General features: G+C 38.7%; 2 protein-coding genes across 4 annotated transcripts; one reads left to right on the forward strand and one right to left on the reverse strand.

Annotated features, from left to right (window-relative positions):
* Positions 1–22,683: 22,683 nt before the first annotated feature.
* Positions 22,684–95,550, reverse strand: kctd16b (potassium channel tetramerization domain containing 16b). Its single transcript, XM_079355602.1, has 2 exons — positions 93,788–95,550; positions 22,684–24,644 (listed from the first exon to the last, which is right to left on the reverse strand). The coding sequence occupies exons 1-2, from the start codon at positions 94,623–94,625 to the stop codon at positions 24,181–24,183; spliced, it is 1,302 nt and encodes a 433-aa protein (XP_079211728.1). The 5' UTR covers positions 94,626–95,550; the 3' UTR covers positions 22,684–24,180.
* Positions 95,551–106,422: 10,872 nt separating this feature from the next.
* On the forward strand, positions 106,423–114,698 carry yipf5 (Yip1 domain family, member 5). Of its 3 annotated transcripts, XR_013780194.1 has the most exons (7): positions 106,425–106,573; positions 107,133–107,250; positions 108,120–108,292; positions 112,831–112,976; positions 113,096–113,277; positions 113,471–114,003; positions 114,102–114,698. XR_013780194.1 is itself a non-coding variant. In XM_079356658.1 (6 exons), the coding sequence occupies exons 2-6, from the start codon at positions 107,141–107,143 to the stop codon at positions 114,142–114,144; spliced, it is 654 nt and encodes a 217-aa protein (XP_079212784.1). In that variant the 5' UTR covers positions 106,423–106,573; positions 107,133–107,140; the 3' UTR covers positions 114,145–114,698. The 3 variants fall into 3 exon arrangements, 2 of the variants coding, with proteins under 2 accessions (XP_079212784.1, XP_079212783.1); XM_079356658.1 differs by lacking the exon at positions 113,471–114,003 and having other exon boundaries at positions 106,423–106,573; XM_079356657.1 differs by having other exon boundaries at positions 113,471–114,698.
* The last annotated feature ends 21,382 nt before the right edge of the window (positions 114,699–136,080 follow it).

The following is a 136,080-nucleotide window of genomic DNA, read 5'->3' on the forward strand; positions in this document are numbered from 1 at the left end:
ATCCTCTCACAGCCATAATCAAAACATTCCAGGAAGTCCGCCATATTTTTTCGAATGCAAGAAATTTGGTTAATTAGTTACCTATTTGAAGAAACTTGTCGGAGGGGGTTCAGGCGATCATTGCAAAATCAGTGTCAGGGTGTTCTAGACATCTTGAAGGTCTCAGCTTGTGCTCTGCACGTTATTTCGTTAAAGGGTGTGGCCACAGCGTACCATCAAATTTGTCAAATCTTGTTACGCCACTTTCAAAGCTTTCTAAAATGCCTCCCAATAGAGGTTTCTTTCTGACATGCACAACAATTTTTATGTATGTTAGCCATGTCAGGACTTACAAAAAATCCTCCTGCACTTATCGTCAAAACCCAACAGAAAGTCTGTCATCATTTTTTTGTATGTATAAATGGTGACCAATTTTTGCATTTTCAGGCTTCCTATTTAAACATACTTCCTCAAGATCATTACCAACTAAGTGTTAGTGTGTTCTGGACATGTTTAGGATCTCCCGTTGTGCTTCTCACGATTCTCCACTAAAGGGTGTAGTCTCTGAGTATTGTTAAACCTTCCCTTTTACACAAATCAAACTGTAAGGCCTGCTGCTTGGACACGTCTTGCTGTTGGACTTCCATGGTTGCACTCCTGTGATCCCAACAAACCCTGACATACACGGGGTGCTTTGGGCCCTTCATCACCGTTTGCCGTTTTAATTATTATCTTCTTTTTTTTTACCACTTTTGATATGCAGTGTTTGGGTGGTTAGAATGATATGTTTTATCAATATTTAACATGCAATCATTTTAAGACTAAAATCCAAGATATATCAACAACAAAGCATACCAAGTCTCTGTATGTGTCTGAGTGTGCAGAGCAGTCAAACTTTCGTCACAATCTGCCTCCAGTAAAAGCAATGGGAAATTTACATTGCATTGCCTTAGGCAATAAAAAAGAAAAAAAAATGGTGCTGTCAGAAAGCCCATTAAATCTCAGCGGGATAATCTTCAAATGACAAACATGTCTATTAGAGGGAAACTCACGGGCAACCTGTTTGGTCTTCCAACAGACAGCTATTTATGGATTTTTTCTTTCAATAAAACCTTTTTCTTTTAATTTCTCAAGTGCACCACTGTTGCCTAAACCTTCCTTGTTACATGTTGATCAGCAAAGCAAAAATGGGCTGCAATTTAGAGAGGTATCTGTCCTTGTGTCGTTACGTGGGAAACAATAGAGACTAATAAACAGCTGCTTTCTACTGTTTGCATTCCAGGCTCTTTTTCATAGTGATACAAAATGAGTTTAAATGGACTGTAGGTCAGTAGATATGTGACATATTTTCCCAGTATGTGACATTGCAGTGTAAGAAATAACTGGCTAACCAAGTAAGAAATTTGATGGAAAGTTAACTGCAGTTGACTTTCTCTTTGTGTGTATCGACTAAACCAGAATCCAAGTCAAAGGGCAAAATATTGCTGCTGGCTTTTCAGTTGTTCTTTTTATTTTTGAGTTCAACTGAACAGCTATATTTGTGACTTGGACAGAAATAGAATTACAATTCCAAATGTAAGATTCTTTTAAACATTAGCACAATGGACCTAGCAGCAGGAAAGTAAGAAGAAGACTCATCAGTCTCCAGTGCAGCAGCAGAACAGGTTAAAGAGGAGTTCCTGAGCCAATACTCTGTCTCAGTTATGAGTGTTTCTCAGAGGTGAAAGGCATCCAGATCGCCCTCATCCAGGTGTCTGTGCTGCCAGGTGTGGCTCATAATACCTCTTTATTTCTGTCCTCTGAGGAAATAAAAGCTAATTGATAAGGCTGTAGAGTTCACTTCTTGTATCTTAATGGGCTGTGGTATGAATCTAAATGCATTTTTTCATAGTAGAATCATGTGAAAACTCAGTGCACAGTAAACGGTAAGCAAGCACTAAAGACATTTGGTAACTGTGTCAAAGAAAAATACATTTTTACAGGCAAAACCCTGAAGCAGAACAAGAATCATTGGTGAACAGGAATTGGCTGTTTTAATGTTTTTATCTATATTTTAAAAAATAATGTTTTTTTGTGTAATGGACTTGTTCAATGAAACAGTTCGAATTCAAAGTCCATTTACTAACTTTGACCCCAAGGAAGACCTCTTTCCAAAATGTGTCAGTCTAATACACATAATAAAATTGATCTTCATACTATAAGTGTTGCTGGAGCTTTTTGACCTTTTCAAGCCTTTCACTCTCCAGTGCACTTTTGTAGTTGGTGAAGTTGTGTCGGAAGACCCTACTCTGCTTATCACTTTCTAACCTTTTGCAGAGCTTTATCCCAGCTTCGTCATATTTGCCTATTGTGGTGTTGAACATGTAAGTCAAATTAGTCTTTTTAATGGTTAATGCAAAGTCAGTTGTTGGATTATTGATAAATAACGTAAGATGTTTAATAGCCAATAGGTGCAATCATCATAGATCTTGCTAAAAAAATAAGATTACATTTATTTTTATAATATTTCTATATGAATGTAAATTTGACAACGTTGGGCTTTGAGCTGTATACAAACAGTGGGGTGAAGAGCTAGCAACTCCATAATGCCAAGCTCACATAGGGCGCATTGACATGAAAAGGATCAGTTTAATGTTGAGTCAAAGTTGACACACGGGTACACTCATTTTTCTTAGTTCACTTTGAAACTCCAAACAGTCTTGTGGTCACTCCATAGGATCGGGAGGAGCTGATTGAGTCGGGCCATCTTTGGTGCAAGGTGATAGGCCGAATGCTAAAAAAAAAAAAAGAAATTAAGAAAATACAACATGAGCTGTAAAGGACAACATGGACCAACTTGACTTTAGTCTCAAATGTATGACTGAATAAATGCGTCACTGACACAAATACAATAAAATCTTTAACTGTAAACTAATGTGATTTCATTGTTTCACCGTGCTACAATAACACTGCAAAAATAAAATGAAAAAAATAGTTTTTCATGCTTGGCTGATGGGGTAATTTGCCTTAAAACCTCTCTATGATCCCCTTTCAGTTGTCTGAATGGCAACAGTATTAGGAGTAGGTGGGACAAGCTCTTCATCAGGCTTAAGGTTGTCTGGTCTGGAGGGTTTCTAAAGACACATAAGCCATGATGTTATGGCACATTTTTCCAGCTGATACTCTCTTTTTTTAGGGTTTTAAGACCAATTATATATATATATATATATATATATATATATATATATATATATATATATATGTGTGTGTGTGTGTGTGTGTGTTTTAAACACACACAATTACTAATTGAGTAATCATTTTAAGTAAAGGCAATTATGGACATAATGTGAATATAAAGATTGCCTCATGTGTGATGTGACGTTTGTTATGCTCTCTAAATGTAGTTTCACACATCTCTACTGTGATATACTAAAATTAGAAGTTCTCACACACTCATTACGCACACATCAGTGTGCGTAAGCTTCCTATTCCATTCTCTTCTGACTACTTTATGGTGGGGTTTTTCTCAACTAAATAATCATGCTAATAATAATCATGCTAATAATAATGATAAATAATGTATATTGGATTAATAGATAGATACTCAGCTGTTGTCATTCCAGCTGACCAGAGTCCACAGCCTGCTATTATTGACTGTTATCTCCCTCAAGGTAAAATTTGTTTCGTGAAGGAATGAATTGAAAACTGTGCGGTAGACCTGCTCTCCATTTCCAAAAGTTATCGGTGACATATCTAATTCATGTACCTTGCTGCAGTCTCCCTGAGGACATCTCACTGCCTCTCTTTTATTGATATTTATGGTGTGATGCTGTCTGGGTGCGGGGACTGTGACAGCTCACTCTCTAAAGCAGCACTTGGATTGTTTGCTGCCGTGCTCAAAGCAATAATGTATTTGTCACCCACTGCCAAATGCCATACTCTCCGCCGTTTATCTTTCCATGCTCCATAGTCTGTACAACAAAGGAGAAGTATGTCCTACTTTCTTGTGGCAGGTATGAAAATTGATGTCTGAATTTTTGGGGTAACTGCAGGCCATTATTACACAATCAATGGTCTTCGTGTTTTCTTCTAGGCTGTATATAACAAGTGGTCGCAATGCATGAGCCAGAGGCAAAAATGTGTACTTCTTCCTTATGATTACTTATCTAAACAGCTGTTATGTTTATATGTTACCATGAAAAATAACATTGGATAATTTAGATTTATGAAAAGTGTTTTTTTTGTTTTTTTTTATAAGCAGTATCCATTTTTCTCATTGGAACAACGAAGGAAACAATGTTCTTCAGACGTTAGCGTGTCAGATTTATGAACACACTATAATTTCTGGTTTAACTTACCACGCTTAGACTGAAGTACACACAGTTTAAAGTACAAATTGGTAAAAGTGAACACAATTGTATTGGGTTTACTTTTGCAACCGCTTTATTTCCAGTGCAGCAACTTTCTCCAGGGATTTTTATAAATCAGCCTTTTTCAATTTCAACAGACTTTAGAAGAAGTACATCTTTAGAAGTGTTTAGACAGTGCTATCAACAATGGGCTTGAAAACCCATTGAGTTCCTTGAAAGAAAGGCTCCTGGAATTACAGGTCTGGGTTACTTTTGATGACAATATGGCTGAATAAAGTGCTTAAGAGAATGGCTCATCATATATAAGCCTGTTTTACACTTTCCTTCAACTTTGTTTTCATTTGCCAGTGAAGACGTTACTTTGGGGCTGGTATAGCTCAGGGGCGGCAGTAGCTCAGTCTGTATGGAGCTGGGTTGGGAGTTGGTGCGGGCCAATTTGTATGGTAGCTTTAGGAGTGCCAGTTCATTTCCTAAGCATTGCAGAGGTGTCCTTGAGCAAGGCACCAAACACATAAATGTCCATGGGATCTTGCTTGTGCATGTGTGTGAATCTCAGCCTGTGTGTGTGGCGTGTTTCAATAACAGAGTGTAAAAGTAATTTCCCCTTATGCGATTATTAAAGCATATCTTCTTCTGCTTCTTTGTTAGGTATAGTGTCAACGCAATAGGTTGTTTACCAACTAGCTGAGCTTAATGTATGCTTGAGCTCATTGCGACTGGACAAGAGGACACCTTCCTGCATTTCACTTTGAGTGTGTCTGTGAACAGACTTTCACAGCCTTTGTTGTATTCCAGCCGGTTGAAGGCAGCTCTATCAAAAATAAATCTATGATATCTTGAATAGATTAAGGCAGAGTCTATTTTTAGAGACCTGAGTCTAGTGAGCTATTCTCTGTGCGGCATGGTGCATTAGTCTCCAACAATAGTTGAAAGGAGAAGAATTGCTGGAGCAGAAAGATTATAACTTCCTCTTGTGATGGCCTGAATGGAGGAAAAGCTGTGACAATGATGTCACAGCAGAGACCGAGGCATTCAGATGGAGATCAGTGTGGGATTGGCCTTGTTAGAATATTTTCCTCATAAAAATGAAGCCCTGTCAACATACTGTAAATGCTTACTCCATCCGTTTCTGTCTCTTTAGGGCACAGACCTAATCAGTGAATACATTAAATGTGATTGGCTGGATTTTGTGCAGATGCATCCAACCTCTCGTAGATCTCATTCCTGTAATGACTGAGCCGATTTAATTGGATGGATGAAAGGGAGAGCTATGCCACGGTATTCTAATAGTTGGAGTTATTACATCTGATTTGTCACCCAGTGGCAGCAAGAAAGTATCTCACATCAGAGGCGCCTGCGGTTGCTTCACTAAAATAAAAAGCTTCCTTCCTTTGCTGCCAGATTTCTCCATGTAATCACTTCACGGGAAGAAAAAAACATCATTGGTGTAAAGCTGATGACTGGACTGTGTAGCAATATGGAAGACCAGTCTAATCTGTCAAAATAGACTGCCATGTTAAATACCAATAGAACTGAGGTTCTAAATGAATCTAAAATCTTCACACACAAAAAAAAGATGTTGCATTCACGCTTTGATTGTCTTATTGAATATAAGATGAACAGTGTGAATCAACTCAATACAGTTTAAATTTTCCAACAACAGCAATTTTCTCTCAAGCCAAATCCAAATCCTTTTTCATTTTCAGTTCTACTTTTTCTGACTTTTTGTTTAATGGGCCATATAATAGTCAGGTTGTTGGAAATATAATGTATTTTTTAGGTTCTCTCTCTTTGTTATTGCTGAAAAGATCAACTGCCATCACCAAGTTATCCTGCCCTCTATCTTGTGTCACAATCAGGAACACAGCAGGGCCAAGAACATAGGAAGATGTTTATTTGTTAATAGAACTGCAACATTATGCAAACTGTAGGTAGTTAAATGCAGTTGACATATTTATCTTGACTTGTTTTTATTAACGTGTCAATTCGGTGTGTATTTGTATGTATTACAAGCTAGTAAATTTATTTACTACAGACTTTCTAGCAGTTCTACCAGGAAAAACTTGCACTTTAGAAAACAGCCCTTTTTTGCGTGGCAATAATGCTCATTCTTCATTAAGCCAAACAATTTCTGACAGTGTTTCTGTTTATAGATCTATATTATATATTATATAATTTCTGCCAACAAATGCATTTCTCTTTTAGGGATCAATACTGTCTAATGTTTTATCATTGGGGCCTTGACCAAGATTTCTACAGAGAATGGAATGAACGGATTTATATTCAGTTCATTGGTTTAATATTGACTTTCAATATAATAAAAATCTGCTCTACTTGAAAAGCAATTCCCAAATCTATCGCCTGTAAGGAGATACAAAAGATCCCCTAACAGCTTGCAGACCTATTGATAATATAAAGTGATGCGGGGATGACTCAAGGCTGGCTTGGCTGTTCATAAATGATTATGTGAACATTTATACATTTATGTATTTTTATTTTAAATGCAGTGTTTTATGTGGTTTGGTAGTTGCTATATGAGACAAAAAGAAAGCAATGCAGTTTTCCTGAGACAGGGGTGCCAGCAGTATTAGCACTTGTAAACAATTCCAAAAGCATAGCTCTTAAAGCTTTAAAGTGATTTTTGTTGTGTATGTGTGTGTGTGTGTGTCCCCTGTTACATGTGGCCCTCATTTCTCTCCCACTGATTCTCCTTCCTCTAATTGGCAATCAGGTGTGCGAGAACGGTTAGGAGAGCCCTCTTTGGTACACATTCTCTGGGTAGCAAACTATGAGCAGCTTTTGGTCCCCATTTTTACTTTGATACTTTTCCCCCTTGTCCCATGTATGTCTGGCATGCTGGGCATTGTTGTTTTTAGTTTGGTCTTCAGATACCAAGTATTTCTGGGCTTTTTGTTTTTCTTTAGGTTAGACTCTTAGCTAGTTTTAGGGGGAGGTGTCAAGAGCAACAACCCATAACGTGGTTGGCTCAGCAGCTCTCTTGTTATTTTTGTCCGGGTCTCCATCCCTTTAGTTTTGTCCTTGATTACTTTGGGGTGGACATTTACACTGAATAAAGCTTGGGTTTTAAAACGTTACATCTCTATGGGGTCTTATATGTTCTGGTCTCCATTATGTGGAGCCTTGATTTTCTTGTATTGGTTAGGGAGGCTGTAACGTCCATGAAGTGAGGCAATAAACATTGGTGTCCATAGTCCATAAGAGGAGCATGCAGAATCAATATGTTCTTAATTAAAAACAAAATAAGTTTTTATGTAATTATTCATGCTGTGAATGCAGTCTTCAGGAATAAAATCTGACATTAATTTTTGATTTGATATCACTGTATTACAGATAATGGAATCAACTTTCCTAATGAGCTCTGAGCACATAAAGAAGTAAGTCATTTGTTAGCCTGCTCCTGCAGGCACTGAGCTGCTGACCCTGGGTTGATGCTGTGGGAGTTGGACATCCCTTAATCTCAACAGCATTCACTTTAGCAAATTAACAAAGAGCCACACTCAGCTGCAAGGCTTCATATAATAGTAATTACATGATAATAACTGAACTGCAATATTGGCAAACTACAGTCTTTTCCACCTTTAAAATCCCAAGATGACTCCTTGGCAGTGGTTAATAGGTGTCCACATACAGGACATGTTGTTTTCAGGGCAGTCCAGTCAGCCTCGCACAACTGCTTCTTTGGTTGTCGAAGTTTCACACTTCGTAATCATTGGCCAGGCTTAAATTTAATTTTGCTGTCACTCTGCCCATTAAAGGGAAAGAGTTTATTTTCGTGTTTAAGGGCTTTTTAAGTATTTTCTATTAACAGATGCTAAAGAATGTGACTTTCCTGGTTTTACAGCATTCTGCAGCTTCTTGATGAGGTAATGTTAATCAGGAGCAAGGCAACATATTTATAAAAAGGAGCCAAACAATTGTTTAGGCTTTTAAAATCATCTGAACTTTGACATTATTTTACAGTGGATAGAGTCGGAAACAGGGAGAGAGTGGGGAGAGACATGCGGGAAGGTGGCCACAGGCCGGACACGAACCCGGGCCGCCCGCGCGAGGAGCAAAGCCTCACAACATGGTGCGCGTGCGCTGCCGCTGCGCTATCGGCTCCACCTAACATTATTTTTTTTAACAAAATTAATACTAAGTTGGTTCTTTAGACTTTATAATCAACTGAGCTTCTATTATTTTTTAAGTCAGATCTTTTCTTTTACTTCATAAATTTAAATTGAAACATACAAATTCAATGTGCTCTTTGCTTCAAAACAAACTGACCACCTCCATCATTAAGCTGAGCCCGAGGTTCTAAAAATAACAAATCTCTTTTTTTTTTAATCTCCCACGCATAATTAGGGATGTAATGAGTCTTAAGAACTGCTTCTTTTTCTTGTTTTTCCCATTGGGCATCTTTTCTAATACATCAAAGTCTGTTTCTTTTTACCATTTGTGTGAACTATTTTGTTTTTCCCTCCTGCACTTTCTTTATATTTTGTATTATTAATATTTAGTTTAGTCCAAATGTAGCCTGTGTGTGCTGAGTATTTCAGTACATTGCTATCAGTCACTCTAATTCCTTCCTTTGTTATGTGGTCCATTCAATTTTCATTCGTTATTTTGAGTCCTTCAATGAAGTTAGGTAATGTGTGTAACTCAGGAAACAAGTCAGATACATTAGAAAGCTTGTATTTAAGTAGAAATATTATCTCCAATGGGCTGGAATATTGGAATTGATTTTTTGCCCTTATACAAATTACAAAGTTCTTAAAAGAACAAGTGAGAATGTGAGAGTTTGGACAGCAAGCTCTTAAAGAGGATTTGGGAGAAACTCTGTTGTGGTTTGCACTTAACATGCTTTTGTAACCCCTCTAAAAATAAAGCTAAGCTGTGAAACTCTTTGATATCTATTGTGGAAGCAATACCAGCAGTTTCCTGCAAAGTACAGTTCTCATACAATCTTGTTCTTCAGTTTCTTTGTTAACGTGTAATCATGACGTCATCGGGCTTTTCCTGGCTTAAAATGAGGCTTGGGTAATTCTTTTCTTAAACATAAAAAATAAATTAGTCATATGAACAATCTGTCCATAGGTCATCAGTCACTAATTTCCACATAGTATTTTTTGTAAGAAAACTACATGTGGGGACAAATGAACAGTAATGTGTATATTTTTCCAGCTGTACATTGTATGTAATGTCCACTGAAAACGTTTCACTTTTGTCCTCTTTGGCAGTTTTTGGCAGCACTTTTTCTGGTGCAGTGGACTGATTACATTAAAGCGCTGCCACAACATCAGTGTAATGCTGTGTGTAGTAAAAAATAACAAATGCTCCAAATTTTGACATTATTCTTCATGAAAACACTGACCAGACTTTGACGAGGGCTGGGGGCGGTATTAAGTACGACGAAGACTTCGGCAGTTTTATACATATATGCAGGATAAACCCTGTTCTTGATCTTCTGCAGCGTAACAAAATAGGGCTGGATGGGATGCAGCGTGCAATCAACAGACTGAACTTCATACAGCCTTTACAGTTAACTGCCAAAATAAACTACCGCAATAAACTAAATCACATGCACATTCTATTACTTGCCTTCAAGCGGCTACAAGAGGAGTTGACTTTACAAACTTGTCAAAAATGATTGTGCATTTGCAAGACAAAACCTATGCATCAGTATGCTATTTGTTTTCCAGCTATGCCATGCATAGTACAGTTAATTACAGTGCTTGTATTAATGAGCATCCTATATTAATTTGAGTGTTACATAAATAGTCGCAGCCTTGCAGCGTGACTAACAGGGCCTGTTCAATCCGTGTAAAACAGACACTAAATTTACCACAACAAACATGCACATACCCAGTAATGGTTACACACATAAACACCAGTTTGAACAGACCCTGCTGACTTAAGAGATTTAAAGGTGATTTTGCACCAAATTGATGAAGCATGTTAGATTCTATTACCAAAGGGCACATTAATTAACACATTAAATAATACAACATGGTGCAACATTAATAGTTCTCGCGAAGTGCTACCACCCAACCCTGTAAGATATGCATCAAGGCAGACTGTGTGTATTTAAAAACATGCACATAAAAGAAGATGTTTTGCATGTGTTTTACAAAATCGTTGCTGTTAAGCATTTCTATGTTGAGCTAAATTAACCTGACCACATCTATAGTGGATAAGTTGAACAAAAGGAGAAGAGTACGTCAAAGTAGCAGTATAGGGTCGGCTATGTTTTTAGGTAAATAATCAAATGTAAATTGAGCTCAACCTAAGTTCAGACAGGAAGACTGGCGTTCTTTCTTTCATTCATTCACCTCACCATTCATTCTTAAAGCACCCGTCCTACTACTTCCTCCATCTCACGTTCCGGTGATCAGCTGTCCATGGCCGTGTATCATCTCGGAATTAACCAACCAGACTCTGTCACAATCTTCGTTGTCGCTGCTGCAACCCTCCTCCGCCCCAGTCACCTCCATCAAGCTCAGCAGCTTTAACATTCAGGCTGTAACCCACTCCTCATCACAGCCTCCATTCCTCTTCACCACCACCAATGTCTAGACTCCGAAGGAGTATCCTATCCTGTGTTGGCCTCATTACCCCTCTGAGTACATAAAGTTGTCACGATGGAGTCTCGCCCCCCAAAAGACTTTGCACATTTCATTCTAAAATTGTTGAACATTTCATTGTTCAAAAATAATTGTTCATTCCCAATTAAGTCTCTCCTGATTGAATTGTATTCAGGGGGAGGTTGTTATCACACTTGTAGGATGTATATAAGTTGGAAATGATGGAACATTGTATTTGAGAGCTACAATAATTTTCTGTTTTTAGACAAATCAGAAAAAAAGCAAATCAAGGTTTAACTCCCAGCCTGAAAACAATCTTTGACTATAACAATGATTATATTCATTGAGGAGAAAATAAAAGTTATTGTAATTCCTTGCATTCCAAAAGACTCCTTTCGGTGCTCAATTCGTTACTAACGGGGGCTGAAATTTAAGAAAAAAATAATAATAATTTGGCACTTGTAAAATTTGGCATTCTGTATTGAGTGATTAAAGATGCTTCGAAATCATTTTGTGGAATAACATTAGGGTCTAATATTCAAGGACTTCACACAACACTAATGATTGAGCTGTCATGAGCGGAATGGCTTCGTTGATCTACAGCAAAGACACACAAGCTGTCAACAGCAGAGCAGCCAAATATTATGAGTCAACTCATCTAAAAATAAACCAGGTAAAAAATTCTGTCGATGACGTGTTAGGGATGAATAACATTTTAGAAGCGTATATTTATTTCTTAACCTTTTGTCTGAATTTAAAGAGATTCTCCTCCACAATCCCACTTGTAAGCAACTTCTTTATCTACCTCTTCATTATATCGCCAGAGCATTCAAACAATATAATAAAGCTAAAAGTCAATACTGAATAGATAACAAAGCTTGAGTAAACTGTTCATAGATGCAGGAAATAAACATCACAGAACCTTATGGAGTACTGTTTGAAAAACGTTTTCTCTAAAGTTCTCAAAGCAGCTTTAAGAGTACGCAAAGGATTTACATATATCACAGGTGGCACTTAAAACAGATTTTTGGGAGAGATTTTGAACACACTGGTCCTGTTTTTGTATTGATTTCTGAAAAAGACTGAATGTCAAGTAATGTCAAGGATGTATTGATTTTATCTCAGATAACAACATAGATTGTGAGAGGAAACAAACCTGCAGTAGGCCTACCCTCCAGAAAACATCATGCGTTAAGCAAACTAAAGAGAAACATCTACATTTACACATATCACAACTAACTATGAACAAGTGTAATGAACGATCCTGGAATTGATGTTATTTTGTGAGGAACAATCAATCAACATCATTTAAACCAATGCAAATGATCAACCAAATCAGAAAGTATGAAACTGGACCATCTAGTTTATTATAATCAATACATCTCACAGTCTGGAATGTGTAATGGCTGGTTCACACGACAGGATAATTAGGCCGATTCTGGCCCAGATTCTCCCCTTCCGAATCTTAAAGATGCCCCGATCATCATGAAATAATTTTATAAGACAATCCTGCCATGTGTGGTGTGTTAAGACAGCTCTCGTCTGGTCGGAAGGACGTCAGGACAGCGCCGATCTCAAATCACGCATATTCAACATGTTGGATTGTTTTTGCCCGATTTCTCATCATGTGTGGTGTCCCCAGAGGGGAAAACGAGCACAAGCCTGTTGACTGTGACGCGTAGAAAATCAGAAAGCGAGGTGACGTAATGGTAAGGAAACACCGGGGGCAAAACAACAACAACTCACCTCCATATCATCATGGAGCAAGTACAGTTCATGCTCCCGTTGTCTCCACTCCTTTCTCCAACACCTCTTTTTAAAACATTTTTTGCATCCTCTTCGTCTGTTTGTTGACTCTGGAATCACGTTTGATCTCGAGAGGTTTTGCGAGGTTTCCTGTCTGATAGGGGGATGTTAGCGAGTGAAATCAGTTCGTGTGTGGTGTGTTGATGTTGCCGTGTGGCCGCACACCACACACTGTCCGACTAAAACTGTAAAACCTCAGATTATTTATCGCCATGTTTGTGGTCTCTAAGGTTTGAGAAATCAATGTATTAATTAATTGGTAATGTGTTGAAGACTATATGAAGAAATATCTCTGAAAAACTCAGATCTTGTCTTGAAGTTGAAAAAAGGCCCCAATGTACAAAACGTTAGAGCCCAACTTATTAATTGGCCAGCCGATAATATTGGCTAATATTAGCATATCAAGTAGCTATTGGTATCGGCTAAGTGTATCACAGATATGCTGCAATACTAAGCTAATATTACTATTGACCAGTCAAATAGCATGTTATTGGAGTATTGTTGAATTAAACTTGGAGTTATTTTGTCCTGGCTGTCACCAGCAGGTTGTGCACACATTCATGTGCAGTTACTTTCCAGATGAGTGATCATTTAGTCTACAGTATGTCATACTGTATCGCTTGTCTACAAGTTTTGAGAAATGTATTTGAGGGATCAACATAATCATTTATCTACAACCATATATCTCTACAAATGGAAATAGTTATGGAAAGATATCTGCATGTTGTTTTTTTTCTCCCCTGTATAGATACCTGTATCGGCCCTTAAAATCCCATACCGGTCGGTCCCTACAAAAATGTACATTGAACCTATTCTTTCCCCTTTATTAGTGCATGTAAAATCAACATTACATTTGTGTATAATTTGCAACTCAAATAAATGTGGGTTTTTTTGAAAAATAATGAACAGTTTAACATTTTAAAGACAAAATGCACTGACTCTCCCAGCTGTCCCTTGGCAGTACATCCACAGATTTATTAAGGCATCAGATATTCTGAATAAACATTGCATCATACAAGACCGAAGCACTTCCCTATTACAACATTACATCATAAAAAAGAAAAATAAGAAATTAATTAAAAATAATGTTTTAAAAAGATTTCCCTCTTTTAAATGTTCAATGTCTGTAAGCTAGTAAGTAGTCTCTCAGAAAAGAAAAAAGATCTATCTATCTATCTATCTATCTATATCTATCTATATATCTATATATCTATCTATATATCTATCTATATATCTATATATATATATATATATATATATATATATATATATATATAATATGAATATATTATATATGTGAGGCACACACAGGCGCTCTCAGCATATAGTAATATCATATCTTACGCTGAAATTTGTCTTTGCATGTTTATCTTTGTTTTATCCTGACAGACATACAAGTATGACATTGAAAACTTTAGAAATGTTTCTTGAAATGATCAATAATTATTTATTTTAATCTAAACTCAAAATATCATCAATGAACATTTATAAAACAACATGGCTGAGTCCAACTCTGAACGACCAGAGACGGTACAATCTAACCTAAATCACACATACTGATGGCACTTTAAAGGTTCACTGTGAATGTTCTTCTCAAAAAACATTGCATCATTTACTCTCAGAATTATTATGGATTTACAAAGATTTCCTGCCTCGTAAAAATATTGCAGCGCTGCATTTATTCAAACCATGTTTCTTTTAATTGTCTATTTTTTTGCATCCATTCCTCACAACAATAAAGTGTTACCAATGCAAACATACAATAGAGCAAACAGGAGTCATAAAGTGGTTAGTGAGAACAGCAGCCTTCAAGCCGACCAAAATAGAACGTTTTTCGACTTTTATCTGCTTCAGCTAACTAACAAGCCCTGATAGCTATTGAGCTATCATGAAATATGACAGAAAGACACCTTTCACTGGTGAGGGCTTAGTCCTTAAAGTCAAGGTGAGGAGGGAAGCTGACATAATAGGTTTGATTTTCAAAATTCTGCAACTCTTGTGATTCCAAAATTTTTAATTATATGTTGTGTCAGGCTCCTGTCTGGACTTAATTTAGTGTGACCATTAGCTCATGAATTTATGGGCAAAGAATTATGCTTTTTAAAATACAGCTTAATATTAATTCGATTTTGGGATTCTGCTTAAAGTGAAGTTTTTTGTTTGTTTTTTCAAATTAAGTTTTTAAGGACAAACCTTGACTTCTTATATCATGATCTAATTTTAGTTGGATTTTAGTGTTAAAAGGCTTAAAATATATAATGGCTTACTGAGGAGGCCTGGTGGATGTGATTTTAGGTTTGCTCTGGCGTCAAACATGGAAACAAGATAAATAACTCAGCTGCTATCAATTCTTGCAGAGCCTCCGGATATAAGTCTCTCAGTTATCCCTTAACTGACATGTCTGCTATACTGTATGTTTGTTAACAAGAGTGCTGTATTGTGTGAGTTTCATTGCACAGCAAGACCTCAAGTGATTTTGGGCTTGCTTCAGTTCACAAAGAAAAGGAGATAACACATTAAACGCCCTTTCTACTAATCGTGTAAATGCGATAGTCGCTCCAGGACGCTACTGAAGCAGGATGTGCCTTTTGTGGAGGAAGGCTTGTACCATTGTTTGCGCCACAATGCCTGGCTGTGTTCAGCATTCAGCTGTTTTGCTGAGAAAGTCATCCCCGGCTCGTGGTAACAATGGCGATACACATGGCTGATCTGATTGCAGCGCAGGAGCAGCTCGCTTTCATCTGTAATGCTGGGAAACTGATTATGTAGCTGGAGCTCTTATCTCTGAGATGGATTCTGACGGCTAACATAGGCTCCCTGCGCATTCTTCCCGTTTCTTTTTTTCCATAGCCCTTAATCTTTTATTTCCTTTGCCGCACCTTTTTTCCCTTGCCATTGCTCTGTTGCTCCTTACTTGTCTCCTTCACTCCCCAACCTGTCTCTGCACCTGCTTTTTGTTTGGTTTATGCTCCTTCTCTGCCTACAAAGTGCCTCATTTTATTCACAATTCTGTGACTTATCTTTTTATCCATTCGTATTCCCTTGGTCCCTTCAGTCTTTTTCTTCCAAACCAAGCCTACTTTAAAGCTCTCATCGACCCTAAACCACTCCCTCCTTCTGCTGCAGACAAATGTATTTGCCTGCCCTTTACTCACCCTCCATCCCATTCCTAATCCACATTTCCCTTTTTTCTAACTCTTCATCACCTCTCTTTAACACTTCCATCTATACCCCTCATCTAGCCTTTCCTTATCAGTCCCTTCATCACTTGGCCAGTTAGAAGTGCCACATGTGGCCTCCACCACCTGATCTTCAGAAGATAGCTGATCCAACTGATGCTATTTTAAGCTTGTCATGCATCCTCTCCCTCTTCTTGCCTTCCATAGAGAGCTGGCAGCCACAGAAAAGGGACATGAAAAATGCAATCTTCCCTCACAACTCGACTTTCTCTTACTGATTGTGACTTTGAAATCAGTATAATTAACTGTATTGTCAGGGGAACAGCCAGTCTGACAGAAATAGCATGTTTCCCTCCATATGCCATTGCTTAAAAAGATGATTTATTGCTTGAAGTCTTGTCAGAGGAAGTGAAGATGGTAGAGGACCCATTTTAACAATATGAAACTGAAGCTTTTCTGCCCATATTATTCACTAAGAAGAACTATTACAGTATTAACATTACTGTTTTATTCTATGGTTTCTGGTGAGCAGGGGCGTGTCCAGACATTTTGCCTGAGGTTGTTGACAGAGCTGTCATGTTTCAGCATGATAAGAACTGATGATAATGGCAGATGAGCCTCCACACCACAAGGAGGCACCATGCAGTATTTAGGTGTACATGGTGGCACTTCCTACCTATATATATATATATATATATATATATATACATATATATATATATATATATATATATATATATATATATATATATATATATATATATATATACATATATATATATATATATATATATATATATATATATATATATACACATATATATATATATATATATATATATATATATATATATATATACATATATATATAGTGGCGGCCATGATAAGAGCCGTTCGAATTCTCTAAAAGTTTAGGAAAGGTGGCTCAATGCTTCCTTTATAACCTCCTTTAGCATAGGAAACAGTGGACCATCCTTTACGAAAGGAGATAAGAAAGTGCTGCCCCATAATTCATTGCGGCTGCAACTTTTAAAGCGACTCGTGCATCTGACCCATAGCCGAGCATTCAAGAAAACTAACGATCTGTTAGAGGAGAAATGTGGAGATAATCTGCATATTGATTTGTATATTGATTTGACTTATAATTTGTTACTATATATATATATATAGGTCAGGAGAAGATCTTGGGTGCATTCGGATTGTCCCTCCTATCTACTTTCACTATCCACTTTACCTTAACCCCGTGAAAACGTCACAGGTTAAGGAAAGGTTTTAGGAGAATTCATAAAGGACTTAGGAAAAGGCGATCGCGATGTTTTGACTATCCGACCGCACTTTCACTAAGTGATGTCATAATAATGTAACGGCGGCGGAGGTTAGTGACGCAAGTCTGCCATGGTGGAACTACAGTTTATAGAAAATGGACAACAAAAAGCTCATCTAAAAAGGTTTCCCCTGTGCCTTCTAACAGGTGAAATAATCCTAAAAACCACGGGGTGTGAATAAAAATAAAAGGTAGGCTTTATTAGATACCAGGAAACTTCTCTTTGATGCTTTTATAACATCAACATCACGTTCAGAGATTACCTCTGGGTTTAAGATAGTTTAAAGTTGTTTAAGGTAAATTATTGCAGTGTTAACTTCTATGATCTGCGCCCCTTTTGGTTTTCTTTGTTTATATAAACAAGGTTTTATAGGCCTATTACAATTTCTCATATTAAATCATCATCAAATAACATCAAATCATCTCCACAAACATGGTGCAAGAATGTATAAAAGCAAGGTTCCCCTTCTTCACACACACAATAAAAATAAATGAAATAAATACAAAGGCTGTAACAAATTATAAGTCAAATCAATATACAAATCAATATGCAGAATGTCTCCACATTTCTCCTCTGACAGATCGTTAGTTTTCTTGAATGCTCGGCTATGGGTCAGATGCGCGAGTCGCTTTAAAAGTTGCAGCCGCAATGAATTATGGGGCAGCACTTTCTTATCTCCTTTTGTAAAGGATGGTCCACTGTTTCCTGTGCTAAAGGAGGTTATAAAGGAAGCATTGAGCCACCTTTCCTAAACTTTTAGAGAATTCGAACGGCTCTTATCATGGCCGCCACTTAACTGCTTCCGGGGTTACGGAAAAAACGCTAGTGAAAGTGGATAGGAGGGACAATCCGAACGCACCCCTTCTCCCTTTTGTTACCGAACAATCCTATGATGGACCTCATGTTTGCAGCTGTTTGCCATGTGTATTTGAATGACTGTTAGTGTGAGTTGAAGATTTCTTTTTACTTCAGGATTATGTTTAAAGAATTGACATTAAGGTTAATCTGAAAGAATGTTTTATGATATAAAGCTAATTATTATTTGAAAAAATATTAATTTAACCCATAAATGCATTTGCACGGCTTAATTTGAAGTTTGTGCATATGATTTGTTTGGACACCTTGAATACGATGATCTGTGAGGCAGGCTTTATAACAAACACTGGAGCCAGCCAGTAGGTGGAGCTCCAAATGTTTTTTTGTTTTTTTTTACTTTTGAGGCACTGTTCGATTTGACATCTGTTTATACAGTCTTTGCTATTGACTAATGATGTTTGATAAGGGGACAATTCTAATGAATGTGTACTTTATAGGCCAAGCTGGAAGTCCGACTCATTTTTCAGCTCAGTTCCTTGAAGTGCATTCAACATTAGAGCTTATTTACTGTGGCAGCTTGTGTTGTAAACCTTACCTGGTCTGTGTATTCTTTCTGTAAGCCTTAGCCTGAGTCATTGGTACTTTTTAACCATAACCAAGTGTTGGCTTTCATACCAAATAGAATAATAATAATAAATCATCAGCTCTATACACATAAACCCTTTGCAATTTTAAGTTGTTATCAATGGAGTGCTAAAAACTTGTTTCCTGAAAGTATACTTGTTTTGCCACAGAGGTGAATCTAGTGGGGGGAGCACATCAACGTGTGTGTGCATGTCCGACTGTGAGTGAATGTGGAGCTCCCTTTGTGCGGTGCTCTCTCTGGCTTCCACAACCACCTATATTACACAGTTGTGGAATATATCTGAATGTTTGAAAGCATAATGACAGAAGAGCTTGGTTATGGCGCTGTAGCAGAACTACAGTCTGAAATAGAATTGAACATGAAGTATCACATTTGTAAGCTCGTTATCTTTCTGGAAAATGTGTTGACCACAGATGCTGATGAGAACTGAGATAGGAAGGAAAAGTCTAAGTCACTATACAGAATGTCTTGTTTATTGGTTGTTGTCATACAATTCCAAAATTACCATATGCTTTGTATCTAAATTTTTAGATGAATTGTATTGTCTCTAAAGGCAGACAAAATAACACCTGTAATACAGGGCAACTCTCACCGTGAAGGTTTAACTCTTGATAAATAACATTCATTCCATATCTAGAAGTAAATATGTGTTCAATTTCGAGATCAGAAAACTTTAAGACATCTTTTAATACTTTAATAATTATCAAAACAGCAGTTATTGAACATTAACTAGATGTCCCTGGTGAGAGTCGTTCTGTTTTGCAGGAGCTCGGTGACTCTGCAGAGTTGACTTTTTATTTGATAACGTTATACACCTGTGAGGGAACAGCAGACACTATCAACACATTTGTGCTTATCTTTTTTCTTTTTTTTTTTCATCTTTTTTTTTTTTTGCAGGTTTTCATTTTTCTGTTAAATATCATTTTTGACATAATCTTTTCAACAAGAACAGACTAAGTTAAAAATCTGTTATAGGTTTCTTATACCAACATGCTCACAATGTTTCTGAACCATTTTTTCTTTTTTACTTTGTAGTGTCAGAACAACAACAATCAAAACAGACGCTCTTTGTTTTTGAACAGCATGTGCCTGATCTACCACTGTGGTGTCAGAATAACGTGATTTCCTTTGTTGATCGCAGGCTTTTCAAGGCAGGAGGGGAGGGGGAGAAAACACAGACCTGCAAACAGTCATTTGAACAGGCTTCACTTGCAGGGCGTGACTATATCTGCAGAAAAGAAAATCACAGTCCAGCACTCCAAAATGATATAAACTTATGAACTCAACATTACTACACAATCTCTCTTTTTTTCATACACCACGATTGACATAAAAAGCAGTCATTATCAATAAAATGTACTTCATCAGCTGTTCTTTTCAGACATAAAGAACTGAATATTGTCTCATGTGCTCTGAAGGTGAAAACTGGTCAACTTGACATACAATCATTCACTCTCAAGAGTTGTGCATGTAAGGTGGTTATTAACATATATCTTTTTTTCAAATACTTTCTTGTTTTGTGTTTCTTCATTAACTTTGTACATTGTGCAAAAACAGCTGTAGTCTACTCTAGAAGGCCACCGGGTGTCTTGGTATTAATTTTCCCTCTGTGTCTGTTCAACGGCACGTTTTTTTTCTGACTTATCTTTGTTTAAAATTCTACCAGATACTTTTCTGACTGACAAATCTCTCAGTTCAATCATGTCTAAGAAAACAAACCGAACACATTTTTTTTAAAATTGCAGGCAGAGTCAAGCAAACATGGTCCCTTATTTATACTTCTTTTTCCCTTAAATTGGGCTGAATATAAACAGCACACAACTAACTACTGCAGATGTAACAATAATGCAAAAAGCTACACAAATCTTTTCCATAAATCATGAATCAACTGTTTACTTTATTTGGATCATTAACCGAACATTATTCTGTCAGCAACTTAAAACATCCTTTTTATGGGTAATATGAGATCACTTTTAGGCATTCTGTTTTCAGACTGCTCAACAGCAAAAATCTACAGGATTCAAATTATTTTATGCTCATGCTGAAAAGGAGCTATTTCCTCTTGTTATCCAAAGAAAGAGACATTTTCTTCGGGTTTAGGCTAGAAAAATCCAGTGGGGTGGATATACATTTGGATATATTGCAGTCATTGATAGTGTTGAATTTAACTCCAGCATGATGTGATTTGGTCTGAAACAGACTTTGATGTTTTCGTCCATAACAGCAGCTTTATCTTATCTTCTCTCGTATGCCTGCAAGTTAACTTGGGAAACAAAAAAAGCAAAATGAAGTTGTATATAATATGTGTTTGCTAATAGATTACTTGGAATTCCTTTTTTTAATAAACATCCTCATAGTGTTGCCTATAAGTTCATACTGTCTCTCTTTCTTCATTTTTCTACAATTGAGGGACAATGTCTGTGACTCCCACACTTTTCCCCCCAGTGTTGATGTAAACACTCTTAAAGAGTGTAAGAAGCTGTAAGTCAGCACATAGGCCACACAGCCAAGAGATTCATTACAAATCCAATGTTCTGGAGAGCACAGCTTAAAGAACAAAAAAAAAAATCACCATCCAAACACTCTCTGTTTGCACTTTAAAGGAACAAAAGTGTGTTTAATAGATGAACAGTTTGTACTATGGGGGCAACAAACCTTTCCTTTTGTCGTTTGGTTGTTTCTAAGGCTGAACGTAATCCTTCAGATGTATTGATGGCAGTGCAGCATGTAGCATCATCAACATCCGCAGTGATGACAGATAAATGTGCTGACTGGCTGTTTATGACATTGTTGTCTTGAAAAAAGCAACACACATCATTTGTAAAAGCGTACATAATGCCATATGTTATAGATGTGTATCATCGTATCCCTCATGCCTGATGTCCAATCACTACATGAACAAAAAAAGATGGCTGTATTACATTAGCGTCAGTCTACTGCATCACTAAGAACAGAGAGCAGCCACACCTCATGGATTTGCACGTTATATACAGAGTATAATACGTTATTCTGGTTAGCTATGATTTATGGTATTTATTTACATACAATGTGTAGTCTGGATTAACATATCTCAGCTACAACTGATCAGATAAATGGCTTTAAAATGAAAATGTAATATTCCAGCAGTGTAGAAAAATAAGTGAAATTCATTGTATTGACATGAGCAAAACGGTCGGTTTGTACCTAGCACCTATTGCAACCATTTTACTGCGTCCTTGAATAAGCCACAGCAGACACAACTGAGTATAATTAGAATTATCTTATTTCTCACGATGAACCACTTCTCTCAGGAAATACATTTCATGAGCGACATAAAGGAAATTATTCATTAAAGGGCCTCTAAGTAGAAAAATAACTATTATAGAACTTACTTAAATTTTCTTTCTATATTAACATATGAGGGATATTTCCAGATAAAAGATTATTTGAATATACTTCTGCATATTTTATTTTTATTTTTTGTGCTATTAAATCATCGTTGTGCTTTGTAAAAGCTATGATTGTTTAATGCCCAACTCCCCTGCAATTTAAAAGGCTGCAAGCACAGATGATAAACTTTAATCTAAGTTTTTTGTGAACTTTCCATTGTCTTCTCCCATTTTAATGTCATAAGTTTAAATCATTATAAACTTTAAGCAATCAACCAATAACTACACCTACCCAGTACCTATATTTGAGCTCACTGGCACCAAGAATCTCTTATGACCGCAGTTAATCATTCTGATGCTGTGATTAACGGAAGTGTTTTTCTTTGATATAAGCTTTAGGTCTGAGTAAACTGTCTCCATTTAAAACAAAAACAGGGTGTAAAAGCATTTTTCTACTTTGATTGGAAAGCATTCTTTGTATTGCACCTTCATACATTTATCTTGCATTTGTTTCCTTTGTTGTCACAGCTGTTCAATCCTCTTTACAATACGCTCAATCATTTCATTATTTTTTTCTTCAATTTTACACATCTCCCTTAAACAGAGATTGTGATGACAATATCACTGCCTTTTAAAATTAATCATGAATCTTATCTGATAGTATTTAAGAGCTTACCTCATCTTCCACGTTTACCATCACAACTTAAAAAAAAGAAAAGTTTATGTTTACTACACCAACGATTGACTGTGTGCTTGTGAAATTTACACTTGTTTATAACTAAATCTGCATCCTTACAAAGTGTCATACTCACTCTGTCATTAATATGACAAACAGAAAATGACACCTACTTTCAAGTTCAATTGTCTTCTTTTTAAGTAGATGTCTGCACATTTTTTTAAGCACGTCACAACAATCTGACAGAGTGAGGAGTACCTAATGAATGCATGAATAATTGCTCATTTTCACTCAATACATGAACAGCTTGACCCTGTCATTAACCCATGGGCTTCATTAATATCTGTAAACAAGAGCCACATCTATCAGCCATGTCAGTGGACCCAATCACCAATAACCATTGATTACCATGTCAACAGTCAGAGTCGAATGCATCCATCTGTATTGCCTGGGTTAGCCTGTATGAGATTGGTTAAAATGGCCACATGACTAACTGCTTTGTGAATTATTTGTTAATGAATGGGCGTCCTGCTGGTTTGGGGAAAGTAAAGTGTTTGATGTTTTATAGTGTGTTAAATCAGCACTTTTCTTAATTGAAACTCTGCACGTCCCGATGGATTGACAAATCAAATAAAAAAAAATTCAGTCTTTCACTTATCCTTCACACATTGACCTGGGTGTTGCTCTGCATCTTGCCAACTCAGCTTGAATCAGTGCAATGCAGGGGCAGTTGTATCCATATGGGGTACTTTTGCGATGCAGCTGATACTACCATTAAAGGTAACTGTAGCACTGATGAAATTGTACCTCCTTCTGCGTAAGACGTTCCCCAAAAGTAATTGACCTAGCAGTTTTACGCCATCCTGGCAGCAAAGAGCTAGGGGTGTATTTATAGTGAGAGCGCTGTCGGGACATCATGAAATATTAATGGATCCTGATGCAGAGTTATCGATGACCTCTAGGCCACCTGAGTGCAAACACACATACGTTAATACACACATTCATGTACTTAATCAGTGTTTGTCTTTGTGGTTTTGCAGTAAAATGATGAAGTATGACAGTGTGCACAATCCAGGAACCCATCAGTGTAGCCCATAGCGAGCCTTCGGTTGGGTGATGGGTTCATAGAGGATGTCTTTTGCCAACTTTGATTGGTCCTCAGGGATAAATTATTCAAAGCTCTGAGCATCCAGCAAAGTACAACACATACTTACAATACATACAGTAGGTCTAAACTACACACACATACATACTACATAAGTCAATAAAGGAACAGTCCGTTTTATTAGCTCATGTGTTTACTTCCAACGTGCTTGCACAAGAGGAAGTTTCCCAAAGAAACTGGATGCAAATAAGTTTTGTTAGCTCCCTTTTGTTGCAAAAGTCGTGATCAAAAACATGTAAACTGATCCTTGGCCTCTTGTGTCCATTCCCCTTGTCCTGTTTCCTGGTTCAGAGGCGGTACTTTCGCAGCAGGTCAGCCTGCCAGTTGTATTTCCTCTCAGGAAACCTCTCTGGGATCTTGATCTTGCGGAAGTCTTGAATGCACTTTTCCAGCTCCTCCTCCACTGTTAGCTTCTCTTTCGCTGGCCTTTTCTTGCAGGTGCTGGTGTCCCGGGAGCTTGCAGTGAGAGTGCGCAGCAAGTCACTCTTCCTCCTCTGTTCTGACTGTTGGATCATAGTAACAGGGCCTTTTTTCGGTGGCCTGTCCAAGGTTTGGACGTTGGCATGGGGATGCGACTGGCGGCTGACTGGGCCGCGGATGACTGTTCCCTGGGGAGAGCTGGCCTCCGATTGGCTCTCCGAGCTCGAAGTAGAGAGGTCATTGAAAGAGGTGCCACTCTCGCCCTCACCATCGCCCTTATGGTTCTTGCAGCAGCAGTCACAAGGAGGGGATGACCAACGTGATGGACCACCTGGAGTAGAAACAGAGAGGGAACTAATGTTAATGTCTTTTCAGAGTCAGTTATTCCACCTTTTCCTTCTTTCAGGGCTTTTCTTTATAAAGAGAAAAGAACAGTAACACAAAAAGAGCAACAAATGAGTTAGACAGCAAAAAAAACAAACAAAGAAATGGAGGCAGTTGACGATGAACAGTCAGTTTCTGCCAAATGGCAAATCAACTTAAGGCGATATGGCATCAGTGACAACTGGCTTGTTTCCAGGCTAATCATGAAAGTGAGCTGGCTGATGGGGTGACAAGTTGGTATTGTTTAGAAACCAGCCTTGCAGGTCCATGCTGTCATATAAAACAAGTGGAAGATATTAAAACAATTTTTGACGTGTCACAATGTTCTGTATTATACCTGCGGTAAATTAGTAAAATATGATGGCAATGGTCTTTGTATACAATAAAAGAACAAATAAAAGGGTACTTAATTTTTGTATTTTAAGTTGTTTTTAAGTAGAATAGTAGCAAACTAGAATTAGTCAATTTTAAGAGCATCATTTAGACAAAAAATAGGAGTGTGTGTTTAAGGACTTTATCTTCAGTTTTTGAACTGAGCACAGCGCTCTGTGATGGAGCTGTTTAATCTGTCCAATTTTACAACTGCAGATCTGTACAGGAAGAAATGTTACCAGCTTTAGGTTTCTGGTTGCTTGTTATACACAGCCATGACTTTATGGTCAAACATTTACCCGATCTGTGGCAGATGGCAACCTGAAATGTACTCATCAAACGGAAAATTTACTCGCATTTGGTGCTTGGCTGGTGTTGATTTTGGAAGCTGTTACTGTGATTCATTTTTTAAAGTATCGATGTGAACCGTGACACCTTTGAATCGAATTTTTAACTGCCTCACTATTAATCTTTCCATCCCTACGAAGGACTATTTCCTATGACCCTCCAAAACAATTGGAAATCCTGTGTAATTACTACATTTAAAGCATTACAGGCAAGAGACACCCCTCTTGGAGCTCACACTCGTCGGCTATTTTTCAGTATGTTAGTGTGAATGGTGCTGAGTTAGCTACCCAGATGTTGTGGACTGAACCAAATCAAAGGAATCAATGGGCCAGACAAACCCCTGTGTGAGCACATGCACTACAGCGGACAGACTCAGAGGAACCAGCGCAGCACCACACCTCTCACCACAGGAAGCAGCCATTTATTTTTCATGCTAACCTCCTGAATTATTAAAAGGATATCTGTTGCTGATGGACTCCTCTCTGTTCCGAGATCAAACCCCTCGAGTCAAATACACAAATGCAAAAACACCCACCTCTCTTGGTTGTTCTGTTTCGAGCCCCACCCTTAACATTAAACACACAAACACTGCACACAGGCTTTTACATTAAATAAGATAAGATAAAACTTTATTTAATCCAATGGCACTGTCATTTTTTCTTATGTGTTGCATGTGTAACATATTACTTCAAACAATCCTGTAAATACCACCGCTTAAAAGAAATACCCTCCTGTGCTTCTGCTTTTCTTTCTCCTCAGCAGCATGTTTATGGCGAGCGAGGAGAACAGAAATCAATTCATGCAACCAATCTTCTTTTTCCAAGTGCCACTCATAAACCGCAATCACATCTCATAACTGCATTTATCTGTGCATAAAAAGAGGTAATATTTCTTGCACAGCTTTAACCCTGACTCTCACTATTGAACTATACAAACATACGCAAACACACACACCCACACCCACACCCACACACACAGTATATATATGCAGCAGCCCCACTGTATGTAAAATCAACATGATCCATCAAAAGCAGTGACAAAAACGTAACACAACAACATTTATTTCAGCTCTAAGGCAAATTATACACTACCATCATGATAGTGTAATCTAATGGCACACATAAACATGATTAGAAATGTATTACGTAAAGATAAAAAAATGGCATATTTAACACACATTTTAAGGATAACGAAAATAACCAAATCTAAGTTTAAGTACAGAGGAGTTAATTTATGTCGCTGGGTGAATAGTAGCTGTCTGATTGATGAGATGCACAGTCCTAATTGGTGTGTTGAAAAATGGCCCCAGACTCTGGTGAATTGTTAAATCTGCCAGTGGCCAATCTGCCTGTCCAAATAAAATTAACACGATGAGACAGCTAGAGCTGATGTAGCGAATGTCTTAAACAGTCTTGTCAGGTGTTTGTGTGCTGTATTTAATGTATGCTTTTAATGTATGACACTTTGATTAAACTTTGGCTTTTGGTTATGTAATGCACCTCCATATCATAGCTCTTTTGTACAATCAGTCCTGACTGTGACTTGCTGCTTTAATTTACAGGTATTGTTAATAGCCTCCGTGACACTAAAGAACCAGGAAGGGATCTGATATATAATTTGACCTAATGGATTCCCTGTCAAATCTATAGCTATATGACAGATTGGTGGGCTAATATTTCAATCGAGGGCACTTCCTACATGGACAGTGAAATCCAATCACTGATCACTGAGGTTTGTGGAATAAGACATTGGTTTCTCTCTACACAGTCTGCACAGATATACTGTAACTATGTTCTCAAAAGTGTACAGTGTTGATGTGTTGTAGCACATCGAGGCTAATCCTAATTTCCTCTGCTAATTGAAGAGAAGAGGGTGTAAATGTGTTGAGTCACATTTTCTCATTGGTATTTACACTCCATGGTTTAAATGTCCCTTCATTCATTTATCATTGGGTGTAAGGACCCATTGTCTAACATGTGTTGCAAACAGTCCTTTATTTTAATCAATCTAAAAAAAAAAGAAATGTGTTGCTCAAGTCGTCACATTTCCAATTAAGGGTCAAAACTTTTTCCTCATACTTGAAGTCCGTGACAGAACCTAAATCCAATTTTGCTATATGAATGATGTATTTTGGCAGCGCTCTCCAGAGCTTAAAAATTTACACTGATGGATGTGCCAAAATGAAAGGTCAGAGTTAGAGTCCAAAGGCTGTAGCTGCCACACAAACTGTTTGATTCTAATTATACAGGGGACGAATGATGCATCTCATTATGGATGTGGTCCAAAGGACACCTGCATCCCATTTATATTGAAGTTTGCTTTTTCTTCGTTCAAAATCCACTGGAACATGCATGAGAAATCCAGTTTCTGGTAAAGTTTATTTTACATCTTATCTAGCTTTCAAATCACATATCACATAATCACAAATCACATTTTTTATTTCATTTTCCATATTTCCTTAAATAACACAATTATTGTGTCCGGTCGTAGATAAGTATTTTAGACAATATACAAGCACTGGAACTGTTTCTATCTATGATACTGAAGGTAAAGGTGACTTTCCTGAATAATGGAAAAGCTCAACAAAAAAAAAAAAAAAAAAAAGTGGGGTTTGTTGTTCACTCAGTAGGTGACATGGGGAGAGGGCGTCTCCTCTTCCTGTCAATCACACCTACATGCATGTCAGCTATGTTTGGAAAGGTGTTGAATAAATCAAAAGGTGGTGAAGAGGAGATATGCTCCAGTATTAATTTGTCTGTATTTTAACTGCATGCTAAAAATATTAACCCTTTTAACGCACAAACAAACTTAAAGCACTTATTTCCAACTCTATTCACTGTCTTATCCCTCAAATAAAGACACAAAAATGCCACAAATAAATCTTTAAAAAAAATGGAAGTCTCACATAATGTCAATAAGTATGTTTTTCTTATAAACAAACTTTATATATTAATTCCCTGACTTTCTTAGCAAATAGACTGCATTGATATTAGGACTGGGTGTCATGTGTTACAATACCATACATATTAAGAAGCTTTGCGGATTATGTCAATGATTGTGCAGTGGTGGTGCTCATAGCAAACGCTGGTCACCAGATCAAGCTTAATACACCTCACAAGCATCCGTATTTGCCGACCTTTCAATTGAACAGTCGGTCTGTGTTATGTAATTGTGTAGCTGCAAGTCTGACAGAGGGTGGAATACAGACATGGCATGCAAATATATATACACTCAACAAAAATATAAACGCAACACTTTTGTTTTTGCTCCCATTTGTCATGAGATGGACTCAAAGATCTAAAATTCATTCCAGATACACAATATTACCATTTCTCTCAAACATTGTTCATAAATCTGTCTAAATGTGTGATAGTGAGCACTTTTGCTTTGCTGAGACAATCCATCCCACCTCACAGGTGTGCCACATCAAGATGCTCATCAGACACCATGATTAGTGCATAGGTGTACCTTAGACTGTCCACAATAAAAGGCCACCCTGAAATGTGCAGTTTTTGCTTTATTGAGGGTCTGGGGACTCAGAACCAGTCAGTATCTGGTGTGACCACCATTTGCCTCATGCAGTGCAACACATCTTCTTCGCATAGAGTTTATCAGATTGTCAATTGTGGCCTGTGGAATGTTGGTCCACTCCTCTTCAATGGCTGTGCGAAGTTGCTGGATATTAGTGGGAACTGGTACGCGCTGTCGTATACGCCGGTCAAGCACATCCCAAACATGCTCAATGGGTGACATGTCCGGTGAGTATGCTGGCCATGCAAGAACTGGGACATTTTCAGCTTCCAAGAATTGTGTACAGATCCTTGCAACATGGGGCCGTGCATTATCTTGCTGAAACATGAGGTGATGTTCATGGATGTATGGCACAACAATGGGCCTCAGGATCTCATCACGGTATCTCTGTGCATTCAAAATGCCATCAATAAAATGCACCTGTGTTCTTCGTCCATAACAGATGCCTGCCCATACCATAACCCCACCACCACCATGGGCCACTCGATCCACAACATTGACATCAGCAAAGCGCTCACCCACACGACGCCACACACGCTGTCTGCCATCTGCCCTGAACAATGTAAACCGAGATTCATCCGTGAAGAGAACACCTCTCCAACGTGCCAGACGCCATCGAATGTGAGCATTTGCCCACTCAAGTCTGTTACGGCGACGATCTGGAGTCAGGTTAAGACCCCGATGAGGACGACGAGCATGCAGTTGAGCTTCCCTGAGACGGTTTCTGACAGTTTGTGCAGAAATTCTTTGGTTATGCAAACCAATTGTTTCAGCAGCTGTCTGAGTAGCTGGTCTCAGACGATCTTGGAGGTGAACCTGCTGGATGTGGAGGTCCTGGGCTGGTGTGGTTACACGTGGTCTGCGGTTGTGAGGCCGGTTGGATGTACTGCCATATTCTCTGAAACGCCTTTGGAGACGGCTTATGGTGGAGAAATGAACATTCAATGCCCGAGCAACAGATCTGGTTGACATTCCTGCTGTCAGCATGCCAATTGCACGCTCCCTCAATGCTTGCGCCATCTGTGGCATTTTGCTGTGAGACAAAACTGCACATTTCAGAGTGGCCTTTTATTGTGGGCAGTATAAGGTACACCTGTGCACTAATCATGGTGTCTGATGAGCATCTTGATGTGGCACACCTGTGAGGTGGGATGGATTATCTCAGCAAAGCAAAAGTGCTCACTATCACACATTTAGACAGATTTGTGAACAATGTTTGAGAGAAATGGTAATATTGTGTATCTGGAATGAATTTTAGATCTTTGAGTCCATCTCATGACAAATGGGAGCAAAAACAAAAGTGTTGCGTTTATATTTTTGTTGAGTGTATATACAAACAAAGCGTACGAGATGAGCAGTGGCATCGACAGGGATGGAGGTCATTATGATCACAGGAATTTAGGGAAATAACAGGACACTTTTATCCTTTCAATGTATCATTGTGAGAGGTGGGAAAATCAATGCAGTATCTGTAAACAATTATTGCAATACTTTCCTATTTTTTCATGTGAGACTGCTGTTCTGATGACATATGCTCCTTATTGATACCAATTTGTTGAGATGGTATTTGCTGGTTCTAAAGTGTCCCTCCAGCCTCGTTTCCACCGAGCGGTTCGTCTCGGTACGGAGCACATTTTGCGGTGTTTCCACACACTAATCCCGAGAAAGTTTCCCAAATAACCGACCCATACCGTCCTACTTTTTGGGACCCTTCTATTAGGGTTCCGAAAATATCAAGCCGACCCGAAAAGGTGGAGCTAAACACTGCGGTCCACTGATTGGTCGAAAGAATCGTCACGTCGCGTGTGACATCGCAAACAAAACTCTGCCGTGTTTAAACCATTAAATATTTGGTTAAACCATCTTCCAGTGTTAGTTTTGTTTGTGTCACGTTTTTATCCTTTGTTGAATTTATTCGTTAGCGGTTAGCTGCTATCATGTGATGCTATTACGTAGAGGCTATCGGCATACGGTTTACATGCCGCCTACCAAATAGGGCACGGGTGGCTGTGGAAACCCAAACAGGATCAGACTTAATCGTACCAAACCGTACCAAACTGTACTGATCTGTACCGGACTGCTGTGTGTGAGCAGCAAACAGAGGAATTCATTGTACCTTATGTGTTTGAGTGCCTGTAGTTTCTGTGTGGTTGTTTCTGGGTATGTGTGTAATGTAAGTGTTTTACACGTGCAGGTCTGGTATATGGTATGTGGCATCTTGTGCTCTCTTGTGAGAGTTATGTCATACTTACCTTTAGGCCTGGGTGCATGTTCTGTGTGTGTGTGTGCGTGTGTGTGTGTGTATTCCAAATGTGTACGTGTATTCAACGACGCTGCACCTTAAATAAGAGCCTGATGTAGGTCAGATTGTGTGCTTCGCTGCAACCTACTTTCTTCCACATACATCATGCATGTTGAAGTGTGGCATGTGTGTGTCTGAAGTATGCATCAGTGTGAGAGAGTGTGTGTGTGTGTGTGTGGCCTTTGGTCATCCCTCAGTGTGTCGGTGACATTGGCCTTGGATCTATTATCTGTATGCCGCTGGGCTGCGAAGGGGAGGCTGATGTCAGGTGGGGTTCCCATTCATGTCATCAGAGGTGTCAGACTGTCGGCCGTGCCTCTGGCCAGCATCACTCAGCACACACGCTATTTATTTGTGTGCGAGCGTTTGTCGTGCGTGTCTGTTGTGCGTGTTTGTGCCTGTTCTGTGTTATACTGTATGTGCAGCAGTTGATTCATGTGATCTTATGTTGTTTCTCTTTGGGGAGAAGGCAGGCGGTCCGGCTGAAGTCTAATAACTGTCACATAGTATTAAAGGACATACACACTTACTCTTACACACACACACACACACACACACACACACACACACACACACACACACACACACGCACACACACACACAAGGCTTCCTGACAGGTGCTTGAGGCTCTGATGTATTGATCTCAGCAGGGACCTCCACAACTTGTGTTAGCTCTGGCCAGTAAAAAGAGGTGATCGGCTCTCACTGAACTCACAATGAAAAGAGGAATAAGGAAACACAAGATCTATACAAATCAAATTTTCTATCTTTATCTGTCATCCATCAACAGTTTCATCAATCATTTCAGCGTCTTTACAGAGCTCCATTCATTTTCTAGAAATGTTCCAAAGATATTACACAGTAAGTCAATGGAGACTCTGAAGCTTTCCTCTTCAAGTTGGATAAATCTACAGAACGTAAATAAGTTTATTGTGTTAAAAATGAAGGAAACAGCTGCTGGATTTGGGTGTTGTGGAAAACAACAGCTGATCCTAGAATGAGCACATGCCCAGTCGTTTGGGGAAAAGACTTTCCAATTTTTCTCTTCTTTATCCTGCTTGTCTTTATTTATTCTCTGTATTGTACCTTTTTAAGACATCATCTGCACTTTCCACCTTTATTTCCTCCTCTCCCTCTCCTCTCTTACCATTTCTCCCCTAATGCGTGTATCGATGGGTTGTTGCATCAGTGAAAGAGTATGGACGATTGCCCTCTGATTGATTTCTGTCATTCAGCCTCTCAGCAGTGGGAGGCTGTTCACCAGAGATAAATGATGTTGGCACAACAAAAGCAAATAAACATCTTCTATCCATCACACTCTCTGTTAGGGTTTTTTTCCCCCACCTGAACTCTGCTGTTTGTGCCTGTCTTCCAACATGTCTCGCTCTTCACCGTCTTTCTCCCTTTCTGTCTCTTTACCAGTCTCTACAGTCTTCTTCTGTGTTTTCTTCTTGAATGAAATGTTCTTGCTTCTCTCTTTTGGTCTTTAAAGCTGTTCTTCTTTGATTAGGGGCATCGATATCCTTGACTTTGGGTCAGGTTGCTTTACGTTTCAATCTTCTGCTTTTACAAAATTTAACTCCAGTGTTTAAGCTAAATTTGCTTGAAACACACAACAGTGTCAGTTAGTAATGTCTGGTAATAGTACGTCTTTTTTTGGAGATCTAACAATGTGGCATATAAGCCTCAAGAGAAACTTTAAATTAATAAGAGCACACAAGAATAACCTTAATGTTAAGTATGGAATCAAATATTAACTTACATCATCTGATTTAAGGAATCGGATAATAATGAAACATTTCACTTTCAGACATGGTGAATGAATCATTAAGCATATGCTATGATTCAATGTTTCAATGAACCTTTTAATACATATCCCCTAATACACAGCCTTGCCTCTTCTTAGCAACTTATATTAAATGATCTAATACCAGCATTTTGCATACACCCTCAAGAAAGGACTGGAGACTTTGTCTAGACTCATTATATCACATTTTACTTCCAAAAAGTTCAGTCAAACTCAAGAGACCCCATGGCTGAATTCATTACTCGTTGGTGATGGATGTCTTCCTGTATGACAGCTGAACACAAAATAGAAGAGCATGAGATGACAAAAAAATCCCTGGACTCGAACGTGATTGTGCATGAATTTATTAACTTTTCGGCCATTTTCCACACAAGACTAATACCAGTTGAACCTCAATTTCGTTTCATCAAAGTTAAATCATGCTTAAGTCTGAAGACAATTTATGTATTGACTGGGCCTTGGTTGTATAAAGAATAACTCTTTTAAGTGAATGTACCTTGATGACAACCAGTTTTTAGTTCCTGTAAAAAAGCTTCCATACAGTATCACCACATGGATCAAACACGAGCAGCTTTGACGGATTATCACGACATTACAAAGTGGAGATACCAAAAGAACTCCACGCTTACGTACTGCTACTACAATCCCAAGGAAAGTTGAGATCATACGAGTGAGTGTTCATTCAACACCAATAAAAAACTTAGAGACAGAAAGAGAGCGTTTGTTCCCTCTTTGAGCATCAGACGGATGAGCAGCACCGTAGAGAATCAATCAGAAGAGAGAGAAAATGAGACGCTGGCTGTACCCTGTGTGATTTTCTGGGCACATGAGTCTATTTTCTGGTTCAGAACTGATATCATTGCACTGAAATGGGTTTTATTTTAGTTCCAAAGCTCACACAAACATTTTGAGGACCTCACAAAACTGCCTCCTTTTCATTGTTAGCAGAGCAGCTGCCGGTGCTTTAAGGCAAAACCTCTTCTAATCACGATTTGAATGTATTAAAATGGAATCATTTGACTAACCCTAACCCTGTAAGGAGATTTTACAATTGCTCTTTTTCAACTGAGAGGTGAGAAAAGCACTAGCTGATGCTGGCATTGATTCATTGCCAGGACTCTTCAGCATGAGAGACAGAGGTCAAGTCAGTAGTGGGAACTTGGAGGAGTCTGCTTTGCATATCATCCGTCTAAGAAGAAGCTTGGTTGGTCAGATATTGATTTAACTGTCCCTAGGCCCAGGAATGAGTTCTGGACAAAGATGTCAGCTGTCTTCTATAAAGAAAAAAATATATTTTGAGTGAAAATAGATGCTTGCAGATTTTTTTGTTGGACCAACATTGGAATAATTAAAAAAAAACAGAATGTAGCATTTCTTATCCCTCGTTCATTTCCACTCCCTGTCTTGTCGCTATGGCGCATACATAGTCCCTCGCATGACAGACTTAAATGATGTGTTTCTTCAATGTCTTGCCTAGCCCCTCCTTCATGCCTGAATTTTCTTTCTCCCTGTATTTAAGGGTCCATATGCCTCGGTGAGTGTATTTCATTATGTTGTGTTTTCTCTGAGGGAATGTGCCTCTCTTCTCTGCAACCAGGTGTTACATCTAGCCTCAGAGAGTGACACCACATGGTGACAGGACTTTCCATTTCCTGAAGCACATTTACTTTCCTTGTACCATCTTGATTTCCCCTACTCTTCTCTTCTCTTCTTCCCCTGCAGTCCATTCAGCAAATTAATACGTGTTGGGTTTTTTTTTAAACATGAAAACAGTTAGTCTAAAAATATACACACACACATGCCAATGCATGAGTAATGAATTATGTTACAGAAGCACATAGGCTTCGTTCACTGAGATTGAAGACTTGGCAAAACATCTGAGGAGAGTTACAGTAAAGTGCTTGCTTTTTTAAATTTCAAGCTGTATGTGTTCATGAAGCCCTTAGTAATAGGTTGTACGCACAAGGTTATGTGGTCAGTGTGTGAGCGCTGCTATCTCGCGATGGCCGCCATTACTGTGGTGGCCTTTTAGGGTCTTTTGCATGACAGTCAGTCATAGTTGCTATAAAGACGTCAGAAAGCTGCAAAAGAACAGGCGGCTTTAACGTTTTTCATATTTTACAGTTAAGATATTTTTTTTTAACAACAATCCAACAACATAATAGAGAAATATAGAAAAACTCAACCATCCGCCACATAATGATTTATGATATGCTATAACGTCATTCAACAAGGAAGTTAGCTTCATCAATTACCTGTCTACAACAAGTATTTCTATTTTTTTAACCTGAAACAGGCCTATTTGTGTTGTTTGTTGTAAACACAACAGAAAACTACAGTACAGTAATCTTGACACTGTGTTGACTCTGTGATTGGCTCAATTGAATCTGCTTGCAACTCTGAAAATCTGAAGTTAAATGGTGCTTTGTCTCTTGCAATAATGCTATTATCAACATCAGTGAGAAAGATGATCAATTGTTCATAATTTAGAGGAAGACTTTTCTTTTTCATTATAGGCAAAATCATGAGAAGATAAAACAGAACTTTATTAACCCCGAAGGAAATTCAAGCATTACTTTCATTTTCGCTTTCTGTTCCCCGCTGTTCACCATCAGTCTCATTTTTGCTCATTTCATTCCCCTTGTTACATCCATTCTCAATCTTCGCCTTCCCCATCTGTCACCCGACCCCTCTTACCCCTTCTGCCAACATAATGAAGTGGCATTAAAGACTTTTTTTTTCTCTGTCATTTATTCTGTCTTGAGCAGCATTCACATTTTAGCTCTTCTTGTAGACAACCTTCCCTCTTTCCAAGATAGTGCCAGTCTTTCTTTCACCAATCTACCCAGCCTCTCCACTCAATGGAAACTAATCAAGGCATTTTTCTGTGATAAGGATACAGTTTTTACTGTAAGAAAAAAGGCAACTGTTGGATGTCTAAAATAGTGTCTGTCAGCTTTGGACTGCACCCTATAGACCCATGACAAAAGTATCACACATGTTCTTAATTATAATGCAAGACTTCCGCCACACACCTAACCCACCTCAACTTATGAATCATTTAACCTTCCATTTGGCTCAAGTATCAGTTACACCTGTTTAGTTATAGATAAGATAGTTTTTGGCCTGCTTGCATTCCAAAGTTGTTTAATAGTAGGAAATAGAAAATTCAAAACATGTATCGTGAATGATATTCCATTTCAGAAATTTCTCATTTGTTGTGACATTTTCATCAACAAGACTGCTTCTGACTGCTGATGTGTTTGCTCATGATTATCCTCTCAGGAGGTTAAAAACATGGTGGTGCAAGACAAATCTCCAGAGGAAGGCTGTTTCTTTGCATTTTCACTTAATTAAGAGACACAGCCTGTCAAGTACTTTTCATTCGGATGTAGAGCCTCGTACATGATGTGATTAGTTATATAGCTGAAAAGTGCGTAGGTGCCAATGACTCTGTAAATGACAGATCAAACGAATGGGGGATGTCACCAATTGCTTTGTCACCCATTGGTTTGTTGAACAACTTTTTGAAGCCTTGACTGTGACATTTAGCAGTTTGTTTGTTTTTGTTTTTGGAGCAAGAAGTGATCATGTGAAGCGTGAGCTTGAAAGGTGCAAGGTGTTAGCAAAGGCCAATTTATCACAACTATGCAATCTTTGCCTGTTGCTAATTAATTAGCTGGTGAAATAGCTGGTTAGATTAAGACTCAATGTGATAGCTTCCTGGAGGTATTTATTCATCAAACTAAAGAAGCCAGGATTGCTTGTGGAAGAAAGCAAATTTGTTGTGCACTCGTCCACTAAAGGAGGGCTAATTCGAGTTACTTAAAATAACTGACCCTCTCATCACTATGGAGCATCAGCTTAGTGGGGAAGAGCTTACAAAAATCATGATTTTTATGCACTGCCCCTAAAATAAATCAATGTACAATATGACAAACACTGAACATGCTTGCAAGCCAGATATGGTATGCCTTTGGATCGGAATTAGCTGAGGTGACACCTTGCAAATACAAATGGGTATCCATGTGTTACTTAGAGCAACAATGCCCCTTATTTAGCATTGCTGTAATGCAAAATTTAAGTCAAACTGTGAGATTTTCAAAAATACTGTATATCCCATGTACAATTGTATAAAATAAAAACTTAACTTAAAAAGACGCTATAGGAAGTGACTTTGTTCAATTCTACTATAAAGTTGCACTACTTAATATAGGGCATAATAGGGATTGACTGACTGTTAAAGACAGCTCAAACAGGCTCACCAGTGGAATTTTGTTTCATTTTATTTTTTGGGGCACTTTTCGATTGACTTATTTTCTTATCTACAAAGGTTGCTGCTTGGTATGATATAATTGTTCAAAAGAAATTCGGCATAAACCGGACCGAGAGCCTTTCGGCAGATACAAAAGTGTGTACTAACAAGTCATTCACAGCCCCATGTGACATCTAATTTATTGGGACTGCCACTGAATTACCATGAAGATTCTACAAGCAGACATCTTAAGTGCCTTCATTTGCTGTCTGGATGTCTGCGTAGGCATGACTGAGGAGTGGTGGACTGTCAAGGCTGACACATTGAAGAAATCCTTGAAATATTGCAGACACCAAATATAATCAGTTGGGGGAAAAACAAAGCTACTTCAAGCACACTTCTAAATCGCAAGAGTCAAAGAGTTTTAGGTAAACATGAGTAATTTCAGTCTGAATCAATGCGGATGTCGATGGTGGATGTCTAGAGCTATGGCAGGATTGACTGAAAAGTAGAGGATTCAAAAGATTAAGAAAGGCTGTTGTTGGCTCTGAAAGGTATACAGACTGAAGGCATCGGATCAATACAACCTTATCATGGTGTTAAATCCTCTCACGTCCTGGCAGGACTCTCTGTACTTGGACTATTTTTCCCTGTGATTCCATCACGCTTTCTTTTTTACTTGACCTGTTAAGTATTTTTTAGCAGGCAGCCACGTGTACAAAAACAGTTTTATTATTGAAAGTAAGAGCTGAGTATAGAGAAACAGATGCAATACGCTCTAGGGCAGATTTAGTCCAAGGTTAACAAATGTAGGTAAGGTTTAACATCTACAGTACATGACCTTTTTTATTACATGAAACTCCTTTTTTTGTGCTTTTTCTGTATGCAGGTAGCTGTGAGGGTGCTTGCTTATCAGAGTTTAACATCTCATTCCATGATGCCTGCAAAAAACCAAAATGGTATGTGAACTTAAGAACTACTCTTCTCCTTTTACTTTCCACCTTAAGCATCTACTCTGGTTTAAGTGCCTCACTCTGGAGCATCGTGTGTAAATGGCTCATTGCAGCTGTCCCATTTTTACCTGGAGTATTCCCAACAGGGAAGACTTTAAAGAAAATAGCATGGAGGACAGGATGTGTATAAGCATGGTCAGTGACCCAAGAGGAATATGAAAATTCCCTGAAGGCAAGTACCATTCTTTAACTTGACCTACTGTAAATCTCTCCATGTTGATGCTCACTCTCGCTCCCCTTATCTATTGCTGTACTTTGTTTTCTCATGTATTCTAGCTTCTACTTTCTGCCTCGCTGTTTGTCATCTATTGTGTTGCCCATTTGCAAGCATTTTGTTGGAAATAAGGGACATTATTTTCTCGCTGTGCGGTCGATCAACACTTATCCTCCTCTTGTGCTGCTCATAATGACGGTCACACCGGCGAGAAATGCAGGGAAAATGAAAAAAGAAACAGCGTGAGCAAACACAAACTAAATCATTTAAGTATCTGTATGTTCACATGTTTCAGTGTGAGCTTGCCTTTATGGGCAGTTGCTCAGTTAGTATAATACAAATAGAATCAGGCTATATGGGCCAAATGTGATGGTTCTAATGTTGATAGGGACATGACAAAGCTGGACTGTCTGTTAGCAAGTGTGGCAGTTCAAACGTTGCACAGCCTTGAAGCCAACAGCTTTGAAATAGAGTTGGACCAGGAGCCAGTTTGGAGATCTGGACAGCTTCCCAGGGGCCTCATTAGGGACTCTGCATGATGGGTAGATGGAGGAAGTGGGGCACAGATTCCAAACACAGAGACACAACATGTTCCTCGCACTTAACTCCAAACTGTTTCTCTCTCTTTTGCCCACACAAACATACATACATGCAGACATACTGCAGAGGGCGAGAGAGATAGAGGGCTCAGAACATGACAGAGTGCAAAAGTAATTGGCAGTTAAGTGATGTGTCAGGACTGTGTGCACCAATACAACCACAAAGACAGCAGAAACAAGTTGAGACAGATGAAAAGTGGGGAAAAATTATGGTGCCACTTGCAATCTCTGTATGGCAGAAGCCAAAGGAACTAATTGGAATAACTGTGTTTGTTTGATGCAATCTTGTTATGTAGTCAGTTTAGTTAATTAATTTCATGTGATTTTGGGAATCTGTATACATGTGTATCTGTGGGGGGTTTTTTTGTGTGCATGTGTGTTTTGGATCATTAGCTTCAACAGCTTTGGCTCATTGTGACTTTTTGAGCGTCTCCAGAGTTGATCTCACACAAAGTGTCATTAAGTCTCTAGTCTTTTCACGCAGCTGGTGAAAACGATGTGTGAGCCTGCTTGCGTGTGTCTGCGTGTGTGCGTTCATTTGAAGCAGGCTGTCTTCCGACACCCTACATTTAGCTCCTCTACAGCTCACTGACAGAGCTCCATATGGTGTCTCTCAGTTTCTACCTCATGCACCCACCTCACTCTGTGATTTATATTTTTTTAATAGGCAGGCACCCATACATTCAGTACAGACACACACACACACACACACACACACACACACACACACACAGTGACAGAATGCACAACGCATGAATGATGCACTAAAAAAAACATAAAGCAGCAATTGTCCCAAGTAATCACATACTTTCTTCCACATAAGCTGTGACTAAAAATATGTATGTATCTATGTCTGAGGTTAAGTTCTTCTGCCATGAATATACTGTGCTCAATTTGCTGAAGATAAGCTTAAACAAATATGTATTCATCTGCTCTCCCTGGGATACAGTGGAATCCATGTACAGATAATAGTTATTTTATCTTTATTTTGTGTATTGTTTTAACTGAACAATGATTTTTCTTTTCTTCAATCACCACTGAGAGGCTCATAGAAAATTAACTCTGTGGCCCAAACTCTTTTCTTTTTTATGGATCAACCTCCCGAACATTATTGAAGATAAAATCAAAAAGTCCATTGTTGATTGTCATATACATCTTCAGTGCTTTTGAAGTTATACTATGAAGACATATTTTCCTAAATCGAAACTCTCAAAAAAACGATTTTAAAAAATACATAAAAAACATACAAAATACATGTGCTTGAGGAGTTCCCTCAGAGCTGCAGCGGAGACAGACATTTTATATTACATTAATATTATTTTTCTGGCTGCCATAAATTCACTTTGAGGCTTGTTTGTCAGTTTCCAACAGGTAAACTCCAACTGTTCCTACAGAAATGGTCCTGTAATGAGCCCAGATGGCTCAGCAGGGGAGGTTTTATTCCACCAGGAGAAAAGGCACTCACAGTATATAATTCTACCTCTGGCAACAGCACAAACTCATAGTGAAGCAATTTAGCTGCATTTATCCTCACATGTGACATTGGCTGAATTACACTCTTTTTTTGAAAACAGAGACCATTTTGACACCTTTCAATGGGAAAAAATACAGATCTACATTATATTATCAATGGCTGAAATCAATTACAATAATTCCGTTTTAGAGTCCTGCATTGTGCATGCTGGCTCACTGTCGCAGATGGGGAAAATTCAATCAAAATTGCTACTCATGCGTGTTAAACTCGCAACTTGCAAAAAAAAAAAAAAAAGAAGAAGAAGCCCAAATAGTTTTCATGCTCTGCTGTGGTGTAAAATGAAAGGTTTGACTTGTAAAAGTTGCAACATGAACATGTATTTGTATTGTTGTCTCTTGTTTCATACAGCTGTTTTATAATGGTAAACACATTCATTAAGAGAAGCACATGAGAAATTGAAGTAAAAGTCATCACATATGTACTATACTTAACACACTTAAAACAATAACAACAAAACTAAAACAAAAATAATAATTTAAGAAGTACAGTAGGAAAGAAGGTGCTGATAATGCACACATTGAAAAACATTGACAATTATAAAATCTTCACAGGGGCCTTTGGGGTGTTTTTATCTTTATTGGTTTTACCTATGCGTCTACAAAAATCTACAAGTGGATTTCTTCACGAATAAGCGGCCACACTATAATGGAAAGCCTCTTTAAGCTTTCTGTACAGTGAGGGAGACGGTCCAAGCTTATGCACATCACAAACTTGCAGCATGAATGTGGTTTGGGTTTGCAGGAAGCAGGAATTGTTTCTGTGTTTGCTCTTGCGCTTGAAGGATTTCATGTGCCAGATGTCAGCACCCCTTTAGTAATACTTGTGACTCAGCAGGACATCACAGGGAAAGAAAATCTCTCTCAATCGCTTTCATTTTTCTTTTCCACTGTTACGCTCTGTTAACCATATGTTGCGTTTCATGTTGGACTGGATTGGATTCTGAGGTCTCTTACCAGGGCCTTCTATACCCCCACCCATGCACACACAACTACAACTACAAACACACACACACACACACACACACACACACTGGCTGCCCAGCTGTCCTTGTGAGATATCCCACACCCCTAATCTTCTAATTGGTACGTATTTTCGGCCATTACCTGAGCGATGACAGGTTGAATCGCTAAGAAGTACAATGCAAAACGATGCGCCCTGTTGTTTTCTCTTTTTATTTATTTATTTCTGCCATTTCTCTCTCTCGCCTATTTTTACTCTAACACCCTCCCTGTTTGAATTCTTGTTTCCAAGGCAACAGCCATTTAATTTCAACAGAGCAGTGAAATGAACAGCCCTTTAATTTGTCTTTATTACTGGCCCCATTGTTCTATTCTTCATCTTTTTTTTTTTGTCCACATACTTCATACACTATCCTCACAACACTGTAGAACAGCAATCTATGGTTTCCAAAACCTCTCTGTGTGCTCCACCAGCTTAAAGGTAATCAATGGAGACTTGGTTCTCAATCCATGCCACTCATTTTCAGCCACACGAGCCCCCACCGGTTTGAAACGATGCATTATTCAAGGTGTCACTGCATGACATGGAGCGGCCTCTATGATGAACGCTGCTTTGGTGGACTTTGATTACAGATGTAATTGGAAGGGACATCATGCAGGAGAAATATAAGTAAAAAGAGGCTCATAGAGCTAAAAAAAAAATATATTTTCCCTAACTTTTTTTTTAGCACTTGGAATTGAAAGAGGGAAAAACTGGTGAAGCAAAAGCAAAGATAAGGGTAAAATCTAATTGATATATTTGATCAAAGACGCTCATATTTTCCAGTGTATTAAAAGCAAATTAGTATCATCATCAGCATTGTCGTTGTGGTGAGACCTTACCTCTCTGTGGGTAAACATTTTTCTCTCTTTCTTAACCATGCTCGCTTCACAAACACCATATGACTAAAAGCACCTTGAATTTCAAGATGTGAGAATATACTGCCCTTCTTGGAACATCGTCACGTCTAAGCTTTTTTTTTTTTTTTTCAAATATATGCACATATGGAGCAGAAAATGAATAAATTGCCCAGACAGAATTATGAAGGCTTGAGAGCCTTATTTGAAGCCTGCAGCGAACGGTCCCACCAGATTATTCTCCTTCTAAGCGGAGGCAGAAAATGGTGACAATCAGTGATTTCTCGAATGGGACAGAACTTCATAAAGCTCTGTCATGGTTGAACAAACGCCAGTAAGCAAGAAAAAAGAAATGATGATGGATGAGAGTGAGAATGAGGGCGAAAATCATGAAATTTTCAATAATACTCTCAGTTTATGGACAATATCTGCCAATGTAAACAGATTGAAGAAGTTGGAAAAAATGTTGACGCCCATAACAGATAAAAGAATACTGTACATGTATATTGTGTTATATACTTTGGATTAACAGTAACACATAAATAGAAAGACAGATCTTGATCGACCTTAACCGAGACTGTTAAATAAGCAGAATTATCCTCTGTCTTATATCTTGTCCTTTTCCGAACCACACATTTACATTTGAACTCTGTGTAACTTCCTGGGGAGCTAAAATTAGAAGCTTCCTTATTTGGAAGAGGCTGCTAAAACTGCAGTCTGCGTGTTGTCTTTTAATTAGGACGTTTTCTGAATTTCAGTTTTGTAATCTGAGAATATTCCTGAAAAGCTCTTACTGTTCTGCAATTAAAACACAGCATACACAGATGGCCTTGAAGAGCCCCTAAGGTAGACTGGCCTTGTGCTCGTCACGCTCTCTGTCAAAACTTGTCTGGCAGAGAGGACGATATTTACATACCGAGCAGTTATCATTGTCCTGATACTGAGGCAGGACTCCTGTATTAAGGGATTTCAGGGGGTTAATCACAGCAGCAAGATCAGCTCAGACTCACTCTGTAAAATGTGTAACCTACAGAAGCCCTTACTCTGTTTTCAAAGCAATGTCACTTTTCGACAGCGGTACATAAGGGATTTCTACAGCCAAAGTCCTCCAGGTTTGTTTTTTTTTATATCAGAGTTGGAAACATGCTGACAGAATGTGATGTTGAGTCTTTAAAGCTCGGGCTAATTGAGCTCTAATCGCCTTGTCAAAACTTAGCAGCGGATAAATGTTAAGCCAGTTGATGTTAAATACTGTATACAATCAGCATTCTGATTTAAACATTGAATTTGACCAAAATGGTGATAGACATTGCATTTTGCATACATAAGAAGAATCAAGCTTTACAGCTTATAAATAGCCTTACATTTTTTATACTCTAACAGTAGAACATTTTTCTAAGAGAAAATTGGTGTTAAAGATTTTTTTTTGCCAACATCTTCACACCCCCAAAAAACAAACATGGCAGCTTGGTATAAGGTTTAAAGTTTTACATTATGAAAATGTGGGGTGCCAGATCACCTTGTGGTTATGTCCTGCACTCACTATACAGAGGATACTCCATATAAGGATAGTCAATATCCTTATTGACTGTAGGTTCAAATTGGGGCTGGGAAATATATTGAGTTTTTATTTATTCTTATTTATTTTCAAATAAGATACAGGGTAAAACAATATTGATATATAGTTTATGTTGCGTTAATAAACACGTGTTCTGTAGAGCTGCCAGTTCACACATTTCTCATCTCACTGTCTCTCCCTCTTCACCCTGCTCCTTCTCTCTCTCTCTCGCTCTCTGAGCCAAACACAAAAAATAAATGGATAAAAAATCCCTGTTTATTTTTGTGAGGCAGAAAATTAATTAATTTCACAAACAGGCATTTTCAAGTACATGTTGAACTTGTGCAACTGACTGTTGATATAGGACACATCGATATATATCGAGAATGAATCACCATTCAGCAAAAATAATGGACATATGAGTTTTGGTTGAAATTTTCCAGCCCTAGTTAAAATCCAACCTCAGCCCTATGCTGCATGGCATCCCCCAATCTGTCCTCCAACATGTTTCCTGTCTCTCTTCAGCTTCCTGTCCTTGAGCTTAAGCAGATCTTCTGATCAAGTTAGCATGGATAGATACGTTAGCTTCGGTTAGATAGAGGAGTCTAGTAAGACACGATAAAGTCACACTTGGCTTGCCTACAATTGCTAAACATTGTTTGAATTTTGGACATGCAACACAAATTACTGAGGGGTTAACATTGAAGAACAGTTTTAGAAAATTAATAAGACAGCACTAAACTTCCTGGTTTCGGTTATGGATGATAATAATAATAATAATGATAATAATAATAACGGTTTGGGTTTCAACAGTTACCCGTGTCTGCCTATGCAAGATACTGTATGTAATGGAAGTATCTTGTGTCTCTATGACATGCAGCCTTAGAGACATAACATACTGTACTTCCATACAACCTACAAAAACTATTTGTTTCAAGGGGATTTGAGCCTTTTTCTCCTGCCTGAACTGAAGGTACGTCGTTTGTCTGACCCATTCATTATCTGTGACTAGCCATTTGATTTGATTTTTCCCTCTTCGTACTACGTTCCCTGACTCCCAAAGGACATCAAAACAATAAGCTAGAGGACATATTTCTGATATTACACCACACAAGCGACTGAGTGCCTGGACAAGTTGCCTTGAATTGACCAAATGGCAGCAAAAGTAGGCTCAAAATTTGGATTCGAGGCATGTTTTGCCACAGTTACCACAAACTATAAAAAGAATCAGATAGCTCAGCTCTGTCCCCCAAATATAGACAAATGCATTTATAAAACCCAAACGTAAATGCTTTATATTTTTAAATATTTGGAAACAAATACATGTCATTCTTTTTATAGGTTAAGGGGTAATAACATGTTGGTTTGTTCTGATTTTTCTTGGCAACAGCCAAGTCCTGTTGTAAAGGGATAAGTGGCGAAGTCTGATGCCAGCTCAGAGAAACAAACCAACCCCACTATCCCTATCTTAACCTGTGTCATAACTTGATAAGCTGCACAGATATACTGGGTGTATAAATAAAGTGATAGGAAACAGCCTCAAGCTGTTGTCTTCCTACAACAAGCGACATGATTGTTTTCTATGTAACAAAATATGTTCAGTTTGAGGAGTGTTTTAAATCGTGCGTTGGTTACAGCAACTCGGAAACTTGATTCCATAATTCTCTATTGCCGGGTATTAGAGGAAAGGATTTGAGCATTAAGATGTAAAATAGGTAAACAAGCTTGGACTATCATCTACCCACAGCCAGACCTTCCAGGCCGATGGATGAAATGGCTTACAAAGGACATGAACACTGTGACATTGATGGACAGACTGATATTGCCTCCCTAATCTTGCCTCCACTCAGTCTCTCTCTCTCTCTCTTACACACACACACACACACACACTCACACACAAACCTTCGCACACTCTTTTTCTCTGTGCTCCTCTCACTTCTCCATCTTTCTCTCTTCTGATTTCTGACGCATACTTTTTGTCTGCACCCTCTCTCACTTCTCTTTTCTTCCTTTATCATCTCTCACTCGCTCATCTCTCAACAATTCCTGCTGGAGTCTCAGAGCATCTCGTCTCTTTGTTTTCTGACTGTTCTGCGCCTCCATCATATTCTCTTGCTCCCCCCCCCCCCCCCCCCCCCCCCAAACTCTGCTACTGCTGCCGCTGCCTTGTCTATAAGCACACTATCATGTCCACAAAAAAAACACATCTGTCTGCTAAGTTTACAGGGAAACTTCCAAAAGCAAACAACAAAAGTCCAAAGCAGTTTCCTGTTTCTGTACACAAAAGTGCAAATGAGAGAACTTGATTGTATTTATCTTCATATTGTATAGTAATATACCACAGGAATTTGAGGATTATGCTTAAGACATGTCTTTGGCATTTTTTGAAGTTGGAAATCAAATACTAAAAAAAATAAGCTTTTTTTTTTTTTAAAAAACTGGCTTTATTACCGAACAATTTCCATACGTAAAATTGCCAATTTGTCCTTAGAAGCTAATAATTTCAATAATGGCTTAACGTGCATTTCAGCCAAGTCAAAGTCAACATAAAATTAGTAACTATAACAATATTAAAGGACATGTATGTGTGCTTCTGCTTTCACAACAGTGCATTACCAGATGTTACCATAAGATTACATAACTTTCTGTACATCCTGGAATATTTGTTTTATGTGTTTGTCAGTAGTGATCCCACTCTGTTCACTTTTTTAAAACTGCTGTCAGTTTGTCTTTGTCTGTTTGGTTGGCAGCTGTAGCTTTTTTTCTCTTTACCCTACTTTCATACAGACACCAACTTCAAGCTACATTACAGAGCAAAAAAACTTGTCTTTCTTTTTCCATAAAGGCTAAATGGACTTGGGCTTGTACAGCGCTGATAGATATGAAAATTATTCAAGGCACACATATTCGAGAAGTGGGCAATAACTAGTGCAGGGGAATGGCGTTTATATGCTTTCACAAAAAGGATCGTCATTTATTTATTCTTGTGCTCCAACTTATCAAATCTACTTCTAACACTGAATCTAACAATAGTGCACCCAAAATATGTTGTGGTATATTTTTTAACTTTAAAAAGTCAATTTCCGGTAATGTTAATCTGTGCAGCCCTCCCGGCAAACTAATTTAAGAGATTAACCTAGCGGGAAACACTGGATGTTTTAGGTTTTTTTTTTAATTTGGACCTTTTGTCTGGTTATTTGCTTCTTTACAAATTTGGATGGCAACAAAGACAAGACTATAACTGTCCTCTACCAGCAAGAGCCACATCTGTGAGTCTAACAGAAACTTCTATGGGCTGATTTTTGCTTTTGCCTGTCCCTGTTGTGAAACATATTGTCTGTTCTACTACCTGTTGTAATAGATAAAACAGTTGAGCACCCAGTCTCAACTGTTTTATCTCTTTCAAAGAAGAAACACTTTGAAATTGAATGGAATAAAACGGTATAGACTCTGCAGCAAGGTCTAATTGTTAATACAGTTTACTTGGTCTTTCCTCTTTGTGTTATTTTTTCTTCCACTTATATCGTTTCTGTCACAACGTAACCTCTATGACTCTTCTACATCAGGGTGTACTTTTTTGGTGTTGACGTTTTAAGTTAGCCTTTTGTTTCCTCTTTTTACCTGTGACCTCATTCACTCTTCGACCTGGTTGTGCAGAAACTGAGAGTTTTCCGCCCAGCATGAAGCTGAAGAAGTGGAAAATAGCATGGCACTCTTGTGTGACCTGGCTACAGCCTGCTGCTTGATTACAGCAATCAATCGAGAGGAAGATAGAGAGCGAAAGAAGAGAGCGAGTGTGTGTATGCATGTGTGTGTGTGTGTGTGTGTCTGTGTGTGTGTGTGTGTGTGTGTGTGTGTGTGTGTGTCCGTCCATGGGTACTTGTGGGTTGTGGGTCAGACAAAGCAGAACAGACAATCACAGAGGGCTCTCGAACACTCTCTACACCGCTCTTGTGCTCAGATGAAGAACATGTGGGACGAATATCAAAGAGAACATTGAATTCTCCTGCAGGAGAGATAAAAGAAGAACAGGAACTCGTTCTATCCCTCCCGGACCACAGTTTGTTTCCCTCACTTTCCTGTCAGTGTGGGTGGTTTGACGTTGACACGCTCCAGTGCTCTTTGTTGACATATCATTGGTTCCCAGTGATGCATTACTGCCCAGCTCCAATATCAGCTTGAATGTTGAACTCAGGTCAGATAAAGCATAAAGGATTTGAAATCACATCCAGTATTGGTGGGACGTTCTAGTGTACTTTATGTTTGTTTTGGGTTTTTTTCTGGAGAAATCATGAATAAATGAATGACTGATGTACACTCGAGGATGCTTTTCGAATAATAAATATACAAGTCATAATCAGCCGCTCATATCGCTGCAAAAAGCCTTTCCAAAGTCCAGCTAACAGGCCTGCATATTAAAAAGGAGATTACACAGCACCTTCAACAAAGACCATTCTTATATAGCTACACGATTAGACTTATTTGAAATGCACCGATCCAACCAAACGACTTTGCGGAGCGTAATGATGCAACAGAAAAAGTTTCAGAGGTGAGATGAGTTACACACGTCTGTTAGCAACAGTCAGTCTGGAAGCAGCAGCAGAATTCAAATGACTGGATAATGATCTCAGGGACAGGAGGATTGATCCACTGTTCCATCACTGTAATGAGAAGCTATAAGACACCCAAAACACTCTGATTGGGCTCCCTAAAGAACTGGCAGCAAATGTTGGACCATTTCTCCTCCTGACAATAAAAAAGAGATTATTAAAGTCCCTCTAGAGACAAAAGAAGGAACGGAGGGCCTGTCACATTAAATGACAAGGCCTTCCATAATTTCTACACCGTCTATCAAGAAGGTGCAATTAGCAGCAAGTGACAGGGTTATTCCATCAAACAGCTGGATCCACAGGGATAAAGACTTGGCCTTGTGTTGAAACAAGGTGACCATAAATAGACAGACGCCTTTAGCACAAATAAACAAAGAATCTCCCATTTCAGAACCTTTTTTAAATAACTTAGCAAACGGCTAATAACTAAATAGCTCCAAGTTAGCAAATATTGTTATCTCCCTGCAAATATGTTAGCATTTATTTGAACTCCTCTCTAAAATTGTAAAAAATTACTGTATCTAAAGAACAGCTTAATCACTGGACCCACAATAGTTCTGTTTTCCCATTATATGCCAGGCAATCCTGTTCGGATTGTGTAAAAGTTTCAGCCTTTGTGGGACAAACCCTGGGTTAAAGTGAACAACAAGGTTGACATTTTGGGGGATATGCTTACACTGCAGAGGGATGAGAACAATGATATTGCTCCTAATGTTTGTGTAAATGTAAAATCTACCACCAACAGCTTCTTAACTTATCTTCTCACCAAAACTGAAAACAGGAGGGAATGGTTCGCCTGGTTCTGTGGTTCAAGATTTGCCGCCCAGTGCCTCAAATGCTCACTATGACCACCATGCTATATCTTCTTTGTTCAGCCAAAAAGTCAAGACTAACTGTTCCCGACCAAGCAAATGATTTCTACGTTAAAAATAGTCATTATAACCTCTATTCCTTGCTCTGCCTGAGGTATTACTGGAAGATTGTGCACTTTACAGACTAAGTAGTGATCTTGCAATTATCTTCCAAGGCCCTGCTAAGTGAAGTAAAGTAAAGATCTGCCTTTAATACATGCAATGAATAATCAATCAATCACGCATATAACTTAAATATCTCCTTCACGAGTATTGATTTAGAACTTTGGGTTGTACATTTCATCTCTTCAAAATAAATGGAATCACATCTTGTGTCAAAAAAAACCTCTGAAAAAAGTACAACTTTAGTTTAAAGACACACATCCAGAGGATTGGCACCAAAATAGTCTCGCTCTGTCAGAACACATCTCCACACTGCTATTGACCAGAGATATGCTTGAGGCATTCATACTTACGAAACTGCAAAGCAAGCTCTACTTTTCTGTGCCTTGTTTGGTCATGATTATATGTTTCCTACATCCTATGTAGTACAATCATATCTGCAATGCAAATTGCTGGCAAGTTCAATGGCTCAATTTGACATGAAAGACTTATCCAAAGTGCTCACTTCACAGAGAAAGATGAAGGTTCATCTGGCAGCTCTCCATTTTATCCCTTATAATCACTACCCATTCATTAGGTTCTTTTGCATCAACAAAAAATGGCCTTCATCTCCATCACTCAAAACATCCTGTATTCATTGCTCTGGCTTCTGCCACCCCACCATCACCTCCACTACCTTTGAACTAGCCAGATGCTCTCCATCTCATTTGCATAAAAGCTTTGCAAACACCATTGGAAATGTATTATTGATGCACAAACAACCGCAGCCTTCTAACGAAAGTGCAAACATTAGACGTATCTTTAAGTGAAACAGCAGCCATATGCTTTTCTGTTTAGCATTCTTTTTCTTACCGAAAGCACTCACGACATCATTTAAAGTCTTTTAAAGTTATTTCTGATGTTTAACTGCATGTCTAGCATTATTCTGCTTAATACCAGCGACAAATTCTGTATTTCTTTTCTACAGATCTGCAACTCACTCAGCAAACACTTCCATCCAAAGTAACGTACATCCGAGTGTAAGTAAAACAAAGACAAGAATTTAGAAAGGAGGAAATAACATCAGTAGTGGAAATGAACAGCTTTCAGTCATCATTGTTATTAATGCCATGAAGTGTGTTCAAGAAAGATCTGGCTCTTGACCTTTTCCTTAAAGGTGCAAAGCGACTGTGCAGATTGAATGGAGTTTGGAAGTTTGTCCCACCACTGAGGAGTGATAGAGAAAAAGAGTCTAGCTAGAGACTTCAGGACCTGTTGTGAAGGTTTGTTTAGAAAAGTTTCATTGGAAGAGCCCAGTGGACAGGAGGATGTGTAGACCTGGAGGATAGAGCTAAGGAGGATCAGTTTTTGTCGGTGTTTTGTAGGCCAGCATGTTTTTAAATGTGATTCAAGCAGTTACTGGAAGCAAGTGTGAGGAGATCAGCAGCCAAATGACTTGTCTCACTGCAATGATCCATGTCCTACTTATCTTTAAACGGAAGTGACTGGAACTCTTGCTGTTTATTAGCTTTATGTCTTACAGTCAGATTTTGGACCCTCACAACATCCCAGCATTATTTCTAACAATTGCAGGAGCTTTGCGATGGATGGATGGATGGATGGATGGATGGATGGATAGATGGATAGATGGATAGATGGATAGATGGATAGATAGATAGATAGATAGATAGATAGATAGATAGATAGATAGATAGATAGATAGATAGATAGATAGATAGATAGAGAGATAGATACTTAAGTGATCCTGAGGGAAAATCAAGCTTTTCAATGAACTGTAAAACCTTGCTTAAAAAGCTTCTTAAGGTACTCAAAATCATTTCTTCATTTACACTTAATGTGACATGGATTGTAAAATAATTCTGATGTCACAGATTTACCCTAAGCTTTTCTTTACACAACAAATTTAGAAAGACGACCTCTTCTTTCTGTCATCTTAACCTTCATCTCTCCTTAACTACACTCCATCCCTTCATCATCTTCTACTCTCCCTTCTCCACTCTCTTCCTTTACTTTGATAAGCATATGCATCAAATATTACTGATATCCCAGAGCTGGAAATGATTATTTATTCAGAGACAGCTCTATAAATCATGTCAACCTGACCAGCATGTGCTGCTTACCACATGACAGAGAAATATGAAGGTGTTTGTGTGTGTTTGGCTGTTCAGGAGGGAAACTGTGCTTGCTTTGGAACTTTGTGACACTCATGCTATCATCTACGAGATAACATTGTGCTGAATCACAAAGGCCAGACATTTACAGTTTCATAGATTTCACTGCAGATGCAGAGCCAATGCAGATTTATAACACAGTAATGACTGCAGCGGTGCATAGGAACGTATATGACCGTTTGAATTATTCAGATCATGTATTATTAATTACTAAAATGAAGGAGAAGCATGAAAGGATAGGTGAAGAAGAAGGAAAAATATAGTTGAGATCCATGAAGGAAGCGTTGGCTTACGGCTTTTCTGCGTTACCTCCCCATTGAAAGTTGAAATAACCTCTAGTTATTTTTCCACACATAAACTGTGCAGCTTTAGGCCAACTCCTGTAAAAGATATATAACTTTTCTCAGGATTTCGGTGACACTTTAATATCGTTTTGACGTCTCCAGAGAGTACTTTGAAAAAAAAAAAAATGTTTGGAACAAACTCACTTAAGATGTCAAAGACTGAGACTGCATGATGGTGACGGTTGATGACAGTGCAGCTGTGTCTGATTGGTGTGATGCACTCTGGGATTTGTGTCTTCACTGTGGCTATAGATAGGTTAGCAAAACTGAGGTATGACTCTGAACCCTCGCCTCACCTGTCTGCGCACACACAGACACACACAAACACACACACACAGACACGGCAAAACAGACAGAGGGAGAAAGCGAGAGGGAGAGAAAAATGCACAGAGAGGGAGATCTGGTGGCAGTTTTTTTCAAAGCGACTCCAAGATAAAGAGAGATAGGCAGAGAGGGAGATGGGACAGGCAGTGACATTGGGAGCCAAATGAGAACACGGCCATATATATAATTGCCACCATTACCATCATTAGTCTTGTACTCAGATTCTCTTGGCTCACAGTGTGCCTGCACCCTTGCCAGCCTGCACAATGCCCCTAAAATAGCCGTGTGTTTTAAATTATGCATGGTGATAGAAATAGACAATTTGCAGCACGACAATTCCCCTCCCTCTCGCTGACACGTTGCTGAAATTGGAAACATTAAAAAGAGGAGCCTTTTTCCAGCCGGCTATCATTTGATCAAAACATGAAGAAAAATGTTACTTCATATAACGTGCCATAGCATCCTCATTAGAATACATGACATTTTTGACTGGATACACTCCACAGTACCTACTCTTGATTTATTACAGGCAGAGGAGGTCAAGGCTTCCTTTGTGGTTGAATGGGCTCTGGGAAATGATGTGAAAAATTAATTTGTGCAGGAGAGTGCTTATATTCGTCAAATAAAATCATAAAACGTAGGCCTCTTTCATAAAAACTATCTTACCTATTCATGTTCGGGGATTGGGCTTTTCTTACTGAAAACATTTCTCAAGTATTGTTATCATGCAAGAGTATTCTTTCATAATGTATCTGCTTTTTTCTTCTATTTTGTCTCCATTCATTATTTGGCAAGAACATAAAAAAGTCATATTATAGGCAACATATGTCTATAATACGTCTTTAATAATATAATATGTCTTTAAAACTTTGAATATCTCAGGTATTACGGCATGACAAACATTTCATTTCGAGGAATTGTATTTGATTTTCACTGGATGCAAATTCAAGCCATCCTCCCACTGTCGATGAGAATAGAGTTGCATCTCTTAATTTTGTGGCATTGACTCCAATCTGTATTAAAATGTTGTCGGCCACTGGGGGGCAGAACAATATTGACAATATTGACAATATTACTGTTAGTTCCCAAGTTGTTGCTCATCTTGTTTGTATATTTTGGTGTTGGGTTCTCAATGCATGATGGGTCTTTAATCTTTTTTAATTGCGTCAGCATCGTACTGCTTCTGAACACAGTTGGTGAAAGCTTGAAGAGTGAAAACAGTAAAACTGAAGGCTGGAAAACAAAAAACATAAAAGATGAAGTATTCTGTATTCAGCTGAATTGAAGTGCCTTGTAATTCTTTCATCAAAATGTTAATCATTTTGAATAATAAGACAGATTCTAAATATCTACATAAAATATTGATTGACCTTGTCTTAATTCTATGTGAGTAAATCCTTTGAATTTGTTGTGGGAGAAATTATAAAGCATGATGTTTTGTTTGCCTTTATCTTACTTTAAATCTGAAGTCATATATCAAGACGTTAACATATGCGAACGTTTTCAAATAAAGGGCCCCGCTGATAAATAATAAACCACACTGTTGCTTAATTTATTTATCAGAATATAGGACTATAGGCTTACACTTGGTGTCAAACTGGGTCACGCTAGGTGTCAAATTTTGACATTTAAAGCAAATGTAAAAAGTGACTCCTGTTATAAAAACACTTTACCCTTCCTTTCACTGCTACATTAATGGAAATCATTAAAAAAAGAATGGAGGACAGTGTTCCATATATGTATTTACCTGAAAATATACATCAATTTCATAGAAAAGAGTGGGATTAACATTCAGCATGTCTGGAATAATCCTTTAAAAATAGCTCCACAGGGAGCTGGCATTGCTAAACTGTAATCTTAGAATGTTGTTTACCACACAGTGTGGTGAATGTTGTTTTCTGCTGCAGCTGACTCATACTGTTTCCTTTGCTCGACTGAAATCGGAGTTTCCCCCGGGATGATGTGAACATTTTGCATCTTGCATCTTGTAGTTGTATAATTCTTTTCAGCCTTAGCAAATGTGCTTTTGGAGGTTGTTGTTTTTTTTTTCTTCATGCAGAGAAGGGAAGCTGTACAAGGCAGGGACATGATTAAGCAAGATGGACCGAGTTTATACTTCATAGATTATCACAATGATAAAATGGAAAAGATTATCATCAGCACTTCTCCTCATTTGACTCAACACAGAAGACTATTTATGTGTTTTTTTCTATTGTAATTATGTATTGATTCAGGTTGGGCTGTTAAAGATGATGGATTTTAAGCAGTACTCCTGATAAATGCATCTATTGTTAAGTTCACTCTAGCACCACTGTGGTCTGAGAGCAGGAGGGAAGGACATGTTTTGTAAAGTCTGGAAAAAAAAGATGAACAAAAAGGTATTGGACATGAGATAATCAGGGAAACAGAAGTAGAGAAATGGTTAAGCAAATGAAAGGAAGGAAAATAAGAGGCAAACGGGAGTGCAAATGATTGGAACTGGTCATTTAGTGAAGAAGCAGCTTGGAGGCAAACACAGATATTTCTGCTTGTGGAGACTCAGCTGTGCAACTAAAAATTGCTCAAAGTTTATTTCTCTGTTTATATCTGCTGTATGTTCATGTGCTTCCTCCTGACTGTCAGTTCTGTGATTTGAGCCACAGTTCACTCTGCTCTGTGGAGAAGTACTTTCAACAGTGCCCAGACAGTGAGCACTGAAGACTGTTTAATAGACACACACTCATACTCTTTGTGTCGTTTTTTTGTATTAATCTTCAAACCAAGATCAATCATTTTCTTTTAGACGTTCACGTACAATCGGCATCTGTTTCATACTTTAATTTTTATAGTTACTCAACATGCATATTAAAGTGAAAAAAGAAAATAATATTCAGACATACGGGTGCTTGGACATATTTTTCATGCCAACACTGTGTAAATCAGTATCCAGTTGGCCACATCATTCCGAAAAGTCTAGACACACCCATCATGTTAGGTCTGAAACGTCTACAAACTGGACAGTCAGTCCTAACTGTGAGAACGGAGGTCCTAATGGAAGCAGAAGCAGGAAGGGGATTGTCATTTTCTCATCTCAATGCTTTCTGCCTCTCATACTTTCAAGTGTTATCACTGGGTAAAGTGCAGATATTATATGTATAGATGACTAGTTAACCTAGTTATTTGCTTTCACTTCTTTTCAAGATTTTGACCAAGGAGCAATTTCTATTATATATCAGAACTTTTAGAGCAGTCGATTTTTCAATCCGCTACCTTCTTGAGACAGTAGGAGGGCCCAGGAATATATGTGAAGTCTAATGTGAAGTCTAACCACTCCAAGATGTTTTTTTCAAAGCAAGTGGAACACACAAAAATCTTTTTTGTCTAAAGCTAAAGGGTGTTTTTAACAATCTAACTTTATGTTGCATCATCTCTTACATTTTAATGTATTTCACTAAAATAATGAAAAAAATCTTCCTTATTATTATAATCAATTGAGGGTCAATTGGACCTCAACCTGTGTGTAAGTGAATTTAATTGTCTGTACACTGTACAGGTTTAGGTCATTTATCACTCAGAAGACGAGACCAGGATCAATGCTGAGATCATTTAGAAAATGGAATGACCTATTACTTCACCATCCTTCGAGGGTAAAATTGATTCTGGTAAGGAAACAGCTGCTTGTAACAATGATGTTTTCTTAAAAGTTAGGAATAACAGAGTAAGTGTGTGCTTGTGTGCGCGCCCTGGATAAATCGGTGCAAAAAGAGTCATCGACTGACAGCACAGGACTGCGCAAACCTGCTACCGTGATCCTGTTACCCTTGGGGCACATCTTGCTCACCTCGCCACAACCCCTCCTGAAAGCTAAGCCCTGAGCGCATCTCTCATCGAGCACACCTGGGGTACACCACACTCTCCCCTCCAATACTGGTACTTCATCCTCCTTGACCCCAATATGCTACCTTCAAGAGGCTATCATCGGACCTGGGGAGAGGAGGATGCAGGGATAATGGTATAGGTGTTCAGATGTCACACCTGCAGGTTTGCCATGGGCAACTTAATGAGCCATGCTGCTCTTTTGTATGATTTGTAGCTCCGTCTATCTTCTATCTTGAGTATTTGTAAGTCAGGTAAAAGCTGTTATCCTTCCCAACATTCCCTAACGTGTCTCATTCACTTATCACTCCTTACGAATGAGAGAGGCAACATCTAAGAGGGTACTTTTGGAAGAACTTGACCCTATTAATTCAGTGTTTTCTTGGGATGCTAGTGAAGAGAGGACTGAAAAAACTGCAAAGCATAACACGATTACAATTCAACCAGCTGCCACTGTAGCGCTTGATAGCAGTGTTTATGTAATTGGAACATGGCTTCTTTGTAATTGGTTTGCCTCTCTCAGAATGTTGTGGGGAAAATGGGAAAACTGACTTAAATACAAAGAGAGAATAATAGGGCTGTTCAGTGTAATTATGTTTATGCGTGTAAAGAGGCAAACAAAGACTTGCAATCAGATGCTTCTAAGGTTTCTGTGGAAGGAAAATGAACACAGCACTCCTTGATTTAGGTGCTCATTAAAGATGCTCTGATACAGAGAGCAGAATTGCTGTTTGCCCCTATTATTGTTTGAAATGCAGTAATGAGCATTGCCAATCAATGCACTGCATGATGCCATAACCATTAAGCCCCATCCAAAAGTCAAATGCTTTAAGCTAAATTGTTGTGAGACAATAGCGAGCAATTTACTACATGCTCTGCATGTGTGAACGCAAAATGAGAAAAAACAACTTTTCTCCTGGACTTTATCTGAACTTTTTCCTGTCAGCCCCCGAGGCAAGGCGAGTTTATTTCTGCAGCACATTTCAACAAAGCAAGGCGATTCAAAGGGCTTCACCCAAGACATCGAAAGCATCATGACAAAGGGTGAAAGAGGCATTCAAAGAAGACTTTTGAAAATTGCTAAAATGAGCCATCAACAATCACAGAGAAGATTAAATATACCGTGTTAACGTAAGAAGACATAAAGAAATATGTCAAAATTATTTTCGCTTCACATACTCAGGATAACAGATAATTATGCTCTTATTTATTCCAGTTGATAAGTATCTGTAATCGTGGGTTGGGTATTTCAATAAGACAAGATGAACTTTATTTTCCCAGTGGGAACATTTGCCTTTTTAGTTCACAGTGCTCTGATGCAGCAACAAAATATCAAAGAACATTTTATTCATCAGTGAAACAAGTCAAGTTCAATATCGTTAAAACTTATACATAGTAAATTATGAAAAACTCCCTCAGATTTATGAAAGAACCCAATAAAAAATTAAAGTTTTATGATGTGATTATATAAGTTAGTCATATAAGGTCATCCGTAAATGAAATTATAATCTCATTATAGCAAAATGTCAACAAACTGTGTATTTTCAACAAGATTATGTAAATGTTCTATAACTCCACTGGTATCAAAGGACCACTCTGTATCAACAAATACGTTTTATCAGAACATCTGTGGTGCTCATAGTGATAGAAATACAGAGTTCTAACATAAATGACTCAAAGTGGAAAATGTGAATAAATAAACAAGAGCATCAGAGCTTCTTGCCCTGTACTGTACCAGACACAACAGCTTGACTCCTGTGCTTCAGCCTGTTCCTTGCGGATGAAAGGAGCTGCTGACTCTGTTGGCTTGTATTAGCATTCCAACACCCACCTTCCACCTTATCTGCTGTCAAAACAGCCACCTCTAACTTCCACAGAGAAACTCTTTGACCACACATCAATGACAAACTGCCTTATCAATGGCCCAAACGAGCTTTGTGCATGTCAAAATCGTGGGCAGCGAAAGAGCGGGAGCTGGTGAAGAAAAAAAAAAAAGTGGGGGATGTGTCTCTGCAGAAGAGCCAGACAAACACACAGAGAAAGAGAGAGAGAGCAGTGAGTGTGTCTGACATTTCTAGCGCTGGTATTTTGCTATATGAGGAGACCTCGAGGGAATGAAATTGAAGAAGCCTCCTCCGTGCACCCACACATCCCTCTTTAACATTTGTTTGAGGCATCTTTGCAAAGGCTTGCCTGGACCAATAAAGTGTACAGAGGGTTGAACACTTGTCATACAGTGGCCCCAAAACAAAGAGCAAGTAAGTGAGACAGAGAAACAGAGCGTGACACAAAGAAGAGAGCACCGGATGAGACAAAAGGGAAAGCTCAAGTGATGGCAGAACAATTGCGAGGGCCTAAGCGCTTGGCATGATGGTGTTTACATCTCGTGTCGCTGCAGGGGGCAGTACAAAGGCTGTCATATCCGCATGCTTGCTATTGATAGACACTACATACGGAAAAGAAAAATGGTACGACAAAAGTTAAGGGATGTTTGTCACTCAGTCGCGGATTTAAAAACTCTGCCATGGTGTAGCACAACAAGGATGTCAAGCCTCATGTGATATAAATGTGCACCCAATACTTAATTCAGTCGGTCCTGCTGTTGGTTTAGCTGTTTCTAAACCAACCAAAATAGGAGCATTGATACCCTTGCTTTTTCTAGATACCGTATTTTCTGCACTATAGGGCACACTTAAAAGTATTTAATTTTCTCAAAAAACGACAGTGCGCTTTGTATGGATTACGGTAATTCTGGTTGTTATGGCTACCGTAGTAAGGAGCAATGGAGCAAGGAGTAATACACGCGTGCTTCACCATAACATTACAGTTTGTGTGGAAAGACCCTAAAATAGCACCTTTCAAGAGACACGCTTATGACGTGGACTTCAAACTCAAAGCTATCAGTCACGACATCAGACTGTGTTTTTTACGTGTTGCAACAGAACAAGACTGGGAGTTAATGTGAATACGCTAACGTTTGATTCAGCGACATCAGACTGCATTTTTTACGTGTTACAGCAGAACAAGACTAGGAGTTAATGTGAATACGGTACGCTCATTAACATTTGAACAATGTTTATTATGAATGTGTTTACCGTAAATTCCGGACTATAAGCCGCTACTTTTTTCTCACACTTCGAGCACTGCGGCTTCTACTCCGGTGCGGCTAATGCATGGATTTTTTATGGGGGACAATGAGCTTCTGCCGCAAAAACATTTGACTTCGTCACGTCGGATCTTAATATCAGTCATTTTGCGCTTCATGCACGCACCCTCATGATGGAAAACACACGGAGAAATACATATGATGCAGTTTTCAAGTTAAAGGCGATCGACCTGGCTGTCAAAGAAGCTAACAGAGCTGCTGCACGTTAAGATGACACTGACAGCGACAACAGAGACTGAGGAAGTGAGTAATGAAGTCATTCTGAGGCAGTGAATGGATGGACTTTTTCTTGTGAAATATATTACGGTCATCTTTTTCATCAGCCGTGTTACAGACACCGTCGGCTAGGCTTCGTATTGTAACGGTTCATGTTGTAAAGTCAGTAGTTGATAATGTGTTCATAATTCCGATTATGTGGAGAGTCAGTGAATGCACCAGCGAGAACGTGTTGAGTGGCTGTATGAGAGAACGCTGGGGGAGAGAGTTGGATTGTTACGGCAAGTGATGTGTTGCTCTCTGCTGTAAACGGCGTGGTCACGGCCGACAGTGATCGGGTTATTAAAAGTTATTATTTGAACGCTCTCGTCGTCCTTTAACGTCCGTACGGACGCTACAGTATTTGCGGATGTTACCGGTAGCCTAGGTCTGTGTAAATAGCTCTTGTTATAGCGTGGACACCTGCGGCTTATAATCAAGTGCGGCTTATATATGTACAAATACATTTATTTACTTATTTTTAGCCGGTGCGGCTTATATCCAGGTGCGCTCAATAGTACGGAATTTACGGTAATAAAGTTTGACTGACTGATTTATCTGACTGTTTTGTTTTGCTTAATGCGCCTTATAGTCCGGTGCACTTTATATATGAAAAAAGTTAGAAAATAGACCATTCATTTACAGTGCGCCTTATAATCCAGTGCGCCCTATAGTGCGGAAAATACGGTAATTCAAATGTTCATCTTAGTTGCTTCTGACGTTTCAAATTGTAACCACTGAAGAAACATCTGTATGCTATGCATGGGATGATAGTGACACATTTTAAGCTGACCTTTACCTCTGCAAGTTTGTGGATGCAAAAGCAACTTTCACTTGCAAAATTGATAACAGCAACATCTTGGACTTTAAGCCCTGGTTGTTTATCCAACTATATTTTGATAAACCCCCCTTCATAGCCACAAAATACATCCTTTAACAGTGTTCAAATGCTCACTTAGCATGATTGGAAAGCATTTTCTGAGGTGTAATATTTGTTGGCTTCCTGATTCATAAACCAGGCAGCAAGTTAGTGAGAGAAACTGTCCATGATGCCACTTATCGCACCTGGAGTGGCGATGAGTTGAAGGATCACAGTTCTAAAATATTTCAGCTTTTGTTTTAAAATTACTCTCCTGCAGGAGTTTTTTTGAATGGTTATGAACTAGAAATCATGAACTTGAACAAAATGTATACAGACGCCTCAATGATATAAAAAGCTAACAAAACCATTATAAAAAAAGAGGTAATTGTTGTCACGGCCGAGGTGTCAGTCAAAGTGAGTTGCAGCATGCTGAAACAGCCTTTATTTACATTTTTCATTATATTGAGTGATGTGTTTGACTGTTAAAAGACAGCAGCTGATTTTTTTCTTTAAAAAAAAAGGGCTGACTTAAACATGTGCAGAACAAAGTCAGCAAAGTTGAAAGAGGTACTGCTTCGTCCACAGGGGTCACCAAAATCAACACAAACTGAAACCTCCTCCCAGGAGCTTTAAACAAATGTTACATTGCTTTTTAAGTCAGTCATATGAAGCTGATATTTGGTCAACAAAGGACAGCTCCTTAATGCCGTTTTGCTCCTTCTATTTCCTCCCTTGTTTTTAATTTAGTCGATTTCCAGCTGTCCAATTCTTTCATCTCAGCAAGCTTGTGGCAGTGATCAATGGGTATGGCATGAACTTGCCCTAGCTTATCAACCTTTGACTTTTAAGCTACCACCCGCTCTTCTCTTCATCTCTATTCACCCTCCTTCTCTGCCTTTATTTGTGTTGTATCAGCAGAGTAATATGCCGGCAGTGATTGGAAGTTGAAAGGTCATCTTCAGTCCTTGAAGAGATGTGGTGGGGGCTGCTACGGCTGAGGGCTAAATGTCATTCAAAGTCAGTGCAGCTAGTGCATGGCCAGAGGGGAGGTCACAAGGTCTGATGAAAACAAATCCATCACTTTGCTGCCAGGGTAACAGGCCACATGGCTGGAGGGATACAGGGGTGCAAAGAGCTCGAGGTGATGGAGACAAGAAGGAGGGAGGGAGGGAGGGATGGCGGTGAAAGGAAGTTGTGTGTGTCTGTTTGTGTTTGTTGGTGATGGATCCTGCTAAGGAGGACTCAGTTGGCCACAGACAGATGCAAGATGGGGATGTTTCAAGTCAGACCTGAACAATACTAGCAACTTGAGCAGTGTGTATCTGTCTATGGACAGATGTCTTGCTTTTACTCTGGCATGTTAAGAAGTATTTTAATCTCTAAAAATAAGAAAAATGAGAGGAGACTTAAAAACAGACACCAAAGGGCCTTTCTTGGTTTTATTACAGTTTAGTTTAGTGGTTACACCAACCAGGCACAAGTGTGTTCGATTGATGTGCACCATAGCTTTCCTGGGTTTTCACTTGACTTTATTTACAGTCACCAAACTTACACCAACACCTGATAAGTTGTTTATCATTTTTATGCTTACATGTTTCCTTCTTCTTGTTTGGGGGATTATTGTATAGAGAGGGGAGGGGGACAGCGGGTGTGTATTGTAACCGATGTCTTGAATTGTAACCAATGTCTTGTGTCCTGTCTGTCTGTATACTGCTACTGGATGCCCTGAATTTCCCTCGGGATCAATAAAGTATCTATCTATTTATCTATCTTCCTTCTGACTTGTGAAAAATAGATCTATATACACAGTCCCAATAGGAAACTAAGGCAATTGTCTCTGAAACTCAAACTATCAAGAATTTTAAGATTATCTATGACATGTACCAGTCAGCATTCCAACGTAGCTGCGAGTTGAGCAGTATGGCTAACACAAATCTAAAAAAAAAAAAAAAGGGCATTAATTAGAGCAGAGATTCTCAACTATTTAAGCTTTCAGATCAACACCTTCACGTAAGATCACGACACAAATTACTGATAGATTTCAATCAATGAAATGCTTTAAATCAGTGGTGTCCAAACTTTTTTTCTTGCGGGCCAAAATTGTTGTGTTAGAATCGCTCTCGGGCCACAGGTTGTTTTTTTTTTGTTTTCTTAAATATTGGAAGGAACTTTTTGTATTTTGACCTCTTCAAAAAATAATGTAAATACACAATAACTAATTGCAGTGGGAAACTGTTATGTTCTAATTTTTTGGAAAGAATAGTCAGGCTTTTATAGGTCTCCCTCGCTAACATGAAAAAGAAAAAAAGTACGAAATATGCCATCTGATGAGGCCTCGGGCCAAAATCTTCTAATTCTTCGAACGAAGTCAAGGGCCATAAACAATCCACTCAAGGGCCACAAATGGCCCCCGGGCCGCACTTTGGACACCCCTGCTTTAAATGAATGATGCAGTTTGCACCTCAGACTCAACAACATTTAACATATTTAAGACACTGAACTAAACAAACATGTTTAAAAAATGCTAAAGACTTTTTAAAACACTCTTTTTCAAATACACATCTGGACCCACTGAAAACAGCTCCCGGTCCTAATCCACCAGTTGAGAACCAATGATCTAGAGAATAGCTGTCCTGCATTTGTGTACAGTTTTTAGCAAAGCAGACTGTGAAAGCGATACTGTATGCGGACATTCAAATTGCATAATTGGAATATTGCACCTTTCACTCCAGCTTCACCACCTGCTGTATCTGCAGAATATGATGTTATTCCAACACTTATATACTTCTCTACTTCTATAAGTCGATCATTTTCATTTTTTTCTAAAAGTATTAATTAATAAAATTGTGATCAAATGGAATTAAATGTCACTGAAAGATTGCTCTTATAGACACAACAGGCTTACAAGAGATGTAGGCAGTGTGTCCCATAGTAAGTGATAAAAAGAAATGGAGATTATCACAGCTGTACCACCATCTCTGCCTGCGATCGACACTCTTTCAACCCACAATCTGAGATTAAAGGGGAAAATACCACAAATCCTTCATACCATTATATAAACGCATAGATCACACAGTGTTGTGCTTTGAATTACTTCTGTCACAGAATTATGGCACACATTCACACGTACACTACATTAACACATCACATGCTTAAAGCCTCGCCTGAACAGTTGGCTACGTAGATTCACACTGAAGACATGGGAGACAATGAATCGAGCCCATGCAACTGAATTCTTGAGTGATTGTGTACATCAGGACTGTTTAATGTTTGTATGAGTTTATATGAAATGATGAAACCAAATCTTACACACCTGGCAGGTTTCCTTCAAATAAAAGGAGAAAATAAACAAGTGGACCAGCATTATGTTAGCTTGTTAACTTATTATTGTCAAATAAATATAACTGATTCAGAAAATATTACTGACCCATCTAGAACCAATTCAGAAACCTAATACATTAGTTCATCAATATTAATCAAGAAAATGAATGTGAACAATTTATTTTTCACTCTTTTTCGTGATTTACTTTTTTAATGTTGCAACACCCACCATTCAATGCTAAAGCACTCTGGGTAAAGGGGGACAGTCTTATTCTGATATCTGATTGGAGAGGAGTGCTGACTCCATCAAATTCCAAGAAGTTGAGCCAGACAGTGTAATTGCTAATCGTTCAAGCTTGAGACACACCTAACAAGGCGTGCCCGGCCTCTTGCCTCAAGAACATGCCATTCTCTATTGCTCTTTGGCTTTAGTGAAACTGATAGGCAGGCCCCGGAGACCAGTATAATGCACATCTAGCGGCAATTTCTAATGGGCTGATGGGGTGAGAGTGAAAAAGGAAGGAGAATATCCTCATCTCGGGCTGGTTAGGACGGGGAAGAAGAAAAAAAAAAACAGAAAAGTGTAACAAAGTTCAGGGCAATATGTTGTAAAGAAAAAATGTGGTGGGAGAGACAGACAATTAGAGCGAGATGAAGTGACAAGTCCAAGGAAGTGAACGATAAGGATGGAAAAATGATGTAAGATGCGCTGCAGTATTCCGGGCAGAATAGTTGAAGTAAGGGGTTTAGGGGGTAAGGGAAAGAAAGGGAAAGAAAGAGAAAAGCAGACAGCAATTATAAAGATAGACAGCAAAAAGAGAAAAAAGGGACAGTAAAAGGAACTGAGATAAGGTGTTGGGGGACCGAGAAACTGTAAAAGCGCTAAGAGGTTGAGCGGAAAAAGCTATTTAGTGATCTAATCAGATTGCTATTGAATGTGCAGGAATTATACTCTGGCTCCTGAAGCCTTCTTGGCTACTGTATGACCAGACACACTCGGCATCTTACAAGCAAGTACAGATGGATCTCTGATGGACTGACAAAATGATGGCTCAGAAAGAACACCACAGAAACTCTACTTTGTGTGTGTGTGTGTGCGTGCGTGCGTGCGTGCGTGTGTGCGTGCGTGCGTGCGTGCGTGCGTGCGTGCGTGCGTGTGTGTGTGTGTGTGTGTCTGTGTGTGTGTTGCAAGATGAAACCACTCCTGGCAAGATTAAGGAGATTCTAAAAATGTGTTGATCATATTTGTGATGCCTGTGTTGAAGATAAGATGAGGCACACATTGTGAAGTGTACTGTTCTCAAATATCGGGGGGGGGAGCTATTATTAATGTATGAAATGTTTTACTACTCATTGTCAAAACTTACTAAAAAAACAGGAATTATGTTAGAAAGTCTGTGTTTGTAAAAGACTGAATGAAAGGGCCGTCATTAAATGCATCACAATATTGTGCATTTGGTAGATATGTTTAAGAAGCAGAAATGTAGCTTTAAAACTTGTTATCCAAAGTGAATAAATAAAGGCGATGATGTTGTTTTCTGTTTTCATTAGGCCCACTGTTTTGATTATATCGAGGCGATGCACTGGCAGTGTTATTACTTTGCTTTGTCTTCTACCAGCGCCGTGTTTTCCCTGGCCACACAACAGTTGAACTGACAGCCCTTCTATCTGTCTGCATCCTGGCCCAGGACAAGCCGCTCAGCAATAGGGAATTATTTCCCACAAAATCCCCTTTCAGGGCCATTTGCTGCAGTGGGCTGAACTTGATCCTCATGGGTGACGGAGAAGGAGGGAGAAAAGGGATAATGAAGCGACAAGACACGTTGGGAGAGACGTGACAGAAAGAGCAAGGATAGACAGAGGGGATGAGGGGTTAATAGGGAGTGGCACCGCTGGGGGTAGATGAGGAAAGAAAACAAACAGACGTGATGAGAAAAACGGACAAAGGAGTGAGTGGAAGTGGAGCATCAGAAGGAGGGATGGATAGGAAGTAGAGAAACGAGCAAACAAAAGTGGGGAAACAAATGTAGAATGACAAAAAAAAAGTGAGTCTGAAGCTTTACGTAATCATGTTAGCAGAATCAATTTGTAAGTCCTAAATCATGGAAGACAATTGGAGATGTTTCCTCTCAGCTTTACTCAACTTACTCCCCACACTACTGCTAGTGAAGTAGGAATCTTTTATCCTATAATGCACAAAAATGAGTTTATTCCCTGAATGTGTGTGTGTGTGTGTGTGTGTGGTTCGGGGAGGTGTGGATGGTGTGGAATTGAAGAGGAGGTGTGCGGCTCCTCAGCATGTGAGAGGATCTGGAAACAAAAATAAATCCAACTGATGCGATCTGCAGCTTTCTCGTCTCCCTCTCGTTTCTTTCTTTTATTCGCCTCCTTCTATCTGTGTGTAACCTGGCTACTTTGATGTTCGTGAGACTCAGAGGAAAGAAAAAATCAGCTCCTTTCTAAGGCCCCAAACAGAGGAGGAAACCTTTGAAGAGAGAAGGCAAACTTGCCTAATGGTGTGTGGGTGAGTGCGGAGAACAGATCCTGCCTATAACCGAAATGTTTTCTGCTCAATAATATAAACAAAGTGAAATCCATTATCTGATTGTATTGCTCATATTCTGTATCCATATACCCCACTTAGATGTAGTTTTGTCATGTTTAAATGTAACAATAAACACCTATTCATATGCTTGTATAAATTAAATCAAAGATGAGAATGAATGGGTTTACTAGGTTAGTTAAGAGAATATTTCTGCAAAACGGAGAGAGACAGAATAGAAAAAAAAAAGTTGTGCCCTAATTTCAAAGTACAAACTCAATGGAAAATGGTTATGTTTAGGATATGACGTGATGTGCATTGATAATGCACAAGAATGAAGTGAAATTTCAGTGATTTCACAAATTCCAAGGCAACTCCAACAGGACTCATTCTAATATCTGAAAGTTTTTTGGGGTTTTTTAGAAAAGCATAAAACCATAATTGACATTGTTTTATATTGTCACTGCACAATAAGTTGCTACCAGAAAATGTAAAAAAAAAAAATCCAGAATCCGTTTACATATATCTATTACTATGATACTGAAGTGAAAGGAGTGGATGTAGATGAAGGGTTTATAGAGTAAATGTACCTTACAGCTGAATTCTTTTTAATAGCCAACAGAGGAGATGCTGTTCGTTGCAAGAGCAAAGTCCAGTTGAATAAACTTCTCAGTTGTTTCTCACCACATTAAGCCTTTCCCTGATTAGTTTTTTTTCTGAATTGCTCATACTGTATTTGGTAAATTGTGATCCTGCTTTAAACTACACATAGACCAGGGTATTCTTTGAGGCATCACTTTCATAGGGACTTGATAACAATGTGAAAAGACATTCTTATTTTAAAAATATGGTATGTTCTGGCAGTATGGCATTAACTAAAATACTGTGCTCAAGGGAACTTTACACCAGATGATGTCACACAGGCTATGTGGATTTATTTTATACAGTTTGTGATCTAAAGGAAACTTAAAGATAGAAATTGAGCAAAATATAGGAGAGTTGGGCTCAAATGATCCAAGGTTCTTTAATAATTAAAACAACAACAAACAAAAAAAACCACCTAGAATCCAAGTCTGACTGTTCCCACATCCTGCACTGTCTGTTAGTGGTTGGACTGTGACCCATGTAAAAGGGCCGTCACCATAAAGTAACTTTGTTTTAAGAATTTCATTTACAAGAGTGTCCTGGCCAAGAGGGGCAGCAGTATAATAAAGAAGTTACAGACATAAAACACAAAGCAATTACAGACACAGATCAGCATAACTTAAGTCACAGAGCCCAAAAGTCATTATTCAAAGAATCTACAACCTGAAGCATCTTCCTCTAACACCTCCAATCTTCTTTTAAAAAGATTTACACCAGCTCCCTCACACACAAATCATCCTGCAGGAGTTTCCAGGCCACAAGAGGAAGGTACCTGAAACTTATTTTCCCTATTTCAAGATGCACTTTGAGAACAGATAACAACAATAATTGTTGTGAGCGACTCACAGAGCGAAGACTGTGGCTATGAATACAATTACACAGGGACACAGATTAAGTATAGCCTCATAAATTAGGACATGCTAATGATTTTGTTTAAGCATAAACAATGCAGGCCTGCTAACTCGCTCATATACAATGTGCAAGGATGAATCAGGGCCCTCAGATTTGGTATGAGTTTAAACGCAACATGATATACAGTATCCAAAGGCACTGAGATGAGATCAATCAGGGGCATGTAAGTAGCTACCACAAGTCAAGGCAAGTTGATGTATATTACACTGTTCAGACACAAGGCAATTCACTGTGTTTTACAGACATGAAAACAGAAATACATAAAAACAAGCCGTCTTCACTTAATTGTCTTTTTCTTATTTAAATTTAAATGGTCTGGAATAAAAACTACAACATCCTGACATGTTGCTGTTCATTCATCTGATGCAATGAAACATTGTGATCTTTGTGGAAGCGTGTGGCTCATTGTTCTCTCCTATGATTCAGAAACAAATAAACCACTTTGATCTATACTAAATCTCTCTTTGCATGCTGCTTCTCCACTGGGCTGATAGTTAATTTTTGTCTTTCTTATCTAAATATTGATTTCTTCAGAGCTCTGACATCCTCAGTAGCAAGTCTTAATTTGAACTTCTTGTGTGACACAATTAAGCTTTTTTTTTTTTTTTTTAAATCATAATGCTTATATGCAGAGAACAGGTTGAGGAATGTGATGTTCTGGGTACTAAGTGCATACTCCTATTCTGTGGACCAGCTTACTGTTTTCTAGAGCATCTAACCGTCCCCTTTGCCTTACTGGATTTTTGTAGAGAGGCAGTATTCAGATAGCACTGAACCGTCCCTGAGAAATGCTCTACGTGATTTACATCTCTGTCAATCATAAATATGAATCTGGGCCCTTAAAGCCATTCAGAACCTACTCACCTTGAAACATCACCATGACAACCCAAGCAAAAAAAAAAACAAGTCTGGCATTCAAAAAAGGTCAGAATCTAATGGTAAAATAGTCACCTCAGTTGATATACATAATAGTGATTTTTACGTTTATTTTGTACACCCTAAACTCATGAAAAAAGACATTCTATGGTAAGTGTAATAAATTAAAAGCAGGAACGGAAAGCAAGAGGACAAGCTTCTTTGCCGAGTAACTTTTTATATTCATTTTTGATATGGGATGTGTCTAAAATTACCCATTACTCACTTTGTAGTACACTAAAAAGGCCATTTGCCTTTTTTTTGTTCCGCTGTCAGATTTACTGGTGAACATTAAGATACCCTTCATCCCACAATGAGCAATCGATGGTCACTAACCAAGTAATATCTACCATCATACACTGCAATGTAAAGGAAATTCATGCCGTCATTCAATTCATTATCAGCTTCCACCGAGGTGGTGAAGATGTGTTTTATCAGTTTTGTGCTAATAAGCTCACCGAAGATCTCGAGAACTCTAGTTGGAGTGTCCGTATGGGAATTCTAACACACTTATTTATTCTAGGAGTACAGAGAAACTACTTAGAGCTTACTTTACCGTTATGTGTTTGTGAGTGTGAGTCATTTATAGATTAAAGACAATGAGTGCAATTTTGAAGTAGTATCTGTTTACATTGTATGAGGCATTTAATGCCTATTTTATGACATATCGGTTACCCAACCTACATTTTATGCAGCTCCATTAATCTACCAACCTTCAGGTCTCAATTTTACGAGCAATATAAAACCTGCAATAAAAGCTCAATATTTTCTTCTGACAACAATTTTGGTACGTGATTTATTTCCTTGAACTTCTTTTGATGTCCTTCATTGTAACTGTATGGCAATATGTCTGCAAACTGAAGCAAATAGTTGCAAAGCCCAGCAAGCAAAATATTTATTAGCTCCTTCATCTACAGTGAAGAATGGCAAACAAAAGTTCCCTCTGTGAATAATGAGCAAAGCAAACCAATTTTCAAGTCATGCATTACATCAAATTAAACCTCAAAGCCTCCGTCTTTCAAGTCAAAGTCTTTGAAGTCTTGTAATTTCATAAATAGGAGTTAAAACAAAAACAGCTTTTCTGTTCTCTCACTGAAAGTGGAGGTGATTTTTCCACAAAGTCACACTGATTTGCTGCTATTTTTATTGTTCCATTTCACCTTTTCCATCACGATCAAACCTACCTACTTGGATAAACAGCTTGTTTTAACCTGAGGTGCACCCTCTGCGTGAAATGGGTGGTTTAACTCAAGGTGCCCTTGAGCAAGGCACAGGGCGTCAAATAGCGGCGGTGAATCCGCTCTAAAACGAGTTGTTGTTCTGTTAAACTACCTGAGGTGAGGCTATGAATATAAAGTGTATAACTGTAAAGAGCATGCTCGAGGAGGAAAATTAAGATTAATTTCCTGGATAAATGAAGGTTGACGATAATAAAGGGACGATGGCTCTGCTCGCTCTTCACTGTTCTAAAGAGAAGATTCACCCTCCAGACACAAAGGCTATCACTTAATATACAGTTAAACTCTCTTTTTCTCTCTCCTCCTCTGTCTTTTTGTGTCTCTCCTCCTTGTCGAGAGCAGTCTAATTAATTAATACCAAGCGGCTGTAAAATTGCTTCTATCCAGAGCTCTCTATTGTGTGCAACGCCAAGTCTCTGTGGCAATTATATTTTCTACAGTATTGTCAGAGAAATGATTGAACATTAGCTACCTGGTTATTACATTTATTTATTTCCATTGTGTGTTCTAATTCATGTTAAAATTAAATTTCAATGGTGTTGGATTTGTATAAATGCTTATGACTGTGTGTGTGTGTGTGTGTCTGAGAGTGTGCGTGCTAATATGAACAAAAAAACACTCAAACAATATTTTTGGGTATACTATATGAGCTAAGATCATGAAACATGACTGACTACTTTGTCTTGACATTAGGAACATGTTGCCTGTATCAGACAGTTCTGAATGCGAACCGAATTGTGTTGATTACTGTTGCAGATCAAGTTGTGTATACGCAGTTTTTAATGGCAGCTTCCACGCTGGAAACAGCTTCCTCCTGCTGATAGGAGACAGTGATCAGAGTCATGGGAGTAAAAGAGATGGATGACACAAGATGCTTTATTTAACAAAGAAGATCTGCAGTGTGAGATGATTACCCTTTCTTGAGTGGCCTCTCTTTTGACACGTCAAAGTGGCATAATCAGTATGAAAATGAAGTTCTAAGCACTGTGTCAAATCATTGTGACCTCTTAGTCTTCATTTAATCTGCCTTCATTTAGTCACAACTTTTACCAATCCTAATGAAACTCAAAATGTTACTGTCCTGCTCCTATTGTTTGAAATGACTGGCATCAGAATCAGATTATTTGCTTGATGATATCCTGTTCTATTGAATGAATGAATGCCAACTACATTGTTGTGTCTTGTACTTGTACTCTGCACAATAACAAAAAAGTTTAACTTCATCTAATTTAAAAACAGTTGTTGTGAAATATAATGCTGTAGCTACTTTACATCTTATTGGCAATGTTTTGTGTCATGGGTTGATAATGTTCTTTAAGTAAGTGCAACTCCAACACTGAAGGGAAAGCAAAGAAAATAGATCTAAAGGTTTCACATATAAATGTATATTTGGAAAATATAGTATACCTATGCTAGTAATGACTATTGCCAAAGATATGCTGTATTTGGATCTTTAAGCACAATGTTCATTTTTATTAACTAAACATTTAGCCCCCTGCCTTTCAGCAGCACACTTAATCTCTTTCACAAAGAAAGATGACATTTTTAAGATCATGTGCATTGGCCTTGGCCAAGGATAAATGTATCCCTAGATACCTCGAACAAGATGATAGAAGTCATATTCCCTTCAAGAGCTATAGTAAAAGTACATGACTTCAGATCAATATTTATAAGATCATTGATTTATGTCACTGGCCTGACAGCCACAATGGACCACAATTCTGCAGACTTTTTCAACTGACAAAGCATGACAATCTGGTCGTGTTTTGCAAGATTATAAAAGCAGAGCTTGAGCTGCATTATCAAATTTTTCTCTCTAAATATCCAGCATTTGTCGCTCAAAGAAAGCCATTCTCAGAAAAAGCACTGTGGACAAGATGACCAGGTAATTGCACAAAATTGTGGCTCATGTCTTTTCTTTGCACATGTACACTGTAGGCTAACTTCCACCAGATGTTGTCACGAATCAAGTAAATCATTGATTTGAAGCAGATTTGCAGCCATTTTGCAATCATGTACTTACATGCAAATAAGTTTGTCCACTGGGGGCAGTTGCTTATGTAATTGTTTGCTTTTATGCAAATGAAGTTTCACATGAAATTCATAGGTTCAACCAACTCTTTTCAGTTTAGCAGACATCACGCAATCCACAAACAAAGAGGTGACGACACAGTAATAACAGCCTGCATTTTTCCTCATGACATTGATTGACAGAGAATATATGCAGCATATTAAAGTATATCATGTTTACTGATGGATCAACTCTTTTTTCTAATCAATCAAGCAGTAAAGTTACCAATAATAATAATCCCATTGGATCCCATATATATATATATATATATATATATATATTTCTAAAATCCTGATGTATGTAGAATATTGTAGAACTGTGTGTTTTAGCATGAAGTACGGTGCTACTGTTCATGCCTATCCAAGCCAATCTCCATTCTGATGTCCTGCATGTTTGTCTTCCTGAGTCTCTCTTGACCCTCTCTTATCATCGATTATACAAAACCAGCAGGTCAAACCAATTCACGGAATTAATGAGCTCTGAACAAGCTTTTGTATTGAGATAAATAAAGGATGCTACCATTGGGATTACCTTTATATCAACTATGTTGATATGTGATTCAATGGCATGACACCACTTTTGCGTTGAGCCGCATCTTGTGAAATAAGGTCTAATTTAGTACACTACCTAGTTTTGCCATACTTTGAAAATGTCTTTCCTTCTTTCCTGTCTTTCCTTAGTTGACAACTAAAGCATTGGAAAAATAATTAGTTCTTAAATATGACTGCTAGGAGTTGACCACATGTAACTGCTGCTTACACTTGATTTCATTTTTATATTTTTCCAGGAATGTAAAGTCATCACAATTAACATACAGGATTATTTACAAAAACACAAGTTTGGAAGAAAACTTGGATATTTTAATAACTCTTTTAATGGTATGCTTTACTCACCAAGTAAAATCCTTTATTCCCATGGGGATTTGGGCTGAAAGCTTGGCGCTACAAAATCAGGATGAAATACCCATAGTTTATTCCTCTTTCGCTGTTTGATATGCAGCGAGAGGTCCCCCTGAGCACAACTCATAAATCCATTTCAACAGGGAATTCTGTTTGGTACCAGACATTTCCTGCAGCCATCAGCATTGAAATCACAATGTACCAAAGGCCCCCAGTTTGCTTCGGCTTTGAACAATCACAACTTCAAAGGCCCACGCCCTGAAAGATTCTGTGTAAAATCATTTTCAGGCAAAGGCCTCAAGGTCACATCTCTCTGAGAGGTTCTACACTGAAGAGTATCTTTATGATGCTTTCAGGCTGCCATAAAATGAACACTGGTAGAAACAAGAGTCATCATTTGCTCTTTTCATCTTCCCTTTTCACAATGTTCTACTAGATCCCTGGTAATGTGGTGAAGCCTCTGACAAAAGAATAAAAGTAGAGAGAGATTTGAAATCTCCCAGGGGTGCTTGAGGGCACTGCATCGATGAAGTTGTACTTTTTAAACTCGATGGCTTTCTCAGCTGTGAATCCACGAGTTTCAGATGAGAAGTCACATCTCTAAAGGTCAGGTAGCTCTGGTTACTTGACAGTTGCTATTTGCAAACAGCTCTCTGGGCTTATACAATACCATGCTGGTTGTCAGAAGTTTATATATGAAACGTATTGTTTGCGGTAGCCAATAAATAGAATAAAATCATTATAAAACGTTCGACAAAACAGTTTGCACCTTAACTGAGAAAAGGCTTCAAAAGATGCATCATATTCACAAATTCACACACACACGCACACACACATTCACACTGACGACTGCCAACAACCACGCATGGTGTTGATTTAACCATAGAGCAAGCGACGTGGGATTCTGTTCCTGCTGAATAACAGTTTGATATGTAAAAGGGAGGACCTGAGCATAGATCCGGAAACTACGCTACAAACGTAGCTTTGCCCAATATGTGAAATACAGCAGCTTAGTCTGCAGCTCTTTAAGCTTCAAAATGTGTGCTATAGCTGTGACACCCACGTAGATTTTAAAATATAAGCTTGCTAACCATCACTTCAAATGTCATGACTTTTTTTTTTTCACCTCGAGAAATGATTCATGAAAAAAAGTGGGGGAAAAAAAACATTTGCAATTTGGTTAATTTTAGGCAAGTCAATTTCTTGGTCAGATTTAGGAAAAATCATGAAGGATCTTAGTTCTACTCGAAGTACTCTACATGCTGAGATAAGTTACATTAGTAACATATGATGCTTACCTGATGTAACTTACATATAGGCTGCATAACTCCAAAGGAAGTAATCTTCTTAAAAGCCAACATATATTTTAACAAGATTGATCAAAATGCTGTGATGCTTATTTCAACAGAAAGTGTGTTTAGGGCATTAGATACAACTTCTTATGTATCCGTGTCTGTATTTGTGTCACTTTGCCTGCACACTGTGGGCCTTTTTCTGCCTGTGTGAGGAGTGTAGGAGTCTCTGGAGACTCTGCCAGCCAATAGCCTCCCTGTCAAAAGGGCTGCCTTGTCTGATGAGCCATGAGCGTGTGAAACAGCAGTGAAAGCCTGTCCATGGAGAGTGGAAATATACACTTGATAATACCAGATCAGTTCCCATCTCTCATCGCACATGACCTTGTAATTTATGATTCATACATTGCTGTGTATTCATGGAGGAGAGACAGAGATTATAAAGGTCAGTTTGGACAGATGTGTAAGTGAACTGGAAAATAAAACGAAGGGGTTGGAAGTAATCTTTCTAAATCATTACTGTCACAGTGGAGAGTCTTCAAATTGCTGAAGACTATTTGCAACCAGCAGCTCTCAAGGCAATTAAGAGAAATTACTCAGGGTAAAGCTGTTTGCTAAGTGCACTAAAACAACACACATGAAAGCATGTTCTTAAAAGAGTTAATCATTTGGCACTTACATATTGTCAGTTTGAGGTGGGATATTTGCCACTGCTTCCTCTGCAATGTGTAATGCATGGAGGTGAAGCTGTGGGGGGAAGTCCCCTGATCTGCCATCAGAGGCAGTGACAGAGGTGTAATGGGGGACTAACAGTAGCATTATGCAAAGTCTCTGCCAGCAGGGTGGAACAACAATGTATATGCATGCATGCCTGACTAAATTTGTATTTGAAGCAACCCCTGTGTGTTTACATACCGTGCCTCTCGCACAGTATCTTATAACAAAACGTGTAACACCCGACTTCTGCAGCCTTACAGTTTGTAAAGCTATCTGCTGTACTGTTAGAATATAGAAATAAAAATGTGCTTTCCAAAGGTGAAAACATCTTTAAATAAAATTTCAGGTCATTGTAAATTTCCAAAAGATTTTAGACAATAATTTGGGATGTATATGTTTATAATACATTATTTTAGCATAATTCTGTGAGCTTCTGTTTCCCTGGTAGCACTTGAGGGACGGACTAATACAAAATAATTGCATTTACTGATTGACCAGAAAGCAAATGCTATGGTAGCAAGATTGCAAGTCAACAAAATGGCTGACATAAAGTAATTATACTGTAAAGAGATGGTACGATAAACAACAAGAGTACTTGGCCAGTTAGCATTGGCGCAGACTCTGAATACAGATGGCAATTTACAGAAAACAAATGACAGTATGCTTAACAACAAAAATAGCAAGATAGCATTAGTCTTTACTTTTCCAGACATTATATGATTATGTATCAACAAAAGTGAAACCAATAGTAGAATCTGCAGCCAGCCTTTCTGTTAGTCTTTCTGAACTAAATTCAAAGTCATCACAACATGCCACAGAGCCCCCCCCCCCCCCCCCTGCACCGTCTGCACCGCCCCAAAATAAAGTCATACTGACTGCATCCATCACACCGTAACCAAGTTGATCACAGGAAGTCCTTTGCTCAGCGTGGATGCTCAAAGTCATCACTTCAGCTGGCTGGTAGCTGCATGCTGTATATGAGAGGCATCCATCCACATTAGCACCCCACCCACTCATACCACATCACTCTCCCATGACTTCGTACTGATAATGGATTCCTGTATTACTGTAAGCATTAGTGTGTGCGCGTATGTGTGCGCAGTAAAGAAATGCCTTTTGAAATGTCCTTCTTCCCTTCCAGGATGTTTGGACAGCAGTATTCTTCTTTTTTTTGTTTTTTTTTTGCAATATCTGGATGTTAATCTTCCTGAGGTCATTCAGAGTCTGACTCACTTGAAGACACACATTAATGAATACTAGTACAGAGGGAAACAGAAACACAAACTACAGATGTAGTCAATTTAAACAGACAGACCTGGAAGAGGACTGACACAGTCTCCAATGCTGTTACTGACAGACACATGCAAATACAGAGGCTGACAATCTCATCCTGAAGTTGAAGGTTACAGTCGGAGGCATGTTCTAATGTGTCAGTGGAAAGACAGGAATAAAGTCCTGCCTAAGGCCTCGTGCCCACCTAGCACCTTATTTCAGTTGTTTTCAATGAGTAGACTTTCAACTTTTCAGGAAGGCTCTTTTCAAAATGTTTGATATTTCCTGTATTGTAGCCTCCAACAGATTGTGTCTTGCACCCGAATCCTCTTTGCTCCGTGTCTTCTGGGGTAAAAGGCGATCTCGAATATAAAACGTGCAGTAAAAAAATAACAGAGCCGTCTCGGTTTTTCAGCGGCCATTGACAACCGTTGCCAACACACTTCGCTTCATGCACACGCTCCAGAGCGCTCAGCCAGCGCTTTTCTGCCCAGACAAAAATGCTAGATTGACACAGGACCTAAGGGATCTCTCAACAAACGGCTACAAATTCGAAACCCTTCGCTAGCAAAAGCGGAATAAAAATGGCAGCAAAAATCTAGAAAAGAGAAATACGTGACAGAATATCAAAATAAAACCTTGCACCAGGGCCATTGTTTTAACACATACTGATCCAAGTTTAGATTTGTTAGCATTCTGGCTGAAAGTGTAATCCCAGCAGCTCATGGAGTCCGTCAATTTATTGCAGTATGAAACAGCAAAAATGGAAGATCCTGATTAATCTTTAAAACATGTTGCTTTTTATTCCATCTTGTAGCCTGGTCAAAAACATCAACCATATTTGAACTCGACCTCCAGCGGTCTGGTTGGACAGATTGCGGCTTGTGTAGCCTTGAGCCACTCGCCTCAGGCAAAGATGAGCAACTCCAGAGAGTCAGATTTATTTCATTTTCAAGCTGGTCTTCAGCATGATCTCAGCACGTTTTCCAAAGACACTTTGGAAGTCGTATTAGTTTCCAAGCAAGAAAACTTGCCCATAAAGGAGTCACACTGTAGGCCTCAGATCTACATGCGTTTAGGATTTACAGATGGCAAAGCTAAACTGTTGCTTCTACAAATGGAACTACATAATATATGTTTTGTCTGATGAGGTTAAAATGAGGAGTAATCTAATAAATCAGGAGGAAGCTAGAGGGATCTTACCAGATGTTTGTAGTAAGAGGATGTCAAGCATTGTCTTTCTGTTGGGTACATTGTATGTCATTTGTACAAAAAATGACTCTCAATACTTTGTCTGATACCATGGAAATCGAATAAAGTCATAGGCACACAGAAAAAAAAAACGATTAGTGCTTGTGTTAACAGGCATGCCATGTTGAGATTGCAAGCACTGTGATTAGCAGCCTCGGGTTTCTGGGCGTTCTCTTTCATCATTCAGATGATATCATCTCGTGAAAGCATCGAGCAGCTGAAGAAGTGCTCAGTAATCCACACAATGATGATGTCTGGCGACAAACTTGCTCTCTACTGTAAAAATGGAATCTGTTATTTTGGGTTGTATGAAAATAAGATGCAACTTGACAGAAAAAAAAAACACATTCCATCAGTGTTTCAGAGCATCCGTTTCTACAACAATATATCATTTAGTTTACTCCCAGTAGTCCGAGGTTAACCTGTCAGAAAATGGTAATGATCTCAAAGACACCTGTAGTAGAGCCACTACTTGTATACATCTAGTCAAGCCGCAGTTACCATTGTTGGGAATCTCATTGGGAAGACTTCGCATCTGCCAGTGGAGATATTCTGAGCACGTCAAATATAAAAGAGACCTTGGGGCAGACACAGAACACACTGCAGGGATTACATATCTGACCCGGAAGCACCTCAGAATTCTTCATGAAGAGCTGGACAAAGTGGGTGAGGAAAAAGGCATCTGGGTTTCATGCAAGATTTGCTTCAGTTACACTTGATGGTTAGATGCATGAATAGGTCAGTTTAGAAGTTTGCTGGTTCTTCTTTTTTACCTTATCAATTCTGCTAGACGTGTGGGAATGAAAACACATAACACACTCAGAATATCTATGATGTAATCTATTCTTTCATGTGGAAGGCATCTTTTTTTTTAAGAAACTCCGCTCCACGGGCAATCAGCAAGCCTTAGGTCAGCATAACCTCTTTTATGTCAAAGGTTGAATGTTAATGGTAGCCAGGAGCTGTGGTGTCAAGGGCTCTGGGGATCATTTCTTTATCCAGGAGCTCCACTGGGGACAAATAGTGACAAAGGCTCAGGGGCTTGGAGATTACATTCGGGTCATTAAATCATGAGGTCAGACTTTTACGTACTGAAAAAAAGAGATTCTTGTTGTACAAACCAACGCTGATGAACACCTTTTTGCTGTTGTGTTTAACTAAGGATACAAATAAGCTCAAACACAATAAGATGCACTTGAAAAAATGATGAGAGAGACCCGAGAAGCCCTCGAGTCGCAGTGCCTTCTGGGTGAGAGTACATCTAACAAGCACCCAGCCTCACCTACAAATGATCCTCAGTCCCACTCATCCTTCTTGTGCTGACCTTTAGAGGTTTATTTTACGGTCTTGTGGACAGCCGAATTGTTCGCTCTGTTAGGCCAAATATTGATGTTACATAGGTCTTTTACATACACATCTCCCAGCATACATCTCCCTTTGCTGTATGCCGTTCTATTTCCATTCCTCTTACATGCTGCTTGTCCCTTTTTCTCCATTCTTTCGATTTATGAAAACGATTTAAGGGTATAGCCAAGAAAAAGATGCAATTTTGAGCCAACACTGTGGTGTGAGAGAAATTGAGTAAGTAAAATCCAACTGAAATAAAAAAGACAAGACTGAGTTATTTTCTATGCCTCAGATTTCTGTAGGGACAAAGATATAAAAATACCAACCAGATAAAGAGATGCAGGAAGATAAAGACAGAGCAATGAAAGTGCTGTAATGGTGATAATAGATTCAGAAGATGGGAATCAACTACAAGTGAACCCAAGCTGTTGCCAGATTGTTTTTTAAGCTAGAGAAGAAGTGAGGCAGCAACAATAAAGGACATATAGGCAGAAAGAGACAAAGGCCCAGAAAAGACACAGCAGTGACTTAACACTCTGAGCCAGCTGTCAGAGGTTTGCATTCCAGGAACCAGAGTGGTATAGATGAGGGTAAACAGGAGTAAAGGTTATAGAATGAGGCAAGCCTGAGAGCAGTAAGAGTAGAAAAAGAACAGCATTCAAAAGAATCTGCCGGCAGCCTTACATTTGGCATCTGTACCTCTATGTGAACTCCATGAGCGATGTTTGAAATCAGCAAAACATTGGACAAAGATTGTTTGCAGAAGACAGAAGGCTGAGCTCGCAGCACAACACCCTGATGCTTTAAATGCTCCGGAGAAATGGGAAGAAAAAATATCAGAGCTGCACAAGTTGGCACAGAGTCAAATTCTCAAAGCGGCAACAGATACACAACAAGAAGGTGAAACCTAAGAGGAAAACAAAACAACAACAAACAAAAAAAACATGCTCCTGGCATACATACTGGACGCCCACATCTAGGTTTCAATCCAGAATGAATTTATATGTTGCCAGTGAGCCAAATCTACGCATGTATTTGTATTTTTACAAACCTGTTTGTTGCTCAAGATGGATTTTGTTTACATAGCCTTTAAAACCGGAAAAAAAAAAAAAAAAAAACATCAACAAGCACAAAGATGAACTGACAGTTTCACTGGAGGTTAAGCTCCGCCCCATATCCTCTGCGCGTGTGTGCGTGTGTGTTTTTACATGCGTGGATGTGTGTTCCCCCTTCTTGCGCTACACTCTTTCATCATCATTTCATGCTGTCCTCTGTGCTCTTTTGAATCCGTATACTCTAGTTGCACATAATGTTATACTCAGTGACATTTATACTACATGCAATATCCTGAATACTTAATTAACACCAAGAACGTCCATGTGTTTTACAGCCAAGATGCTTTACACTAAAGAGAGAACCCAAACCACCTGACCAGCAAAACAAGCTAAGGCTCATTAAAAAAAAAACCATGCCATTGCTCTCTAAGGCCCTTGAAGAGTAAGGTATAAACACAAGAGCCAAAACAACTTTGAAAAGGCTCTCTCTTCCTGAGCAAACTCTCTTCAACAAACAAACCCTGAATATTTACTCTGAATCATCCGCTCTGGTTCATTGATTGACATCATCAAAATGCATATTTCTCTTTGACTTTGTCTGTTGTTGAGCCTATTTTTGGTGCGTTTGCCTGCACTCTCTGGTGCATACCTCGGAATGTTTAGTGTGCTCTGGATGGAAAAAGAAAAAAAAACACACACACAGCAAACACTTTATTTACAAGGGGAAGTGGGAACGGAGATGAGATGGGTCATGCATGAAAGAGAGAGGGGAAAAGTGAAGAAGGCGAGAGGCGAAGAGAACAGCATCTCCGAAGGGTGAGTGGTGTCTTTAGGAAAGTGACATTGGTTATTGAGTGTTGCATGAAAACAAGAGAGTAAGGTCTTAAAGAGACAGTGTCCTCAAATCTACCTCACCCACGTTTCCCAAGTCATACAGACGTGCAAAACAGAAGACGATTCCAAATCATGATGAATGAGGTTTGCTCTTCAACAAGAATGAAGCGTTGCTATGAGCTACGTTACTGCTTTGGTCTGAGGGGTTAAAACAGCTTTATGTGAAGATTGTATTTGTGTGTACGCTTAAAAAGAACATTTTAATGATTAAAGGGGATTGTGCTCCTAAATGTCAAACTGTAATTGGCTAAATGAGTTTCTGAGTTGATGGATGTTTAAATTGTATTTGCTCCATTTATTTTTGATTTTCCCTTTACGCACCAGTGTGTTCATGTACAAATGACACATGCGTGCACCAGACATCTGATAAAGACTTTCAGTGTTTGGTTTAGCTCAAAAATGCACACAGATGCAAGTGTGTGCCTGTTAAAGATTGGAACACTGTTGGTTTGTACTGGTATATTGAGGTACTAATCCCTCAAAAGTTTCATCCAGGTTAATCTTGCTGTAAACATTGTGTCTCCAGGCCAGACTTTGCTGTCTGATCGTGTCTTTAAAATGTGCGTTCGTGCGTACGTGTGTGTATACTGCTAAGTGCTTGAACCCTGGTACTTTTCCTGTTGTCCTGAAAAACCAATTTGCCAAGAGTCCGACTGTCTGCAGACCACTCACATAGGTTCACAGCCAGTAAATCACTATCGACACACAACTAATACAGGCTTGTGTGGTTTGAAGACCATTATACAGGTGTATGTGTACATAAGACCCCAGGTAGCAACCTATTACTTTTGCAAACAAACAGCTAAGGCTTCTGTGCTGCTGCGACAGACTGTGGAGTCCTCTGTGAACAGTTCTAAATTATTCATTGTACAGTGAATAGCAAAACAGGAGAGCGAGCTAGAAAGGATGATAGCACGCATGCTCATTTTCTATGAATGATCGTCACAGTGATGTTTGATGATTATCACAAGGAGATGCTAGAGTTTCCTGATGTTTGCTAAAAAAAAAATCCAAATTCATATCTTCAACTGGCACTCTCTTTCCAGAATTGCACACTTTTATTCACACAGAATGTTTTAAATAATTCCATACAGTTGGCACTAGAATTGGTAATTATTCTATTTATTTATTACATATGGTCATAGTAAATGGTAAAGAAACTTGAGCTTGTATAGTGTTGTTCTATTAGTCTGCTGACTACTCCAAGCACTTTCACACTGGATGTCACTCCAACCTGTTCACACAATGATGGCAGAGCCTGCTATGTACATTACCCATCAGTATTAACTAATCCATTCATACACATTTACACGCTGCCAACAAAGCAACAGGAGCGACTTGGCCAAGGACACATCCTTATGTGGGTGTAGCAGCTGGGGATTGAACTACTGTTCCGATGTGAGCTGTAAAGTAGAACATCCAATCCGTAATATGTGCTGTAGTTTAAAATGTATACATGCAACAAGCCGGGCCAGTTTCATAAGTAGGCATGTCCTGGTGCCCATCTCTATAAAGCTAGTGTAATCTCCTTTACATGCACTGAACAATGAGATCTGGTGATTTGTGCTAAATTAAAAAAGAAAGCACACTACAGTATTCTATAAATGTGTGAAGGCGAAGTGCGGCAGCTAAGGTGCCATGAATGAATGAATGAAACTATATCACAACTTTAGCACTGCCATTAACACTTTGCAAGGAGGTTTGTGTTCATTTTGGTTTCAAAGGAATTATTTGTTTGTTACTTGTCATACTGACTGAATGCATTCCTCTTCTTGGTGTGGTAAGATTGGGGACATTTCTACTTTGTTGGTCTTTTTTTGGCTCACTGATACATCCTGCATATTTTTGGATGCTTGTTGTCACCTGTGTTGGCGTGTAAAGAATTTTTGGCTTCCCAAGGGTACTGCAGGACGTATTAAATTAGGATATGTCACTTGCAGCAATCTCAGTTTGTGCTCAAGAACGCATATTTGAAATGGAAAGATGTTTGAGGGCATGGAATTGATCACTGTCAGTTGGACCCATGACCAAAGAATCTGTACACGAGGTGTAACAGTGTCTGCACTACCTGGTGAAAGTAGAGGATTGATCTAATGGGGTCAGGTGAAGACTCTGATCTCACTCTGATATACAGGTATTTGCTGAGTAAATCCCTGCCAGTCTTAAGGGCAGCTACAGATGAAAGCAAAGGAAACAAATAAAAGAAGAAACTTGGGCCAAACCTTGAGATACAGCACATTAATTAAGATTTGTTCCCTTGGTGTGTATTGCTTTAGCATTACTCAAGTAGAATCTTAATCCATCAACATAGAAATATGTCAATAGAGTTAAAGCCTTCACTTACAGCTGAAGGGAATTAAACCCAAGTTATAGATATTGCCGAAATCCACACTATAGAAACATTATGATTGTTCAGGCCAATGTTTAAATTCAGTATATTTCATCTAATTAGAATAGTTGTCATTGGTTAGCTATTGATACAAATTCAAGATCATCTGTGTGTGCCTGCTTTGCATGATTATTCCTATTATTATTATTATTATTATTCTTAGTAGTAGTAGTAGTAGTATCATTATTATTATTATTATTATTATTATGTCATTGTTTAAATGATCTTCACAGCCACTCAGGATGAAAATGGGAATGCCAGTATACTTTAACAAGTAGCACAGTATAAATATTCTGATATGCCACGACACTAAAGGATTGACACACTAGTGTTGTTTTTTTTATCCTCTGCAGGGACATACACTCAGGTGCTGTCATGGAAAACACTATCTAACAATTTTAACACAGTGCAGTCTTTTGAATTTCAAATTCTGGTTGTCTTAAAAGAACTCTGATGGTTAAAGATAACTCAGGTCACTGGTTGTATCTTGTTGTTGTATCTGAACTTAGCATCCTATGTTTCTATTTTTTTTTTCTTTTGATTATACAAAACCTTTTTTCTAAAATGACACCATGCAAAAAAATCAAATACTTTTGAAACACACTGCCCCTACTAAACTTTAAATTAGAAAACAGAACCATGATATAAAATATTTAATATAAAGTATTTCTAAGAAACATCAGAAAACTTTATTGGCTTAGGACACAAATTGCCATTGGTGGTTGCAGTAATTTCCTCTGGGGTTAATTTCCTTTGCAGTTGCCACATAAGTGCCTGTAGCTTTCTTAATGGACATAAAGACTTCATTGCCACTTACAAATGAAATGCCTATGACATTGTGCCCTAGGAAGCTATAAAGCTACATGGAGTGAAATTACAGCGATATGACCATATGCTTAATCTCGCTGTGGACCACTGCTGTGTGACTGACGTGTGATACTGATGCAGCACAGAGGAATAAGCAATGATCAGAAACTCCATCACACTGAGAAGTTTCATCATGAAGTTTAAGCGCTAATAGTCTGAATATTGACCGACTGTTTCATCAGTCAGTCAGTAGACTGAAGAAGATGAATGAAGTGGCAGGCAGAGGTAAATGAGCAGCAGGGTAAGCTGAGAAGAGAACAAGATAAAAATCCGAAAACAGTTAAAACAAGCCAAAAGGATCAACAGACACTTGTTGGACACAATCCCATAGTTTGTTTAGCACTATTAACCTCTTGGCAGATTGAGCTGCCTGTTATCCTGTTATCTCCCCCTTCTCAGCTGAAGATTGTGAACAGTATCTCAAATGTTTGTGTATATATATATATAGTAGATAGAGTAATAATCCAGCAAAAAGAGAGAGAGGGAAATGACATGCGGCGAAGGACAAACTGATTGTACTCTGGCTGCCTGCTTTGAGGGAAACAGCGTCTGTACATGGGGTGTGCAAACTAGGCTATCCAACACATGGACAAGATGATTTACAGCACGCTGCAAAAAAAACAGTTTCCTTTTTTCATTTTTCGCACCGAATGTTCCCACTGAGTGGCACAGTCAATTGTTAAAAGCATGTCTCGTGAGAAAATCTCACCTACGCGTGTCAAAATCAGCACAGATATGAAAGGTAGACGACATGCTTCATCTAAACGGGTGCCAAGAGTAACACAACAGAAAAGTTACCTTACAGGAGCTTTAAGAGCAGAAATAGAGTCAGGCAATGAGTATTTAGTTGGTGGAAATGTGTTGTCCTCTGATTATTTCAAACAAGATAATACTTGCGCTTTGTGTCAGATGATCTGTTTTGGGAAGTTAAACAAATGGCAGCAGCCATTAATCTAAACTGTGACATGCACTCCCGCAGTGGAAACAGCCCATGGTATGATAAGGAGATGCAATTACTGATGTGATGGGAATTCTGTGCATGCTTTGCATTGTGTTTCCAGCCAATATGGACTGGCACATAGCGGGGCTATTAAGGCAGTGATGCATTGCAGCAGCCAGCCGGTGGGTTGAGGGAGTGAAGAGGCTCTCCAGCTGCAGTTTCTTGTCATTATAGCAACGCTACACACCTCACACCGCAGAGCACTTATTCTAACACAACAGGGGAAGAGCATCAGCATTATATCAACTGTGCATCCCACCGCCGTGAGAATAGTGTCTAGAGTCACGCAGGAGAAAATGGGCTGATAGATGGCGAGAAGAGTAGGGGATTGTAGAGTGCTTATGGGGAACTTGCTGTGGATGCCCAGGAGTGCATTCTCGTTTCTTTCTACCGCTCTGTCTTTTCTTCTGTTTTTCTGCCACAGCTCTTTTGTCCCCCCCCCCATCCCCCAGAGGATGGGGATTATGGGAATCTAGGCTACGTTGCTACACTAAGCTTCCAGGGGAGAAGGTCAAGGGGAGGCTACACAAACAAGAAAGTCTATCTTCCCTCCATATAACCCATTTGCCCTTAATCCATTACTTTTCTTCTACACTGTCCTCGCCTTATTTTCATACAACTCTACCTGCAACTCCCCCCGATGAGCACCAAGAAAAAAAATCAATCAAACACCAGCAAACAGATATATTGTTTCAGCGTAAGGTTACTGTGTTAATTTGCTTAAAAAACTTTTCCTCGCTTGCTTTAACATATGCTACAGCTTGTTTCCTCCGGTCTTGACAGGGTGAGTAAATACTATTTCAAGTAAAAATCGAGTTCATTTTCTGTTAAACCTCAACTACATCCAGAGTTCCACTTTCAAATCACTCACTCCATCGATCGCACTCACCCACAGATCATATTTCTTGTCGCTCATTCCCTTGATGCTATTTATTGCGACTTTAAATTGGCGGTTGATTTTGGTTTGTATAATGGTTGACTTCTTAAATTGTCTTTGGCATTGTGAAGACAATTCCTATTGGGCTAAGCAGTTTTTGAAGGACGAGAAACGTTATCTGTGCTATAACTTCTGGAGAGCTCTCTTTTTTGTTGACGCAGTCCAAAACTCTATCCATCACCGACAGCTAACAGAAACATGCTCTAGATCCAAAGTCTTCCCGGAAGGCTCATACCAGTTTTATCAACCTGTACAACACACAGTGACAGTATTAAAGGCTGCAATGAATTGTAAAAAAGGTTAATAGAGTAAACACGTTTTGGTTTGCAAATCCTTTTTAAAATACAGATTAAAGCTACTCACTCAATAGCCTTGCTTTTATACCTCAGCAAGAAAAAGAAGACGATATGTACATTCTTGACTACCACAAAAGAAGTGGAAAGTGCACGAACCATTGGCACATACAATCAACAAAAATTGCAAAACAAAAATTTTTGTTTAAGTTTAAAAGCGAGAAATAGCTGTTTACACATCACATACTGTGGGTGCAGGCTGATTAAAAAAACAGCAGCAAGAAAAAGAAACTTGCTCCAATGCCATGAAAAAATGTTTTGGCACAGAATCAGAACATTTTGATCTTCTTTCTGTGATCATTTTTTAAATGGAAGTCGTTTGGTCCATTTTAACTATGAATTCTTGATGTTCCTGGATTTATCTTTGACATTTTGGAAGTTGTATTTTGTATTCATATGGTTAAATAATTGTATGGCCATACTTTTCCTTATGTACCGTATGTTTAGTTGAAAATACTTACTGGTTTCAAATCTTTTCGATGATTCTGACACATGTTTTGCACCTTGGGGCATTTTGTATGTTTGACCACACCTGCCATCATAGTACCATAGTATCATGCTATTGGTGAATAAATCTATCTCTATGGGTGTGGCCTAATTTCCAGAAATGCTAATGAGAAATAAAATCCAATTATAATCAATAAAGTCATAGCATTAGCATCAGTAGCTTTCACTTATACATCATCATCATCATACAGTTTTCTGCACCTTGTTCCTCTCTACTTCCTTTGAATGATATATGCAGAGTCGAGGTGTGTGGCTACAGACTCCCTATGGAGCTGCGGCCAAGGTAGCAGCTGTCCCCATCAGGACCCTCCTCAGAGCTGTCATGGCCTGTCTGCTCCTCGCCTAATCACTTCCTACAGGCCTGCAGCATGGGACTCCTGCAGCTAATGTCATCACAGATTGGGCTGAGAGAGACCAACAGGATGAGCGTGATGTCATTTCATATCATACATTTTTTGTGTTTCAGCAAGTTGATGTGTGTGTGTGTGTGAGGAGTTGGTGGAGTGCAGGTGTGTTTAGCCAGTGGCTCAACGGCTATGCACATGCCTCCAACATTGCAACATGAGATGCATATTAACACACACATAACCATCAGCACAACCCCTTTCTTCTTACCTGCCAGAACACATTTATTACACGAGGACATGCTCAACTGCGTGTAACAAGCTTATGCCTCTTATGCCTTTGTCACGTACTTGCAGACATTGTTGAAAATGGCCATTTGGAATGACACACTGACTGTCACTTCTTTAAATGGAGATGGAAAAAAAATTAGGATGCCTTAGGAAATGCATCCTGAGCCAAAACATACGATTTTCATATCTTCTCAAAAGACTAGAGAATTGTTTTCTTTTTTTCTTTTTTTTTTTATGTCTTGCGGAGGATGTTGTATTGTTCGATGGTACTGTTGTTCTACACTCTGTCAGGCCCTGCAGTGAATATCACACAATCAACTGTCAACAAAGAGATGATTAATTATCAGTCAATCCAGCCTAGCATCAAACTGGTAAATACATGTGCCTTCTGGGATTGAAGAGGCCTTACAGAATTTCAATATCCAAAATACAAAAAAAAGAGATTGATAGGTACAAATAGGGTTGTGTAGAATCCAGATAACAAGCAAAAAGAGGATTGTCAGAGATAAAGGAGGTTCGGGCTTTTGGCAGGCGAGACAAAGCTTGTGAATGGAAGTCGGCAAAGATGTGTCAGACAAATTGGGAAGAGAAAGTGAACGACTATTGCAGTGCCCTTTGGCAAAGAATTTGACGACAAATACATATGTACGGCTAACCTTTACAAACAAGATACTAAAGAAATAAGAGCTGACTTCAGATTTAGTGATGCTACATTTTTTTTGGAGAAGCCACAAAGACATGCCTGTTTGTTGAGCTTGTAAAGGTGTTACATTTCCTTTAGATTCTTGAAAGTAGTTTACCTAACCAAACAACAAAGGATTTGGTCCTATAAGGTAGCTAACAGTCCAGCAGGATACTACAAATCAAAGGGTAATTGTCGTCCTTACTATCCATCCATTTTATTCCACTCATCCAGGGTAGTAATCATGGCAATCAGCAGGATAATCAAGTACAGAAAGTCCAGATGTCCTTCACTCATTTTCTTTCCAGCTCCTCTGGGGCCACCCAAGGCATTCACTGGCTACATGAGTCACAAAACCCCTCCAGCATCTTCTCGATCTACCATCAGTCTCTTTCCTGTGGGACATGGCAGGAATACCTCCAAATGGAATACGCCCAGGAAGCATTCTATTAAGACGTGATGATCACAATCTCCTGGTCGCTATCCAAGTATCGTGATCATTGGTCAGGGAAATTAAAGGTAGGGTAGGTAATTTCCTCCAGATACACTTTTTAAGATTTTGGTGGAAATTGTCTTTAGGTTCTGTAAAATCCGTCATCTGTAGCAGTTGTAAACACGTAAAAACTTTGACCAATGTCTGCACTCGGCTGGATTTTATGTATCAATCATTCCGCCCTGTCTCCCTGCTCGTTCTCTACCCCATGCATGCATGAGCCTACACTCAAAGGATCAGCTGAAATCCGCTTCTGGACCAATGGTGCGAGTGCATGTAAGTGAGGGGCGTGGCTTTTGAAGGAGCACAGAGAAGAGGGGGCAGAGTAAAGACGGAGCATGGAGAGAAGGCTACTTTCAAAATCTTTCTAGTTTTCGAAAATTACCGATCATGCCTTAAAAAGCTGTACCTTCCAACTTTGTTTTTTTCTTTACCATCCCGGTGCAAAAAAAAAAATCCTTTCTTAAATTGCTTTTTAACTTCTTTCATAAAGGAAAACCGTATATACGAAAGTCTTTCATCTTATGCAGTGATTCCAACACTATCTTGAGAACGCATTGTTCCTATTTTAACAGGGAACCATGGCTTGTTGTTTTTTTATTTCTCAAGACCTCTTTATAGAAATCGGTATTCTTATAGCAGGAATCTTTCCCTTATTTTGCCTCAAGATGATGGGAAAACTGAGGGGAGGGGGAGGTCGCTGTTACATATTTTCAGACATACGTATTATACTGTTACATATTTGGAGATTCATACTTAACCTTTAAAGGTTATAGGTAAATGGGAATGGCACTAACTCAGTCGGTAGAAACCTGGAGCTGGGTACTGAAGAGTAAGCGATCAAATCCTGGTTTTGACCAAATATGGAAATTTGGGCTGAACACAAAAAAAACATTGTATTCTTTAAGGAAGTGTTACAAGTCCATAATTGTCTATAAACTCCGGTAATATGAACAGCCCCATACTGAGAGTAAGAAAGACATACTCACTGGCATCTGATAATAAGCAACAGCACAAACAAAAAGAGGGAGTGCCTAGGATGTAGAATAAGACAGCAGAAAATATCAAAGTGAATGAACAATAACGGAGATGGACACGTAGAGACTGAGATATGATTAAGAATTGAGACAGGAGGCGTGAGGGTGCGATGAGGCATGGAAAAGCAAGTGGTGCCACGGCGTTGCTCCTTGCCCCTGTGGCGCCAGTGCAAAATGAAGCTAGGATGACGGAGGGCGGCAACAGAGATGAAAGAAAAGCCGAGTGTGATTGACTTGAACAAAATGAGAGGACATGAAAGGAGAGGAGGGAGAAAAAAGACACAGGAGGCGACAAAGAGAGAGGATGTTGAAAAGGAAAATGATGAGGGTGCCAAAAATATGTCAGGCAGATATACAAGAGGCTCTCGGTGACTATGTTTAAGCCCCTCGGTTTCTGCATCATTTCACAAAATCCCAGCTTGAATAATATCCCGCCTCTGCCTGGTTACCTGTGTTTGTGTGCAAACACTCTTGCCCTTTAGTTAGTGAGTGCCGCATTGAGCCTTTTGTGTGACTGTGTGTCTTGAGGTGTAGCTCGAACTCATCTGCCAGCGTTTGTGCCCTCACCTCTGACGGCGTGCCCTCTAACAAGCTCAACAAATTTGTCAAGCCAGGAAGCAGTTGTTAGTAAGCAAGCGGAGGTCTGCAGAGGCAAACTACAAGTTTAGCAAGGTGTGTGTGTCCGCAGAGTGTGTGTCATCAGCCCCCACCACTACTTCATTTGGCTTGTTAGCGCTACTTCTGGGGGTTGTGAGAGCCAAGAGCCATCATGCAGCTTCATGCAGCTTCATGCAGGGTATTAATGCAGAGCTCATTTAGCCTGGATCCAATCCAGCAAACTGATCTCATGAGTTCTTTTTTCTTTTTTCTTTTTTTTTTTAATACCCCGTTAGCTCTGTGACTATCGGATCTTTAGACTTCTGTGATTTATTGGGCTGACACTGGTTTTCCCAAAGGTGCGAGAGAATGCACAGCTCAGCGGAGTCTAACCAGCAGCTCTGGCCCCCATCCCAGTCATGTCAAAGAGATCTAGGAAAAAGATGAATAAACATACTTTTCTGTGATGCAGACAAATTTAAAGGTGATGCTGGAATGGCATATGTTTGAGAAATGTCACCCATAGCTATCTTTGAGTCACATTAAGAACTAAGAATGTGCCTTTTAAGGAGGTTTGAACGTTGGCCTGAGGCGGTCTGTGCTTGCCAAACATCTGGGAGATTGGGCATTCTTATTAGACAGCTAAGCCAGCAATGAAAAACACTAGGTTAGAAGTCCCTTCCATTGAACCAAGTAATATTTCCTTTGAGTATACAAAAGTAACAACCACAATAAAAAAAATGTACCACCCGTACTGACAATGATGGATTTGTATTGACCAATTCCTTAAAAAGTGTATGGAGTGGGACTTTTGAATAACTGACTGTTGCTTAAACTTTTAATTGATAAAGTCTTATGGGTTTTTTTTTGTGATTGAATGTTGGCTTGAAGGGGGGGTAGTGTCTTTATACTGTATTCACTGGAATACTTCAAATGTAAATGTTGTAATGTTCAAGTACTACAAGGTAGAACATTTAGCTTTAGATCCCCATGAAATGTAAAAAAAAAAGTCCAAATGAAACACATTTTTAAAAACATCATGTTTGTTAAAGTAAGATCTTTACGTCGCTGATATTCGTGATGGCTGCCTTCAAGCTCAGTGCTGTCGCCAGCTTTTTCCAGTTTTGTTTGCATCAACATTCAGTCCATTCTGAACTCTTGTGCTGTGTTTCAGTTATGTAACAAGGCTTCATTCAATAGAGAGAACCTTCAACAGGTTTCTGTATATATGTTAAAAGGGTTGAGCCATGGAGTGCATACTGAAAAGAGAACATTTGCAGCTTGTGTGGGCATAAGGACATAAATACAGAAAGAAAGCCAATGGCCTGCAACTTTATAAGCAGAGTTTATTCTGCTTTGTGTTATTATTTTTTTTAAATCCACAATATCGCTGACGCTGATTCATAATCCTCGTCAGATGTAATTCTTAAAAGGTTCATTTTGTTGCTCTTTTGTTTCAGAGGCCTTTGGGTTTTCTTCTCCTTCAGAGCTGATTCTGGATTATCAAGGCAATACTTTAGTTTATAGCATTCAAGGGATTATAAATTCCCAAAGCACACTCACAGTGACACTTAAACCCTGACTCTTATATGGAAGCTACACTGTAGAAGCTTGTGATAAATTATAAATGACTGCAGAATATGGACAATTTTGATGGTTCATAAAAGCTAGTGTAAAATCAGTGATGATCTCTTCTTCATAACTACTCCTGCCAGAGTCCTGCCAGCCAGTGAGTGGCAAAAGATGGAGAAACGGAAGGAAAGGGGATAGGGAAAGCCAGGAGCAATCGTAACAAGTTGAAAGGATGGGGATGGATGAAAGCAGAGAGGAGGTGGAGTAGAAAATTGCACCGAGATGAGAAATGGCAAGCATTGACAAATCAACGCTCTGACGATAGCAGTGGCCCAGATGGAAGGGAATTTATTAAAATCAGGTTGAATCTTGCGAAATATAAACTAGCCTGCAAGAGTGTACTGAATGCTGCAACATGGTGAAAGAGGTCTGAACACACTGAAGTAGTTTAAAACATGAAGTCGCCTGTCAGTTTTGTGTTTTCTGTAAAGGATTAATTGCTTTAAGGGAGAGGAAGAAAGACACCTTCGATTAACCCTAATTAACAGATGTGATCTGAAATCGGTTGTCCTCCAGGCTCAGACAAAACCTTAGACACTCAAAGAATGTGCAAGTTGGAATCTATGTAAAAAAAAAATAAAAAATTTAGTTTACAGGCCTACCGCTTGCTGATTGTAAGATATCCATCGGTTTATTTGAATTAACTGGCCACAGTGTGACATCTCTGGGAGGAAAACCTTGACTGACGGCTGTAATCGTTGGCAGATTATGAAAGATATGCCAGTGTAGGGTGTCAAACACCCTACACTGGCATATCTTTCGTAACAAGCAGTACGACCTGCTTGTTATGAAAGATATGCCAGTGTAGGGTGTCAAACACCCTTATGTTCCAATACGATTTATGGTAATGATGATGAGCTAAGTCAGGATTTTGTTACTGTGAAGGTCTTAATAACATTATGCACATCTGAGCTACCTCACTAGCCTCTGTGCCTATTTAGTTTGCTGTTATTTAGTTGTGTGCTGTATGAGCCTATGATGTCTGACCAGTACATGTCTGTCCTTCTTCAGGTCTATATATTTTTAGACTTTTATTTGTGGAGTCCTACTTTACAATTCATGAGAGGGATGCTCTTGTGTGCTTCCTTCTTCGCTGCCTGTAACCGAAAGAGTGACCAGGACATATGATAAGAGAATATATGGGGAAGTAAAAATGAACAGAGTAGAGGGGTGTGTGTGTGTGTGTGTGTGTGTGTTTGTTAATTTTAATGAAGTCTGTGCAGGCCCCTTCAGGTAGAAATCCTCCTTTTGACCCTTGCATAGTAAATAAAACACTCACAGGAATATCAGGACTATAAGGTTATAGTTAAAGGTTGAAGCAAAAATTGTCCATTCAGTTATACCACTTCATCGGAAAAGAGTTTTGAGTTTTTGCTTGTAAAAGGCCCAACTATCTCAATAACCACATTGACTCTGACATTCAGCACGTTTAAACCAAGTGCGCCTTCTACTGGTGACTTCAGCTGTGTGTGTGTGTGTGTGTGTGTGTGTGTGTGTGTGTGTGTGTGTGTGTGTGTGTGTGTGTGTGTGTGTGTGTGTGTGTGTGTGTGCGTGTGTTCGTGTGCGTGTGTTTGTGGGCTCGTGCGCGTGTGTTAAGTGCAGTTGTCTTGCCAAAAACACTTTTAAAACGTGACACTCACGGTAGAAGACGTATTCTGTGTAGCTGGACCACACTTTATCCTCTGTGAGCTGGCTGACCATCGAGGCTGTGACTGACGAGTTGCAGGCCACCATTTGGAAACAACACTCCGACAGCATGTCAAAAGCTCTCTCTAGGTGCTTGAACTTGAGGTAATACCGGGACGTGTACCGATCCGGGGTCCTGTCGGGGTCCCGGCTCTCGTTAAGGGTCTCCCCGAAAACTTCTTTGGCGAGGGCCACGCGCCCGCATATCAGTATCCGAGGTACTCTCCTGAACTTCGCGTCGCTCTGACTCTCCCGGGCCAGGGTGCACGAGCCTCGGTACCCCACCGTAATGAAGCCGCTCTTCCGGTCCGCGGGGACGAGAGAGGGGGGCGGGCACTGTCGGTGGTCGCTGCCCTGGGACCCGTCCTCATAATCGCTATGAAAGTAGTCGTCAGGGCTAATTTTGATATCCTCCGGGGTCAGGAGCTTAACTAAGTCGGGCAGCTGGAAGTACTCCGCCTCCTTCCTGAGCCTTCCTCTCTCCGGAAAGTGATCTGGCAGTACGACCTGCTTGTCTCGGAGGTAGTCCAAGACATATCGGAATAGAAACCCGTCCCTGTCGATGAAATACCGCCCTTTGGGGTCTCTAGCCAAGTCGTTAGAGGCGTCTTTTTTAGAGGAGAATAACTTACCGAGCAAAGAGCTCGGGCTGTTCACCAAAGTTGAGTGGCGCGTGTAATAAACCTGTCCCCCAACGTTTAGTTCAACAACATCTGGGAAACTGTTCTGAACCGTAGCTTGCTCTTTGGTGTTAGTCCTACAGTTCCCACTCAGCGCCATTGTTTCCGTCATGAACAGCGACACACTCTTTCCCTGCAACCAGTCACAAAAAACAAGAAAAAGAAAACCAAGTGTCTGTCAAAAGTTGCTATACTGGTTTGCGGTTAATCAGTGAAGATGGAGGGCATCCAACTTAATCTCAGAGTTTTCATTTCTTATTGATCCATGACCTTTTTTATCTGCCGGTTTCCAGTAGTTGACCAAATTGGGTCTTTCCTCTTTTATTTCCAAATATTTAAAAATACAGAAATGGGGGGGCTTGAACGAATCAGTCCTGCAAACGAGGAGAGGTGTATCCAGGCGCATCAAAGCCGCACCATTGGCATCGGTGAAGGAAAAATCATCACGGTGGTTGGTGGGGGCTGAAAGGAGCCTTTACAACACCCCAAAACACGATATTTACTTGTCTCTATTGCTCTCGGGAGTATCCAATAAATGTTAATTGTTCTGCGTGAATTGATTAAAAAAATACGCAGTGGAATAGGAATATCGGAAGAAAAAAAGACCAGCAACTTCTATGAGGCTGTATAGTCCAGGATGAAGAAGATGCTGATGCGGTGTTGTCACTTTTATTTTCTCCTCAACTTCTCCCCGAACATCAGCGGCTTTTTCGGGCTTTTTAGACCAGCGGGAGGAAGCAGAGTCCCTTTCAGTGGCGAGAAACTTCGCAGAGATTGCACTCGGGACTCCTGTGTTGGTTTGTCCGTAGCCTGTCACTCCAATTGTGTCGCTTGCTCCAGGCTCAATCAAAAAAAGCACATCCCGCAAAGAACATTTATAATCGTCTGCTTTGCAGATGTGTACAAAAGGGGTGGAAAAATCTCAGCTTAAATTGTTTCGCCTTTTTATCCCCAGCAGCGGAGAGGACCGACCCGCTGCTGCGAGGAGCTGTCCGCGGTGCTGAAACGAGCATCTCACCCACCCCTCCTCTCCTCACCCTCCCTTTCTCTCTCACTCTCTCAACGCCTCCCCTCCCCTACAGAGCTGGGTGGTGTCTTCATGGCTGCTCCCCCTGCTTCCACACATAAACACACAAACACACACACACCTACACACAGACACACACACACACGTTACTAAAGGCTTATGGGGCAATTCCAGTCAAGCTGTGCTTTGTTGGGGGAGAACCATGCCACTAATTGCTCAGTTTTTAGTTGCAGTTATCTTATCTTATCTTTCCAACAGAAATCAGTGCCATGTGGCCAATCAATTTAGCCTATAATGTACAGCCGTGGCGTTTGGTGTATTTATGTAAGCTCTATCGTTTGGAAACTTTGTGCAGTCAAAGGCTAAATAACTGCAAATCCTATTTTATATTTCTCAGCCATTAGAGGGCACAGAATGGAACAGCAGTATTCATGATTTTGCCATTATTATAATGAGCTAAACACAATTTGACCCCAGCTTGAATGCATTTGCATGGCATTTAGTTTGGACATACACATACAGGTACCCATTAAATTCTGTGGAAGTTACTAGGGTTGCATTTTTTCTCTTACTTACATTACTTTAAAAAATTCAACTGTAATGAAAATACCCACTTTAAGTGGCATCAATTGCCAGTGAGTTGTAACACAAAGTCATTTTTTATCCTGCTTTGTGAGATGAGCAACAGTGCCTCCCTCTGTTCAGATTACATATCCAAAATTATTTCAGCACAATGAAGAGATCCTCACTCAGCTGTTCACTTTACCTGAGTTGCTTTAGATGTCAGTTGTCATGAATTCATACTTGCCTGTGTGTGTTTAGTGTGGCCATTGCTGTCTTTGTCTGAATTTAAGAAGAAACTGTTGCAAAGAAAAACAAAAATAAAACAGACAAAGTATGCAGCTACTTCGAATGAATGCAAAGTACCGAACAGAATTTTTATTACAGCCTTCTGTCTCAGTGCTGATTTCATTTTTTTCTCTTGCTTTAATCCGTCCCCTTTTAGCCTGCCTTGCCTTGAGCAAAACTGCATTTTTCAGCATTTTTCATTGATTCACTGTGTGTGTTTACCTCTAAAGGATATTACTCTGCTGCTTATTCCTCTGTAGAATTTAAAATTAGAATTATAGAAGTTGGGGCATGGAGACAAATACTTGCGTCATATAGTCAACTTATCTAGGAGGATTTTTTTTTTCTCAGAAGAATTTCAGATATAACTGGCTCTTGTGCAGCTACATCTACAAGCATAACCTCAACTCATGGGTAGCCTTACATTTTTGTAGACTGAGTTCTGGGGGACAAAGATCTATCCCGTTTTGTTGATGTCTTTACTGTTTTGCTCACCATGTTTTAGAACAGTTATTGTCACACTGAATAAATACAAAGAGAAATAAAGGACATTTCTAAATCTTACGTAGCCTCTTAGTATGACCTGAAATTTTTATTTCACATTGATGGAACATAAGAATCCCAAATGCAAAGTAGTAGTTATTTAAATGTGCTAAGCTATTAATGCCTATACTGTGTTAAAGACATATACAAAGGTCGACACAATAATTTTGGACTAATTTCCGATTATTGCAGCTGCAAGTTGAAGCTCAGAATTACACCTAAAGCACACACATTGCATCATATATTGCATTAGAATAGAAAAACACGTCATATTGTAACAGATGAAGAGACAAGGACATCATTAAAATAATTCACAATCTATAGTTTATTGGATTATCAATACAAAGCCTTGGTATCTTTTGAAATACAATCAAACCATCCTTAAGGTTTAATTACTGTAGCTATTCATTCAGGCAGAAATAATGCTACAAGAGAGATGCGGAAATGAAACAAAGTGAGTTAAAGACAAAGAGAGCGAGGAGGGTTGATCCTGGCTGGGACCCGAGCAGTCAGCCAGAAGTAGGCCACGATTGTAGCTTCATCATAAATACATGTAGCCACGACAGGACTCCCTGCAGAGCTGCTATTTTAAGAGCACATGATCGACCACCTGTAATGAGTTAAACCTGTTTAGGCTGAGATAATACATTTTAACTCTGCTCCCCCCCTTCCCCCCCTCCCCCCCTCCCCCCCCCTCCCCCCCCACACACACACACACACACACTCTGCAGGAAAGACACTTGAAAGGAAAATTTCAGGTTTTTGTTTATTTATTTAATGAAGCAAAGATGTATAGTATAGTCATCAAACAGGATGTAATATTTGGCATTGTCTTGGTTAAAACTCAGTTTAAAACGAGTGTTTTATCTTTGAAAACTCATTTCTATTTCACATTAGTCAATACAAACTATATGATGGAATATTTACTCCTAAAGCAGCATCTCAGCAGTGAGATTCATAATTCATCAGGGTTTTTTCAAGAGATACGCTGTAGCAGAGAGATTTTAAATTTCTCACTCCCTTCACTCCAAGTAAAATCATGAGCATGCAGCTTCTCTGACACAGATCAAATTGCAGTGCACTCATTTGCTTCCTGTTATGTGTAGGAAAAACAACTATTAAAGGGGATTTTTCCAGTCAGTCACAGATGGTTGAAATAAACAGAACACTACTTCCTCTTCCTTCTCTCATTACAATTACACCAAAGGATGCCAGGACTAAGATTGGAAATCTGCAAGTACAGCAGGCAGATATTTAATGAATACATTCAGTTGACTCAGGGTGTGTACCAAAATGAGTTTCAGAGGGCTCATCGCCTATTCCTCAAACTTGGACGTTTATTATTAATTTGATATTCGCTTAGTTAGCAATATTTAATTTTTAGAAGCCTTACCAGACAAAAGCTTTATGAAACCAAACAACATAGGCAGACCTAATCATGTAAAAAAAAAGATTTTAAATAAGACGTTTGTCAGGTGCAATTTGACATTTGGGGTTGACAAGAAAAACACACTGCTGATGGCATTTTAAATATTTGTTTTGAGCTCATCATTGCTGCCAATAAGGAGCCATCAAGTGCAGTGAGTCATAGTGTGTAGATGGTTTGAAGGCAAGCTGGAAGGGCTTCAGTGCGTGGTTTGCTTTGAGAGGAGAGCAGGGAGGGAGTTTCAGCTTATAATGAGGTCAAAGACGTCAGGCATTACAGTCATCAGTCAAATCTGTATGCTATCTATTTTATATTTTTAACACATTCAGCTCTGGTTGATGTCTGCTTATGACTTAAAGCTTTTTACGTTATAGTGTAGGACATGGTCTGTATTTAGTACAGTACAATATAGGCTTAGACTTATAATATGTGTTACAGGGATCTCTTTGTTGTGAATGTCACATTAAACCCATCATGTATCATTTGAACACCCAAGACTAAACTGAATTACTTATTTGCTCAACTAAGAAACCAACATACAATTAAATTACATATTTTCTCATGTTTACATTATAGTCCACAAAGTGACCATGATTTGCTCAATTATATTTTCGTTCTCTTTATTAAACACTCTTTTGTGGATTTTAACAAAGCTACATTTAAAGAAAATGCTAATATGGAAAAAGTTGGAGCCCATAAGTTTGAAAAGTTTTTGTCTGTGACCATGATGTTGCTCGATCACAACCAGTTTTTTTAATTATTCATTCTCCCTCAAACAAAAATAGTCTGCTGATGCTTGGGTCCCCATGAGCTCACCTCAGCAGGCTGGTGGCTAGACTGTACTGAGCAGGTACACTCCAACACCTTCAGGCATGAAATGAGTCATCATTGTCGACTACATTCTCAAAGCCCTCCTTGGCAAGTTATTCCCGCTTATTATAAAAGCCTGCTGATTAACTTTTAATAATTAAAAAAAAAAAAACCTTCTTCTCTCTGTAATATTGATCTTCAAACGTAAACTCTGGGAAACCCTTTTGGGAATCAGCATTAAGTCCCAATGCCCCAGATTCAGTTTCAAAACAAGATATTTTTAGCTTATTCCAGGAAACAGAACTCACCACTTTAACTCAGATCTCTTAAGGGTTCTGTAATCATCACTTCTTAAATATTGGCATCAATATCCTGATGTACATACAGTTTGCACAAATAAGTTGTTTCTTGTTTAAAATGACAGACTTAATGCCAGCGGATTGACAAATTGAGGGGCATTTCTTCTGCATTTTAATAGGTGACATTCTCTCGGCCACTCAGTAATGAAATTACAAATGCTCTGAAATTCTGCCTTTTCCAACAGGTCAAAAAACGAGTTCTTTCTTGCTTTGTGTTGTTCTGCTGCTCTACCTCTCAATCCCCTCCACATCCACCCTCCTGCAGGCCGAGGCAGCTTTGCCTGCTAACCCAGGTCCAATGTTCTCCCTGGAGACAAGGCTATTTAACAGGAGGCCCACTGAACATTAAGGACTTTGGCAGGCGGAACAGAGAAGGCTGGTGAGCGACTCCTGGAGCGAGGATAAGCACAGGCCTGCAAGATGCCACAGAGGAGCTGGAGAGTTGAACATCTCAGCTTGTCTTCTGGCCAGTAACACGGCAGCAGAGCTGTCATCCCACTCACTAACACTGACTCTGCAGGTGTTTGCACGTGTGTTTGTGTGAGTGTTATTCTGTGCACTGGAAGAGGAAACAAGGTAGAGTGTGTATCCTTGGAGCAGTATCCAAACACAGCAGAGAGTATGTGTCTCAAGCTATTTTGGAAGCATCCAGTTGAGCCAGTGAACTACTCCTCTTGCGTTTGAACATTACTTCAATCTTTGGATGCTATATGATGCTAACTTAAAGCTAAGATCATTATTAACATATATATTCTTTATTTGTTTGAACCCTTTATCCTGTCTAGGGTTACAGGAGGCTGAAGTAAATCCTAGCATGCATAGGGTCAGAGTCCCTTCAGATCTGCACTCTGTCATTTAAAAAAGCTGATAAATGACTGTTTGAACTACATGTGCTACCATGCTTAGTGATAAACAAGCAAAATCATTATCTTGCAAATCATATATAATATTGAACATGCATGTTTTTTGTATATGGTTACAATTTGTAGCTTCAGGTTGCACAGTTGTGTTGTTCCTGCTGGGGCAATAGCAGAGATTTAAATGTTTAGATACTACGAAGACCAGGGCAGATGCAATATAATGGAATTACTTTTGCAGTCAGGGCACGAACCTTCTTCCATCAAGGGCTAAACATATTCGCAATGACACAAAGTCTACTGTATGATAGTGTATTGTAGATCTATGGATTTAAGTGTCCCTGTTCTGCGTAAATGTACTTTTCCTATTTGCAACTGTCTAAGCAAACAAAAGCATTGTAATTTGAAGAAATAAAGCAAAACTGATAACCAATAAAAAAAAATAGTCTTTATTTCCACGCAGTGACAAACTGTTATATTACTGGAAGGACATCATAACAGCCAGACCTCTCACCCAGTGTTCTCCTCCACTTTGTTACAAAGGAAATCAGCGCATTTGTACACACAGACATAATCAAACTTGTACTTAGTGTTAAAACCAGGAGGTTTTGTGTGTGTCTTACAGTAGCTGGCGTGTGATTCGATTTGCACCATGTGGGACTCTGAAAGCAGTTGGCCTGGATGAAGTTGTGGGTGTAGTGAAAGGATGGGAGGGGGCGGAGGATCTGACAGCTCCACAGCATAGAAGAAGAAAAAAAACACTCTATTCATTTGCGAAAAAAAATCAAAAAAAAAATAATCCATTGAATCAGAGTGTGTGAAAGCGTGCTCTTACTCATCTTTTATCTAGATTGCATCAGACAAAGATGAGCTGTGATGAGCATGTACAGAGTAACCAGACAGTTAGGTCCATGTCACATCATATATACCTACTCACTGTACATTAGATGCTTGACAATAGATGAAATGATTTCTGAAGCTTGGCGTGTTATCCAATACAGTAACGTGATCAATAAGCCAACTAAAACAACACACAGCCCTCTTTTCTTTTTTCTCACAAATTCCTTTAACACCAGGAAAACACATGTTTAGCGTGAGCGTGTTACAGTAGTTGAATGAGAGCTTACCTTTTATATTAGATAGTATGTTTAAGTTGCATTTGTCTAGTTGTTAGATTTTTTAAACTCTGGAAACAAAAAGACATGTTTGTCTGTGTTGTGCAAATTGGATAATGATGAATGTCTTTGCTTTTTTCAAATTTGGAGTTGCACTGACTTTAAAATGTTGCAGTGATCTTTGCATGAAAGCCATTTATGCATGAAGTGTGTGTGCACATGCACACGTCCAAGTAACATTTCTTTGTCATTCGTGTGACAACATCAACGCTGACAACTAATATTAAATGTAACAAACCCATGTTACATTTCTGTTTGTAGGTTTTTAAATTAAAAAAATGTCATATTAGAGGGCCAGGAAATCCACCTGAAGATTATTTCAAATCTTTGCTGTTGAATTCTGTAGTCAATTTATATTTGAAATATAACATCTGTAAGTCAATTTACTGATACTGGTAGCTAGCTGCCGTATTTATATTTTAACCACAAATAAAATCTAAAACAGGTGAACCTATACTTGAAACTGATGTAAAGATAATTTCACATTGGCAGTCTTTTTCTTGTATTAAGAGGAATACATTCTGGAGGCTTAACTTTTAGTCTTTCCTCTTGTGAAGGGATCTCTGCCAAGAAAGAATAAGCCAATATCAGACCGATTCTCTTCATCTGTGAGGCCACTCCTCGATGTTGCACGGCACAGCGTAGTCCTCTGAGCCTAAAGGGAACTTGACCCTGATGATTTGGCAAACCATGCAGATGAGATGTTGCTAAGCAGCCGCTCTCCTCGTGCCAACATAAAGGCCATGTGGGAACACTGTGAAGGGGTTGATATCTGTGCAAGTTTATTCTGCCACAGTCAGCTCCTCGGTGGTGTGAGCATGTGAGAGAGTTTGAGTGTGTGTCAAAGCGCAAAATGTTTTGCTCTCTCTCTCTCTCTACCTCCCTCTAGAACTTTCCCTGATGTAAACCGTCTCTCAAGGGATTAGAGGGTGCCTTCCACAAGTCCTCAGTGTGTGACAAATCTCCTGATAGGGCCAAAGCTCCAGAAATCCTTAGAAGTGTGAAACCCATTTAAAGGTGTAGTCTCCAATTTTATTCTTCACCTAATACCATCAGTGTTTCGTGCATTGACTTCTTTCAGAAATGTTTACTATACTGTATAACTACGTAATGTGTTGCTATATTACAAGAAAATTATACAGTAATCAACTCGAATTTCGAGCGAGTTTTCTGTTTTTTCACAGTGTAGAACTACGGGGGGAAAAGATGTGAAGTGAATGATGTACATCAGGGCTGCAGTAGATTTTCATTCATTTTTCATGTTCTTTATCCTGACATACGTCTCTGCCCGAATCTTGGGATAATCAGGAATTTCAGGGCTTATTTCCTTCTTGTAACTTGCTTGCATTAACAGTTTAAAATCCAAATCTTCCATTCGTCGAAACAAAGAGTAAGGACTCCTGTCCAGGGTCGTGTTTTAGAAGTTCAATTCAACAGTGTTATAGGGAGAAGAAGAATAGGTAGTCTTCTCTTTACTGACAGGTACTTAATAATGCAACATCACAATGGTGCCTACAGACATACTGTAGAGCAATCGTCGGAAAAGATACATGTCTGTTTTTTTCTTTCAACTGTTGTCAAGTCAAGAAAGGACACACCAGTGAAAACAACAACAAAATACACTTTCTACAGTATAAGGTTTGTCAACATACATTCTTGATAATATGCTATCGAGTTTGCAGAGATGGCAGTTTGAGGGAAAGCGAGAAGCCCTGACAGAAACATGAAGAAATTGCAACACTTCATCATAACTTTATAAACTTCTGAACTGCATTAAAAACCCTAAACTAGTGATATGAAACCCTGAGAGAGCATCTGAGGGAGGATTTTCTGGCATTGAGTGTCCAGACCGATGATCAGATAATGTGAGTTGGCAATTTCACAGAAGTCCCAAAAGGAATCTCTACTTCTCAGCCCCAGGCCCAGTTTTACTTCTGTCACGTCATTAGATTCAGTTCAAAGGAGAAGTACACAAAGATGAGAGGAAGAGTTACATTGGCCTATCTTTAAAACCTGTTCAGATTTGCTGAATATTTTCTTAGAATACAATATTCACATCATCATATCTTCACTAAAAGTGTCACAAAAACGTTTCTAAAAAGATTACTGCTTTATAATTTATCTTAGAAAATGTTACTTATAGCTGTTCTCTATACACACAAATTGATCTTGGCAGCAACCTTGATGCTTAAATCAATCCCAATTGATCCTTGTGTCAACAACTTAAGAATGTGAATGATATGGGGTTTTAATTTCAAGATGTTGATACTGAAATCTGGAAATGCAATAAACAGTCACTCCCAGGATGCTGTCATGTAGACACAATATTGACTTTGTTTTATCATTTGATCTGCAATAACAAAATTCTGCTGTTTTAGCCCACAGGGTCAGAACTAATTTATGTCCAGCTTGATTTTGTTTGTCTTGCATAGAATAGAATTAGAATGGCCAAATCCTGTTAAAAGGAAGAAGACAAAGGGACGGGCAGTGAAACTTGACAGAAAGGCTGCCAGAGTAATCGTGGGTCTAAATAGGAAGAGTCAAGGATATACACTTTTGTTTTTTCAATGGAAAACTTATTTTTAAAGTTTCTAAATCTGTTTTGAGGGTTCCCTCGTGGGTTTGTGCTGTCTCTTATGACAACAAGAGGCACATAAGCAAGGAAAGCAAAACTCCACGGTACACTCTTTCATGCAGCAGTAAGTGACTGCAAAGAAAGGCAAGGCAAGTTTATTTATATAGCACATTTCAACAACAAGGCAATTTAAAGTGCTTTACACAAGACATCATGACATCATGATCATGACAGGAAAAAAAACAAGATACATTATTAAAAATAAAAATAAAAAATCACAAAAAATATTTTTTTTAATGTTTTTTTTATGTTTAAGTAAAAATCATTCTAATGAAATTCCAAAAAAATTAAAAGAATTTAAAGTTACAGTAAAAAAAGAAGAAGAAAAAAGAAATCACTGCCCTAATGCTGATGTGTATAAGTGATGACAGGACATAAATGAAAATAACAGAAGAATTTTAATCATGGGGAAAAAAGGAACACCCATTTCACTGCATTAACAGAAACATATATCCTGGAAAATTCTGCGCCATTCCATATAAAGAGGAATCTTCTCAAGATTTAAAAAAACGTTTCTTTGGTTAATAAATCGATCCTTATTCAGCACCAATTACACTTGCCAATAACATTACAAGTGCTGCTTTATACAGTGTTTTTGGTAAATGCTCTGGTATTTATAATCATCCTGAACTTTGATTTCCAAAATTGGGTGCATTCTCATGATGACCATCATTTTGTCAGAAGCTGTTCAATACTGAGAGGGTGGAAATCTCGTTTTGGAAGAAACAAACGTCACAAACCCTTCAGCTGCTGATTTTTAATTTAGTGCTCTTGTAGCTCGCTCACAGAATGAAGAAGGCTGCTTCAGAGAAATGGACCCTGCAAGTACCAGATGCCGACTAATTTATGAGCTGTGCGACAGTCATATCACAGAATGGCAGGAAATTGAATTAGATAAATTCATGGAATTTAATCATGTAAATGCTATGAGGAAATGTGCACATCCAGTTCTGCTAAATATAACTGCATGGGTGTCGTGTGGTCATCCACATGTTGTGTGGTCATCCACAGGAAATCTAATCTCCCATATGCAAACGAGTAAGACCTAAGAAACCTTGATTCCTACCTTTTCCTCTTTATCAAACCTCTAGACTGTTGAAGACAGAAGCTTAATTAAGGGGGTGAACAGTAGGCAATTGCGGAAAATACTGCCATTGAGAGCTGGATTACAGCAGAGACTTTATTAATGAAGGCAATTATGACAGCATATGGCAAATACAATGCCCTAAATTGTAGCCTCCCTGGCACTTTTCAATTTCCTTTCATTAAGTGGATTAAGGAGAAAGACATGTTTTTCAAGTTAAGAAATGATTAAAAGTCTTAAGGAGAATGAGAGGCAATGGAGTGGAGGCAACTCATTTTCGTCTTATGATTAGTCATGGGTGTTTGCTGCAGGAATCCACGTACGGTACATCAAATTCACTGTGTTCATCTTGAAGCAGAGACACAATCTATCTCACGCCTGTTTGGTTTAAAGGTTTCTTGATGGTCTTTTGATAAATTGTGTTTTCATGTCTCACTTAACGCCACTTTAAAAGTGCTATTTGCCTTTTTGAATCCTTCAGAAGCAAATGACACCTTAGAGTTATGATTAAACATGTTATTTAACATGACTACAAGCTGGAATCAAGTTGCTAGAATTTGCTTTAACAGGAGAAAAAAAAAGTGGCACATGGTCCTCAAAGTTTCCAGGTAGAAAAATGCCCTCTTCATACCATACCATGCTGAGGGCAACTGCTTTGTGCACTGTCTGAATTGTTTGTCTTTGTTTGTTTATGCCCTCAGACATATAAGTTAATCACAGTTTCTCTTTCAAAGATGAAGGAGGCTTTATAATGCTAAGGTTTCCCTGTCTGCCTTTTTCCACTACATGTAATTGTTTTTATTTTTGCACTTTAAAGAATCATGTGACTTATAGCTACAAGAGAAAGTCAAACACCAAGGGGCCAAGTTTATATAACTAAGAGTTATATATTAATCAGAAGGGTTTTATTCCCACATGTGGTGGATAAAATGTTGCAATGTTCAACCGAAGTCTTAATGTATCCAATGTTTTTTTTTTTTTTTTCCTAATTGGTTGCTTTGCTGTGTTTTAAAGTAAATTCTTAGCACATTATTGTTACTTTTACTATGATACTATATTATACTATACTTTCACATACAGTATGTAGGCCCAGTTTATAAAATCATGCGGTTGGTGACTTTCCTTTAATACCACAACTGGCCTGTAGAGGGCGCGGTATTATTTTCAGAGTGCATTTCGTCTCTCCATCGTTTCCTCCGGCTGCGTATCATCCCGGAAGATTTACCTCTCCTCCTGACACGTAGCAGCCGCAATCAAGTTGGCAGGGCTCTGGGTAGACTCGACAGACATCACAGGTAGGTTTGAACCTTCGTGATGCTGTTAAGATGTGTGAATAATTGTGAGTCAGGAACATTAAATGTAAAAACATAAGCTAACGCTCGTTAGCCGAGTCAGGTCTCTACAACAGATACAGCTAGCATTAGCTAAACAGCTAACTGCAGAGGAGCAAACCCCAAAGCGTTATCTTTTTAAAACTACTTTATTTGGCATTTCTGGGGGCTGTCGATTCTTTCCACAGTTGTATATGAGGATACGCTGTTAGTATTCGTCATTTTGTGTGAAGCTGAAGTCAATAGCTATGCTAGCTACTTTAGCTTACTGTGCTCAAATAATAAGGATGTAGTTGGTTGATGATAATAACATTAGATTAACTTTAGCCATTATATCATCGGCTCACCCAAGAGTTGCAGTATTATTGTGAGTTCAATGTATTGCGATTTTCATTCAGATGTTTTGTGACGCAGAGACTTTTGCCACGTAGGAAACTTTCACTCGTTCAATAATAACTTCATTTATGCTTTTTACTGCCTGAGGCTGACACGTCTTCTTCTCTCTGCCCCTGTGCTTTATCAGAGTGAGAGATGTCAAGTTTTGACAATTTCAACACAGACTTTTACCAGTCCAGCTACAGTGTAGATGACCAAAGCCAAAGCGGCTACGCCTACGGCAACACCGAGGACCCATACAACAAGTAAGTGACCTTAAATCTCGCCTCACATTTCATTTTGTTTAGTTGTTCCCGAACATGTTTACACATATAATGTTAAGAGGGGAAACAATTATTCAAAATCCCATCATGATCAGAGAGGAGCAGTGAGGAGAATACATCTTTTTTTTTTTTTTTTTTTTACCTGCCCCTTATTAAGAAAACAAAGAAAATATGTCTGGATGATCGTCAGGTTATGACTTAGCAACAAATTCTGCTGCAACATAAAACAATTCTGACAAATTTTTGTCTTTGACTTCACTTCCAAGTTAATGCGGAGAAAGAAGAAAAAAAAAAAGCTCTTCTCCTTGTACATTTTTTTAAACTGAAATACTTAAACACAGCTCTTCAAATTGTTATTTAAAGAACTCCACAGTTATCTGCTTTTAAATCCGTGCAAACGGATGTTTGAAATTAAAATTTCATCGATGCTCTCCGTCTTCTGAACTAAAAACAAATGTCTTTTGTAAACGTTTTGGTAATATTTTATTCTTTGCTCTAAACATAAGTACGACATGATGCTCCCGTGGGTGTTGACTAACACATGACTAACTGATTCTCATTTTTGTTTTCCGCTTGTTTATTTAACCCAAATACAACTATGTTTCCTGTCTGAGCTCTTTTGAAGTGTATTAGTGGGTGTATTTAATGTGACAATCAATGTATTACTCCAGATGAGGGAGAGATTTCTCTACATTTCAAAGAGAAGATTATCAAATGAAATACTGTGAAACGGTCTTATTCGAGCGACACATGCCTGTCAATCTTTGTGATTTAAATTGAAAGTATGAGAAGGTATTAAATCACCTCCAGTCAAAGATCTCATTTGAGCTTTGTTGTTGTGTTTTAACCAGGCCGTATGGTCAGTATGACTACTCCCAGCCCATGGGATACGCTGCCCCCGGGATGATGCAGCCCCAGCAGCCGTACACAGGACAAATCTTCCAGCCCACACAGACCTACAGCCCGTCCCCATCACAATCCATGTACAGCAGCAGCTTTGATGACGAACCTCCACTGCTAGAAGGTCAGTCTATATCTATTATATATACCTCTATATATACATTATATTTTCTCTAAGAAGTAAATGTTTATTTAGCCAAATGATAGTACAGTAAAGTCATAGATACATTTAAAGTGTTATTATTCATATGGTTAAATGTTACAAAAAAAATAATTAGTTAAATATCTGATCGTTTTCATAGAGGTTTTTATTCACAATCAAGTCGGTCATCTTTATTTTAATTTTCTGCCATTCAATTATTTTGACATGGCGAAAAATCAGAAAAAACCCCCCCTCTCTCTCCCAACCACGCTGCAAGCTGTAAAAGTATGAAAAGATTTTAAACATAAAGGATATAAAATACAGATGCGCTGAAGTACAACAATAATGTTCAAAAGTGTGCATTCAAAAAACAACAACAGAGACAAGAAACGTGCATGGATTTAAAATAAAAAATATGAATAGATATATAAGGCACTACTGCTTCAGGATGGGTGAGGGAGGTTGAACATCCAGAGCTCAGGGGGCCGTGGGGTGGAGGAGGAGAGGGGAGAGAGTTCAGCCTCCTGACAGCTTGGTGGATGATCTGAGTCGGAGGTGTTCCCAGCTTTAGAAGTGCAGATTTGCCTCTCTGTTATGTATGAACTGAAAGTAACAGCTTGTCGAAATTGTCTCTCCGATAATGAAAAATAATCATTTGTGACTTTGTCAGCGGACTTTTGGCGGCAGTTAAATTCTTTGAAGTTGCAGAACACGGTCTTCCTGTTTAAAGTTCCTCCCGTCGTGTGCTGTTGGACATTTCTCATGACGTTTGTCTGTCACCTGCAGCGTGAGAGGAATTTTAACAGCAAGAAAGCTCAGGAGCAAAGAAAGACGTGACTGATGAAAGACCAGCCTCCTGACTGTGACGCTTTCTGTCCGCTCGCACACAAACACACACACACACACACACACACACTCACACTCACACTCGAAACATAAAGACAAACACAAACCAGTCCCGAGGACGGATACACAAATAAGAGGAAGTCATTCAATCACAAGAACCTGATCTACATTTGAACTGTGTTTGTCTGTTGCACACACTTACGCGCTAACGCACACGAGCGCGGCGCGGCCCTTTTAACTTTTAGTCAGCACGCAGTTGATCCGTGATCCATTCGACCCAGTCGGGAACACGTGATCCGGTCAAACGGTCGGCTTTTCTCCGTTCACTCTCTCCCACAGACTCTCTACGTTTTTGCGGCAAACATAACGATAGCAACGTCCTCTTACAGTCTCTGCCATAGGCATTATGTCTATGGTCTCTGTAGTCTCAGTCTGTGAGCGCGCTGAATGCACGCGCTGCAGGAGCAGACAGATACGCACATTTAAAATAATCATCAGGCTGATTATATTAAATGTCTGAAGCGTCGTCAAAGCTAAATCAAGACAGAACTTGTTTGTGGAATAATAATTTAGCAAATATATATTTAAAGTTTCTCAATCTCCTGATCTGACATAATGATTGACTCTGTGATTGATTCAACAGAACATAATGCTTTCTCAATTAAATGTACAGTAACAGATGTGTAGGCTACACAAAACACTATTTGTTATTTCAGCCATTAAAACATGTTTGGCCTGTATTTTTAGTTTATCTGCCGCCTTGACCAGTGAATCCAAAAGTTAATTTGGGACCCTGTCAGTTATATGGTGAGTGTCAGCAGCTGTAGAGCAGAGGTGGTTGGTTGTAACTATGGTTGTAACAAGCAGGCGTTTCCATGGTAGCTGCAAAGAAGCAGGTTTGTAGGGACGACCCAAGACGAGTTAAACGTTAATTAAGCAAAAGTATGATTTATTCGATCAGGATATTAGTGATATTCGCTAAAATATTCGATAGCTGCAGCTCTACTGTGGTGTGATTTTTTAAAAAAGCAATTGAAATGGATTATTTGGAGTGATACTCGACCTGCAAAGTGTCATCTGTGGGCGATGTTGGCGGACAATGTCGTTGATCTTTTTTTTTTTTTTTTTTTTTTTCTGCTCCGCTCTATTACACATGAGGACGAAATTATTAGCCCCCCCATGAAAATTTCTCTTTTATTTAAGTATTTCCCAAATGCTATTAAATAGAGCAAAGAATTTTTAACACAGCCTTTTTAAACATCCTAGTTTTATTTTGGATACTTACATTATTTTACTTTGCACAAAGAAATGAAATTATATCACAAAAACCAAAAACTACCTGGGTCAAAATTATTAGCCCCCTTAAGAACTGACCTTTTAAATGAGCCATAGAACAAAACACTGTTGTGCAATGATGTGCATTACCTTTGTAGTGCTCAAAGCTTGTAAAATCAAGTTAAAATTGAGTATTATCTACCAATTTACAAACGGTATAAAAAGGTCAGTTGGGATTGAGCTGTCACTTGAGAAAGCATCATGGCAAAAACAAAAGACATCAGTTTGGACCTGAGAAAAAGAATTGTTGATGCATACAAAGCAGGAGAAGGATATTCAAAGTTATCACAGCGATTCCAAGTGTCAAGAACTGGAGTGAGAGGTATCCTCAAGAAATTCAAAGAGAGCAACACAGTACAGAACAAGCCTGGCAGAGGTAGGAAGCAAAAGATGTCAAAGACTCTGGAGAGGAAACTAGTGAGAGATGTGTCTAAAGACCCCAGAACAACTGCCAAGACACTAGTGAACGACTTAGCCAGGTCAGGAATTGTAGTCTCAAAGAAGACAGTCACTAGAGCTCTGCACAGGAATGGACTGCGAGGTTGCAGACCAAGAAAAACTCCACTTCTGCAGAAGAGACACCTTCAAGCCAGACTGAAGTATGCTAAGGACAACCTGGAGAGAGATTATGCATACTGGAAGCATGTCATTTGGTCAGATAAAACTAGAGCTCTTTGGACATAGAGACATTGCCTATGTTTGGAGAAAGAAGGGAGAGGCGTATAACCCAAAGAACACCATCCCCACAGTGAAACACGGTGGTGGGAGTATCATACTGTGGGGATGTTTCAGTGCGTCTGGAACTGGGAATCTCGTCAAAGTGGAAGGAATCATGAAGAAAGAAGGATATGTGAAAATTTTGAAAGAAAACCTCAAGCAGTCAGCAGCAAAACTGGGTCTGGGTCGTCGTCTGTTGTCTTCCAACACTTGGAATCGCTGTGATAACTTTGAATATCCTTCTCCTGCTTTGTATGCATCAACAATTCTTTTTCTCAGGTCCAAACTGATGTCTTTTGTTTTTGCCATGATGCTTTCTCAAGTGACAGCTCAATCCCAACTGACCTTTTTATACCGTTTGTAAATTGGTAGATAATACTCAATTTTAACTTGATTTTACAAGCTTTGAGCACTACAAAGGTAATGCACATCATTGCACAACAGTGTTTTGTTCTATGGCTCATTTAAAAGGTCAGTTCTTAAGGGGGCTAATAATTTTGACCCAGGTAGTTTTTGGTTTTTGTGATATAATTTCATTTCTTTGTGCAAAGTAAAATAATGTAAGCATCCAAAATAAAACTAGGATGTTTAAAAAGGCTGTGTTAAAAATTCTTTGCTCTATTTAATAGCATTTGGGAAATACTTAAATAAAAGTGAAATTTTCATGGGGGGGCTAATAATTTCGTCCTCATGTGTACATGTAAAGCGTTTGCCACATGCTCACTCTGAAGTAAGAGATAACAAGTGGGATTTTGTCAAACCACCGTCATTTGAAGAGTGAACACTGGTAACTGCGACTCTAAAATAAAACGTGTAAACAGCCACGAGAGGAGGGGGGGGGAACGGCGTGTCATCAACAGCTTTAGATGGAACTCCGTGAAATGTATTCTGATTATTATTAGTTGTTTCATTATTGAATGAGTGACAAAGAGTTATTAAAAATCATAGAATGATTGAACCTTTGATGTACACAGTGTTACTGAAGCTGTTTCTGGCTCATTACTTTTACCTTCATAATTCTGATGAAGGCCAAGACGAAGACTGTGCAGACTACAAAACACACTGAAATCATCACACCTTCATCTGCAATGACGAGCTGCTTTTTTAAAGTATCACACCATCCAGATGTTTGCTTCCAACTTCAAATATAGAACGCAAACCTGTCTTGTCCATGTGCATTTAGTCATCAACGTCCATCTGAAAGATCCAGTACAACTCCTCTTTACTTTATTTTGCTTGTCCTGTCTCCTAACAAAAAATAAGATTAGATGTTACTTCATTGATCCCCAAAGGGGAAATTCAACCGAGATAAAACAGTAACATAAATACAATTTGAAAAATAGCAGAATAAGATGTATACAGAAGACGACTGTACAACTCAGCTGGACAATGAAGAAATGATGTGCAGTGAAAGTGACCAGTGATGATTTAAAGTGACGTGTGTTCAGAGGCAGCAACTTATGTCAACAGCAGTTTGACAGCTAGAAATGATGATATCGTGCAATACATCCAATATTCAGTTATATACTTCTGTGCAATGTATAGAATATTAATAAACATATATGTGTATACATGTGTTTGACTTCAGTTCAAGTGTCCAACATGTGGGATGTCTGTGTTAGAGTTAGGGATCAACTTTGACCACATCTGGCAGAAGACTCTGACGGTGCTTCATCCAATGAAAGTAGCAGACGGCAGCATCATGAATGAGACAGACCTGGCTGGCCCCATGGTCTTCTGTTTGGCCTTCGGAGCAACACTCCTCCTGGTAAATTGTTGTTGTTTTGTGTCTTAAAACATCCCATATCCCAGCATACCCTGCGTCTCCACAGGAGTTTGGACCCGAGCTTTTAGGACTCTTAATTTTTCTCCGTCTTCTTGTCACAGTCGGGAAAGATCCAGTTTGGCTATGTGTACGGCATCAGCGCAATCGGCTGCTTGGGCATGTACTGCCTACTCAACCTCATGAGTATGACGGGGGTCTCCTTCGGCTGTGTGGCCAGCGTGCTGGGATACTGCCTCCTTCCCATGATCCTCCTCTCCAGCTTTGGAGTCCTCTTCTCTTTACAGTGAGTACGCAGAAAAACAGAAACGTTCATGAGTGTCAGTAAATTAGAAATCCGTAGTTTCAGCGTGTCTTTGCCGTACAAATTTTCACATTTCACACATAGCTAGATTCTCACTGTTTTAATTATATGTTGGGGTTTTTTTTTTCTTTATCAATCATGGCTAACTTCCTGCCTCCTCCTTTGTCCTCTTTAGGGGCATGATGGGAATTATAATAACAGCAGCAATCATAGGCTGGTGCAGTTTCTCAGCTTCAAAGATCTTCATCTCTGCGTTGGCCATGGATGGGCAGCAGCTATTGGTCGCCTACCCCTGTGCTCTTCTATACGGGGTCTTTGCTCTCATCTCTGTCTTCTAATAAAAATCACTCAGTAACACTTATCTGCACCCAGCTCTCTGTAATTTCAGTCTAATTAGCGTCACTGTAATTTTGCCCAATTACACTGCTATTACAGAAAAATGGGAGCCCCTGTCTAAAAGTGGCAACAAGGTTTTCTTTCTTCTTTCATGAGCCTCCACATCCCCTCTACACGCTGACTCGACCACCTCGTGACTGAAGCGTCTTATGGCACTCGTGTCTTTTTCTCCACTTTGCTCCCGCTGCCGCACACATTCTAAAGGAGCAAACTGTCCAATAAAACTGCTGAAAACCATCTCCCCGTGGACCACTTCAAGTCTCATACGACCACGTGCAGTTTGAAGAATTTAAGGACATGAAGGCGGAAGACGTGAGCAAATACGTTCAGACTGGTGGAAACCAGAGGAGACATTAGATTTGACTGGAAAAGGTTCTCAGATTTTTTTAATTATTTTTTTTCCCATACAGGACCAATACACAACTCTCGGCGAACCCTGCAGACCAATTTTGATCAAGTGGAGACGCTTTGAGAAAACGTTTCTAAAGCTGCGTGACTAAGGGAAACTTCCACTTTACTTCTGCACATCGATATGGATGCTAAGTCTACTTCTACGACAAAGAAAGGACAGAGGAAACTGGGGGACTCTTCCTCTATATCCGATTTATCCTGCAGGACTAAGGAGCTTCTAATCTCCACTTTTTCCCTTTGCTCTTCAATGTAAACAAAGCAGCTGTGCATCATCTTTTCATGTATAGTTTTTTTTTTTTTTTTAATATTCCCTTGAATTTCATTTTGAGTTGTGATGCCTTTTCCAGAAGACAAAAACCCAGTTTGCACAGAAGCATCGTTCTTACACCCGAAACCAAACACAACTGATTAGATATTGAGCATGAAAAAACCTGAGAGATGCTGTATATTTTCTAGGTACAGACATGTCTGTCTTAAGGTGTTGCCATAGTTTGCATTTTCGAAATCTTTATTTTAGAGTTGACTCACTTTGTAAGCTTCGATGTGTCATTTGTTGTTCGTGTCTTCTTACACATTAAAGTTGTCTTTAAAGGTTACGCTGCTTTGTGGAGTTATATTCTAAGATCCAAGAATTAAAGGTTAACAGGATAAGAGCCATTAAAGACAACTATCATCTACTTCGTTTTTGGATCAAAAATGTGCATTCTTTAACTCATTTTTATTGCTTCTTAGGCCGGGACCACCTCGTATGCTGAAAACAAGGTGTGTGATTATATAGAAAAGTGAGTGTGTACATCTGTGTGTTTAACATGTTAGTACCTCAATCACTAGAATATGACCGATTGTGTCACCACCTGCTTTACAACGTCTCTCCTTTCTTTTGGAATCAGCTGAGAGTATGAATGAATGGGGGACTACTAATCGTTTGCTCAAGATAGTTGGGTTTTTTTCATTTCTTTTTTTAGTTTCGGTCATTACTAATCGTTCCGCTGAGCAAGTCTTAGTTACTAAATGTTGACCTTGATCAACCAAGGACTGATCAATGCTTGCTGCATGATTTCCAGCAGTTGCACATTTACACAAAACGCTCCTGTTCACCTCAAGTGGATGATTGCATGGTTTTAATTGAACACCTCTTCAGAATTGTATTGCTGTATTGGTTGTGCCCAATGCTAAACAAAACATGCGGATACAATTAATAATGGAGCAGATTTGATGTGTTGGTTTAAAAAAAAAAAAAAAAAAAAACATTGACGCACACCGGCAGAATCACAGTCCCTTTGTGTATGGAAGAGATTGGTCAGTCAAATGTGGAACCATATTGACTGACTTTCTTATAAGAAAAAAAATGCTTAATGTTGTCAGAAGACTAAAAAGAGGATATATATATATATATATATATATATATATATGAATTTTATTGTTGGATCACAATCCTCTTTTTACCTTCTCTGTGGGTCCTTTGAGCTAACATACACATAATGCATACACAAGGGAGGTCTTTAAATGCACTTTAACTCACTTTGAAACATGAATAATTCACAAGTGAAAATGAAGTTCTTTTTCTGTTCCGACAAACTTGACAAAGATATACTTTCCCATTTCTAGCAAACCTGACAGGAGTGTTCTGTTCTCAAATAACCATATATATACATATACACGTCCTCTAGACACAATCTGCTTTGCATTTTAAAAGAGACATTTATAAACCTGTTTTTTAGTTCCTTTTTATATTCTTATACTTCATATAAAAGTGTTCAGAGCACTTTTGTAGCTTTTATCTGAATAAAAATGAATATTTATGTTTTAATTGCTTTTTGAGGCGCACACAAACACTGGCATGCGTTGCATATTTTAAAATATTCTGCAGCAAGTCTATGGAGATTTTCAGTACGATAAAATTGAGCTTGTGTTTGCACTGTATCTGGTTTGGCCAGTTTTTTTTTTTCTGAGAATGAAATGTCTTGCACCTGCATTCACTCAGGTGTATCTCACTTTCTTTATTACAGAGATAGAGGTCCAGAGAATTTAACTAATTAAATTGTTTTAAAAAAAATACAAGAAAAAAATAAATGATTCTCTCTCTCTCGTATTCTAAATTGTTTATTGATATCCTCATTTCTTAAGTCCTGTCTTTTAATGACAAATGTTCCAAATAAAGGGAGTGTAATTTCATACATTGAAGTATAAGAAAAAACACTAATCTCTTTTTTAAACAAAAACATCTTAAATGGCTGTTTGTGATGTTTATTCCTATTCCCACAAAGAATGATTACCCTAGTTTGGAAATCTGGAAACCAGATGGTTGCAAAATCAACCTCAGTGTCACTACCTCTTTTTTTCCTGAAAAATGTACCTAACCTCCTGCAGATGTCAGTGTTGAGCCATATATAGTGTCCCCTCCTGGCTGGCTGAATATTATTTTTGCTGCGCTCATTGGCTGCAGCCTGACTTTTCCCCCAGAGTAATGACTACATCCTCTCTTCTTTTAACAATCATCTGGAGACATATGGTTTTTTTCTTGACTCCATCAGCATAACTTCTGTGTGGGTCAGCCTGACTCATGACTCACCCTGTTTATTTGCTTTTTTATTTATATTTCAGTTACTTTACATAACACAGTGGAATATAGCTCCTAGTGGATTTATTTAGATGTATCCTGAATACACAGTGAACTTTAACCTTTTGTGGATCTTAAAACAGAACAATTTCCTTCCATAGGGTAACGGAAACAACCGGAAAAAAAAAACAATTTAAGAACCAAATATTACTGAGTGATATAAAACGGCATTATTTTTGCTGGAACTAAATTTACATTGATGTGATACACATATAAAATCCTCTAAAGCAGCATAGTTACTCTCCTTATCTGTAAAAGCTGTTTTAGGGATATTGTCCCAGTTGACCCGTCTGATTGTTTCTGCAATGAGAACCACTGTACCACTCTGTTATCTAAGGGAGGATAATCTCACCTCCATCTGGCTGCTCTGAGTCACAGTCTGTTCTGCCCAGCAAGCCGGCCAGGCTGACTGGTGGGTAGCAGCCAGTGCTGAAACCCTCTCTGCCCTTGTAAATACACACAGCGAGTGCAGCAGAGAAGAAGAGAAGAGTGAAAGATGCGAGGTGAAGGCTTGACTGTAAAAAAAAAAAAAAAAAAAAAAGAGCACAGACAGTTCTACCTTAAGAATTCATTAATCAAAAGACAACTCCATATACCAATCAATCTCTTTATATTCTACATCAGAATTATCAGCTTTTCATCACGTTTTCTATTTCTAAGCAACATTTGCAAACTGAACTATAATCTGTTACCTCTGTTTTATTCCAAACTTATTAGCCGTTTAAACACTGCCATAATCATTAATAAGATTTTATTTACATTATTAACCCTCTATAAGGAAATATAAATGCCTTATTTATAAATACTTTGTTATGCACTTATTAAGAGAAAATAAAGCTCTCCTGCAGGTACTGGATCCAAAGTGGGGAACACTAAATATAGATGAATAAATACTTTGTTATGCACTAATTGAGAGATAATAAAGGTGGGCGCTGATGGCACAGCGGTAAGTCTGTGCGCCTCCTCCAAGCAGGTAGCTTGATAAGTGCATAACAAAGTATTTATTAACCTGTATCCTATTAATTATACCTTATTACAAGCTTAAAAGACACAATAAAAAAATGATTATGCACGTATTAACACTTATATAGACTTGATAGGAATATAATAAGGTCTTATAAGTAACTTATTACCTATTTATTAAAGCTTGTTACAAGCACCTTAATATAACATGTCACCTAAAAGGGGCACTATTATCAATCCAGCAGAGAACAATAACCTACTTCAAAATGTTCCCTTTTTTTATACAGCTTATAAGTTTCAACCAGATGTTTTCAAACTTATTGCTTTGCCAAAAAAATAATGATGGCATCTTTAAAAATAAAAATAAAACGCAGGGCCTTAGTTGTCGTTCCGCAAATACGTGTGACATTTCTGACTCCAATTGCTATTATAAAGAAATACAGTGTTGAAATGTATTACCTCCACACAAATGAAAGCAAAATGATTTAAAGTTCATACAACAACAAAAAATTCACAAGTGGGAAGTCATCTTAGGTGTTTTGTTTACAATATTAATACCTACTCATACTGTGATTTGCATTAATTGTTTTGTGAAAGCTGAGATTGTTTGGATAGCAGACAACAGCAGGTGATGGGATAATAAATGTAGTCTGTGTGTCGGATGTGTTCCAAAAAGCCTTGCAGCACTGAGTCTCATTAGGGCGTTATCTCCAGTGAGGGAGCAGAGGAGCGACAGGTGGAAATGTAACGATTGGTATTCTGCAACGCAGCGCTGCCTTCTAATGCATCTGCAAAGCCAACAGCACATGAATATTCACTAAGCAACTGTTAGCACAGCACTGAGTGTGATTTGCTCTTGCGCTTCATTAGGCTAATTGTCTCCCCTCATTGCACTGCGGACTCTTCTAACAGTTGATTCAGAACTCAATGAACTAACCCAAACATTGCAAGGCACGATCAGCAGAGTCGAGCTGAGGGAACCCGTGTTTTTGCCTGTGCTTACATGTGCGTACGTGAATGCTGTGTATTTTCTCTATCTGTGAGTGAGTGAGTGAGTGTGTACACATTCAATTGATGTATATGCTTATTTGTCCATGCAGTATTTGTGTATGTTTCTGCATACCTGGGGAATGACACCACCTATTGTAACGCTGGTCAAATTAAGCATCAAACAAAATGTGAATAAACATAAAGACAAAAACATGCAGATATTATGTAAGCCCTGTGGAGTTCCCATTGTACTTTAAAAGGACAAAAAATTCATTTTCAGAAACAGAGTAAGACTGTTTATGTTTTCGCATTTCATTTTCAGCTGATTTTAAGAAAGGCAATCTTAAATCACTTCCTGAGAAAAATCTGTGATAAATTAAAATGAGCTTTTGCAACAACAACAAAAACACTCAAAAACATAATTGCAAAAACTGATCAATTTGCATGGTCAGCTTTAAGTGAGCACTTTTCCTGATGGAGAAATAAAAGTGGTTTGATTACAGAATCATGATACACAATTCCTCTTCTATATTGAGAGAGAAAAAAGGTTAATCCCACAGTCAGTTCCCCAACCGTCATCTCTGCTGTCTTGTCTTTATTCTTCACAAAATGCTTCTTTGTTGTATGATGTGTATCTCTTTTTTGTGGGGCAAAGAGCTATTTTCTGAACATCAGGACAGTTTATTTACTGCTAAAAGTTAAGAACAGCGACATAATGATCAGGTGTTATTGGTGGATGATGAAGGAATATTAAAGCCCATTATTACATTACACTTAACACATTATAGCTGTATCATGTTTAATATGTTGACCGTTGTCACTTTAACATACATATATCTAAGAGTTGGGTATAAATGACAATAAATCTCTCTTCATTACAGACCATGTCTTATCCTCTTTCAAAACTCATTAATCTGACTGAACGCGGATAAAAGCATGGAAAAGCACTTTGGTGTAAAGCTTCGACTTGAACAGAGCTGGCTGGAAACCCATCTGGTCTCATGCTGTGACTTATTGGAAATGGATTCTGTACAGAAAGTAAGTCTAACAATTCAGAACATACCTCCACAAACTGCAACTCATCTGATACAAAACCATGTTATTGCTTTCATAAGTGGAAATGGACATCTATCTTTTGACAACACATACGTATTTATCTATAAACAGTTGTCCTCATGTCATTGGCTTAAAACACCAATGACACCCTAATGTCAAAGATGGAAATATAATGATGCCTTGCAGCTTATGCATTTTTGGTTTTGCAGTGATTATGAGGAAAAAGTCCTGCACATAGAAATATATGTGACTTCCAATAAAAAAACACATCACTCATCCATATTTTTATTTTATAATCCCCAAATCTGACATTATTTATGCCTATGTGTATTCTCTAGCAGAACTGGACTAGATGCAATGTAAATGTATTCAATAATCTTGCCTATTTATTTATTGATAAACACCATTGCACTCTATATATAGACAGGGTTATGTTTCTTTGTAAATTATGTAACAACCCCGTACTACAGTATAACAGCTGAATGATCCAAACCTCAGATTCAGTATGCACAAAGAGAAGAATCAAAAGTAAATAATGCGCTATATTGACTCACCACGGATACGTTATCACTAGAAGTCAGTTTTTAAAGCAATCCAGAAATGCTATTATGTATTTTGAACATACAATGCATTTGAACAAATATATTGGTCATTATCTGTTTAATGTTCATTGGTACTCATTGCATCATCAGTTTATTGTAGACCATGAGATTATCTCTGCAACAAATATGTTTATTGTTGTCAATGAATGCTTTTGAATGCTTGTATTGCATTGTGAACTACATCCTCAGAGAGCATACATAACACCAACTATGTATGCATCAACATTTCATGAGGCTCTGCAGTAAAAAAAAGAAAAAAGAAAAAATGAGGACAGTTTTTTTTTTAATCTCTGCATTTATTTCTTTTGCATCAAGGGGTGAATAAAACAAGACTTGGTGTAATTCCCTATTATTATCTTATCCCTATTTTGGTCACTGCCTGTAAATCATATGCAAATAGGTTCTTTCTACTTCACAGTGGGGTACAGATAACATCATGATTATTTAAGGACGACATGATGTCTGTAGTTAAAAGTAGCACATGCAATGGCGCAGGAGCAGTTTCAACCAATCCCTTTTCCTTCCAGGAAAATGTAATTTACAGCCTGTTGGAGAGCTACAGAGGAATCTATGAACCATGTACTGTAGCTACTCACAAGGAAAGAGTTCAAGCAGAAGAAATAAATCCAGACAGGGCTTTGTACGAACTTTAATAACATTTTCATGTTTGTGAAATTGTCAAAACAAACATAATGGTACAGGATTTGACTAAACAAACAAGAGAAGCCAAAAAGAAAAAGTAAGTGAGATTTACAGATGTAAAATCAACCCCATGCATTGCCAGCCTCCTTAATCGAGCTGGCACAATCTGAATTCATGCAGTGGCATTTTGTTTAATAGCCTGATTATATGCTTGAACAGTATTTTTATAGATTTCTTGTATTTAGTCATTGCACTGCATGGGTTTGGCATTGGCATATTATGGCATTATTTACACCTTAACACGTGTTATTACCTCATTAACTACAAACACTGGCTCCATATCCTTGATAGAGGTTAGAAAAAAACCTCACTTTGAAATGTGCATAGCTTAAAAGCTATTGTTCGTCAATTGTTTCTCGTATTGAAAGTATGCTAGTCATTCGAGCTTAACAACCATTGAATGTTATTTGTCTGTTTCGCCAGAGATTTTGACTTTTTCTATAGAAAAAATGTCAATGAGCCATTTTATTGATTATTTTGTAGTCTATCGTGCACAGTGTGTCTTAATATTTACCCTGAAATACCCCGAATTGTTTTTTCTACTTTGTTCTCTACGTACAATCTTGTATGTGTGTTTGGAAAAATTCTAAATACACTGCAATTACCTCAATGAAATAGATAATAAAGCTCTGTTATGTAAGGCAGATTGCTTTCAACCCAGCTTACTGCATCCCATTCATCGTGTGCAAGGTCACGAGCTAAGTTGGATAGAAAATGCTGAATAAATCCCTGATTGATTGTGAGTCACACGTACTGTATGCCAAAATACTAACTAACTACACTTTATGTGCAGGAGGTGCCTGTGAGGGTTGTTGCAACAATGTAGGAAACTGGATAGCTATAAATACTGTATGTAAGGAATACCCAATTTAGATTTTAGTGAAACTTGAAAATTAGACCCTTTGAAACTATAAACGTACTGAAAAGAGCTTTCGCCAAAGACTTTATAGAAGACGTATACATAGCAACCGTGAAGTCACCCACTTGTTTGTTGAACCACCTCGACATGGCATAAGCAAATCTGTATGCTACTCCTTATATAGTCCTCATCTTTCAAGTCTACGCACTTGGCTTTCTTCAACTGGTGAGAGATGGCCTCCGCCCCTTGGAAGACCAGTGACCCCTTCATGCACCCTCTGCTACTTCTTCCTAGGTTGACTGAATGTAAGGTACAGTAACATCACCATCTCCAATACGTCGACGGCCATGGGCCTCGAAAACGCCTTTTCACGATCATTGACCATTTCCACGTTTTATGCAGTTGATGGACTTCACTTGTTTCATGGAGCAAGCATAAAGAGGCTATTGTTTCACATGTACATATTGTTTAGAGGTTATCTTAGTAACTCCAAGGCTTTCAAAGTAATGAACCACCAGGCTATAACCAACAACCAAAATAATTCTCACTTGTCACTGAAATGACAACCTGAAATTTAAACTCTAAAAAGTTGAACCTAGATTCAGAAATTACTACCTGCCTCATAGATGCCTAGATCCTTAAAGTAAGTGTAGAAGTTGGCATTGCTGGAATTGAACATAATGCCTAGATGTAATTTGAGTTCCTCATCGTCATCTCTCTCTCTCTTTCTCACTCACTGACTCACTCAATCACTCATTGTCTCTCTCTCTCTCTCTCTCTCTCACACACACACACACACACACACACACACACACACACACTCACTCTCTCTCTCCCGTGCTCTCTTGTCATAGTACTGTACACGTAGTGCCGAATTCTGTCTTCAACCATGCATACATGATGCATAGCATAATAGCAAATTAGATCAGTGTGCTCTGATTGTTAGTGCGCTAATCACCCACTCCAGAAAACTACTGTCTCTTGAAGAGCAAAGTAGGCTAACACATCTGACAGTAGACCACATGATGCGCTATCAACAGCACTAGTTCTGAATTTTGATCTGGTGATACACTTTTATTGTTTGTTTTTTTAATTCATTTTAATATTGACACTAATGGGGAAATCCTGGGGGTAATTTAGCAAGCTAAACTCAAACATGACATACTGTACACTGACAACTTAGGATGTTAAGATTCTTTCTTCCTCTTTGAATGAGACCTCTGCAACACTTCACAAGGCTAGTTTGGCTTCCATTTTGTGCTTAGCGTTATACTCCGTCTTGGCTCTTTTGTGTTTATGTTCTTGGCTGTTGCAGTGAAAAAGAATCTTCAATTGCTGCAACTATCATTATGAATCAATTGGTTTGAATAGTCTTGGTTCCTCCTCATTCTGCCAAGAGGTCAGGTGTGTTTTAATACATGTTCTTCCATTTGTACCCAAGATTAGCAGGCACTCAGCAGTCCATCAGAAGTCTTCTAAAATAAATGAAGTCTTGTAAAATAACCCTTTGTCTTTGATAACTGCTCTTCTCATTTGTCTTGAGACAGCAATCAATGTTAGTTTAACTGTGATATTGACTAGGTTACAGTTTTTTCAAGGTCTCAACTTTTTTTTCTGATTATCTAAAGGTATAAAAGTTTGTTTTCTTGGGCTAATAACTGGACCAATTTCGTGTGATCTAGAAAACGGATACACCAGACCATGATATGCCATGTTGCTATTGCCCACACTACCACACTAAAGATGTAATTACGGTACACCTATTTCTATGACTGTTTTGTTCTTTCACAATTCTGGGGATTTGGAAAAATAGGTCGAGTTCTTGAAAAAGTAATTGAAGTAAATATGTCAAATGGATGTATGCCAGCTTTGGGCTTCTCTAGCCAATCTACAGTATTACTATAATTATTCCACTGAACTTTGCCTTCACAGGAAGTAATCATGCATTTTTTTCTCTCACAGACAGCTTTTATGACATTCACACATATTGTGATAAAAAAAAAAATACAAACTTTCTACCACTGTGAACTTCTTGTAGAGTTGTGTTTATCGTGTTCAAGCGAAGAGACCGTATGAACGCCCCTCTACACAATATCCTAAGTCCAATTATTCTGAAAGTTCACCACTTGTGAAGTGTTTGAAGTTTTCAGAAATGGCGGCGCCCGTCGTCTTTAGTTTTTCAATGGATGGCAGCCTATGACGAGTGTTAACCTAAATTGTCACCTTTGTCACCATTGTCTCTTTTTCCTCTGCAGGGCATTTTAACACAAAGCATCAATGTACCGTAAACAACAGTGTAAAGTAAGCATCCGTGTTCCCGTACAGTATATATATACCAATCAGTTGGCTTGCTCTTCCTGTACACAACCTCACAACATGGATTCACAACTTTACAAGTTCCATTTGAAGGCTACATAATCAAGGGAGCCATAATGTTACTATATAGCAACATGTTGCCCAATTCAAATGGTATTTGTTCGCTTTTTTATGCTGGAGATGCGTTGCTGGAGGTACATGCAGTAATTTCCACATAATAACTTGAGTGATGCTCTGTGTTTCATATGTTTTTCCAGACGGAAGCTTGTGGTTGGCATTTTTAAATGTCTCTTCAGAGAATGACTGAGGCGTGCAGATGGCAGACCAAACCCAAAATACCAACTCGATTCACATTTAAATCTGTTATAACAAAACCCTGCCAGAAAAAACCTATTTTAATATTTGGACTATAACATCCTCTCTGTCCACTTAACACTCTGTATAAAAGCACTCATCCTTTTATCTTGGGGCAAATTGTGCAACACATCTTTCATAATAGCTGTGTCCAACCTGGAGTAGAACTAGGAACATTCTGTCTGGCTGCATCCTAATGGCAGATTAAAACACCACAGCTCTAATTGTTACTAATTGACACGTCCAATTACCTCTTCTAGATAAACAAGCTTCTCATTAGTACAATAATTAGCCAGATAATGAAATCCTTGGTTTTGGATGACTTCTTAGTGTCATAAATGATCAAAGGAAAGGGACAGATGAAGATAAAATACAAACTTAAATCAAATAGGAATCACATCAGTGAACATAGGGCACTTGAAAAAATGTCTTGACTCTGTTATTCTCAGGCATTTTCAATACACAGTCCACGATTTTAGATTATATAATCCACCCATGCAAGAGTGCCACCTCCATAAAATACTTTGCAGTCTAGAGTTGTGTTAGAAAGAACAGATTTTGTTGGGAACAGTTCTCATTTTCATCTGAGTGCTTTGATGAGCGCTGAGTTGTGTTGGTTATATTCCATAGTGGTGTTTTGCCTTTATTTGTTATGGCATGAAAGAAAGACATGAAATGTTGGGCATAGAGTGTGGGGGATGACATGCAGTAAAGGGACTGGGTTTGGATCCAACAGCCGCTGACATGAGGATGAAAGCCTCCTTGCATGGGACCATAAAATGTGATAATTATTCAAAAAAGTAAATTAATTTTGTTACTTTTTGATTCATATGCAAATTCACATGGAGCCTCATTCACCTAAAAACAATAATAAATCAGGGAAACTCAGAGGGAAAAAAATTATGTTTCCATAAGGGAGCTCACTCAAACCCAAAAAAAGAGGGGTAACTCAAGCTCATTCCAGAAGGAGAGCTCTGAGTCTGTTACTATGGAAACTGAGTCTGTGAACCTAACCGGTCAGGTTAGCAAGTTTTCTTCAATGAACCCTAATCTCCATCTCCTCCCTCTTATAGAGCAGGAAACGCAGTTTCATTTCCTCATTCATTCACACAGTCCTTATCACATGCGTGTTATCAGAGTTTCACTATTCACCTCTTTATGAGGAGGCTGCAATATTACTCTGCGGGGAGTTTACGCCATGAGATGATAATTTAACAAGGCCGAATTAGTGAACTACTGTAAAATGATATTTAGTCAAGGCTACTACTTTAATAGGCTATGTCAATTATGATTATAATAATAAGCCTTTTATGCCTCAGCCTTTTCTTTGAATTCTATTATTATATTTTGTTTTGAGCTGCTTCCAAGTCCTCTTTTCTCTTGCTGGATTGTGGAAATATTTTGTTTCACATCACCATTTTCACTTGTTATATTGACCTATAAGTGTGATTTAATATTAAAAGAATAGACCACATCTAATCTAACAGACTGGCTTTATCAGCAGTTTTCTCCCACGCCACTTCCCGCACCGTATGTTCACATGAAGATGTATAGTACAAGAAGTGTAAAGTGGGTGGGCTTTTTTGGTCACCTGTTGCAATGGTAAACCATAGTATAGGGGCTCCATTAATGTTGGCTTTTTAAAGCCGTAGTTGTCTCTCTTTTTTTTTTTTTTTTTGCTGTTGCTGGTACATACACATAGGCCAGGAATACCTGGATGCAGTTGCACAAATGGACATGCACTTATGGAGAGATGTCGGAGTAAGCGGCTGCGAAGGGAAGAGCCCCCCATAGTGAAAAATAAAATGTAGATACAAATTAGTTTAATAAAGAGTAATTCATCAAAACAAAACATTAAAAGTGTATTGTAAATACACACATACATTTGTGAGTAAGAAAGTGCAAAATGTCTGTCATAAGTGACAAGGTGGTTAATGCAAATGCCATATTGGACAAGAATGTTGTAAGCTCGGATTCAAAGGTGTCAACTGTTTTAACACACCTCAGACTCTCAGGCAGTTTGTTCCAAAGGTGCGGGGCATAAAAACCAAAAGCTGCCTCAGCTTGATTTGGGCTACAACCTATTTAATACACTCTAAGACAAAACAGAAACTTATTTTGTCTAATTAAATTGTGTATGTCAACTGAGGCTGTAAAAGCAGAAAGCTATTATGGGTTAAGCATTTTCTTTTACCAAACTAGCCAGTACCTAATCAATTTACTCAATTTTTTAAGTATATCATAATCAAGATAACGTCAACAGCTGTTCTTTACCATCATCATCCATATCAAAATAAAAACCATCATTATCATAATCAATATCATTAAAAAAACATAGGTGTCAATGAAAGAGCTGGGTCTTTAGCTTTTCCTTAAAGAGTCAAATGGACTCTACAGATTGAATGGAGTTTGGTAGTTTGTTTCCCCAGTGGGGGTCGACAGAGCAGAAGAGTCTAGGCAGAGACTTAACTTCATTCAGACACCTTTCATTGGCAGAAAATAGTGAGCGGGTGGTATGGATGAGCATGTTTAGGTAAGGTGGAGCTGTTTTTGTAGCTGTGTTGGAAGCAAGCAGCAGGGTTTCAAATTTGATTCAAGCAGTAACCGGGATCCAGAGGAGGGAGATGAACAGGGGAGTGGCATGTGGTGTTTTGGGCATGTAAAGATCAATTGTGCTGCTGTGTTTTAGATCATCTGCAGGATTTTGATAGTGAATGGAGAAAGACCTGCCAGTACGGACTCTTTCAGTTTTTAACAAACATGCATATACAAGCCTGTGTCTATCCTAACCAAATAATCCAGTACACACACTGAACAAGGTCGTAACTAAAATATAATTTCATGGACCTTACAGACAACTTTTCAAGGATAAAAAATCGTGAGCAGTAGAAGGATAAAAAATCGTGAGCAGCAGATGTGAGCAGTAGATGGTTATCACATTAGATCAACAGCACATTAAATGTATTTGTGAAAATGTGGAAACTGACAAATTAGAATAGGAGAAGCAGATTGATCAAAAAAGGGATTTGCTGTTGTCAGTTTTTTTTATGTTGTATGATTTATCCATTCACATCAAATTCACACCACACAGTTTGCACATTGAGCTTGTGTGGGCACCTCCAATTCCCCACCATAGATCCCGCCCTCCATCATGAATCTTACTCACTCTTTGATGACTAATATATGAGATCTGCACATTTATAATGCAGCATAGTGCCTAGACAGATAAAGAAATAAATATCAGAACATAAATAAAGCAGTTGAAAAAGAGCAAAATCGAAAGGAAAGATAAGTTGGTGTCATGTTACATGACTGTTTTGAGATTTGTTCATAATGAGTATTAATTCTTCTTTACAATCCACTCACACTGAAGTATTATGACAGAAATGTAAGGGGGAGGTGGGGGGGTATTCATAGAGAAAAAGATATGACAACTTTTGAATCCACAGCTGAGATTAGACATAAATATGTAAAAAATACAAGCATTGTTGACTGATTCTAACAGTACCATATTATCATCTTACCTAGAAATCATAATATATGTTTCTACACCTCCGACATGTTTCTGTTTAAAATGTGTAGTAAAATAAATATGTATTTGTTATTTGTTTAAACTTGACAGATTATCTTTCAAGTATACAGAAAACTATAAAAAAAAAAAGGACATATACATGTATGGTGCTCTGCTACACTAATGTGGCCTGGGGTGTCACAGGTCACAACATGCCATCAGGAAGACGTCCCTGCGTCCCTGTGTCTTCCACAATGTTGACATGCTTTTAGTAAGTTCCAGTCATTTTGCAAGTGTTGTAGTTAACTTTGTTTCGATTTTGGTTCATCCACAGGTCTTGGGCAATTTGCACACTCCATAGTGGTGCAATACCAGCCTTGGTGTTGTGGTTGCCCTCTGACATCAGTCTACTTCAGGCATAGCTCCTATCATCACGTTGTTTCCAACCAGTCGAACTGGAACACGGCTGACGGTTAAAAGCTGCAAGGCTGCTGAAGTTTTATAATGTAAATATGCACTGCTGGAAAATCAGCATGGTTAAAACCTGACCTTCTGTGATCTGTATGTGTGTCCCTTTGTGTGCAATGGGAATTTAACTCTACACCAAGCTACATCTTCGGCACTTTACGTTTACCAAGCACTTAGCACATGATAGTTCGACCCCGAAAAGGTCACAGCACACCATGTAACCACGGTGACAGCTTTGCCATTAGAAAAAAAAAAGAGCTGGGATCAGAGCTGCAAACTGAGCTAAAATCAGAACACAATTCTCACACACACACACACACACACACACACACACACACACACACACACACACACACACACACTCACACACACTCACAGTGGAGTTTAAAGAAGGAAAAGAAAGGAAATTGGAAAGAAGGAGGAGTGAAGTTAGAGAAAGACATTATAAGGAGAAAGGTGTTGACAGCTCAGCTGCGATCTTTGATTCTATCTTCAGTTTGACCTTAATGCACAAAGAAAAAGGACCAGAAGACCTGTTCTTTTTATCCATGTTTTTTATTCAATTGGGCATAAGAGACAGGCCAATTGTTCCTAACATGCAGTACATTCATTCTGCTCTTCTTCCTCCTCTTCACTATTTGATGTAGCCGTCAAAAATGAAAAAAGGTTGTTGACACAGAGACAAAGACAGAGTCATTTGTTCAAACTTGCTTTTGCAAAGGACATGCATAATGTTGCCATGGTAACATTTGACTCTGTTGCTTTTAAGGATCCCATTCTTTAAGCATGCATTAAAGCTAGTCCCACTTTAGGTCAAACGGTAAAACAAAAAGGTGTTGTATCAATATTCAGGTAAATGGTTATATTACGCCAACTTTTAAATCCTCACAGTCACGTAGACTGTGAAGGATGGCAATAGTCCTATGCACTTGAGTTGACATGTTCTTGATTCTTAAAATAATCACAATTGAATCAAACAAATGCTCTAATTTCCGTTAAATATGTCATATTGGCCCTGAAGGCTAAGCTTTCTTACAAACGTCCTTTTTTAGACGCTGTGGCTGTGAAACCTCGATAATCCATTTACATCAAACTGAGGATTTGTTACCTGATCCTGTTTCACTCTTGCTCTCTTGCATAAAAGAACGAGAGAGTGGGATCTGTCCCTCCCTCCATCTCTCCTCCGTCTGTGTCTGTGATTGCCAGGTGAGTGAGTCATCCTGTTAAATCCAACATCTGTGTGCCACATATCAGCTGTGAAAACAACAGCTGGCTAATCGCTGAAAACAAAATAAGCAAATAAGCAAACGTTGAATGAGACACGAGTCTCATCCCAGTTTAGGACTTATTTAGGATTTATAAAACAATAAAAAATTTACTGAGCCTTATTTCAATTTCAAAAAAAGTTGGCTTCTTTCTGTGCTCCTGTGAAAACTAAACATCTATTACTAATATATTTGGTTTATTTGGTGTTACACAATGCAAGCTTGTTTAATTCCAAACCACAGAATGTAATTATTCCACACAGCCTTCTTATCTAATGACTGATGACAAATTAGTTTGTTCCACTGTTCAGTTTGCATTACATCAGACAGAATGCTTTGTCCCCATTGTGCTGTGTGGTGTGTTTTTGTTCCTTTGTAACACCACTACCTGAATAATGATAAGTGTTTCCAAATTGAAAAAAAAATAAAAAATGTCCAAGTTAATTTTAACATTCTTTTCCCGTGGATATTTAATTCAATTTTAACAGTGGTACTCATTTGTACAGTAAAAACAGCCTCGTTCAAATTGTATTTAATGATGTTTTTTTTTAAACTTGATGATAGCTTGCTATGTCTATGCTTTGGATGTGTGCTGCACAGTCTCTTTAGATTTTCATCAGTCAAAAATGACCAAAGGGATTTTTTGGCCAGCGGATTTGTGATTGCCAAATCCTAAATGTATAATTGGTTAACATGTTAGAATTTTCCAGGTTTTCAACCAGATAGTCTGGTCCAAATAAATAATTAGGCCAACAAAACAACAGCAAAAGTGTAAAGTTACAGAAGCTTTAGAACAGGGCAGAAATGAGAAGAGGGTTCAGCTGACATCAGGTTTCATGGCTTCATTCATTGTTGATCACGCGGAGCTTTAAGCCACTACCACGAAGATCAAATAACCCATCTGAGCAACATTTACACGCCAGTATTCCCACTCTCCCCAGTCTTTTTCAACTCAAACATGTCCTGAAGTGTTTTGCTCATTAAGTTAAAATCTTCAAAATCTAATTTATGCAACAAAAAAAATTACGATATGAAAATGTTTAGGAGAAACAGAATGACATATAAAGAAGTTGTTAGAGCATATTTTAGCATGTAATAGTGTTTTTCATCGATAAAAATAAAAGATAATCTCTTGACAGTTATAGTAGCACCACCATCAGGGCTCTTAAAACACAAAGCCAGTTAAGGACTGTTGGCATCAGACCTGCTCTCTCTGAAACATCATAGAAAAACATCCAAAAGGTAAACAAGATGAAACAACTGCCCCCTGGAATGTGAAAATGACTCCTTTACTAAAGAACTAAGAGCTGACTCTGGTTTTGATTGAGCAAGTACAGACAAGAACAGGGAATGAAAAACTTTTTAAAGTCATGCAGGTCGGCTCTCTCGTCCAGGGGAACTACTACACGTGGGGGGGGGAATTTGATCAGCTGCCCAGACTTAAAGCACTTGAATCTGCTATCGTTGGGCTTGAGCAGTAGTTAGGAAAAGAGCTCTCCAGGCCTGTGTGGGCCTCCCCATGTCAGATTTTAAAATCACATTAACCTATACTAGCGTTACAAACCTGACTCTTTGAATCATCTGTCATCATTAGACATGCAATAAAGACTTGCCAAGCTCTGACAAGAAGGAACAAGTGTGCAATGAGGAGATGAGTTCACCACAGTGGGCATATACTAGAAAACGCCATGATCAAAACCAGGATAAAGCAGATACTCAAGTCAATCTTACTGTAACGCACTCACTGATGGATTTACGTTAAAACAGGCTAAAAGTCAAGGTATTGTAATCACCAACGAGCGTTAATTCTTTTCGGTTATAGATGGTAACACTGGTTATGTTTTTGTTTTTTCTTTCCTTTGGTTTCCAAAAGCTTTGTTAAAGGTAATCTAACTTCACCTCAACACTCCTCTCTGAGGAAACCACACTAACAGTCCTTCAGCCAACAAAACTGTTTTTAATGAATGGAATTTGTGACAGTTGGCAGTTGCCCTCCAGATGTGAATAACAATACAACATATCTGCAAGACTCATAATTACAAGCGTTTAGTGTCTTCTGCTCTGTCTAACCCCGGTGTGTGTGTGTGTGTGTGTGTGTGTGTGTGTGTGTGTGTGACACATGGATCAGTGTCAGTTGGAAATTGGTCAAGCATAAATGATACACTTATTATCAAGCACATGCAACACGTTATACCAAAATAGGGTTTGTGGTTTAAAGGAATAAAAATGTGTTGTTTTTTTTTTTGGGGGGGGGGGGGGTTTCATTCATTTCATTTCATTAAAGAGACAGGGCAGTGGATAGAATAGGTCAATGGGGACACAGAGAGTGGGGAATGACATGAAAGAGAAAGAATCCAAAGGTCAGATTCGAACCCGGGCTGCTAGCTTGATTGACTATGGCTTCTAATGTCCTGTTCTTGTGCATCAATGACTATATAATAAACATTAGGCTTATTTTTTCCCCAGTTCCCGCTAACATGACTGTGACAGTGACAAGTAGACTAAAACCATTTGTCTCTGTCTGCTCATGTGACTGTCCAGCTTTTGAACTTCAAGTCTCTTTCACTGTTTATCTTCACAGTGCATTTGATTAGGAGTCTTGCTAGCAGTACATTCAATAGTTTGCTCATGGGGAATGTAAACAGCACATCCACCTCAGCTTACCTCGTTCACTGGTTGCAATGAACTCTGGAACTCCCACAACGAAGTTTAAAGTTGTTTTCCCTACACTTGATTCACATGAATCCTCCACATTCACAGAAAATAACACTGTGTCCTCAATACACTTATAGATAAAAAAATTATAATTTGGGAAATGTGAATGTCAAGGTATGAAGATAACCAATTTTTCATCATTATCTCTAATATTTGCAGCAGGCAAATGCTGGAAAATCCAGCCGTGGGTTGTACACCTGTCCACTCTGCACCCACTCTGTTTTCAGCTAATTGGTGTTTGTGAGGCTGATCTCCTCTAAAAGCCTCCTTTGCTGCTGATAGATCATATTGCCTCGTCAACAATTGAATCAAAGGTCACTGCGGTCAGTTGACTTGAAGGTTAGCTTAATGGTGTGCTTACTATGCAAAGCAGATACTAAAAGAAAATCTAAATCTTTGCTGTTGGGTTCATGTGTGAACTTCTGAAACCACTTGCTGTGCCACCCATATAACAAGCTTACTTAATAACTTTTATATGATTCTTTTTTTATCATTTAGTTGTGCCACTTGATTGCCAATGTTTTTCAGTGTTTATGTCGCCTTTTCTCTGCAGGGATTTAAGAATGTTTATGCCAAAGACATCTTGAAGCATCAAAATGCCCTAGCCTCCTACTAGTGGTATTTTCCATTTAACCCTTGATGCATTCAAGGTTTAGCTCAATTCAGGATAATAGTGAAAGGTAAATAACTTGCATTGCTCTAAAGTGAGGCGTAGAGGAGTGATCTTCCTGTGATTTAACAAACGTGTCCCATGCCAAATGCAGTTAATACAAAGTGAAACTACATCTTAATCCAAATAAATTGGTTAGATATTCCCTGCAAGCAAAAAATGTGTACAATGTAAGCACTTAAACACTTACTGAATAGGCAGAATTTCTTTTAGTATAGTAAAGCAGGAAGACGGACATGTTCCAATACAATCCAGGAATCCCACAGATTTCCTGTCTAATAGAGTACATGTGTTGACAGTATGGAACAGCAGTACACGTTGTCCTCTAATGTATGTATTTGTTATAATCTGCTAATTTAGGGTTAGGCAGAAGAAAGAAATACTGGGTTTTCTGTTTCGTGTGTGTGTGTGTGTGTGTGTGTGTGTGTCAATGACACTTCCTGAGGAAGAAGATTTGGAATGACTTGCAGATTCCTTTTAAAGCGTTCATAACTGTATGTATTCACAAGCCTCTGTACATTTTCCATATCCACATGTCAGTTTATTCTTTAATCAGACATGTGGCTGGCACAATATGTCATGCTGTATATATAACAGCTCAGCACTTGGATCAGTTCTCATAAGGCTTTGATTATTTGGGTCAGATGAGTGGCAGCCATTCTCTGTCTAGTTGGAACTCTCTCAGATTATCTCTAAACTGCTGCTGCTTCTGCTTCTGTTTTTTTCCTTTTTTTTTGGGCACTTTGCCTACACAAACACACACTCGTCACACACAAGGCAATAACTTGTTTGTTTGCAGTCTGTCTGGAAATCCTTCCTTGCTGTGTTATTTCCATCCTTCCTTAAAATGTTTTCTCTTCATTGTCGAAACCCAACTAAAGACATGCCAAAGGGTGTGAACTGCCTGTTCAAATCCTTCCTCCCTTTCTGGACTTCCTTCTTAGTAGAAATTCTTCCTTCCTCTACTTTGCCTCCTCCTCGACATATGATGTAACACAGTTGTGTTAGATAAGTCCTGCTATGTCTGGCTGCTCTAAAGTAATGCAGACTGGGGAATGAACTTAATTACTTATTTAGAGGAGTTAAGTTTTCGTTTGGTTCACTATTCTGAGTTGATTAAATTATTCATTCTAATGTGTTTTGTCAAGTCAATGAATCCGTTTATGGTGACCCAGTTGCTGTTTTGACTTTTTCCCTTCTGGCCTGAGATCTTAATAACATATTTTGGTTGTTGTATCAGTACTGTACTATTCTTTACATTGTGCAAAATGAAATACTAAACTTAATTCATTAAACAACTTTAACAAAAGGTCACTAAAAAGGCACAAAAAAGACAAATTGTTTATCCTACATTTATTGCAAATTAAAGCACTTGAAAGGCTCCTTCAGTTTGTGTTTGTAACTCATATTAACTTAAGACCAAGGTGGTAGGTTAAAAACAAAAGCATGCAACTCAATCACACCGGTTAGAAGATAAACTCTGAGTTCAGATCAGACATAAAGAAATGATCATCAAATAGTTGTGTGTGCATAGAAAGAAAACACGGTCTTGGGATCTCTGATGTGCAATTATTATCAATATGTAACTATCAGTTTATAGTTAAAGGTGGGAAGTTACATGCAGATGTTCATTTAGTTTAGGCCAATGCAAATATTTTGGACATGCAGTGGAAATGATAAATGGAACTTTTTTGCTAATGTGTTCAAAACTTGCCCTGACTTTATTTATTCATGTAACTCTTACTTATTATCTCTTTGTTTAAGGTCTGTATTCAGAGGATGTTGATGCAGTTTGATGTCATTAAGTGTCCATCTGTATTTTTTCTTTGTTTTGGCTATCACTGTCAAGACAGCTGCATTCATCACCACAGCTGTATTATGCCGATGTGTTTCTGGGATGTCCCATACAGTGACTGTCACCGAGGGGTTGATCACTGTGAGCCTCTTCTAATGCTCTTCCTGAAAGAACAGTAATTCTGATCTCGTGGTTGTAGAGATTATCAAAGGAGTTGTTCACTGTGAATTCACTTGTTGTCTTTAGAAAATGTAATACAGAGATTTATAAGGAACCTCCACAGTTACACCAGCTTTTTTTTTCTTTCTTTTTTTAAATAAATGTAAAGGAAATGCTGTGTGAAGATCATGGTCATCAGTTATCGGGAAACCTTTGAGCTTTATCGCATTCCAACAGCATGTAAGATAACGTGAGAATTACTACAAAAGCATCAGCAAAAGAATAATACTAAATGATCATTCTAATTCTGCAAGGATCATTTACTCACCTGTAGCTTTCCATCTGATATTGCTTACCAGGCTCAAAATTTTGGCGGACGATGAAATAAAGAGTCCAGCCACTACTAATAGGGGAGACTTGTGAGCACTCTTTTACGCAAACTACCTTCACTGATATTAACACCAGTTTGTTTATATCGAGGATAGATGTTATGATACCTGCAGCATTGCCTGCATTGTAGTTGCTTGTGCAAATTCGTTTCTGACAGAAACTCAGATCATTTTTTTAAACAACACTCAGATAACTGTTAGCTTTTAAACATTCCTCTTGACCCGTTACTAAAGTAGGCCTTTTCTGTGTATTTACAACACAAGATGTACAGCCAACAGATTGTGTCAGTGATTTATATTTGAACAACATGTTTGTCTTCTTCGTTCAGTCAATCGAGCATTGTGTTTTCTTTTGTAAATTGGAGGTCAGGACAATTTAAGCTAAATATTGGTCTGTATTTGTTCTTAGCACATTACATTACAGTACATTACATCAATGAATATTCACAAGCCTCTGTAGCGGCATATTACCTGAATCTGTTGCAACCTACTATGAAGAAAGAGCAAGATGTATTACACAACCACACTAACATACTTTTATGTA

Source organism: Symphodus melops, assembly GCF_947650265.1.
Source record: "Symphodus melops genome assembly, chromosome: 11".
In the NCBI taxonomy this organism is placed as follows: domain Eukaryota; kingdom Metazoa; phylum Chordata; class Actinopteri; order Labriformes; family Labridae; genus Symphodus; species Symphodus melops.

What these genes read in the sequence shown, in the direction of transcription:
- kctd16b (XM_079355602.1), bottom strand. Translation starts at nt 94,625, where the DNA reads ATGACGGAAACAATGGCGCTGAGTGGGAACTGTAGGACTAACACCAAA. An exon ending in CACAGAATACGTCTTCTACC is followed by an intron (nt 24,645 to 93,787) that starts GTGAGTGTCACG and finishes TTTCTACTCCAG; the next exon opens with GTGGTCCATCACGTTGGTCA.
- yipf5 (XM_079356657.1), top strand. Translation starts at nt 107,141, where the DNA reads ATGTCAAGTTTTGACAATTTCAACACAGACTTTTACCAGTCCAGCTAC. An exon ending in CGAACCTCCACTGCTAGAAG is followed by an intron (nt 108,293 to 112,830) that starts GTCAGTCTATAT and finishes TGTCTGTGTTAG; the next exon opens with AGTTAGGGATCAACTTTGAC. An exon ending in TCGGAGCAACACTCCTCCTG is followed by an intron (nt 112,977 to 113,095) that starts GTAAATTGTTGT and finishes TTCTTGTCACAG; the next exon opens with TCGGGAAAGATCCAGTTTGG.